The 143,211-nt window shown below is 45.8% G+C and overlaps 3 protein-coding genes and 1 long non-coding RNA gene across 11 annotated transcripts in view; 1 reads left to right on the top strand and 3 right to left on the bottom strand.

The window, feature by feature from the left end:
• Positions 1 to 3,101: 3,101 nt before the first annotated feature.
• EXOG (exo/endonuclease G) lies at positions 3,102 to 33,837 on the bottom strand. Of its 2 annotated transcripts, none has more exons than XM_059162060.1 (6): positions 33,746 to 33,837; positions 31,582 to 31,731; positions 28,193 to 28,332; positions 26,094 to 26,170; positions 24,115 to 24,229; positions 3,102 to 7,816 (listed from the first exon to the last, which is right to left on the bottom strand). In XM_059162060.1, the coding sequence occupies exons 1-6, from the start codon at positions 33,810 to 33,812 to the stop codon at positions 7,355 to 7,357; spliced, it is 1,011 nt and encodes a 336-aa protein (XP_059018043.1). In that variant the 5' UTR covers positions 33,813 to 33,837; the 3' UTR covers positions 3,102 to 7,354. The 2 variants fall into 2 exon arrangements, with proteins under 2 accessions (XP_059018043.1, XP_059018042.1); XM_059162059.1 differs by lacking the exon at positions 33,746 to 33,837 and adding an exon at positions 33,564 to 33,739.
• A 4,094-nt stretch (positions 33,838 to 37,931) lies between these two features.
• Positions 37,932 to 50,680, top strand: LOC131824362 (uncharacterized). The gene is made up of 2 exons (XR_009350843.1): positions 37,932 to 38,183; positions 50,610 to 50,680. It is a non-coding gene; the product is annotated as an uncharacterized LOC131824362 (long non-coding RNA).
• On the bottom strand, positions 43,399 to 78,523 carry ACVR2B (activin A receptor type 2B). 4 transcript variants are annotated; one of them, XM_059162063.1, is made up of 12 exons: positions 78,033 to 78,521; positions 53,806 to 54,013; positions 52,955 to 53,064; positions 52,643 to 52,794; positions 52,420 to 52,563; positions 51,740 to 51,883; positions 51,254 to 51,402; positions 49,383 to 49,497; positions 48,528 to 48,666; positions 48,304 to 48,434; positions 46,768 to 46,871; positions 43,399 to 46,164 (listed from the first exon to the last, which is right to left on the bottom strand). In XM_059162063.1, the coding sequence occupies exons 1-12, from the start codon at positions 78,082 to 78,084 to the stop codon at positions 46,158 to 46,160; spliced, it is 1,455 nt and encodes a 484-aa protein (XP_059018046.1). In that variant the 5' UTR covers positions 78,085 to 78,521; the 3' UTR covers positions 43,399 to 46,157. The 4 variants fall into 4 exon arrangements, with proteins under 4 accessions (XP_059018046.1, XP_059018045.1, XP_059018044.1 ...); XM_059162062.1 differs by having other exon boundaries at positions 43,399 to 46,871; positions 52,643 to 52,770; positions 78,033 to 78,523; XM_059162061.1 differs by having other exon boundaries at positions 43,399 to 46,871; positions 78,033 to 78,520.
• Positions 78,524 to 93,445: 14,922 nt separating this feature from the next.
• Positions 93,446 to 143,211, bottom strand: part of XYLB (xylulokinase) — a 51,582-nt gene continuing 1,816 nt past the window's right edge. For 2 of the 4 annotated variants that reach the window (XM_059162065.1, XM_059162068.1), the window contains 17 exons: positions 134,392 to 134,461; positions 132,465 to 132,545; positions 130,174 to 130,260; positions 129,444 to 129,572; positions 128,651 to 128,716; positions 127,249 to 127,321; positions 124,922 to 125,040; positions 121,378 to 121,459; positions 118,356 to 118,396; positions 117,653 to 117,768; positions 116,782 to 116,897; positions 116,063 to 116,136; positions 114,605 to 114,701; positions 106,799 to 106,857; positions 106,186 to 106,273; positions 103,480 to 103,574; positions 93,446 to 98,277 (listed from right to left, as the gene is read on the bottom strand). In XM_059162065.1, coding sequence (XP_059018048.1) covers positions 98,200 to 98,277; positions 103,480 to 103,574; positions 106,186 to 106,273; positions 106,799 to 106,857; positions 114,605 to 114,701; positions 116,063 to 116,136; positions 116,782 to 116,897; positions 117,653 to 117,768; positions 118,356 to 118,396; positions 121,378 to 121,459; positions 124,922 to 125,040; positions 127,249 to 127,321; positions 128,651 to 128,716; positions 129,444 to 129,572; positions 130,174 to 130,260; positions 132,465 to 132,545; positions 134,392 to 134,461 — 1,471 coding nt within the window. In that variant the 3' untranslated portion in view covers positions 93,446 to 98,199. Of the gene's footprint in view, positions 98,278 to 103,479; positions 103,575 to 106,185; positions 106,274 to 106,798; positions 106,858 to 114,600; positions 114,702 to 116,062; positions 116,137 to 116,781; positions 116,898 to 117,652; positions 117,769 to 118,355; positions 118,397 to 121,377; positions 121,460 to 124,921; positions 125,041 to 127,248; positions 127,322 to 128,650; positions 128,717 to 129,443; positions 129,573 to 130,173; positions 130,261 to 132,464; positions 132,546 to 134,391; positions 134,462 to 140,801; positions 140,934 to 143,211 lie in introns of those variants that run through there. The other 2 variants (XM_059162067.1, XM_059162066.1) reach the window with 2 other exon arrangements.

Here is a 143,211-nt window from a genome sequence, read left to right on the forward strand (position 1 = left end):
AATGCAGAATAAGAATTATAAAATAAATGGGCCAAATATGAATAATTGGCGAATCTCCATAAAGGACATGGAGGCATTGCTTGCAATTTGAAATGCACTAAAATTTACATAATTCGTGACAGTGGCCAACAGTTACATGCTACTTACCCTGTGCTGGGCTGTTTAAACGCTTTACCTGTCTTTTTTTTTTTTTTAATGATTTTATTTTTATTTATTTATTTGGCAGAGAAAGACACAGAGAGAGAGGGAACACAAGCAGGGGTAGTGAGAGAGGGAGAAGCAGGCTTCCCGCCAAGCAGGGAACCCAATGCGGGGCTCAATGTAGGGCTCGATCCCAAGACCCTGGGATCATGACCTGAGCAGAAGGCAGACGCTTAACTGGCTGAGCCACACAGGCACCCCATCTTCCCCATCCTAGAGCTCCAGGCCCTGAGTCTCCTCCCCCAGCCCCAATGCCCACAAATGCAAAAATTAGGGGTTTCTGGCCTCGGCCTTCTGGACCCTGGCTGGGGCCTTGGAGGAGAGAAGAAGGCGGGCCCAGCTGGAGCAGTAAACCCAAAGCCAAGGTTGAGGAAGACAGCCGAAAGCTGATGGCCATGGGGACTGGAGGAGACGGGATGAGAAGACAGAGAAGGACCAGCCCTGAGGGGCAGTCTGCGAGAAGCAGGGGGTTACCAGACCCCAGCCCCACAGTCACTGCTGGGCTGGGATTGGCTGGGGGTGGCCAGCCTTCTAGGCAGTTCTCCAGAAAGGACTGAGGGTGGCCTGTCCCCTACCACCCGAGGAGGCTGAGGCCTCACAGGCAAGGGCAGAGCTCCAGAGCCTGAGCCGGGCTGAGGGTCAGGAGGATGGCAGTCTGGCAGGGAAATGGGGGTGGGGGAGGAAGACACTGACGTCTGAACTCAGAAGTGGAGTGGACCCCCGCCATCCCCTCCCTGCTGAAGGGCCTGTCACAAGGCGGCCGTGGCTCACACCTGCTTATCAGGGCTGGGGTGTGGAGAGGGTGTCGGGGACGGGAGATAGGGCTGGGACAGGGCTGTCCACACCGGCCTGCTCTGCCTCCCTCATTCACACCTCCTCAGAGGCCCCTCACCCCACTTACCCGCTGTAGCCTCCAGCCTTCCTCAGCTTGCCTCAGGCAGGCAGCCCCTGTAGGCGAGGACTCCACCCTAGACAGTGAAGAGACCCAAAACAGGGAGGGATCTGGCAGAGTCCCGCCCACCCCTCACTTGGCCGATAGGGAAACCAGGACTAAGGAGATGCCACTCACCTAAAATCAGATCGTGAAGTACACGCAGGAGCCAGAAGTAGGCCCTAGACCGGAGCACAGACGGGCCTGAGCCTTACCCTGGGGACCCACGAGGCAGGGCCCAGGGCCATAGTGAAGTGGGAGTGAGAGGGACATTCTTCCTGAGGAGTGCTGTGCTTCTCAAGCTTCAGCCTCATTTAGGGAGAGGGAGCGCACGTCATGCTGGCCATACTGGGCCTGGAAGCCCAGGCGCCAACACCTGTGCTGGACCGGCAGTGGATGGCAAGGGATGGCAAGGGATTCAAGGCTCCCTCAGAGTTGGTGGGCAGACGGGGGTGGAGAGAAGAGGAGGGAGGACCCGGAGCGCAAAAAGCAAGAGGCCAGCTTGGGAGGTGGTAGGAAAGGAAAACCTCTGTTCCCCTAGGTGGCCTGGAGCCCCAGCTGTGCTGAGGCCTCAGACGAGCTGGGGAAGCTCAGGGAAGCCAAGCCACAGCCTGCCACTATCCCCTCACTCGTAGCCTTAGAGATCATTTGGGTGGAAAGGCCCCTGGCATAACCAGAGGTGGGACAGTTCAACTCCTGCCTCAGGAGGAGCCGGAGCTAAGAGGGGAGGGGAGGATGGGAGGTAATTCCAAGATCCTGGTTCAAGGGAGAGGAAAGTGTGGGATTCCCCGCAGCTGGAAGACCTAATTTTAGCTCTGCTTCCCCAGGACCCAGCACATGAAACCCCCTTCTCCTATCTGACAGTCACCTCCTTGCTCCCATCTTCCCAGCAGGGCAAGCTGCTTCAGACCAGACACCGGGCCCCCGCAGAGCCTGAGTAAGGGTGCCGCTGGGGAAATGCCCTGGGAACCCCAGCCTACTGGAAGCAGTGCCCAGCACGCGGCTATTATGAGACACAGGCCCCTGCTCTGCTCTACTCACGCAGCCGGCTGGCCCCCAAGCACAGAACCTGGGCCTTGGTGGGAGACCAGTGCACCTGCCTTCCTGCCTCCTCTGAGACACCTTCCCCGCAGCTATCCTCACTGTCCTCATCTGGTCTCACGGGTCCCTGCTGGAGAACTGACTCACAGCCATACCCTAGTGTCCAAGTTTCCCAGGCCTCTCACCAAGACAGTGCATACACTGGGACTTGAGCAGATTTGTTGGTAACTCCAAAACATTTTTTTAAAGCTTTATTTATTTGAGAGAGAGAGAGAGAGAGAAAACACAAGTAGGGGGAGGGGCAGAGGGAAAGGGAAAAGCAGACTCCCCTCTGAGCAGGGAGCCTGACAGTCGGGCTCAGTCCCAGGACCCCAAGATCATGACCTGAGCCAAAGGCAGACACTTAGCTAAGCCACCCAGGCGCCCCAAACTCCAAAACATTCTTGAGCATGAACTATTTCCAGACCCCTCTGGAGGCCCCAGAAAGGAGTCAACTCCATTATTTGTCTGCTTCTAGGAAGTTAGCGGGACCGACAGGGCCAAGATGAGCATGAATGACTGGATTACAAAGCAAATTAAAATAACTCCAACAGCTTTGTGGGGGGGAGGGCAAATGTTAGAGCGAGAGCCCGAAAACCGTCCTAAGTTACGCATTCCTGGAGCTTGTTTCCTCATGTGTGAAATGGTGGGCTGAATAAGCTCTGATATGAAAGCACTTTGCAAACTGCAGAGCAGTGAGAGTTGAAAGTTTGGTAGCAGCATATCTAATGGTCTCAGGACTGGGGAGACGCGATTGCTTCCACCTGGCCCAGAGCCCAACACCATATTAAGATCAGGCTCTGTCCTTCACCTCCTCAGGACATGATGACCTTCATCTGTCATTGTCTTGGTCAGTTCAGGCTGTTATAACAAAATACCACAGACTGGGTGACTTATAAACAAAAGAAATTTATTTCTCACAGTTCTGGAGGCTGGGGAGTCCAAGATCAAGGTGCCAGCAGGTTCAGTGTCTGATGAGAGCCCATCTTCTGGTTGGGCCAATCATTGTGCAGTATCCTCAAATGACAGAGGGGCAAAGGAGTCTGGGGTCTCTGAGATCTTTTATAAGGGCACTAATCTAATTCATGAGGGTGGAGCTATTCCCCTGCCAAAGGCTCTACTTCCTCATACCTTTAGGAGGGGGTTAGATTTCAAGGTATGAGTTTTGGGGCCATACATTGTCTCTGGTAGTCACTGGTAACAGGCTACACTTATCGAGGACTTAGCTTATTCAATTCTCAAACGATCCTGCCAGGCATCTTCAACCTGTTCCCATATGAGGAACCTGATTCAGGACAAGTGAGGTCCGTTGCAGGAGGCTGCGGTAGGTGGGAAGCTGGGATGGGGATCCAAGTGCACCTCTGTACATAGGGAGGTATCCAAAGTGCTGGTCCAGCCATGCTGTGCACACCCAGAGATACAGTAAGCACTCTTACTGTCCTGGGGTGACTCACAAGCAAATTGTGACAGAGACTTATTTTTGCACTGTGCAATCAATTCAGTGTTTCCCTTTTTAAAAAGAACTAGAAAAGAATTGAACTTAGAAAATATCAGAGCACATTATTGTCACATGAATCTTGTTGGGTGAGTGTGTGAAGCAGGTTGCCATATAAAATGAATTTTTTTACCAATGGGATCTTCCGTGGCTCTGTCTCATTCAATGTTTTTAACAGACACGTTGAAGGCTTGTTTATCTGATCTGCAATCTCAAAGCTGGGAGGCAGAGCTAATATGTCAGATGGCCAAATCAGGATCATCAAGAATGCAAACTCACATAAGATGGGGAGAAATTATAATGAAATGAAATCTTAACAGTAGGGCATACACATAACCCCATATTTGTGTTCCAAATATTGACTGTGTGAGTGCATGATGGGGAAGTGACTTAACAACAGACCATGGGAAAATGACCTGGAGCTGTCAGCTAGACCAAGTTCCACATGGACCAACAGGACTGTGAGAATAGTGGAGCGTCCCTACTAAGGGAGCACTCAATTCAGCACTGCCATCACTGTGTCTGATGCTTCTCCCAGATGTGGCTGCCACACCATAAAGGCCACATAACACCGTGATGGTGGCAGGTCAGAAATCCACGAATGCCCCGGGCATTAAGCATGATGCCCAGATGTCTTTATGAGGTTCCTATCTCTAAAGGACTATCAGGTGAAAGCAGATGCCAGCCACCTCTGTGTACCTGGGATGGCCATTTAGGGCCTGTCACTGATGAGTAAGTTGCAGGGAAAGTTTCAGCTTAATGTTATGAAGCTCAATAATAAAGGAAAGTGGGTACCTGGGCACCCAAAGCAATGGAAGAAAGTTCTCCTTTGATAGTCAGGAGCTCAAAGCCCACCTTCTGAGAGGAATCCTGTCTAGGGAATGTGTGTGTCGGTGGAGTGGCAGCAAACTGGGGCTTGGTCCAGTTCCAAACCCTGGAGAGTCATCAGAATCAGCAGTGTGGCTTGTGTTAAAAAATACAGGTTTCAGGGGCACCTAGGTGGCTCAGTGGGTTAAAGCCTCTGCCTTCAGCTCAGGTCATGTTCCCAGGGTCCTGGGATCAAGCCCCGCATCGGGCTCTCTGCTCAGTGGGGAGCCTGCTTCCTCCTCTCTGCCTGCCTCTCTGCCTACTTGTGATCTCTGTCTGTCAAATAAATTTAAAAAAAAAAAATAAATACAGGTTTCAGCTTCACTTCTGACCTACTGAGTCAAAATCTTCAAGGGTGGGGTTGAAGAATCTCTATATTTTTTAAGCTTACTAGGCAAACTGCTCTAGATTAGCAGAGACTAGACATGACGAGATACAAGACACAAACCATGGCTGAGGCCTGGATATTAAAAAAAAAAGTTTAAGATTTTGGGGGGAAATCTAGGCAAACTTGTAAGACTTTGTTCATTAAATGATACTGAATTCTTGACAAATTTCTTAGATAACAGTATTCTGACAATACAGGGGAATGTCTTTATTCTTAGATGATACAGATCAAAGTATTAAAGAATAAAGTGTGTCTACTACTTCTTTAAAAAAATCAATGAATTACTTTTAAATGGCTCAAGAACAGAAATGAAATGGGACAAAATATTGAGGGGAGAGGACATTCTTAACTCTACCTTCAACTTGCCTGGAAAGACATTTTTCAAAATAAAGTTGGGAAAAATTAAGCTAGCTAGGCCCCTCTGACGAGCCAAACATGAGGCTCACTGGACAACACAGCCTCTACTGTTCCAACTGGCCTGAGAGCCTGGAATCTGAGGTCCAAAACTGACTGCACCCTCTGTGGCTTACACAGCTAGAGGTTCTCTGTTGGACAGTGTCACAGCTGACTCTTGAGTCCTCCATGTGGCACTAGGCCACAGTGACCCCTAGAGGTACTCTGCACACAGGAGCACACCAGCCCCTAGGTTATAATGCCATGTCCAGGAACACTAAGAGAAGTCCATCCACACATCCCCACTGCACACCCCAGATTACACAGGGTCCACATTAAAGATCGGTTCATGCACCTGACCTGCACTAATGACCGACAAGTCAGTTCCTGGAGGAGAGGCTGGACTGGAAAAGGTAGCACCGGACCCCCTGACGGATAACCTCCGTGAATGACATCCAGGAAGGCAGGCGGGAATGAGGTGGGGAGCAGTGGCAGGAATGAGCAGGAGTGCCACAGCAGATGTGAGGCCCCCCTGACCAGTTCCAGCAGAATGAACGGAAAGACCAAGCAGGATGATGGAGTGTGCCCAGAAGACATAAGGGCACACAGGTGCAGCCATGAAGGACTGAGCAGGGATAGCTTCAGGGATGTGCTGCTGATGTGAGCGACAGCGACATGTTCACAGGAATGAGGCAGGGTCATTAAGAGAGTGGGGGCTGCTCTAGGCTGAGCCTAGCCCCGCAGGGGTGTTCCTTCAAGATCACACTATGCCTCCCCTCCGGGTGTTTCTAAGGCCTGACAGAGGGGCAGAGTTTTTCAGCTGTTTGTCAGTTGTTTGAAGGTCACAGTGCAAGATAGCAATGCTGGCCTGCAGTAACAGGCTGGGACACCTGTCCTACTTTAGCCGCATATGACACTGGTCAAATGTTCTCAATCCAGAGACCAAAGAGCCTGGAATCTCAAATAAAGATGTGACGGGGGGCAGGGAGATCGGGGAATAACCCTCACCTGCAGTTGGGCTTCTGGCAGCAGAGCCCATGAAGATGGCTGCAGCCTTCCCCTTGGCCAAGATACTCCCTGAGCAACACTGGACGGAAAACAGAATCCCAGGCTTTGTTTCTTCCCAAAGAGCTACGTACAGAGTGTTCAAGTCAGAGAACATTCAAGACATTTTGGCTCAATGGCAGACAAGAAACCAAACCCCTCTTAGCAAGTGGGCCCAAAATCACCAAACCCATGTGTATACATTTCTAAGTCAAAACCTCTGTGTCTGGATTACTTCAGTCTGTCATGCTGTCTTTCTTCTTGGCCCCACATGCCTACCTCTGTGGGTTACTTCTTTGGAAAGGTGAACCTTGGACAAAATACTTAAGCTTAATTTCCTTATGTGTAAAATGAGGACAGTGGTATTTACCTCAGAGAGTTGCTATAAGATAATCCATGTAAAGCACTGAGCTTAATATACAGAACACACTAGGTGAGCAGAAAATGTCACTGAGGGCTTCTACAGGGCAGAAATGGAGGACCAGCAGGTCTGTCAGACGAGCAAGAAATGAATACATAACACAGTAATACATGTGGATAGGACAGCCACAGAGGATATCTAAAAGCCATCTCCAAGACCAACTCAGGTCCTAGAGAAAGAAAACATATAACACTGGGCTCCAAGAAAGCTGAGGAGATACATCAAAGATAATGCATGATTCAGTGGCACGAAAACAAAATGCCTTCAGGTGCGAACATCCAAAGAGAGACAAAAACAGCATTGTCCTGTGGTCAGAGTCCTCTGTGAACCTGACACAAGATCGGCATCCAATCTGTAGATCTTACAGTTTCCTTAATAATTAGTTCCTGTGTTAAATAAAAAACTGACAGAATTTTTTAGATCTTTCATCTTTTGGGGAGAAATTTAGTCTGAAGTTTAGGATTTCATCATTTCTACAAAGTAAAGCCACTAAAACACATGAGCCTGAAGAGGACACATCTTCGGAGAAAAAGACTAAGATTGCTTTCCCTCCAGGATTCCTGACTGCTCCTTAGCTTTGAGTTCTTCTAGTTTCTTCTTATAGCAATTCATGAAGTAATCATCTGGTTCAATCCCTGCATTCTTCAAATTTTCCATGACCTTTTCCAGTCTGAAGACTGATCGGGCTCCCTCAACTTTTCTTGTGCTCAGGTACAGAGTGAACGCCTGGAAATCCAGGAGCTTACAGGTGTCCACAGAGCAGATATTCCTGATACCACTAGTTCTATCCAAACGAGGGAAAAACACCAGTCCTGATAACTTCTCCAGGTCCTGAAGACTCACTTGGAATTCACTTAACTGGGGTTGGAAGCCAATGGCTTCATTGGGAACCACGAAGGCCCCTAGTGCCAGCGGTTCAGTAGACATTGGGCTTCTGCGAGCCAGGATCACCTTATAAAGGTGCGAGGGAACAGCCACATTATCCTCACCAATCACCTAAAAACAAAGCAGCTGTGTTAGCAATGCTAACTGATGCTGGCACTTCCCAAATTTCTCCTAAAAAGATTTTCAACACATTTCTGTAAAGACCATTTGTAAATTACCCCACCAATGAATTTAAATTCAACTGTCAAAAGTAATAATAAACCAAAATACAGATTCACAGAGAAGATGAGAATCTAACAGGTAGATTCTGATTACAATCTTTAAAATAATGCCACCCCAGGGGCGCCTGGGTGCCTCAGTGGGTTAAAGCCTCTGCCTTTGGCTCAGGTCATGATCCCAGGGTCCTGGGATTGAGCCCCGCATCAGGCTCTCTGCTCAGCTGGGAGCCTGCTTCCTCCTCTCTCTGTTTCTGCCTGCCTCTCTGCCTACTTGTCTGTCAAATAAATAAATAAAATCTTCAAAATAATGCCACCCCAAAGAGTAGAGGTCACATCCTCTGCTCTGACTGTAAGACAAAGGGCAAAAGAATGCCCAAAAGAACAGGCAAGAAAAGCTGTTTCATCACATAATCAGAACTTCTGGTGATCTCAACATTCAAAGGTCAAAACTCCCAGCTTGAGATATAAAAATATGGCCTTAGTTTATCAAATTCACTAGGGAGCTAAACAAATAGCTCTCAGAAAAGCAGCCAGACACACTACATCGGTATCACTAGCTCCAGTTTCGCCTAGACTGGCTCATTTTAAATTAAATTAAGTAAATGTAAATGTTGCTTGCTCAAGAGTTTTGCACACTCTTGGGCCTATTATCAAAAATAGAACTTCTGAATGTGCCCTCAAACCAAACACTTTGGAAAGATATCCAGACAACAGAGAAGCCAGGGTCAGGCCTGCAAACAACTTGCTTGCCTATGTAGGTTGGCTCTAATGATGAAATAACATTATTATGGAACCTTTTCAAATTTCCTTCCAATTGGCTTAAAAGCCATATCTGTTTTCTGAAAAAAGAAAACTGAATATCCATTTCCTTAATGGTCTCCAATAAAATGATACAATCCAACTACAATAAGCATATGTACTACTACCCCTCCCAGGCCCTTCCTCGGTCTGCATGGGCATTCACTCCTGATCAAACCTGACTGCTGCCAGAGGCTGTGATGGGAGCCCAGATAAGGCAGAGGGATGAGAGCTACAAGGATTCTTTCCTGCTTTTTTCCAGCTTCTACCTACATGGCACACAGCCCAAGAATGCCATGGCTATCTGCTGTCTGGCACGCATGAAGGTTCCATTGCCAAGACCAACTGTGGGACTGCAGGGAAGCCCCATATACAGGACTGATTTCTCCAAATACTATCTCTCAAGTTAGTAGAAGCAGCTGGTCAGAGCTCATTTGAGAGTAAAGTTTATGAACATACACAATCTATAAGCATGAAACCCTACAGCCCTCCAACAAGTCATTTATGCAGCTAGGAGAATGAACATACTCTTCAAGAAAAAATACTGAAGGTGAATTCTATGGAGGTCCACAGTTAGGCCATAGGTCACCAACAGATGTTACTGCAACAATACAACTCAGAGGGGCTATGGCTGGCACTGCTGGAAACACAGAAAGGAGAAAGATTTACAGTGAATGCCCTAGTGTCTTAAGAAGTTTCCCATCTAGAGGAGTCAACCCCCACTGCTTTCACGGGAGGCAGAATGTGGTCAGATGGCAATACAGGGCACAAGACAGCACTAAAGGAAACAAGGGACCTGACATGAGGGCACAGCTACAGCTGAGCCATAGTTCACAGGGGGGAAGAAGTTTAGTTGGGCTTCCAGGGTTAGCTGGGGAGCCAACAGTTAAGCAAATCCTTGATGCCACCTGGTGGACATCCTTCATCACTGCATCACAGCCTCAGATTCCCAAGTATTAGGAGCCCTCCAAACCATTCACTTGATTGTTTTCTCTCCTCCTGGACTCTCTGCCTACAAATAAATTACATATTCAAGAATAATTAATGGTCACACCCATCGGCTGCCAACCAGGGCTTCTAATCAGAGTAATTAAACTCTAGCCAGAAGTATAGAAGTTTGACATTTTAGATTTATGAAAATAAATCATTTCTATGAGGTTTTCAAAAACCCACACAATAGCTAGAGGATGTCCAGTACTACTTTTAAGAATTCTCATGGGACACAAAAATTCCTACTAAGAACCAGAAGGCAGAATCATTTCACCTATGACCTTACAGTATTTCAACAAGGAGCTGTAAAATACTATCCCTAAAAATAAAGAGAAAAATGAAAACTTAGCCTCTATCTTCTCTGATTCAATCTGCTTTGTTCTTAGGAAGTAAGCATCTATAACCTGTTAAAATAGGAACTGGCAACATTTGGAAATTCAGAAAAGCCACTGTTTTTTCCTTGAATTTATGACTTAAACAAAATCCTAATTTTCAATCTATCTTCTTCGTAGACAACTCAACCTATGTAATAAAATTCTCCCAATTCTGGGAAAACTAGAAGTCTTTCATAAAATGTTTCTAGAAACTGCTAGGGACTGGAACCCCAGAGACCTGGTCAAGTCCTGGCTTTGCCACAAGGCTGCAAGTCATGTCCACTATCTTCCTTCTTCATTCATAAAATAGGTAATAACTACCTTCATGCACACAAACAAAACAGTTATGATGAAACAAAGACACTTTAGTTTCCAAAAGAAAAAAAAAAGGTTTTAAAATCCACAAGACCTATGAAAAAAGCAATTTTTGTAGTGGATGTCATTCAAAAGAAAAGATGTAATTGCATTCGGTACAACAGATGGTTCTGCTGAGGGACTCTGGGGAAACACAGCATCAAGCAAAATTAGACAAGTTAAAGGTGGACAACAGGTTTCAAGAGGAAGCAGGATGGACACAAATGACACCCTCAGCAAAGGACTTGGGGGATGAACACATACCAAGTCTTCAGTATCAGTAAATCAGCAACAATCTTTGTCATAGAAGATGTAGATATAAAAGTACTTTATAGAGGAAATCCTCACTGCTGTTAAAGTAGCAAAAAGTACAGAACTCTTGTCAGGATTGTAACAAAAAACTGGAAATCAACTGTGTGTAACTAGACAACACAATATACACAAGAGCCATAAAGGTGGCATGCACTCACCACCTACAGTTAGTTTGCATACGAGCTGGCCTGAGGTTTCTTTCTGTCCAAAAGACAGAAGCAACAATTTGCTCTCCCCCGCCCCAGCGCCACACACACAGGACTGGGCCTTCACACTGACTCAGTGCCAAAAGAGCCTGGCAACAAAGGACATTCAGGCTAGGTGTGCCGGTCATATACATAGAGCAACTGTTATGTAAATAAAATTAACCAGCAGCACAAGGAAAATACATGTACCTGCTACAATCAGATAGATATATTTGGTTACATTCCCCTGGTAGGACCAAAAAAGAAAATCCAAAAATAAAACTGTTGGACACATCAAGAGACCAAGCCCTTAAAAAGTCAAGCCAATCAAGTGAAAGAAATCATGACAGTGTGATAAACAGGGTCTCCACACCTGAGGGGACAGAGGAACAAGGGAAGAAGGGAGTCAGGACATGCGGGCAAGCTGGTAAGCAGGTGGTCAACCCTGTGTGGCACAAGCCTCTGGAGGAGCTTGTGCAGCAGTAGAGACCAAGGGAAACTGTGCTGCTCACAGGGGGTGTCCACGCCAGGAAAGGAGGCTGGAGACTGACTGCCTAGTCACAGGATAAGAAGCACCACCCTCTCAGACTGTCGATTCTACCTGGAGATGGAAGGTGGGAGTAAGGAGATACTTAGCCAGTAAAATCATTTATTTTTTTCAATAGAACAAACACAGAAATGAACAAAAGCTCTGCCTAAAGAGAAAACAGGAGATTTAAAAAAAAATTACTCCCGATCACTTCAGGTAATGCCTCATGATTCCTGGAGGCATGTTTTTAATTTCCTCCCCCTGTAGGAACAGTTTGGAATTAGTTTGGAGGGTATGCTGCGGAATGAAAACACAGACTGTTAAGCACTTCTAACATTACCACCACCGCCACCGAGTCGAAAAATTTAAAGCTCACTTTCTTGTCAGGTCAATTATAATGTTCAGGCCAGAATCTTCAGGTATGTTCACTTGTCTGGAATCAATCTCTTCTTGAAACAGGCCCATCAGGGAAAGCACATGGATGACCTCAGCTATAATAAAGGGGGTGATTCTGATTAGAGCTGTCAGAAGACTCACTTCTGATAAAATCACTGCTACTTATCTTCCCCTGGGCTCGCATTCACGCAAGTCCTATGAAGCTGGGATCCTTTCCTGCATATTCTAACAGACATTTCTGCCTGCCTATAAGGGATCCTCCTCTTGGCCCATTTTCCCTTCTTATTTTTGCATGCTAGCAGATATCACTTACAAAGGCTCTCCCTCTTCACCATCTTCTACCTCCTGGCCTTAAGCTGCTGTACGGGAAGAGCACAGAACCCCTCTCCTACAGACTTTCAAGAGCTTTGAAGAATAATGCTACAGAAGAATTGGTGGCTCTCATACAAATAGACAGACTCATGTCTGGATCTCCCCTTTGATAATGACCAGCTATGTGACTTCGCCTTGACCCTTAGAAACCTCAACTTTCTTACCTATAAAAGATAGCCACCACTTCCTTGTAAGAACTGCCTCTGAGGACTGAATGAGACAGCATGTCTAAAACTGCTTGTCTGTTGGATGGTAGATACAGCCCTCCATTAACACCAGTTCACTTGCTTCACCTTCTCCACAGTATACACATACATGTTTCATTGCCCAGAAAGAAAACTAAATAAACACCCTTGTTTTTATATTCTCCTGAAATCAGGTTCAGAATATAGTTGTAACAACAGAATATAGTTGTAAACAAGCAATAAATATTAAATGGCTGGATCTGATAAACAAAACACTTCCCCTGGCATTCTGAACTGCCATACATAATTGCAAGACATTCCCTTGAAAACAGGAATTCACAATTCAAATATTTATTCCTTGAGAGGAACAGAATGGTTTCTAGGGCTTGGCCATGCTGTGTCCCCTTTCTCAGCATCACTAAAGGACATGGTTTTATCCACAACTGTTTTATTATGAATAGCTAGAGAACAGCCTGAATGCTTTTGAGCTGGGCATTTAAGGTTTCACCCACCCAGCCCTAACCTTTCCTTTTATTTTTGTCTTCCTCCCTATATGAGGCTCTAAACCAGCTGTCTGAGGAACTTACTGTTGTTCATCACAAATCCTACATTTTCCTCTCTTGGTTTTGTCTCCCATGTCTCTTTTCCTTAACCAAATTTTCCCAAGTTTACGTGCATGTATGTGTGTAAACACATTATGTATAAAATGTTTGGCCCAACTAAATTCTTAATATGGCAGGCTGAAACCATTTTTCCAATTTAATTTACCAAAGGATATTTTGCTTTCATGCTAAAAGATACACTACAGATTTTTAACTTTAAAATTCCACCTGAAAGCATTTGATCTGAAAAAATAACATCACATCTAACAAAAGCTGCATTACTACAGAGAAGGTGTTCATGAAAAACATAAATATAAGAAAGTAAACCACTTTGATGCAATTCTAAAAAATAAGAATAAAACACAATATCTCTCTCCAGGAAGATACACTCCTATCAACATTCACCTTTGCACACACATACACATAACACACACTAACAGGTGTTTCCTTTATGACGAGAGTCTACCAATCTCAAAAAAACACAAAGGAACAATAAAGATGAAGAAAAAACGGTGAGCCACTAAAGGCAACAGAATTTGTATACTATGTTCTTTGGGGCTCTCTCCACCCACTATAAAAGGCTAAAAATAAATGTGGTGAACACACATGACACGCCAACAGCAGACCGAGCACTCAAGAATCAACCTGTCATCCAGATCCTGGTTTCTAAATACCAATTCCCATTAAAAGGAACCAGGGCTCCTTGGAGAGACGGCTGATCCCAGAGTCTGGCCAAGATGAGCCTGGAATATCACGTTATGCCAAAAAGAAGAAGTGCTAAGAATATGATGAGGATGTGTCAAAGCACATGGGAGATAGCCTTGAAAGGGCTCCCACTGGCCAAATTGAAGACAATTTGAGCATCAAAATGAATACACAGTAGATTGATTAAAAACTGAATTAAATAAGAATCCATCAGTTCATACTGATATAATAAGAAGGAAAAGCTCTTTCCAGGGCACCTGGGTGGCTCAGTCATTAAACATCTGCCTTTGGCTCAGGTCATGATCCCAGGGTCCTGGGATCGAGCCCCACATCGGGCTCCCTGCTCAGTGGTAAGATTGCTTCCCCCTCTCGCACTCCCCCTGCCTGTGTTCCTTTCTTGTTGTATCTCTCTCTGTCAAATAAATAAAATCTTAAAAAAAAAAAAAAATAGGAGAAGCTCTTTCTTACAGTAGAATGTCAATTACTAACAGCAGAAGACGTAAGAATTAGAAAATCATTACTGGGCAACAATTATAGTAATAACTGATTCAGGCCAGAATCTTCAGTGGCTGCTAAAACTCGCAAATGATAATTTGAAGAGATAAAGAATACTTACAGGGTCTCAAAGGGCGACCACAGATATCAGATTAATTTCAAAGGGGAAATGATAGCAGCAGTGAAGAAATCTAAAGGATACTACACCTTTATCAAGGAATCTAAGTTAGTATCGCCAGTAACAGGACAACCTGACAGTGTACGCAAGCCAATGCCAGTGTTCTGCCCGAAACATCACTGAATCTAATCAGAGGAACAAAAGACAAACCCAATTTGAAGAACATACTACAAAACAACTGGCCTATATTTGTCAACAATGTCAACATCATTAAAGACAAAAAGGCTGAGATTAAAGAAGACTAAGGAGACATGACAGTTAAATGCAATGTGTGGTCCTGGACTTCATTCCAAATCTGGGGGAAAAACTGCATGAAGAACATTACTGGAGCAACTGACAAAATGTGAATATGGACTGTACTACGGCTAATATTCTTATATGTTGAATTTCATGAACTTGACAACTATACAGTGGTTACATGAGAGAACGGAGCATCTAGGGGAAAAGAGACAAGGTATCTGCAACAAACACTTGAAATGCTGAGAAAGTACTGAGAACGAGGTGTGTACATAGAGCAGAAGGAACAAGACCTGTAGAATGCTAAGAACTTGTAAGTCTAGGCAAAACACATTAGGGGGTTCTCCACTCTGACAACCTTTCTACAAATTTGAAATTATTTCAATGTGAAATGTTAAAAAGTATCAATTTGCTTTGCCAAGGATGTGCAAAAACTCATGAATAAAGGTTTCCAGTTCAAGATGGCAACCTGGACCCAGGCTTCTGCTTCTCTCTCCCCTAACCCCCATTTAGAAAATACACACATACACACACAATGGCAGCAAAAAGGTCTGACACAGAACCAACTCATGCAAGTGCAGAGAACTGCAGAGTCATGCATTAGTGGACTAAGAAGTGTCATTAATTTCTGGAAGATGGAGGAGCTGACAAATTAGATAAAACTTGAGAAGAGAAGTCAAAGTTTGGATTTTCACAGCCCCTTACACTGTGCTCCATCCAGTAAGTAAAGGGTGTCAAATCAAGGTGTGTGACTGAAGAATCCATCTCCAGAATTATTGTGCAACCAACAAAAAGCAGCACGCCTTTGTCTTGCCTCCAGGATGAAGCTAGAAAAATATTCTCTAAAGGGATGCTTCTCAAACCTTACAGTGTATGTAAAACTGCCCAGGATAGCCAGTCACACCTGCAGATTCCTGAGTCCCACGGCCAGGATTTTAGGACATTTTCAGACGAGAAAGTTTACCATCCAATGACTCTTCCAGAATCTGAGGATGTACTCCAACAAAACAAAACAAAAAAGGAATCCAAGAAGGGGTAAGAGGGAGCCCAAGATAAAAGGGACCTAAGCCAGGAGGGTACTGTTAAGGAAAGACAGATGTGTAGCTGACTGAAAACTACAACAGCTTACAGAGGTTGCCAACGGTCAGTTCATTATTCCCTCAACATTCCACTCATCGTTCCCTTCTTGAAATGCTTTCTTCACTTACCTTCTGGGACACCACTTACCCTGGATTTTTCTCCTGCCTCAAAAATTGTCCCTTTTGTCTCCTTTGCTGGACCCTCCTCTTCTTGACTTCCAAAATGTCTGAAACCCCCCAAGGTTCAGACCACAGATCTGTTCTCTCCTGCCTGTGCTTACTTACATGATCTCATCCTAGTGTTAAATACCACCTCTAGGGCTGACCACTCCCATGCAGATCGCCACTTCAACCTCTCCTCTCTGACAACCAAACTCACAAACTGCCCTGGACATCAAATTATCTCCCACTCCCATAGCCAAAACCACCCAACTTGCAGCTTCCACACCTGCTTCTCTCTGGTCTTCATAACTTCAGACTGAAAGCCTAAGTGTTATCCTGACACTTTCCCTCTTAGTCTACAACTTACCCATTAGAAAGTACCATCCGTTCTACTGCAAGGCACATCCTAAATCAGAGCATTTCTCCCCATTTCTACTACCACCCCCTAGTCAGGCCATTGTTACTTCTCATTTAGACTACTCCGTCAGCCTCTTAAGTGGACTGGCTACCAGAGCAGCCAGACTGGGCTTTGCAGATCTAAATCATATTGTGCCACTCTCCTGATCAGCGTCACAGCTCCTGAACACAATCTGCAATCTGGACTTCTCTCCATTGCCTCCCCCTAACTGCCCTCCTTCAGTGCTCTCTCTGCCCTTGTTACACTGGCTTTCTTGCAACTCCCTGAATACACCAAGCTAATCTCACTCACTCCCGTGAGTTCTCCAGCACTTGCTGGAGAACTCCTCATAGAGGTTACTCTCTCACTTTACTCAGGTGTCTGTTTAGTCTCACTACCCCTTAGCAGCCTATCCTGTCTTTCTTTCCCACCCCGTGTTCTCTTCTTCTAATTATGGCATTTTGTTTATTATGCATCTCCTCCACTATAACCTGAGCTCCCTAAAACATACAGCCTTGTTTACTGCTGTTATCAGAGATGCCTAGAACAGGGCCAGGTATAAAGGAGGAGCTTAATAAATATTTGCTGAATAAAAGGAAGGAGAGAAGGGAGGGTGGGAGAGAAGAAGGGATGGCAGGGAGGAAAACAAAAGGTTCATATTAGAACAGAAGTCAGAGGGCTCCAAGAATGATGTCTTCAAGAAGAAACTGATTTCTCTTTTTAAAAAATAGTATGATAGTAAGGTTAAATGGTCCGAAATAGAAAGTGAAAGCAATTACTACATTTTAAAGTAGCAATTATAGGGGCGCCTGGGTGGCTCAGTGGGTTAGGCCGCTGCCTTCGGCTCAGGTCATGATCTCAGGGTCCTGGGATCGAGTCCCGCATCGGGCTCTCTGCTCAGCGGGGAGCCTGCTTCCTCCTCTCTCTCTCTCTCTGCCTGCCTCTCTGCCTACTTGTGATCTCTCTGTCAAATAAATAAATAAAATTTTTAAAAAAATAAAAAAATAAAAAAAATAAAGTAGCAATTATAATACCATGCCACCTTTACTTTCCTCCCCTTCTCAGACTTTTGTTGTTTGTGGTAACATTTATTTCTCCAATGGCACAGACTTAATATGGATTATACCTACTGCTTTACAGATCCAAATGTTCTACTTAAACATTAATGGTACTATACATACTGCTTTTGTATTTTCAACAGAGCCAGGATTATAAAACTCAAAGACCAATAAGAGCTAAACAGGAAATGTGAATGGATGGACTGGGCCAGGAGAAGACATGACGAATAGAAGAACATGTGCTCCACTGAAGGGGAAAGCTGCTACTGTAGCTAGTGAATACACCTACGGGAATCTGTGCCAAGTGTTTTGAGTCCTCTGTTTTTAAGAGAAGCTAATATCTAGACTTTTATGTGAAGCCTCCCAAGTATGAAAAAATTACCAACATACTCATACTCAACATATATAATTCAAAAACAACATACTATGGGAAGCAAGTCAAAGCATCTATGGGGGCTGGATGTGCCACAGGAGGCCTCTGCCTTAGATGTCAGCTACAGGTGAAACTCAGACCAAATTATAGCTAGCAAACAAATAAATGCTATGAACCTCAATAATACATAAGTGACAGATCAACAAGTAAAAGTTTAAGTATATTATATAAAATTTATGATGTAAAGTTTACCAATAGAAGAACTAAAACTAACATGAATGACAGATAATGGAACAATGTGTGAACTGAAGAAATTTCATTATTTTGTGTGATAGTATCAACAGAGCCTATTTAAAATGGGCAAAATCAAAATTAAGAAATACAGTTTAGCACCCATTATTCCCAGATAGAGATAATCAGCATAACTAGGAAACTACACAGTGGGACTAGGACCAGGAGCTAACTATCCCTCTCATACCTTACACTATTTGAATTTCATTATGATGTCATATACTTTAGGGTTTAAGGTTTAACATTTTCATTACTATGTACATAGAGTTCCATAACATATTTTTAAAGTTTAAATACAAGGCTCATTAAAAGACCAGCAATTACGGCACCAGGGTAGCTCCATCAGCTAAATGTCTGCCTTCGGCCTAGGTCATGATCCCAGGGCTCTAGTATCAAGTCCCAGATCAGGCTCTCAGGTCAGCAGGGAGTCTGTTTCTCCCTCTCCCTTTGCCCCTGCCCCCTGCTCATGTTCTCTCTCTCTCATGCTCTCTCAAATAAAATCTTAAAAACAAAACAAAACAAAACAAAAACTGGCAACTAAAGTGGTGCCTGGGTAGCTCAGTCAGTTAAGCATCCAACCCCTGATTTCAGCTGAGGTCATGATCTTGAGGTCCTGAGATCGAGCCCCGCATGGGGCTCCGTGCTCAGCATGGAGTCTGCTTATCCTTTTACCTCTGCTCCTCCCCTGCTCACATGCTCTCACTCTCTCTCTCTCTCTTTCTCAAATGAAAAAAGTCTTTAAAAAACAAATAAAAAGACTGGCAATCATGGCTTCAATGCCATGGAGGGAAGGCATGGACAAAAGCATCAAAATTAAACTATGTTTAATATAAGTATTTAATATCATAACTTCTAACTTCTAATACATAATTAATGAAGAATAGATTCAACGGTTTTCAAACTAACAGAAAGGCATCTGCTCTCTAAAGTTCTGTGTAAGAGAAAGGAAAAAAAATAAAAGAAAGAAACTAAGAAATTCTTCCTTACCAGAATCTTTCTAATTCCAGTACCCTGCCCCATGCTTTGATAGAAGAACACATGTTAAATTAATAACCTGGGGAGCCTGGGTGGCTCAGTCGCTTAAGTGTCTGCCTTCAGCCCAGTTCATAATCTCCAGGTCCTGGGGTCAAGTACCATGTCAGGATCCCTGCTCAGCAGGGAGTCTGCTTCTCTTTCTCCCTCTGCCCCCCTCCCTGCTCATTCTTGTTCTAATAAATAAACTCTCAAAAAAATAACCTTATATAATTTATAGTCTAAATATACTGTATCTTTCAGATACTGAAATTTGAAATTCTTGATATGACTATGAACATTTCCTGATTTCATTTCTGATGCTTCTAAGGATGAGAAAAGCAAAAATGTACACTTTCTCTGTCATGACTTCTGGACTCCAGGCAGATTGACACCAACAGAAGTGGAAGCAGAGAAAATCACTGGAGGCCTCTACTATACTGCAGTGTTCAGCAGCAAAATCTGAGTAAAAGTTATGAAGAAAGAGATCTGATAACAGTCAACAGTTGTTGACTCAAAGAAATTAGGAGAGATGACTTGTGGATATGAATTCCAGGAAGAAAGGGAGAAAGTAATCAAGAGTATAGTTTAAGGCATGTCATCTACAATTCTGTATACATTCCTCCTCCCACATGACAGGCACTGGAAGATTTGCTGGATTCAAGAGTGGCCAGTAAGCATGCACCCTTCCTATAAATTACTATAGACATGGGAAACTAACACTACAGGTTCAGAGTCCCAGAACTTGAAAATAAAGACCTAAGACCAATGCGGTTTTCACAGAAAAAACAGAAAACAAGACTATTATTCAGAGTCTACTCTTCAGGAAGCTGATCTTGACTGCTCTCCCACATTTCATCACCCTGACACTAATTCGGGTAAGGAAAGCTGACAGGTCTCTTTTGAAACTCTTTAAGCCTTGAATAGCAGTCACTGATAAGCTATTTAGGAGAAGCAAGGTAAGTCTTTTTATTGGTTATTTTTATATATTCCAGTGTAATGAAGAATTCCGGTATAGAAAAGATATATTAAAATATATGTACATTATGTAAGTTTCATTCTCAATTAATTTCAAATACAGAGCTTACAAGATGAGCACAAAGATCACCTGTGTGCCCTTCACAGATTCATCAAATGTTAATATTTTGCCCAATTTCCTTGATGATTCTTTCTTCCTCTGTATTTTTCTTTTCCCTAAATCCTTTGTGTTTTCATTTGTTGCTTCATTGTTTTTGCAACTAAAGTGATAGAGGGTTTTTTTGTTTTTGTTTTTTTGTTTTTTACAATTTCATTTCTTTATTTGAGAGAGAGAATGAAAGAGAGCAAGCATGGGACTGGTCAAGATCAGAGGGAAAAGCAGACTCCCTGCTGAGCAGGGAGCCCAATGCAAGGCTCAATCCTGGGGCTCCAGGATCATGACCTGAGCCGAAGGCAGTCGCTTAACCAACTGAGCCATCCAGGCACCCCAAAATGATAAGAGTTTTAAGTGAAGAAACAGAAAAAGAGTGCGAGGGGTCCCAACAGGACAGGACTCCTTCTCTAAACCCTATGAAAATAAGTCACAGCACATCCTTCAGGATGTATTTCCTAAGAGCAAAGACATCTGTTTATATAATTGTAGTATGATTATCAAAATCAGGAAATTTAACATTGATATCATATGATGATCTAACCTACAGACCTCAAATGTTGCCAACTGTCCCAATAACGTCCTTTTTAGTAAGATTTCTATGCTGACTTGAGATCTGACCTGAGATCAGATCTTGTTTTCAGGACTCTTTAGACTATATTAATCTGGAATAGTTTCTCACCCTTTGTCTTTTATGATCCTAACATGTTTGAAGAGTACAAGGCAGCTGTTTCATAGAATGGCCCCCCCGTGGGGTTTGCCTATTTCCGCATGGTGAGAATCACTGCTATGCTTTTTGGCAAAAATACCAGAGAAATGATCCTGTATTCTTCTCAATGCATCACACCATGAAGCACAGCTTATCAGTAATCCTGTTACTGACAATATTAACCTTGATCACTTGATTAAGGGGAAGTTTCTCCACTGTACAGTTATCATTTCTTGCTTTGTTATTAATAATTTGTGAGAGACTCTTTTAACTATATAAACTTCCTCTTTCTCACAAAACTTTCACTCACTAGTTTTAGCATCCACTGATGATTCCTGTCTGAATCACTTATTACCATGATGGCTACAAAATGATTTTTCTCTTTGATTCTTATAAATTTGTTAGTTGACATTCTATAGTAAGCAGAATTTTTTCCCTACATTCATGTATTTACTTATGTGTTAGAAGTAAGGATTCTTATCCAACTCAGTAGGTCTATAGCCCATTATATATATATATATATATATATATATATATATTTTTTTTTTTTTTAAAGATTCCACTTATTTATTTGACAGAGAGAGATCACAAGCAGGCAGAGAGGCAGGCAGAGAGAGAGGAGGAAGCAGGCTCCCCGCTGAGCAGAGAGCCCGATGCGGAGCTCGATCCCAGGTCCCTGAGATCATGACCTGAGCCGAAGGCAGCGGCCCAACCACTGAGCCACCCAGGCGCCCCATATAGCCCATTATATTTTGATATCAAATAGCCCCAGACATGGTAAGGTGGAACTCCTGCAAGCTGATGTCTTTGTCTTTTTGACACATTCCCTCTATTCTGTACTTTCCCTGAACCAGCCCTGGAATCAGCTACTTCCCCATGTGCCAAGTTCTTCCAGTAGGAGATGGTATTTTAGAGATAAGATCTGGTGTCAAGGTATGTTCACTGCTAACTGCATATCACTGCTTCTAGGCCCATTTAGCAGAAAGACCTGCCAAATACATAACATTTTGTGTACATTATATTTTTTAAAATTATATCCAACTGAAGAAAAGCAGCATATTTTCCACTACAGCATTTGGCGAACACATACCTAACAAAAATATCCACCCAAAAAAAACTGTTAGTGAAATGCTCTTTCTTATTTACTGGTTAATCTTTCCTTTTAAACTTTGGATGAATTTTCTGTCCACTACACAGTAAGCTAGCATATAAGTTTTGAATTTTATGAAAACAAAGCACACATAAAACTAACTTGATCACTTAAGGTTTAAAAGTCAGGAGAACCTCTTTTCTAGTGGGAAAAGTAAAGAGGATTTACAAAGCTAAAGAATAATTAATACTTAGGGGCACCTAAGTGGCTTAGTTGTTAGGTATCTAACCTTCAGCTCAGGTCATGATCCCAGGGTCCTGGGATCAAACCCCAGATCAGGCTCCCTGCTCCACAGGAAGCCTGTTCTCCCTCTCCCATGCGCCCTGCTTATGTTCCCTCACTCACTGCGTCTCTGTCAAAAAATAAAAAAAAACTTAATAATAATAATTAATATTTTAAAAATAAGAGAATATAAGTAGCTTTAAGCCATTTTTTCTTTCTAATGTGACAAAAAAAATACTAGAATTAAATTAGCAAATTGATCAGAGGAGAGAAATTAATCTGCTTAAAATACTAACTCCTTTGCCACTTCTTGCCTCCCATCAGAACTCCTGGAATACTCTGAGGGTGAAAACGCCTGTGTGAACACCCTGGCTACTTACACATCACTGTGCATCTGATTCAGACAGGCTGATAAAATATAAGTGAAGAGGGACAGAACATACCCTACAGTTTTGTGAGAGTTTTTTTTCCCCTAAATCTGTTTCTCAGGTCATTTAATTATATCACAGACTCTCTGAAGTAATCATATAACCTAACCACTATTTATTAAGTATCTGCTTTATTCCTAGAGCTGAACTAGGTGTTCCTTCCAGGTGTTCCTGGAGGGAAGTCCTTCAATCCCTCTGAACTTACTCCATCACGTGTCCGCACTCCACCCAGTCCCCCACCCTGTACAGATCTCACAATATCACTGTATCAATTCAGCTACCCTTCAGGCGCAAACCTCAGTCTTCCACATCAACACCAGATGCATAAGCCCTCATGCCACTCATTATACTCTTCTAGTTTAACCTCCTTCCTTCAGTCTATAAATTTCTTAAATATCTTGCATGAAAAACACATTCACCTTTTTAAAAAACTCAAGCATCTAACAGAAAAGCTGGTCCTCCCACTTTTCCACTCACTGCCATCTAAATGTGATCCTGAAATTTTCCTTTTTCCTCAGCCAAAAAGTGAATTCATTATTATACTTTCCTCTATTCCTCTATCATCCTCACTCAGCTGCTTGAGTTGGGTCCTGTGTCTGTTCTCATATGAACCACGGAAGCAATGTCCCATTCACCTCATCTCTGACTTCTCTTTCAAACACCCCTTTCTCACCCACCTCTCTGCAGAGTGCTGTCAGAATAGTCTTCATAAAACCCCAAACAAATCACATCTCCCATGCTTAAATCTATGACTTCTCACTGTCTAAAAAGTAAAATCCAAGCCTTCATGGAGTACAAAGCCCTCTACTTCTACTATCTGGCCCCTGTCCTGTTGTTGTAGAAATCCTCATCCCCTGTGGGCCACCCATACTCTTTTGTACCCAATCTAAGCTCCAATCTTTATCAATGATACCTGTATTCCAGAACTATGCCGTCAAATCACAAATGTCCTCTGCTGACACTGTTCCAGCTTTTGAAATTCCCATGCTCCCCTCCTGACTCAGTTCACTCTTTTTTCCCGTTTTTAAAAATTTTAAGTCCAGTATAGTTAACATGTAGTGTTACATTAATTTCAGGTATACAACACAGTGACTCACCAACTGTCTACTCTTACTCATCTGTCAAGATCTAGCTCAAAAATCACTTCCTCTGTTAAGTCTTCCAAAACCACACCAACAGAGTTGGTCAGTGCTCTAGTGAAAGCCCTGATCTGTGAATTTATCTCTAGTGCAGCACATCAGACTTTAATATTAGTGATTAACTAGTAACACTTCTGTCTCCCTTCTTTTTCTCCCTTTCTAAACTGTGAGCTCCCTAGAGTCAGTAACTACTTTTTAATCCATCATTAATTATAATCCCTGTGCCTATCATTCCAACAGGTGTTTAATAAATAAATAAAAAGAAAAATACACAACGAAATTATAATCTCATACAAATAACATAAGCCTGAATGTTAAAACATGTCCCTACCTGGTAACTAACTGTTTTCTTTCCATCACTTCCAGTCTGAGGTAAGGTCAACGGTCCAGATACTATCCAAACATCTTCAAACCTTTCTGTCAGTTCTCGACAGTACATTTCCATTCTGAAAAGCAAAGCACAAGAGGTGTGATATTCACACAGACATAAATATAAAAAAGAAGCAAACCATATCAAATCCCTAGGAAAGATACATAGGAATGCTGAATTTGACAAATGAATGTGAACAAGTGAATATTACACAAAACACTAGTAGCATATAAGCAATTATCTCCCAAATTCTTCGCTGTACAAGAATACTTAAAAATTACAGGCACTCACACAACTACCTACATTTTCCTGTGTGTGCATTCAGTGCACATTTTAGAACTCAAATTTTGTTTTGTCTTCTCCCTTCTCTTTCTATGTTGTAGTTCTCAATCTTTTCTGAAGTGTTAGATACCATTTCAACAAGTTGAAACATGGTTATTTATTTAACCATTCCTATTGTGGGGTAATTGGGTTTATCCTAACAATTGTTATATAATGCAACATTCCTTAGGATAAATTTCAAGGGCCAGAATTGCTTTATAAACATATTTCAGTAACACTTGGTTATATGTAAAAGTAATATTTTAATGGTATTTTACCAATTTACATATAAGCTACAAAATATGACACCACAGTTTCATGGCAATCTTTACAACACTGGGATTTATCAATTAAAAATGGTTTTGCTAATTTACTAGCTAAAAATGGAAAGTAGGTTTAATATGCACTTATACTGCAGTTGGGAAAGATTTATGAGCGATAACAATCCAAGTCATCATCGCTCAGCTTCCTTAACTAAAAAGTAAAATCAGCAGTATTACACCTCACAGCATATATGCCTAACTATCAGGTAAATTATTCTCCCAAAGATATATCCCTTGGGAAAGGAAAATGTTAAATGCTTCCACAAGAATGCTACCAGTCAAAATAAAAAGGAAACTCCATAAGACAAATATCCCAGATCTTCCATACATAATCTGCAAGGCTTAAAAAAAAAAAAAAAAAAAAAAGGAAACCTATAGATTAGTAAGAGTATTAAAAGAACATATCTATATGTGGACCTTGTTCAAATTCTGATTCAAACTAATCAACCAGAAATAAAAAATTAAGGGCAATAACAGAAATCTGAACATTAATCGTTAAAATTGACAATAAGGAATTACTGTTTAATTTTGGGGGTGCACTAATCATGCTCTCTTTTTAAAAATCCTTATCTTCTAAATATATATATTGAAGCATTTATAGATAGAACAATACAGCTGTCCCCTGCTTAATGAGTGGAGTAAGGGAGGGTATGCAGACAGAACAAATATGGAGCCATGACTGCTCAAGTCTTCAATGTGGGGTACTCTCTTAATTATTTTAAACCATAAAGTACTGTTTAAGGAAAATGCAAGGGCCTGAAACACCCTCAATCAGTGCTAGCTTTAGATGCTTAAAGAGATCCCCCAACAGAACTCCTCAGAAGTATCAAAAACCCGCAAAAAGCCCATGATTTTATTGTTAGGTTCTATGAAAAACTGGTCAAGTTTAATTGTACCAAAACTTTTTTAAAAAGCTCAGCAACTCTTGAAATACAAGTAGAAAAAAATACAGTGTCCTCTGGACATACTCAAAAATCTCTTACTAAGGGATTCACAATATAAAATGGAAAAAAAAAATCTCTTACTGCTTCAGTAATAATATTTTGAATAGTTTCTTCCAAAACTTGACTTCTGACCAGTGGCAAATATGATCAAAATGGCTGGCGGTTTTGAAGTCAGTACTGCCACAGACAACCGTACTCCTGGCATACAGCAAAGACAACTAGTCCAAAGTACTTAACTTCAGTAGTGCTAGCTTTTGCTAAACAGAGAAACAATTGATGGGTGCACTAGTACATTCTCCTGGTACATCATTCCTCTCCCATAGAATCGTATTTTAAAACTCTCACCCCTCACCTGTTCCAATATCCAGCATTATTATCAAAATTCTGAGGCACAATATTAGAAAGGTAAAAGGTTTCAGCCATGGCTTTCTGTGAAAAGAAATAAAAATAGTAACTTGCAATGAAATGCCTCCTTTGAGATTTTACAAAGAAACTCTGAAAGCCAGTTCCTTTCATGTTAGCTTAAGGCAATTACAGTGACTACTTGCTCAAATAGCCATAGCTATTCCAGGTCAGAAAGCTCAATAATGATTATTCATAACAGGGGTATAACAAAATAAGTAGTCTGGTGTGCTAGCTTTTTTTGTACTTCCTAAAATTCAAACCAGTGATGCAGACTCTAAGAGCAAAGTTTCCAATATAAAGCTAAAGGATAAATTCTGGTGTTTAGCCTCTGGCAAAGAGTTTCTCCATAAAGGTCAACTTTCAGAAATTTTATGTAAGGAATACAGTACAAACATATTGGTTCAAAGTGGTAGAGAAGATGAGTGCCTGGGTGGCTCAGTGGGTTAAGCCTCTGCCTTCAGCTCAGGTCATGATCTCAGGGTCCTGGGATTGAGCCCTGCATCAGGCTGTCTGCTCAGTGGGGAGCCTGCTTCCCCCCGCATCACCCCGCCGCCAGCCTCTCTGCCTACTTGTGATCTCTGTCAAATAAATAAATAAAAATCTTTTTAAAAAGGGGGGGCAGAGAAGAATTCCTTGTTCTTCTGAATTTCTGGCCACTAGGTGTTCATTCATTTCACATTCATTTCACATTTCCTTCCACTGACCTGTATTTTTTTTTTTTTAAAGATTTTATTTATTTATTTGACAGAGAGAGGTCACAAGTAGGCAGAGAGGCAGGCAGAGAGAGAGGAGGAAACAGGCTCCCCGCTGAGCAGAGAGCCCGATGCGGGACTCGATCCCAGGACCCTGAGATCATGACCTGAGCCGAAGGCAGCGGCTTAACCCACTGAGCCACTCAGGTGCCCTTTTGAAGATTTATTTACTTGAGAGACTGCATGAGAGGGGAGAGGGTCAGAGGGAGAAGCAGACTCCCTGCTGAGCAGGGAGCCCGATGCAGGACTCTTTCCTGGGACTCCAGAATCATGGCCTGAGCTGAGGGCAGTCGCTTGACCAACTGAGCCATCCTGGCGCCCCTCCACTGACCTGTATTAACCACGAATGCTATCAATAAACTTCTCTTCAAGCAGTAGTTCTCAACCTTGAATGCACACTGGAATAACCCAGGGACCTTTAAAAAATATTGGTGCCTGGGTTCTACCCCCTAGAATTTCTGATTTAACTACTCCGGATTTGGGCATCGGGATTTTTTTTTAAACATCCCCAGGTGATTATAGTGAGTATCTAAGGTTAAAAACCACTATTTTTTTTTTAAACCACTATCTTAATGACAATAATCACCAACAATTGATGCAATAAATGTCATAAAAGACATTTCTCTCCTTTTTTGGCAGAGAACTTAACCTAAGGAAAAGGAGGCTAGAAAGACAATATGTGATTCATGACTGAACAGTGGATCAAAAGAAGCTGTAAAGATCACAACTGCAACAATGAGGCAAATCTGAGTATGAACTGTATGTTATTGTACAAATTTTCAAAAGTACATATACATACACACTTTTTGGTATGATACTCCTGTCATATATACAAATATCCTCATTCTTAGATGACACAATATCCTGAGCAATCCTGAACACCATGGACCGTGAAGTCTGCTTAAGATTCCTTCTCTCCCTCTGCCCCTCCCGCTCTCTTTAAAAAAAAAAAAAAAAAGTTTTTTTCAATTTTTCTGCCGTTAAAAATGTTTTTGCTATACTCTCAACTTTTCTACATATCTAAAATTTTTCAAAATATGAATGAATGAAATGAATAGCTCCTAAGAGCTCTCCGGTTCTCTTTTACATAGCATTTAGTTTTACTTTTTCAACCTGTTTAAGAAATTTCTCACTATCTGAGCAAACAAAGGAATTAAAGTCAGGAAGGAAATACAAAAAAAAGTGCAGAAATTCTCAAAAATTAAGGTTTGCCTCCTATATTTTTAATACCCAAGTCCCATGGTATACAGACATCCAGTCCCGTATTCTCATCCCACCCAAAAAATATGCCTACAGATGAAAATTTGTTATTTCCTGCTGGAGCCATGTGTCCTCGTGACCACCCACTCCCAACATAGTCTTCGTTGAAAGCACTGAAGGTTGGAGGAATGTTGGGATCAGCCTTGAATTTACAATGTTTTCTGTCAGCATCACCTGAAGAAAAACACACAAAATGGGTAAATTATCATCAGTGGACAAATATCCCTTAAGATTCTCTAAGCAAGGCAAGCTGTTTCAGGCTGGCTACTACCTCTCTGAGCAGCTAGTATTTAGTGATTGCATACATGTCTCAAGTTCCTGGGATAGTTCAGATACCTCATCTGAATTTAGCAAGGACTAGTCTAGGAAAGAACGCTTTTCATATGGGGTAGCTATCTCATATACTTCTGTTCCTAGTCTCTGAAATTAAAGGCAAATAATCCCCCAGGTAGTATTTAAGTGAAATAATGACCAAATAGCTGAACTACATAAAAAGCTTACCTACTAAATAAATTCTTGCTTTAAAAAAAAAACAAAACCCTCACGTATTGTATTTTGTGCGACTATATTTGACAACTTTGTATGTACTGAAATAATGGATATATATATAGACACAAAACTATTTGTTCTGGGCAGAGAACATCCCCCCTAAAGGAGGGGGAGAATGTCTCTGGTATCTTGCTTTGCTGCCTCTTAAGCCATGACAAAACAAACATTTAGGTTATGAGCTCAATCCAGAAATTACTGAAACAAAATATCTGTGTACCACATGGGAGAGAAAAAAAAAATCTCTTTTATTTATATTTTCCCACCTTAGAGGAGTTTGCCACACTAATCAGCAAACCCTAATACTGTATTTTCCACTGTCATTAGGCCAGATCTTGTTAAATTACAAAAATAACAGAGATAAATGGAACATATTCAGACTAATACTCAATAACGTTTAAAATGGAGACCCATGAAGTTACCAATTCCAGTGTTATCTCATTTGGCCAGAAAAATTTTAAATGATCAGACCCCAAAACTCAGAATAGATTATTGGATACTGAGTTTTTCAGAACTACTTCATAAAGAAAAAAACAAAAAAAGAATTATTAGTAAGCTTCTCTTGCATCTCATGGCCACTGGAATCACTTCCTTACATGTCTGGTTGTCTTTGCCTGGTGCTTACCACCCTTGAAAATTCATCTGTGGGAATTTCCAAAGGCCTAGGATAAAGATGCCTTCCTTGAGATGGATGTAAATTTGTTTCTATCAGGTTACCTGGAGGAACTGCCAGTGGAGAACTGTGTTAAACCAAGATCAGGGCTTCCTTGCTTGATCTACACAGGATCCATGACTCCCAGCTGTTAAGTCTGCATGATAGCCAGCCTGTGGCCTCCACTTTTCTGGAACAAGCTTTTTATTTTCCTTTCGACCCTTTTCTGCTCAGTGCCAAGATAACCTTCTATATGGTCCCCTACAGTGAGCAGGCAGGTTAATTCAGCTTCCCCTGTCCTCCCCCAGGGCTCAGTCCTCTGGAGGTTCCAGGCTAATATGGGGAGGGTCCTGTAAAACAATCTACTCTGGGTGAGCCCTAAGTCTCCCTTTCAGTCTCCCTCACCCTACAAAGGTGGAATCAAAAGCAATGTATGTTGCTATGGTTTACCAAGACTGCCCTTATCTCTCTGGATTCTGGCTTTCCCCCAGATAGTGGCTTGGCAACTCACCACGATCATGCTAACTTTTTTTTTTTTAAGTGATTTTTTCCCCCCTACATATCTCTTATTGTTTTTAGCAGACACTCAGTCTGCTAATAACATTTCTTGTTTTTAGCAGAGAGTCAGTCTGAGTAATCTAGTCTATCATTACTGAAAACAGAAGTCTCTTTAGATTAATATCCAGTAAATCATAAGTATACTGCTTCCTGTTTTCAAATAATATTATTTTACCTCCTCAAATTACACATTACAAAGTGAAATGTGGTACTTTTCTTATATGCCTTTCTAAAGAGCAGGATAAAATTAGTAAAGCCAAAATCCCTTACATCTTGGGAAAAGTTCTGCATTTAAAGGAGATTCACTGGCTTGAAACTATATCAAATGAGTTTCCCTTGATATACATTTATAATCAACTCTCAACTACTATGATAAAGTTTCCAACTACATCAGTCTCCTACTAGCAGCAAGCAAAGCCCAAGGCTCCTGCTATTCTGCTGGTGGTTTGACCCTAGGAAGGCACATACCCATTTAAACATCAGCATTTTAATATACATAAACAGAGTGTGTACTTAAAGCAAGGAGAAATAATGTGTGGGCCTTACAACAAATTAAAAGGCAAATAAAATATGAATAAAACAACTATGACAAAAGGTAATACCCTAACACATAGAGAACTCCCTAAATCAATTCAAAAAAAACAATATCCCAACTGAAAATGGTAAAAATAACTCACAAAGAAAGAATAATTCACAAAATATTAATCTTAAACTGGTATCCAATAAATGGAAATAAAATCACCTATTAAATTGGTAATGTTCATTATGAGTGGAAGACAGGACAAGTAGTTAACAGTGGATAGTATAAACTAGAATAATCTACACAGAAACCAATTTAACATTAAATATCAAGGTCTGGTCATCTTAACTACAGGAATCCACCAAGACATTAAAAAAAAAATTTTTTTTTAAAGCCATGAGCAGACTTACATGCCCACCTACCTCTTAAATCTCATTTCATATGTTCTCCCTTGCCCCAGCTACTCTGGCCTTTTAGTTCCCTAAAGGAACAAAATCTTCACACTGGGGCCTTCAAAGATGCACCTGTGCTTTTCTTTCTGTCTGGAATGCACCTGTCCACAATCCATGGGCCATTCCACTCCACTGTCTAGGTAACAGCATCTACCTCCAAGCCACTTTCTTGGAGAAACCTTGCTAATCAAAATCAGGTTCTCCTACATCAGTGCTCATCACATTCTTTACTGTTCCTTGTTTATACTAACCCAACCTACAATCACTTGTCCTTCAGAACAGTTATTACCAACAATAATTACACATTCATGATTATTTGATAGGCCAGTTCATTCCCCAACATTAACTCAAAGTGCCAAGAATGAGAGACCATATGCCCTGATCCCAAGGCTCAGCACAGTGCCAGACATGTGGCACTTTAAAAGTATTTGTGGAGATAATGCACGAATAGTGCTAGTTGTAGCAATACTGACAGAGCCTCCAACTCATATGTCAAGATACTGATCCTCTCAGCCCCTTAGAAAGCTGGGAAGGGTCTGGAGCTCACTGGAGACCAGGTAGTGCTTCATACAAACATCATCATTTTCTAAATGTGTTGTAATGTGAAAAAGGTTGAATCAATAATCCTCCTTGTTCTGGTACTTCCTCCTTGTTGGAAGTACCTTTCATTAATGCGTTTACTTCTAACCACCTACCCATTATCTTGCTTTTGGATATATGTTCAAGAACCCATCGAGGCACCCGCTTTGACTGGTCATAAGACAAGGCATGATTAGTGTAATGCCTAGTCTCTGTTCCAGTTAAAGGGACTCCATATTGTTCCAAGAGAGCCTTTTCTGCAGAACCTAAAAATGCAAAGGGGGGGGGGAATAACAAATAATTAGTAATTCTTAGTAGGAACAATAAGTTATAAGGGTGAGGGGTGAGACTTACACAGGACTGATTCAAAGGTCTAATCAACCAGATCTCATTTTGCAATTATTTCCAACGCAGAGAAAAGAGACAGTAGGCTTTGCCTATAATCAGTCCTATAGTTTTAACAAGATAAACTGAAGCTATCTCACTAACTTTTAAAGATTTTATTTATTTATTTGACAGACAGAGATCACAAGTAGGCAGAGAGGCAGGCAGAGAGAGAGGAGGAAGCAGGCTCCCTGCTGAGCAGAGAGCTTGACGCGTGGCTGGACCCCAGGACCCTGGGACCATGACTTGAGCCAAAGGCAGAGGCTTTAGCCCAGTGAACCACCCAGGCGCCCCTTCACTAACTTTTAAATAAGGACCTGATCTTACTGGTCTTTCACATCAAATGTCCAAATCTCTGCCCCTGTATACAAAAGCAGCAAAGGAAAAACAAGTCATTAGTAGCCACTGATATGATTTAATGGGGGAAAGCCTACTTCCTCATTACACCATAAGAGTTAGCATGGGGACAAAAACAGCCTTTTATAAACGTCTTAAAAGACTATCATCCATTGTTCTGGAACTGAAGCAGAGATGTGCACTGCAGCCAGATGGTGGTAAAACTTGTCTTATTTCTCCTACTGAGAGAAACTAAGCACACATTTAACAAGGACTCTGTTTCAAAATAACCCTCTCTTGATGCCTTCTCCAGGTCTTGGACCTACCAGAACAGCTCTCTTGATAAAATGCCAAGTACCACAAGGAGCAAGTTAAATCAGGTCAGGGAAAGTGTAAAAAATGAGCATGAGATCACTTTCACTGTTAAATATGAGGTACCCCTGGTAGCTTGAGGACTTCTACCTTTCGAAGAAGGGCTTGAAGGTGTGAAAATTAATAAAGGGAAACCTCAGGAAAGTGGACTCTGTTGCTAGAAGGGGAGGCTGGAAGGGGGAGCCATTCAACTCCATCTCAATTACAGGAAAACTGTCAATTACTGACCCTGACAGAAGAACTGTCAAGAGGAAAGAACCGTCAACTACAGGCCCCCAACAGGGAAAGCCTGACAGTGCAACCTCTACAAGAAGTTGACTGCCTATGCAACTCAGCCAATGAGAAATTCATCTCCCTGAACCGTGGCTTTTCTCCAATGGACCTTCCAAAACAACCCTCCCAAGTTCCTCCGTCTTCTCCGTAAAGTTCCTCTCCATTGGCTGCTGGACTTGCCTAGGGTTTTGCCATGGCTTGCCTGTTCTGGATTACTAATTCACTACTCTTCCGAAAGAAGCCCACTTTTCTGCTGATAAGATAGCCTGACAGATTTCTTCTTAGCGTTAATGCGGGCACCCTTCGTTTGAACGAAGACAAAACGAGGACAATTAACTAATCTGCTAAAACCAGGTGTTAATGTATTCACTCTTCCACGCTTACTGTCAACTAAGCACCAGGTGCTGGACTGTATATACATACGGTGGAGAACAAAACATAGTCCGAGCTGTTACGGAGCTAACGACCTAAAGGAGGTCACAGACATTAAAACGTACCTGTGGTAAGTTGCTTCGGGGGTAGAAGAGAAAATGATGATGAAGTATGCGAAAGAGGAAGGCGAGGCCTCCGGTGGAGCGGGGAGGCCGGATGGGAAGACTAGAAAGGCTGAAAACCCGAGACCCCCGGCTCGGGGCCCGCAAAGGGAAAAAAGCGCGGACAGAGGATTACGATTCATGCCGAAGGCAGGAATCCTGCCCAAAACCCGGGCCAGGGAAGAGGCCTACGGACTTACCGTCGGGCTCCCTCGCTGCCAACGCTGCCTCAGCGCCCTGACTCCGGAACAACTGCATGACCGTGAACCCGCCTCCCGCGGCGCCCACCACACCTCCCGCCACGAAGACACTCAAAAAGCGCCCAGAGCCTCTGAGGCGGGAAGCAAAACTTTCGGCAGCCATCTTATCCAGCGCACCTTACCTTTTGCAGTCGCGCGTGCGCACACCAGCTCTGACGCCTGAAAGCGAATCGCAACCGAGACACGCATGCGCAACCTGGAGTCGCCTGGCACCAAGCCTCTGTGGAGCCACAGGATGTGCAGAGCGCAGGCGCACACCCACCCCGCTGAGGGCCTCGGGAGCCCCCTGGTGACAAATCTGGAGGCACAGGTGAATCTCTAACAGCCTTCCCCCGCACCCTCCCCTGCACCCTTCCCCGCACTTTCCCCGCAGCGACCGGCCCACGGTCGCTCCATCCCTGGTCCCCTTGATCCGGTGGTGGGTGAGAGGCATAACGTCTTGAGGGCGCAGTTGTGTGTACCTTTAGTGCCTCTGGATAGGTGAATAAGCCATTTGCACATGGTTAGAGTAAGACCTCAGAGCCGCCATTCCAACTCAGGTCTGAGCCCAAAACGTATGCCATATTAGACGTCTTCATGACACCTGGCTTTGAAGTCGCAGTCTAGAAGTCCTAACTTCTAATTGCTTTGTACCTCCTTAGGAGTGTCTTGACAAGACAATACTCCATGGTGGCTTAGGACCCTCAATCAGAGTGCAGAGGTTTAGATGGCCGCTCACCCACCTTCCTCTTTGGGTGTGTTACTTCACTTTTCAGGGCTTCTTTCTCCTCTTTTTTTAAATTGAGAATAATGGTAACGGTATCATATATGAAAAGTATACAATAAATATTATTTATACATTTATATAAATAATGTTACTATGATGAAGATGATTAGACCATAGGTTTCTTGTGAGGATTAAAGGTTACAACGTAAAGCATTTAGGGAAGGATCTGGCGCCATGTCATTAAGTGCTCTGTAGTGTTAGCGATTTTTCCTTCGTCGTATTTTATCTTGATGGAATATAAATTTCGGACTGCTGAATGCCTGCTGACAGAGTAAAGGTATGTTTTAGGCACTCCCACCCAATGGATTTTGTTCCTTTTGCAGCACCCAGGTGGGCTTTAACAAGAGGGTTTTCTAACAGCCGGAAGTGTCAGTGTTGTTTTGATTGCTTCATGGGTCCACACCCCTACCCAGGAATACCTATTATAAAATCATTCTGTATAATCCCCTGTACCTCTGACCCTAACTGGTGGAACTAGGTCAACTGGAATCTTTCCAGGGACTGTGGATCTGGAAGTCTCTCTAGGTGGCAACGCTGTGACATAGAAAACTCAGCACTATCTGTAGCTTTGTTTCCTGCTAAGTGGACAAAGGACCAGACGCATCTTGCACAGAGCAACAGTGGAGGAAGCTGAGACTTAAGTGAAGGGCTATTGCTGCAATGTTGTGATCCCAGCTGCCAAGGCTCCTGAAGCCCCTCCACAGCTTGCCTTTACTCAAAGTTTGGTTGCCCCAGGATCTTTCCAGTAAAACCCCCTTTTTGTTTAATGGTTTCTGTCATTTGCAACCAAGAGTCCCTATAAATACAACCAGACAACACTGGTACATCTGTAAGTTTCAATTTACAGAATTTACTAATACATTCATCACTTTAGATTTATTTCTCAAGGCCCTCCTAAATGCCGTGTGCTGTGTTAAACACCAGAATGAGATAAGTGGTAGGTGACTTTTCCTCATCCAGACCCATACTTGGACACAACAGTAAACCCCACACTTGGCCCCAAGATGTCAAGAACTGCAAGGGCTGCCTGACTTAGGGCAGGGTACCTCCCTCCCCAGTGAAGGAATTGAACCAGTAGTTTCTAAACTGTAATTGGCGGGGGTAGGCGTCCATAGTGTTCCACAGGGGCACGTGAGATTTAAGGGCAGGGATGGGAGGGCAGACTTAATGGCCCCTGAACCCTCTTCTACTTGCTCACTTGAGCAAGCCTGTTTTTCTAAAATCAGTTTCTTTCTTTGATGAACCAATTCCTTTGCTGAGGGAAAAGTGTGACCATAATGACTTCTCTGGTCCAACCTTCCAGCATTTCTAGTTCTGAGATCCTCTTTTAATGTTAGCCTTCCTTTCCTTCTCTGCACTTATCATTAGGGGCACTCACTAACAAAAGGTGAACAGTCTAAATCTGAGAGAGCAAAATGGGCCATAAGCTGTGACCACTGGTTCCTAAATAAAGGGTCCCTTAGTCAAAAATCGTTCTCTAAGAGTTCCAAACAGGTTTGTTTAATTTTCATATTAAAGCATGAAGAAAAAGGCATTAACCGTACCAGAAGGATCCAAAGCTGGTATTTCTCCACTTGGCAGATAAAAGTCACAGGCCAAAAAAATCTGTTACTGCAGGAAGCAGTGACATCTGGGGCTTTCTGGTTTTGTTAGGCAGTAGAGACTCATTATTTCATTAACAGGGAACCATGTTTTCACCTAGTGAGGTTAAGTCAAGAATTCCTAAACATGAGACGGGGCTTTGTTGATTCAGATCTGGGGTGGTGCCCCATAAACTATTATTTTTTTATGGATGACCCTGATACTCAGCCATGCTTAGAAATGACAGAGCCTGTATTCTGCAGTAGTCCTGAATAAAACTTATTTTCCAGGATTCTCTACTCCACTTACAAAAATACTACTCAGGGGGCGCCTGGGTGGCTCAAGGGGGTTAAGCCTCTGCCTTCGGCTCAGGTCATGATCTCAGGGTCCTGGGATCATGCCCTTCGTAGCTCTCTGCTCAGCAGGGAGCCTGTTTCCCCCACCCCCACTGCCTGTCTGTCTGCCTACTTGTGATCTCTGTCTCTGTGTCAAATAAATAAATAAAATCTTTAAAAAAAAATATTACTCAGGGTTGTCTGCAAAGTATAGGACTGGGGGTCGGGGAGGGAGGTGCAAAAATCTTGGAGATTTGGAAAATATACCCCTACCCTGCAGGAACTTACCCCAAGTTCCAGGACAGTCCATTTAGGAGAAACCCCATATTTCTAACTAGGTCCTGAGCTTCTGAAGGGAAGAAATAAAGGCCTGTGCTGAGCTCCAGTACCACAGAACCATGGTGGACTAGGCACTCAACCATTAACAACTCATGTGTACAAAGCAGGAACTCACAGGGGTGTTTGAGAGTTCAGCCCTGTAAGTGAGAGAGCACCACTGTATTGATTTCTAATTCCCATGAAAAGAAACTTCAATCCCCCACCATGTGATTAAGAGAGACACAGGGTAGTTTTATTATTATTTTATTTTCATATACAAAAAGATAAAACTTGAAATAGCTCTAGATTTTTCCTCCTATTCTGTTGGGGTGTGGCTGCTTCTTCACACAGGGGGAAAAAAAACTACATTCACATCGGTTTCTTTGAGGACCCAGTGCAGAGTTCAGGCAGCAAAACCCCAACTTAGCAGATCTAATTTCAAACTTGACACTCATTTCTAAAATTACCACAGTAAAAAGGAACAAAGATCCACTGCAAATGAATGAACTATGATACAATGTTCTTTCCAAAATGTCTTCATTTTGCAACTGTAATTACATGGATGTCTGCTTTAGGCCATTTTAGATGTGTGCATGTATATAATATATATAAGTGTGTGTGTGTGTGTGTGTGTGTGAGATAAATCAGTACACTTCAAATCCAGACAGGGTAACAGCAACACGCTTAACTCTGTGTGTGTGTGCGTGTGTGTGTGTGTGTGTGTGTGTGTATTTTTAACATGATACTTTAGTATAACTTTTGTTAATTCAGTAGTACAAGCTATTTCTGTTCTACAAAATTTTTATTTTATAGCTACAAGGGTGAAAAGCGACCTATTACATTTACATCTCACATATCCTGGTATACAAACAGTACTTACTGAATTTGAGCCAAAAACCAGAAGTCTTTATTTTTAGCACTTGAAGAGCTTCCTCACTTCTACAGCCTTAAGTCATAATACTAGTCACATTTCCAGAGTTTGTAATTACTCATTGCTTTAAACCGCATGAAACAGGTGAATCCAAACTTTTAATTACAATTGTTATATACAAGTTAGATAACACAGCTCAGTAAGACTTCACTATCCATCCTAAACCCGACACACACATTCTCCACTAAGTTAGACAAGCCTTAGGGGTTTCCTTCTTTTCCTTAAACGTAATGTACAAATTTAGAAGTAGCTGGTAAAACTGATACATAAAGATGGCAAATGAGAGGTGACATTTTCTGTTGGTTCCAAAATTGGTCCTGCAAATTTTGTATTCTGCTGTGTTCTTTAACTGTGTGTCTGTTACATGGAGAAGCTCTTCACAAGAATTGACATCAAACTCAATGTGTAAGTTAAATTTACAGTACTGTAAAGTTACTCAGATTTAAGGACAAATGTGGGAAAATATTAACAGGTGAAAAATTCGGCCTTTTGACGCTACCATTAAGATCATGTCAAATTCATAAGCAGATTCTTTTGTACAGTTGAAAAATGGCATTGTGTGGATTTGTGGCATGGAACTGAAATCTACAAGTATGCTTCTATTCTGCGGTAACCCTCACCCTCAGTTCGTAAGTACCACTCAATTTTCTTTGCATTTTTACAGAATTCTAGAAAAAAGTGGGGGGGGGGGGGGGAAGCTGCTGGCATTTTAACAATCCCTCCAACTCACAGGAGGTCTTAATACTTCCAGATGAGGTCTCCTAAGAATCTCTATATGATCACTGGCTCTCAGACAGCCTTTGACAGTGACTTGGACACTTTCCAAATCAAAACCCCAGTGTTGCCTAATATTTCCTACTCTCATCTCTGTCGTTGCTGGTAACATTTGAATGAGCGCATTTTTCCCTTAATGGAGAAATTATTTGGCTAAACATACACTTAGCTTGTGGCAGTGCTCTGAGAAAACCCCACTTGGGCTAAAGCACTTGTAGGGACTGCAGTCAACAGTCCACTGATCAGGGCAGAGATCAAACACTTTAAGGGCTGACCAGAACCCACTGGGAACACACTGACCTTAGCATCCCATGGTCAGCAGGACAGCCCAGGCAGGCAGCCTATGCTCATACGGCTGAGTTACCACTTTCAATCTTGGTCTGCCATCTATGCCCCAGAGACAAAAATTCAGATGTGGTGACTGCTGGTTAATTAAACTTTTTGAATTGGTAAAAAAGGCTCTTTAAAAATATATATATATATTTATTTAAAATACATCAAAATGACAAATAGCCATATCCCACAAGGCCTAATTTCACAGCGACATATGCTACAGACATCTTCCCAAAATGCACAGTGGTGAATGGTGGGTTTTTTTAATCCTGCCATTTAAAGGAATGTTCTACATTTGAGTTTTAATGACTGGAAATGTATTACAAAGAGCTCGTCTTTGGAACTAATTTGTGGCAAGACCAGCCAATTGAATCACTTTACCTATTCAGACACGTGAATACTGAAAATGGCAGAATTCAAAGAGGAGCCCAGGAAGCACCGTTCAGATGACACTCTAGACCCATCCCACCACAGTGCAATGAAGAGCTTGCCAGAAGCCCCTTTTTCAGTCCTTGGGAAGAGTTTAACTTTAAAACAAGTGCGTGCCCATACTCGGCAGGGTTCCTACGTGTGTATGTTACAAGCCTGCAGTATCGAGAGGACCCAGATGGTGACACGGTTCAACATGAGGTCTGAGGTAACTGGTTCTTCAAATACCTGGAGCACAGAACTGCATCCAGAAATTACAGCTGGGAGAAAGGAAAAAGGTGGGGTTTCGGGCTAAAAGACCAGTAGAAAAGACCAGTAGAAAAAAAGCTTACAGCAGTTGCTTTTGAGGGGAGGCAGGTGACAAAAACAAAGGCACAACAGAATTACATTCCAAGACACGTGGCTGGAGAGCAGAGAAACGTTCTTACACAGGGAGCAGGGAAACGTTCTTACACAGGGAGCAGGGAAACTCACTAGACTTACACGGGTTAGATCCTGGACTGCTACTAGACCTGCTGAAACTAAATTTACTCAAAGTATAAAAGGGGTAAAGTGTAAAACTTCACTATGAACCAGACTGAATAAAAAGCACATCTGGCTTAAAACGACACATCAGGGATTCTCCTGACAAAACCATCCCAACCAGTGTACTTCTGGGTGCAGCAGCCTGGGTCAGGGGACAGGTCTTCAGCTGGGCCTTAGGACTGACAATGACGATACAGAGAATGAGCTTCATTATTCACCTTCCCTGTATCCCCACCCAAAAGGCTCACCCAAATAACCATCCACTCTCTACCCCAAAATAAAAAGGCTAACATGAAGACCGCCTCCCATCCCCTGGCGGCCATGCTGACCTTTGCAGGAAGAGCAGGAAGGGCTATGTGATGGCTGGAAGATGCTCTCTGGTATGGGGCTCTGAGTTTTCTCAGAGGGCTCCCAGTTGTGACTCGCTACCTGAAAGCAGGGAGCTGCCCCCAAGCACTCTCACGTCCAAGAGGCCCTGACCAGAGCAGACACAAAGTGCCTGACAGCTCGCCATTTCACCTGATCACTGTGTCCACACACCCTCTCCTTTTCTGAATAATACATCAACCAGAAATTCTGTCCTGAAAACTGGAAAATTTGGTCCTAGATAATTCAGTTTTGTGGATTCCTCAAATCACCAATCTCTCAGTTCAAATGTTTATATAGCCTGAATCTTACTCATCCCAACCCGCCCCAATCCACACTCCCGCATAGTTTCTGTTTCTCAAAACACCCTCACACAACTACATCCTATGGCAGGAACTCACAAACTCATTTCTAACCTCAGAATCCTTTGTTCAGAAGAAATCTCAGGAGGAAGCACAAATGTAAAACACACCACAGGCTCTTCCTGCCGCTCCGCAGCCCCTTGCCTCCCAATCTGCAGGGAGCGGAGCTGGAGCATCACTGTCCCACCCAGCCGCAAGTGGAGTTCTGGCCAAAGGAGACCCATAAGGGCCTGCAATCTGCCAGTGTATCACGAGAATCCATATGAGCACTAGGTAAAAGCTCCACACCACTCACACTCCAGTGTACACTGATCCTGAAAGGTAAAGCTCCTTACTCTGATTACAAAATCATTCTCATTCAAACTCACTAGACTTTATAAAAATAATCTGTGGTATAAAACAATCTCCACACTGTGCAGAAGAATCTGTCAGGTGATAAAACTAAATATATATGTAGAGCTATAGATTTTTTTAAAGTAAAATTTCAAGTGTCATATCTCTATTATAGAACCTATTCTTTTATTTACAATGCTACCTAACAACATTCCAATGCAAACGTGATTGGGAAAAACAGACAATGATCCCATGCCCAATCAACAGCAGAAATTCCCAGGACTCAAGACAGAACATATCCATTTGTTAAAACAAAACAAAAAAATAAAAATAAAAATAAAACCCATCCTCATCTGCCTAAAAAGCATTAGCTAATAATGGGTCATACTTTTCATAACTGTGAGCTCAAAAATGTAAACTTTGCAAATAAATGTAACACTTTCCCACAGATGCCCAGAGAGCCCATGTTTGAATAATCCATTGCATACACGCGTATGCCCGAGGGTATACTTCTCTGGAGTCCTGTGGTGGGTGTGCAGTGGCTCTCAGAATTGCATAGGCCCCGGACAGTCCAAAGATCCTCCCAGATAGGAACGGCAGCACAGGGCCCATCACCACACACTGGCATTTAGAGACTACGCATTTTAATTCATGAGGAAAAACCACTTGTATGATCTCTACAAGCTGCCATAGGAGCAAATAAAGGATCACTGGTTTTGGCACTACAGGGATACGTGGAGTACCACAATCAAAAAGTCCGGCTTCTTTCACACCCGGAAGATAAAGTCACAAAAATTTAAAAGCTTGGTAAAACTTAAACAGTCATAAATCATTTAAATTCAAAATCTTGTCCAAACCAAAGTTTACAATGGACCCCAAATGAGTATAAAATAGAAATATTCAAAATATCCCTCTAGATAATTTGGACTTTTATTTGATGAGTTTATGGGTCTCTTGGACCCACTGTTCTTAAAATGTAGCTGAGTCAACTGAATTAATTTCCAAGGGGGGGCATTTTAAACTTCAATTTCTTTTTGCTACAAAACTAAATCATTACTTTAAAAAACTTGTCCAAGCCTTCTAAAGGTTTGGCATACATTCATAGGTGGACTGCTGGTTACAAATCAACTACCAGGAATCTTACTTAAATAACTATGCATATAACCCTGAATTCATGAAATCTAGACTGAGAAGATAAACAGTTCATCAACTGAATTACTGGGCCTGTTTCTTTACCTAAAACATTAATGTGAACACCTAGAAGCTACTGATTAATTTATTAGTTCAGCTTTTATAAATACCCATTAACTAAAGAATTCATGGCACCCAAATGAGGAGAAATAACTACCTTGTCCTCTTTCCCTTGTGGCTGCTCACCCTAGATGGGAGGTAGGGAGAGCAGATGAGCCAACTCACTGCACTTCTTAGAAAGCTGTGGTCTAGCGAGCCCCTGAAATATGAACCAGGCCTGGCCATATCGCCAAAGATAAACCCAACAGGCTACTGAAATAGCTGGGACTGACAATCAATCTGAGTTAGCTACAAAAAAATGCTCTCTAATTCAGATACCCATCTAGTGAGCCAAGTTCTGAGGAATGACACTTGGCTGTTCGACTTCTAGTACCAATTCCAAACAATGACACACATTTGCTTACCATATTGCTAAAAACCATCAAACCCTCGTATTACCGGTATGTGCTGGGAACTTTACATGGCACCCTAAAAAAGGGCAAAATTCCACTTGCAAGAGGGCCACCCAGTCCTCCCACTCCAGATGGAATAGCTGCCTCCCTACCCTCATGGCTTAGAGCATCGGTGCCATATGACAAGCTTTCTGAGCCACACACACATAGGTGCTGGGGTTGCCACCAAAGCAACACCACACACACAGTTCAAGCACTCAGTGCAGAGTGTCAGGGTAGCAGGAAGCAAGAAGGTGGCAACCGGAGAGAAAGGTGACAGACCAGAAAGGTGCTGGGTCACCTGCTTTGCTTTCTAAAGCATGACATGACAAGCCATGACAAGAAGACTGGCCTGGCCCCTAGGGTCAATGAAGAACTAGCTCGGTGGCCTGGAGGAGAAATTCTGAACTGGGCTGAGAACAAGTGAGTGGGGGGCTCAAGCCACTTGAAGATGTTCAAAGCTAAACACGATCTCTCTTGTTCTGCACATATGCCCAAGTCCAGAGAGGAGGAATTCTGAATCAGGAGCAGCTGGCACACATGGGGAACCCCACCCCAGGCAGCCCTGATCCCCCTGGGCACCTACACCTAGAGAGCCATGTTGAACAATGAAGGACAAGCTGGGCCATGTTCAACAGTGAAGGCCAACGATGAGCCAATGATACTCAACCACTTCCCTTCACAGCCAGGTCTCCCTTCCTCCTAAGAACACTCCACCTACAGCCCTCACCCTGAGTAACTCACTCAAAGGACTCCTGGGAGGGACCAACAATCCCAGGAGAAAACCTGGCTGATGCAAGTCCCTAAGGACCATGTCCAGGGCCTCCGCTGGCCCATCAAGAGTTCCTTACAGGACAGTGTGACACAGTACCACTCATTTCCTCCTTCTGTTGCTCATTTCTGTCTTTCTCTGGCTTGGGATGTCTTTCCAGTGATCATGGACGTTTTCAAACAGAACACATTCTCTCCCAAAGCCCAGCCCACAGCCAGATGCCTGTGTGGATGGAAGAACACCAGAAAGAAAGGAGCAAGGATCCTGACTTGACTACCCTCTCACCCTAGGTGGGGCAGCATCCCCCACAGGCAGGCAAAATGATGTGTCAGATTCCTACAAGTCTTCCACAAGAGCTTGTGGGGGTGGGAGTGGGGGTGAGGAGTAGTTCTCTGAGCTCTCCAGAAGCAGACAATACATGAAATTTTTGTGGAAAAGAGCACAGACAGAGGCCCTATAACCCAAAAAAGCCTAAACCAGTGCTCTAAATGGTTCACTCCCCAAAGAATACATGACAGCACAGAGACACTTTACCTGAGGGAAAAGACCCACCCAGGCTCCCAGGGGCATGCCCTAGAAAAAGATTACCCACCTTTTTCTGCCATCAACAGCAGTGATGGGTGCACTTTACACCACAGCATAAGGGAAAGGCAGCCTGAAGCCCAAAGAACTCGTGCTCCCAGACTCCCCTTTCCCCAGCCACACCACATAGGAACCACCTCCAGACATTCTGGTGCCCAGGCCCCAAAGCCACCACGGCAGCTGAGCACAGGGTTGGCAAAGAGGGAGCTCACCCAGATAAAAGGCATGTAGGCCAACGGGAAGGCCTGCCCTGTTGGTACTGATAGCTGACCAGCAAGGCCCACACCAAGGCCACAGCTCAACCCTCCACAGCCAGGCCAAACACGTCAAGCCAAAATTGTTACAACAATCAAGCCAAAAGAAAAATAACCCAGAGGAAATCTAAAACCAAATGGAGAGGCAGGGGTTTAGTGTTCCACACTGGGTAGGATGAGGGATCTGGTCATTCCTATGGTGAATCAGCTACATCTGTTAGTGGTTTATTTGTCGCTGAGGGTAAAAAGCAGAGACCAGAGAAGTAGAGATGCACTGCCTGAGGTGAAAGCTAAAGAAATTAGATATGGCACTTTTCAATAAATATTTTAAAGCTTCTTAAAGAAATAAGTGGAAAAGAAAAGCAACTGCTGTAAGGCCTGTTTTGCTGTTAAAAATTATTCCGAGGGAAGAAAAATACCACAGCACAAAATAGTTTAAAAAAAAAGAAGACAACACAGCTTACGAAACAAACAAACAACACACACACACACACACACACACACACACACACACACAAACAAACCTGTCCCTGTAACCACCCTGACCAGCTCAGAGCTTGACCCATGAAGCAAAAACACAGCACCCTGTGCCCAAACACAGAGAAAAAGGGACACAGCCAAGTGGCAGGTCCGATGCACATGGCATGCCAAGTGGGGAGTGTGTGCGCTCAGACTGTGACTCCAGGGCACTCGCCACTCCGGACACACCACTCTATCACAGACTGTCCCAAGTCACGGTGTGGACTCACAGAGACACTACTGGCCTCCTCCACGACTGCTGCTGCTCAAAGAAAATCACCTCAAGCACACCTAAGGGCCACAGTCTAACCGAGTTCAAGTGGGGTTACCTGTCATTCTGAACACCGACCAAACACGCTGAGGGAAAGATCTGAACCTCCATTCAAGTCAAGAGGAGGCACCCCTCTCCCCTGCTCACCCAGGTCAACCTCTCCCCATTGCTCACCAACTCACCTACCCTCAAAATGAAAGAGATCCAGTTTTTAAATAAAAGTCTCAAGAAACCAGAGGGAAACACCTTCACAAACAAGAGTGATGAATGCCCAGATGGCCCAGACAGCCAATCTACAGTTGATGACAATTATTTACAAGGGGGCGTTATCAAACAAAAATGGTAGCACTCCCTAGAAGATTCACACTTTTTTTCTTTTTCTCTATTTCTTTTAAACTTTGTCATAAAAGCCAACTTACATTAAAATATACTTACTACAAGACAACACAACTAATAAAATATATAATAAAACTTACACAAGTAGAAAATTCTGAGGTATTTCTGGTTTGAGGTGGTCTGTGGTCGTGAAGTTTTAATTCTTTTACTTTTCAAAATTTAAACCTCGGAAGCCACATCGCAAAGCATGTGTGTATATGTGGATGTGTGTTTCGTTTTTAAAAAAATTTGCATGTTTCATAAATTAAAAAAATTCAAATGTTGAAACAGCAGCATAAGAACATTCACTGACTAGAGCAAGGTTATGGCATAAAAGAGAAACAGTTTTTAGAATATGCACCTCTTTGAGGGGTCTGGAGAAAGCCGTGTGCACGAGACACGTGAAGGGACAGCAGTGTCACCACACAAGGCAGAGCCAGCGCCGCAGGATGCTCTGATCTCCCAGGCAGGCCGCAGCGGCCCCGCCCAGGGAGCCCTCTTGCTCTGGCTGTGTAGGGCGCCCGGTGGGCATTTCCCTGACCTGTGCCAGGAAGAAGCAAAGTGTTTGAACTCTTTCCTCCGTTACAGATATTTACAGCACTGTCTTATGAAAAACACAGTCACTAAAACATGATGATTTCTACCCTTGCCTAACCTTAAAATGAGGGCAGAGAAAACATTCTGTCCAATGCCCAAGCCCAAGTCAGCGGGAAAAAACTGGTCAGGGCCAAAAGATAGTCAGAGCCACACCTGCCTTCAGACTTTCTCCAAACCCCTTCTCGCATTAATGCTCGGCCTCCACATGGTCCTTCCCCTCGATTCTTGGTTACCTGAGAAGTAGCCTCCTAACAAAGGATGTTGCTCCGAACGTGCCCGAGTCCAGTGTAGCTCTGTTCCAAACCCCATCCTCAGCTCTGTCCTCTCCTTCCAACTCTGGTCCAAACCATCCTCGTTGTCATCCCCGTTTTTCCTCGGTCAGGACAACACCCGTTAATCCGTGAAAGACACATCTGCTGTTTCTTAAACTCACTGTCTAGAAAGGGAGAAAAACAATAAGGGCGAGGGTGGGGGGGCGAGGGCAGGGGGAAATTCCTCCTCTGAGGAAGGTGTGTTCTTAAAGTAACAGTCTTCAAAGGTTTCTCTAGGTAGAGTTTGCAGCATTGAGTTTCCTAAGACAGGAGATGGGTTTCTTTGTGTCACAGATTCTTAGACAACAAACAAAGAGAAAGCGGGAAAAATGAACCCCATGGGACAGGAGGTGGCTGAGGCTCTTCAGCATGGCGCTGATTCCGCATTCACAGCTCAGCACCTCAACGCCTGCTGACGCGTCCGCTGTTTGCGATACAGTAGAGCAGTGTGCTGGTAAAAACTGATCCAATCCAAAAAATAATATTAATAATAATAATTATAATAATTATAATAATAATAAAAAGTCAAGGTAAAATAGCAGCTGCATTTCATGTGTTTGTTGGTGTTACGGGATTTCCAAAACAAAACACAACTTTTTTTCCTTTCCTCTTCAGATCCACTCGTGTCCTGGGCTTATTAGATGCTCGACTCCTTAGGGGGCAGGTCCACATTGGTGACGGAGGTCACCAGGGAGACAAGACAGTCCGAGGTAGTGCCATTAACCGACCTCCGGATCAGGGACACCCGCTCCTCCACGCAGCCCGCAGACAGGCGAGCCTCTGCGTCGTGGTCCCAGCACTCCTCGATGGTCACGCAGAGCTGGGCCAGGCCCTGCACATTGGTGCAGAGAGGGAAACGGGAAAAGACAGCATGGTCAGTGGCCCTCAGCAGACAAGCATGGGGGACAGGTGAACTTGAGGATGTACCTGAGGATCAGGCAGAGCCCACTGGTCCCAACCCCAGCAGCCCGTCAGCTAGCAGAGGCCTAGGGGACCTTGCAGGAATCAGGACACCTTCCCTCCCAGCAGTTACCATCCTGAGCCTGCTGGCCTCCCTCCACAGCCTCAGCACAGGAAGGGGACAGGGCAGGTAATGCAGGCCACTCCGGGGGCAGACTCAGCTGCTTGCCTTGGGGCAGTGACATTCGAACATCTTACGTGAATCTCAGATCATGCAGGGGCCCACTGTGCACAGCTTCAGTTACAGTGGCGACCACAGGAGTGCTTCACCCCACCCATCCCACTCCCCACAACCCCCAGGGCCCCTCCCAAGAATCTGGGGCACATGGCCTGACAACCTCCACTGGCACACACACAGTGGAGCCAGGAATGGCCAATGCCCATATCCAAGGCATCTCTGGCCTACTCAGCACCAGACCACACCGAGATCTCTCTGCACCTTGCGCTCCTCATCAGGGAACTGGCCTGGCCCTGGAAGACTGAGAAGTCTGAGGCAGAAGGGACAGACTCTGGCCCAGCCTGTATGTCCCCGTGTCTCAGTTTTCTCCACCAGCAGCCCCAGATTCCAGAGAGCAGCACTGCAACTGAACTTGGCCCCTGATGGCATGTATGGGAGACTGCCAGCCTCCAGTGGCCCCAAGGCTGTCCTGTATCTGAAAGAACCGGGAGGTGTACGGCAGGGAGAGCCTCAATGGAGCTGAAGGCAACTGGTAAACAGTTTACATGCAGAGGTCTTTTGTATAATATCCCCACACTGGAGAGGACAAGATGCCACGCGGCTTGGTCCTTTGCCCAGAAAGAAAAGGAAGGCAGAGTACAGATAATATTTCATAAGAGGTAACCCATACTAAGCATTTATGTGATAGCTGTCCTGCCAAGTAATTTATAATTACCAGTTAAATGTATTACTACCCTGAGGAGACAAAGGCTCAGAGAAATACAGCAATCTGCCAGAAGCCACACAGCTATCGATGGGAAGATCCAGGACTCAAACCCAGACGTGTCAGGCCCAGGGCCAGTGGGCTCTCATCCACAAATGGTCTACAGAGAGGCCACATGGGCCCTGAAGGAACAGACCGACAGGCCCCATCACTCCAGGCCCAACTGCAGAGCCACCTCCCTGCCGAGCCAGAACCTCCCCAGACACACTCCTGATGGAAGGGAGACAATGCACTAAGTGGCCTCTGACCCACAGGAGAAGAGGAAACAGTCCTGCTGCCTGAGGCATCCTCGTCCTCCGTCCCACCTAGATGGGCCTCCCTCTCACCTGCCCTACACGGTCCCCTGCCACCCAGGCCGCTCACCGGGTGCTTCAACCAGTGATCCTTAATGGCAGGCCGCATCTTCTTGTGCACGACAACCTCTTGCAGCTCCTCCAGGGACGGGTGCTGGCCGATCTCTTCCTCGAAGGGCAGCATGTACTCATCCACAGGGCCTGGGGGGGAACAGAGAGCCCAGCAGGGTCATCCCAAGGGCTCGTGGCCCCTGAGCCCACAGCCCGGAAACTCGGGGCTGCCGCCTCACTCACCATCCGCAGCCTTGCAGCGGGACACAAGCTCCCACAGCACCAGCCCCATGGCGTACATGTCAATACGCAGGAAGGCATCTCTCTGGAAGTTGATGGCTCCCTCCAGCACCTCAGGGGCCATGTACCGCCGCGTGCCCACCTACACAAGGACAGGGCAGGGGGCCCATCATAACCACAGCACATGAGAGCCCCGCCCAAGCCCACTAGACGGGGCTAGGACGACAGCACTTAGAGGACACCGCTGGGGACGACAGCCCTTGCCTCACCACACTCGTGGGGAGCTCACGAGAGGTCACGGTACACGTACAACACCCCAAGGAGAACTGAAAAACACCACACACTCAACACGACAGGACTCTCACACGGAACTGCTACCTACTTCCTCGAAACACGAGCACTGCAAGGGGCTACCCACTTGGTGTGCATTTTCCTGAGACTAAGATCAAAAACAGAGGGGCTGAAAAATACTTAAAAATATTGACAACAATTGTTCTAAGAGGATTTCTTCAGGCTTCACTTTTAGGTACGTTTTCTAGGTTTCTGGTTTGGATTCTTAGTCGAGTTCCTTCTATATTATATTGCTTTACAATTCTGCTGAAAAGGAAAAGAGAGACTGAGGCTGCAAGGATGAGTACCGACCCCACTGGGAAAGCTGGGTCTGACTGACTGACCTTCAGGGCTGTGCTACCCTCCAGGGCTGGCCTGCCCCACAGGGAAGACGAGTGTTGCTTTTGGAGTTCCCGGACAGCTCTGAGCTCACAGCAACCCTTGCCCCTGTGTCTTGCCAGTTGGGCCCCAGAAGGGCAGTGTCCACCCCTGTGCCAGCCCCCCTCCTGCACCCCTGAGGCTCATTACCTGCCCATGAGTGTCCCCTGGAGGTTTTCCTGGCTCAAACCGAACAGCCAGACCAAAGTCAGCCAGCACGGCTGTGAGGTCACTCTTGAGCAATACATTCTTGCTTTTGAAGTCCCTGAGGAGACAAGTGGACTGAGATGAAGAGGAATACTATGCTTCCTGCTCCTGGCTTCCCACCTTGACCCTGAGATACTGGAGCCTGTGCCTTCCAGCCCCCAGAGACTCAGACCAGGCCATCGCACCCTATCTGGGAGCAGGGCCTACACCAGGGTGGGGTTCTATGAGTCTGCACAGGTGGGCTGCTTTGGGACACCCTTCCACCCCTCACCCCCCTCAATGTCAGAATCGCTCAATACATTTCTGCCACAGCTGTCAAAGCAACACTGATCACAATGGCTGGGCAGACCCCATTCCAGTCCCCATAGTATCAAAGGCTAGCATCTGCGTTCTCGGAGGGGCCAAGGTCAGGCCTACTGGCCTGGATGAAGGCTTCTGGGGAAAAATGTCCACAAGCTGGGATGGGAGTGACACGAAGAATGAACCTGCCCGGGTTTCTGCACAAGCCCGAGGGGCTCGCGTCAGGGTAGAGCTGGGCACTGGCAGTGCGCGTTCAGCTCCACCTTGTGCTAACAGGGGTGCGTGCGCTCCTTGGTCTCCCCAGTGCCTGTGTCAGTCTTGTTGTAAGGAATGAAGCTCAGGGAGCAGTAAGTGTACATGCTCAGGACCACCCAGCTCACTTACTGAGCACTACCATTAGGTCAAACCATATGGAAGAGTCAACATTCAACTACTTTTGACCTACAAAAATCACAATTTCACACTGTAAGCCTTAAATGTCATTGATATTATTACCATGAGGGGCCCCTGAGCTTTGAGTCCTGGAACTCAAGATTCTTTTCCCTCCCTCATAGGCACAGAGCTACCCTACACCAAGTCTGATGGCCAACCTCTCAGCTTCTCTGCACTACCGTCCTTGCTCTGTACGATGGAGCTGAGAAACACCCTCATCTCACAGACAACGAGTGTCTGTGAGATACTAAGACGAACCTGGCCTTGTGTTTCTGAGCGTTCAGAGGAGTGCCAGCACTGAGTGAGGACTGTGATGAACAGTCACTACGGCGGTCCTCAAGGGGTAGCCCCAGGACCCCAAAGAGTCCCTGACACTGTTTCAGGGGAACTGCAAGACCAGAATTCTTTTCATTCATAATCCATTCTTTGTCTTTGTAGATTCATTCTCAGGAAAAGAGTGTTCCAGCGGCTATATACATGGGATATCATCACTCTGAGTTAACAGAACGTGAGTACTCTGACATAGCAAATATCCATAGACATAACGCATGTACACAGAAGCTTTCTTTAAGACTGTAAAGAGATCCTGGGGCCCCTGGGTGGCTCAGTGGGTTAAGCATATGACTTGACTTCCGCTCAGGTCATGATCTCAGGGTGATGACATGTGACCACGCTGGGCATGGAACCTACTTCAGATTCTCTCTCTCAATCTCTCCCCCTACGCCCTTCCCCCCACCACCAAGCACGGGTGTGAACTCTCTCTCTCTCTCTCAGGAAAAAAAAAAAAAAAGGAATGTAAACAGATCCTAACCAAAAAGTTGGAGAACTGCTGAACCAACCCTCCAACTGAAGTAATGGGAGTCAGCACTTCCTCATGTGGCCACCAGAGGGCATGAGAAAACCAGCTTTCGAGGAAAGGGCCGAAAGCAGAGGAAAGGGCCAGATGGCCCCCCAACACAGAGCAGTTAAGCATCTTTATGAAATGGAAAAGCCCCCTGCCTCCACCCCAGGCCCTGTTCTCACCCTCCAACCCTCTGCAGCTCCACACCAAGCACAAGGAGGGCAACTGCTAAGCCAGGTACCTGTGGGCAATAGACGGCTTGTGGCCCTCTCCACGGCACCAGGGCACGTCCTCATGAAGGTACGAGAGGCCTCTTGACATGGTCTCTGCCACGTGACACAGTTCATTCCATGTGATGATGTTCCCCTTGAGGTAATCCGTGAGGGAGCCCTACAGGAGACAGCACAGAACTTGGGCACAGGCTCTGGGAACAGAACAGGACCCAGCCGGGCCCCAGGAGGACTGTCTCAATGGACAGAGGCAGGCTCCCCTCCTGGGAGACTGTGATCGACATGGAAGGTATGTGAAGCTAATAGGGTTGGGACCCTCTGGGGGTCAGAGGGTGTTAATCACGAAGTCACTGCACTTATTCCTAAAAATTTATCCCAGAGTTAGAGGAGTTCTTGTAGGCACTCATGTCCACACTGAGGAAGGGTCGCCTTGGGTGGAAGGCCACCTCGTCTCAGGAGCCCACAGCCTGTCACAGGATGTCCACAACCTGACTCACCTTGTCATGGAAGGCCGTGATGAGCCAGAGCTCCACCTCCAGGCTGGAGCCTCGCTTCTCAGCGGCAATGAACTGCAGCAGGTTCTCATGCTTCATGCCAGGTGTGCTGAAGATCTCCCGTTCACTCTGCCATGACTGCTTGTCCTAAGGCAGGGATGCGGCTAAGCCCCACTGCTGCCATGCCACCCTGCAGCAGGACCACCACCCCAGCCATCTGCAATCCCCCCACCCCAGACCAGCCTCAGCTCCATAAGGGAGGCAGGCAGATGACCAGGACTGAGCTGGGCCCCAGAGCAGAGGTCAATGGTGATCCCAGAGATCACTTAGGGCTAGATTTACCTGTTTTACAAACAAGGCCACTAAGGCCCAGGAAGGGAAGTGAGGGGCCCACTGCACCCACCAAATGAGATGCAGAGCCAGGCCTGGCTTTGATAAGTGTTCTGGGCACCTGCTGGGGTAGCCTGGTGTCCGAGGCCTCTAAGCAGAACCTAATGTCAAAAACAAACCCCTGAAAACCAGAGTGGATCAGGTTTTGCAAAGCCCAACCCCAGCCCTTTAAGAAAATGCCAGTGGGGCCCGCCTCTCTCTCATCCCACCTGCACAGGCCTGATGGCCCTGGGATGGGACAGCTCCAGCTGGATAGCACAGGTGGATGACCTGGAAGCCCCTTGCTCACTTACCTGAAGTGGGAAGATCTTGACAGCCACGAAGTCATTCATGAGCTGCGCCTTCCAGACGCAGCCAAAGCGCCCCCGAGCCTTGATCTCCAGCAGCTGCAGAGGCTTCAGGCCAACCAGAGGGGACGGAGGTGGAGGTCCAGGGTCCTGGGGAAGAGGGAGGGCTTACGAGGGTCTGGCCGGGTGACCCCACCTCTACCCCTGCCCTTCACCAGCCCTGTCTCACCTCGTGGATGTCCACATGGCCGTAGGGAGGCTTGCGATGCCGGTACATCCAGAAGGCCAGCAGGACGATGAGGGAGAGGCCCCCAATGGGCAGCAGCGAATAGGCCAGCACCGTGAGCAGGGTGGGGGCTGTCGGGGGTGGCTCGTACGTGACTAGGGGACACACGGAGCCCTGTGTCACACAGCCCGCCCACCCACACACCTCAGGGGCCAGACCAGAGAGCCCCACAGCCACTCCCCACCCAACTCCAGAGCTGAAAGGAGAGCTCCAGGGCCAAGGAGAGGCCCCAGCCTGCCCTCCTATGGCCCTCACCTTCTGGGCCCCCAGCCTCTGGCAAGTGGGTGAAGCGCTCGTTGCAGAAGTTGCCTTCACAGCAGCAGAAGTACACCTGGGGGTTCTCCTCAGTAGCCACACACTCCTGCCTGGAGGCACACAGTTTCCCATGGACCCCTCAGCTAAGGGATGCAAGCCTCACAGGGGCCTGCCCAGCTAAGCCCTCCCCAGTGACAGAGAAGCTCAAGAGGAGCCATCAGGGGACAGTGTGAACCCACCTCCCCTAAAGTGGGACCCAAATGTCAGGCAGGAGAGCCACGGTTCCACACAAAGAGCTCTCCTTTGCATTGGGACAGAGCACACACATCTGCGGGACAGCTAGGACCCTGGCACCATCCCTACTTGACCAAGCAGTAAGGAGAGGCCCGTCTCCCCCTACCCTTAAATGCCAGGCTCGCTTTCACATCCTGAGGCCTAGAGGGCCCTATAGCCACAGGCAGGCTCCAGTGGGACTTGGGGGGCAAATGGAAGGGGAGGGCAGGCTCCAGCAGGACTGAATTGGGGGTGGTTGGAGGGTAGGTGCCAGTGGGACTGAGGCAGGGGTGGGACCAGAAGGGAGGACAGACTCCCCCACGGGCTCTAGGAGGGGAGGGGGGGTTCCAGTGGGACTGGGGGGCGGGTACTCCAGTAAGACTAAAGCAGAGGTGTGCCAGGAGGGGAGGACAGGCTCGCCCCAGGCTGCAGGGCTAGGGGAGTGGAGGGTGGACTCCAGGGGACTGGGTGGGGCACTCCAGTAGGACTGAGGCAGGGATGGTGCCGGGAGGGGAGGACAGACTCCAGCGCACTGAGGGGATGGGGGGCAGTGAGGGCGGGCCCCGGGCTCCAGGCACCTGTCGTAGCAGTTGAAGTCGTCCAGCCAGCAGCCCTTCTTGACGAGCTCGATGGTGCCGGAGCTGTTGCGCCAAGAGGCATAGCAGTGCAGCCGCTTGTCCTGCTCGCCCTCGCAGCGCTCCAGGCCGCTCTGGTTGGTGCGCTCCAGCTCCCAGTTGGCGTTGTAATAAATGCACTCCCGAGTCTCGGCCTCCCCGCGCCCGGAACCTGTGCCCGGGAAGTGAGAGAAGGGCTGAGCAGTCCACAAACCCCTGTGCCTGCCTGTCCTGAGTCCCCGGCCACTCTGAGGGGGACTGGGTGTGGGGGAGTGTGTCCAACAGCCAGACTGACGGCCACACGCACAGAAAGGGGCTCCACAGATGCCTGAGCCTCCTGTGTGGGGGTGGGGATGGCTCCCTTGCAGCAGCAGGAGTGGGGAGACCTCAAAACCCCCATGCGTAGCATGATCACTGTGTTGGGGGGAGGGGAGACTGCTGAAAGTACCTATTCCTGGGCCTTGCCCATATTGGACATTTGAAAGGGGGGCAGACTCTACCACAGTTTTAAACACCACCACCCTCCACCTGCAGGCCCCCGCCCCCAGAACCTCCAGTGGCTCTGATGCAGACCTCAAGGACCATGTCTGGGCAAACTCCCAGAGGCAGCTTCCTGCTGCTGCTGTCCACCTCACCCCGGGAGACTTGTGTGTCCCCCACCCCACCTCAGACCCTCCAGTCCAGTGTCCTTCCTGCCTCCAGCAACAACACCTGGTGCTCAGCAGGGAAGGAGAAGGTCCTAAGAAGCAGGCCAGCATGCTCAGGGCAAGTCTCCCAAAGTCGCCACGTGGAGTATGTGCCCCAAGCAGAAAGAGGGCTGGCTGGTGGCTAGACACGGTTAACAGAATCCTCCCAGCTGGGCTTGGCCCCTGAAGACCCCTGTGAGCCCTCCCCACTATTCCTGTGTCCTCTTCCACCCCCTACATGAGTGCCATCCAGGTGGCCAAACACTTCAACTCCCAACTGCCCCCTTCAAATATTCTCCTTCCAAATATATTCCTTTCCAAATATGGCCTCAAACATTCACCAAATCCATCTTTCTCACTAACCCCTCTCAGGCAATCCTGCCCAGCACTCCCATCTGCCCCAATGGCCCCCAGTCCCCCAAAGCCCTGTAATGGGAAGGAGGAAGGAGATGCTAAAGGAGGTTCCCAGGAAAGATTATGGCCCCTGCCTGAAGCCTGGGCTAAAGAGCTCTCCAGAACTCAGTGCCCTACTATGGTCCCTTTACAGACACCCATGATCAACTTCACTGCCAAAAACCACACAGACACCCAAGGGGAAACCAGCACCAAGCATCCACCTAACCTCTCCACTCTTCCTGGGCCTACTGCAAGCCAGGGACCTGATGCCACCCCAGCTGGTATTCCTGCCCCAGGAAGGAGGAAGAAAGGGTCAGAGTCACCCCCACCGATGGACAGTCAGCCAGCCCACCAGCAACCAGGAGAGAAGAACCCATCCTGACCCTGGGGGAGAGCTCAGTGCCCTGAGTCATAACAGCCCAAAGCCTCCCTCATCCTCCACTCCACGGCCAAGGTTATCACAGTGGCCATCGAGAGTGAAGAACTTGATATGCACAGTACACCCCGGGAGAAGGACAATGACTGGCTGTCAGGAGGGAAGGGCCCCCCACTGCAGATCATTCTCTAGTCAACCCACCCCTTCTGAGCTCTCTGCAAGGACAAGAGGCTCCCCCAGAGGCCAAAGGCAAACAGCACATGTCAAAGCTCCAGGTAGGAGCACATACGGCTCAAATGCCATCCTATCAGAATGCCAATGTCTAGCCATGGCTCTGGCATGCAAGGACACCAGTAAGAAGAAAAAGAATGGCCTCCCCACCACCCAGGCAGCTGGGACCCAACCTGGTCCACATGAAGGGCATCAGGGTCTACACAAAGGGGCTCATGCATGGATGCATGCTGGCTTCTCCCAGCCAAGTCCCTCATGGAGCACAAGGCCTAAGGCTTGAGGGGAGAACCTGAAGGGATGGGCAGAGCTGCAGAGAGGGAGGCTGGCCACTCCTCGATCTTGCTTCCCCCACTGCTGTCATACCACACTGCCAGGCCCCTGAACACACTCTGCTTCTGGACTTAGCACAAGTTACTACCTCTGGCTGCAGGACGCTCCCCACTTTCTCCTTTAAATTCCAGCTCTTCTCTCCCCAGAGACCAGGTGAACTATCTACTGCTTCCTCTACCACCTCAATTACCACTCTGGACCAATGGCCTGTTGTTTTTTAAAGGACTGCTTCAGACATTCAAAACGTGTAAAAATAATGTAACCAAAGACAACCTCCAAGAGAAAATAGCACAGTGAATACTCATATTAAGAAATAAAACATTATAAGTGTACTTGAAAGTCCCTTTTGAAATATCAGCCTTCCCCCCATGAGCCTGCAAGGCTGAGAAAGGCACAAGCCTGACTTATCTTGAGTGTTAGAACCAGTTCCAGACACATGACACGTAGACAGAGGGAAGAACGAATGGACAGACAGAAGGCCATGGTCATCACCTGGCGAGGGCAGAACTTCGAAGGGAAGGGACAACAGGAGGCGTGGCCTAAGCCCGCAGCCCAGACTGAGGGTCCCTCAATGGAGTTCCCATCTCCAAGCAGAAAATAAGCAACAAGCCCCCTGTGCAAGGCAAGGAGTCCCAACACTGACAGTGGCCACTGACAGTGGCCACGGCCAGCCCAGCTCCTCTCCTCATGCCACACACCAAGCAGAGGTTCCTCTGGCCATTACCATGGGCAGGACCCGAGTGGACAGGGCTGACGAGGCCAAAGCTGCAGGTAAGACCCAAGGGCTCAAAATATAAGTGGGCCCCCGACCCCGACCAGATCCTCCTTGCAGACAACTTCGAGTAAGGCAGCCTCAAGCAGGCTGAGAGTACTTTAATATGTACTATTTATGCTAATTCATTCAAGTCCTAGCTGTAACACTTCCTGAGTGAGTTAATCCATCTTGTGCCTCTGTTTCCTCATGTGTGAAAAAGGGATGATAAAAGCACCTAATTCCTCAGGCTGTTCCCAAGCCAAATGAGTTGATGTGTTTTAAGAGTGGTTATGACAGTGCTTGGCACATTAGCTGTCACATCAAGAGCCACACCCCTCCCTGCTGCCCGTGACAGTCCTTCACATTACAAGCCCCCAAGAAGGCTCCCAGCACCTCCAAAAGATTCACACTCAGAGTCCAGGAGAACCTGCAAACCTGGGAGGCTCCATATCCCTCCCATACCAGGGCCAGGCCCTGCTTGCCAACTGCAAATCCAGGGCCTCCCCCTTTCTCCCTCCTCCTCATGCTGGCTTCTGCACACACTCAGCTATTTATAGCCTCTGGCAACACTCCAGCCTCTGCCTTTTAATAGACACAGGGTTCCTGCCTGTGCTTGTTCGTATGAGGTTCTCCGACCCCCACCCACTCACTCACTCGCCTATCCCAGCAGGAGAGGAAGCTGCACTCCCAAGATGGGGTGCCAGCAGTACCCCTCCCCCATATTTGCTACCTCAGAGCCCTGAGGGCAGCCTACCTCCCAGATACCTGGGCAGTGGCTCACTCCATCCCTGAGTCACAGCCAACCCAACTGCTAGCCTCCAGACGAACTATGTATACAAGTAGCAGTGTCCCCAACAGGCAGTCCCTAGATTCCAAGGGGCTTAGACTTTGTTGGAAAGAAGACCCCAGTATTTCCCAAGCCCTCAGCCCAGGTGAGCAGAGAAACTCCACTCCTGGACACATACCACCCCCGAGAGAAATAAAAATACATACTCCACTCTGAACCAACATTCCAGAGCTTGCCCCAAAAAGACCAGTTCTGACACTCGAAGACAAGCACAGGGAGGTGTTTCCCAGTCCAGCTGGCCTTGGACACAGCCCACTATGTGCTGGGGAGATGCAGGGGAAAGCCCACCCAGATACTGCCTGGGAGGCACTGGAAGCACAACAGGGGGGGGAAGGGAGACAAAGGGATGCAGAAGTGGGGGGGCGATTAAGGCAGACCCCACGCAGGAAGATATAGAGCTAGTGTGGCCACACCTCCCCTGGGGCTCCCTGAGCTCTGGGCTTGGAGTACATCCAGCCCGGCCAACATCTCCCAGAGCAGCTTCAGACCCCAGCAACCAGCAACTGGCTGCATTCTACCCTTGGCTCCTGAAGCCCCTCGGCAGTCCCCCTCTCCCTCCAAAGGAAGCAGATGCCCAGCCCCAACCACAGGGGCATCGCAGACCAGTGAGAAAGGGATGCCGCCCACCACATCCACCTCAGTCCTCTGCCGTCAGCATGCCAAGGTGCACCCTCCTCCGGGAAGCCTCCAGGCCTCCATACTTGAGTGGGGGCCAGTGCTCTCCCTTACTCCCCAGACTCCAGGTGGAGTGGCACAGATAGAATCCACAATGCATGTATACTTGCACCTTTGAACTGGCACACAAGAGAAGAGCTCCAGCACATTCCCAGCAGCCAAACAACCTCTTGACACACTGGCTTGTTTGACTTGACCCATTTATTTGTGAGCCATCCACACTGATACGCATTCATTTAACAAACACACAGCAGGCACTAAACTAAGCATTTTGCAAATAGTAATTTAGGGGTGACTGGGTGGTTAAGCATCCAACTCTTGATTTCAGCTGAGGTCATCAGCTCAGGGTTATGAGATCGAGCCCAGGTAGGGCTCCACACCTTAAGATTTTTTCTCTCCCTCTCCCGCTGCCCGCCCCAAATAAACACGTAAGTAAATAAATAAATGTATCCTAAGCTGAGGCACAATGAGGTGAAGTATCTTCCCCAAGTAACTACCAAGTGTCAAAACCAGGCAGCCCGGTTTTGGAACCCAGGCAGCCCGGCACTGCAGTCCGAGCTCACAAGGGAAGTGGCCAGCCTGCCACTGCACTTGTAGGTTATTTACAAGGGGTAAGGATCTGAGCGCGGCCACGAGGAAGCCTCTGGACTCGTCCTGTGCTCACACGCAAGCAGGGGGTATGTTAGAGATGCTGGGTCCTATCGTAAGGTAGGAGCATCTTCAACTCAACCAGAGACTGTCAAACTTTCCTCCCAAGGACCCTTCTGGATGTACCAATTCATGTTCCCAGAAGACTACAGCCCCACTGAGCTACACACTCACCCCAGTATTTGCTCACCTGATCAGTATGAAACGGTGTAGGAGAGTTTTGATCCCCATTTCTTAATTATGTGTGAAACTGCTCATCCTTTTGTGTTTATTAACCCCTACTTCTAGGAAATGCCTATTCACATCCTTTCCCATTTTTCTGCTAGGCTGCTTTTCCCAGGACTTGCATGAATTCTTTATATAGTCTTGGTATTAAAACTTTCTAACCTTATCACCTCACACCAGTCAGAATGGCTAAAATCAACAAGTCAGGAAATGACAGATGCTGGCGAGGATGCGGAGAAAGGGGAACCCTCCTACACTGTTGGTGGGAATGCAAGCTGGTGCAGCCACTCTGGAACACAGCATGTAGGTTCCTCAAAATGTTGAAAATGGAACTGCCCTATGACCCAGCAATTGCACTACTGGGTATTTACCCTAAAGATAAAAACGTAGTGATCCAAAGGGGCACGTGCACCCGAATGTTTATAGCAGCAATGTCCACAATAGCCAAACTATGGAAAGAGCCTAGATGTCCATCAACAGATGAATGGATCAAGAAGATGTGGTATATATACACAATGGAATACTATGCAGCCATCAAAAGAAATGAAATCTTGCCATTTGCGACAACATGGATGGAACTAGAGCGTATCATCCTTAGCGAAATAAGTCAAGCAGAGAAAGACAACTATCATATGATCTCCCTGATATGAGGAAGTGGTGATGCAACATGGGGGCTTAAGTGGGTAGGAGAAGAATAAATGAAACAAGATGGGATGCGGAGGGAGACAAACCATAAGTGACTCTCAATCTCACAAAACAAACTGAGGGTTGCTGGGGGGAGAGGGTTTGGGAGAAGGGGGTGGGATTATGGACATTGGGGAGGGTGTGTGCTTTGGTGAGTGCTGTGAAGTGTGTAAACCTGGTGATACACAGACCTGTACCCCTGGGGATAAAAATATATGTTTATAAAAAATTTAAAATTAAAAATAAATAAATAAATAAAACAGAAAAACCAGCAAAAAAATAAAAATAAGGTTGTTACCCCCCCCAAAAGTAAATAAATAGCAAAAGCATCCCCTCGTGAAATATTGCCTTGACACAGCTAAGTTAAAATTAGCTACACTGTGAGCGCGGTGGGTTGAAGCCTCTGCCTTCGGCTCAGGTCATGATCTCGGGGTCCTGGGATCGAGTCCCGCATCGAGCTCTCTGCTCGGCAGAGGGCCTGCTTCCTCCTCTCTCTGCCTTCCTCTCTGCCTACTTCTAATCTGTCTCTGTCAAAGGAATAAATAAAATTTTTTTAAAAATTAGCTACACTGTATTTCCCCATCCTTTTTTGAGTATATTGTGTTAAACAAGGTGACGGTAAGTGAGAGTATCAGAAATAACCAGATATAATTAACAGTCACTGACAGGTGCTGATAAAGTTCTTTAAATGTATATCATAGAAACTGAAAAAGTGAATAAACAGAATGACTGCATAATAAAATATTTTACAAAAAACATAGTTTCCTATTCTTTGCTTTCAGCAAAATTGAAGGAAGACTGAAATTAAGTTGTCAGCATAAAGATTATTAAAATTAGTTTTTTTAAATAAAATATTTTATTTATTTGTTTGATAGTGAGAAAGAGAGAGAGAGCACACACACAAGTGGGGGGAGCAGCAGGCAGAGGAAGAAGCAGGCGTTCTGCTGAGCAGGGAGCCTGATGTGGGGCTTGATCCCGGGACCCTGGAGTCGTGGCCTGAGCCGAAGGCAGACACTTGACGACTGAGCTACCCAGGCGCCCCTAAAATTAGTTTTTGATGGTGGGTCACCATGTGATTTTTGGTATATAACGAAGAGTTCAAAGAACTCAGTACATTGTTATGAAAATTTCTTCATAGCTATAGTTATGTAAACAAAATTTCTCAACGCTCTTATCTATAAAAATGAAAATTTTTTATGAAATTAATGCTGAATCTTGGTTCTTTTGTGTTTATAATATTTATTCACAGATATAGGACATATTTTTTAAAATTTCATATCATTAAGAGATGTGTTTTCCATAAAAAATTATATATGTTTAACAACAACAACAACAACAAACTTTCTAACCATATAGTAACTCCCTTTATTTGTTTATTTGCTCTTCACCAAAAAGGTTAATAATGTAGATATACAACATTTTGTGGTTAGTATTTTCTGAATTTATCTTTTTCTTTTATTTTAAATCTTTATCTTTTTCTTCCAGTTCAACTTAACACTGTCTTTGACCTAGACCTGAATCCCATTATATTCATGATTACTGCTATATTTACTTTTTTTTTCTCTCTACTGCTACCACCTTTGAATATCTTTTTTTAATTCCACATTTCAGCCACTCTGGTCTTGAAATAACTCACTCTGTATCTATTCTATTACAAGCTAGCCTTTAAACTTTAATACGTACTATTTATGCTAAAGTTAATCAATATCTCTACCATCCCTCATAGGAACTTAACTGCTTTAGACCCAACTACCTCCTTCCAACAACACGTAATCAATTTGATGTAATATTGGTGTTAAATATTTAATCTGCTACCACTGTTCTTATCTGCCTTCCAAAGCAAATATGATCTCTATTGTATACACTCGGTATTTTCTTATTTGTCCAAACTTTCATCAGTTCGTCTGCTCAGCCAACCCTACATCTCTGCTCTTCCTTCTGAGACCACTGTCCTTCTAAAAGAACATCCTCCCTCGTAAAGATCTTTTGGTAGAAAAGCTTTTATTTGCTTTTCTGAAAATGTTATTTTGCTCTGTTTCCCAACTGACAGTTTAAAAGAACATAAACTTTCAGGCTGAGTTATTTTCTCTGGTCATTTTGAAAATATTATTCCACAGTCTTCTGACTTCTATTGTTGTTGCTGAAAAGTCTGCTATTATTTTAACTTTGTAGATACTCTGTCTTTTCAGCTTTCTTAGATCATCTTTTTACAGTTTCACTATGAGCCATGTCTCTAAGTATATGTTTATTTACACTGCTTGGAAAAATATGCTTTTTATTCAATGATTTACTTCTATTATCAATTCTGAACAATTCTTGGCTTTTTATTAATTTTAGTATTGCATCTCTCTATTCTATGATTCTGAAATTCCTATTAAAGTATATTAGACTTGGGCACCTGTGTGGCTCCGTCAGTTAAGAGTCTGCTTTGGGCCCAGGTCATAATCCCAAAGTACTGGAATCAAGTCCTGCATCAGGCTCCCTGCTCAGCGGAGAGTTTGCTTCTCCCTCTTCCTCTGCCCTTCCCCCGCTGCTTGTGCTCTCTCTCTCACGTGCACTCTCTCAAATATACAAAATCCTCAAAATATAAATAAATAAATAAATAAATAAATAAATGGAGTATATTAGACTTTCTCATTCTATCCAGTATTTTTTTTAAGATTTTATTTATTTATTTGACAGACAGAGATCATAAGTAGTCAGAGAGGCAGGCAGAGGGAGAGGGGGAAGCAGGCTCCCTGATGAGCACAGAGGCCAACGCAGGGCTCAATCCAGAACCCTGAGATCATGACCTGAGCCGAAGGCAGAGGCTTAACTCACTGAGCCACCCAGATGCCCCTCTATCCAGTATTTTAACTCTGCCTTTATGTTTTCCAATTCTGTCTCTAGGCACCACTATGGATTAATTGTATATGGCCTAACTTCCAATTTATTAATTCTCTCTTTAGTTGTGTCTAATTTGCTGTTTAGCTCTTCTACTTAATTTATAAATTCAATTAACCTATTTTTTCACTTCTAGAAGCTCTATTTTTAAAAACAGTTTCTTGATTAATTTTGATACTGATTAATTTTGATAGTTATTGGCATACTCTCAAACCCTTATTTTATTAACTCCATAATTTAATTTCTTGAACATTTATCTCTGCCACCTGTTAGATGATGATTTTTCACTCATGGTATCTTATTTCCTGGTGTGTTTGGAATTTAGGATCCTCAGAATTTTGGATTCTGTTTCTGGATACATATCTTATGTTCATCAGGCCTCTTCTGTGAGAATACTCGAAGGCCAAGTTTGAGGGGGCAATGTTCCAAAGATAATTTATTTTTTTGCTTCTGCCAAACTTTCTAGGATATCATCAATTTGGAATCACTTTAATTTCTCAACTTCAAGTTTCCCAGAGAACACTAGTTGGTATAAACTTCAACTTCAAGCTCATGTAAGCACAGACCCATGGTTATAAATTCTCAAGGGAAACTCCAGCCTCCCTATCAACCTAGGCTAAGACCTTTCATTATATACTCCCTTTATCAGCAAAAGAATGTTTCTTCTAGTCCATACTTTCACTGAAGGTGAAAGTTTTGTCATATGAGGGCCTCAGTCTCAATTTCATACCTTATCTCTAAGTGCCTTACACACTGTCACTAAACCTACACCTCTAAGTTTAGGGATAGGGACAGAGTCCTAATTAGAACTAATACAGTTCTAATTTTCAGTCTCCTCTTCCTTCTCCCTTACTTTCCTACATATGCAGCTATGCATATCCATTCTAATTTCTTTAACTTTTTTAAAGATTTTATTTACTTATTTGAGAGAGAGAGATAGAGAGAGCACGCATGCACGCACAAGGGCACACAAGAGAGGGGAGGGGCAGGTGGAAAGAGAAGCAGACTCCCTGTTGTAAAGGGAGCCTGAGGCGGGACTCCATCCTGGGACTCCAGGATCATGACCTGAGCCAACAGCAGTCTTGAACCAACTGAGCCACCCAGGCACCCGCACATCCATTTTAAAAGGATATTAATTCTATCTTATCCAGATTTTATGTGTCTTGCATGAGGACATTTATCAACTGTTTTACTATTTCACTATTATTGCTGAAAAGTAAATCCAGAAGTATTTTGCAAGGGTGATAGGAAGAGCTCTATATGCTTTCACAAGCCCAGCCTAGCAACAAGGAAATCAAGCCAAGTCACCTCAATTCACTTCCAGCTTCAACTCTATAAACAAGTCCCAGACACCATGCTCCCATAGAACAAAGTGTGGGTCCAGGGCCTTCTCTGCAATCCTTGCCTTTCTTCAAGCCACACCATTTCTAAAGAATACTAAAAAGAGAGCTTCTGGGTAAAGGTTACAGATTATACACAAGTATTACTTTTTCTATCTCCTGTACTTCCATGAAAACCACAGCACAGAGAAGTTTTTAAAACATAACCCCATAGAGGTAAAACAACAACAAACAAACAAACAGAAGGAAAAAAACACAGAAGCTGGAAAGCAGACACACAAGTAGTCAATAACCACAAAGACTCCTGAATTGGTTGTGGAGAAAGCTGAAAAGCAACACAATTTCCACCCAGGATCCTCCAAAACTCAGGAATGTATGTAATCAGATGTCTCTGTAAGAGTGGAGGTGAAGATGAATCCAAAGACAGAAAGGCTGGCCAGATTCTCAGAGCTCACTACCAGTCACCATGGCTGGGGGCTGCTTCCTCCAACCCAGCAGACAGTAGATTATTTTCTAAAGAAGATAAAATAAAGAGCCTCTGGAAAGGGAGCAGTGGGAAAATTTGAGGGCACAGGTACCATACTGACACAAGACGTATACAGAACAATATACGAAGTACAGAAACTCCAGCTGTCCTCCCACCGTGGTTCCTAGGATGTTGGCAGCCAGACCTTTACTACCCTCCCCCACCAATCCCCAAACAGAAAGCATAAGATACTTTTCAGGAGAGTCTATCTAGTCTAACTAGCTTCAAAAACATCAGATCATCCTATAGCTGGTAGGTTCCACTCAGAAGCTTAGAGCTCTCAATCAGTATTCAGGTCCATCCTTAAATATTAACAGGTCTAGAAAAGCCACGTACCGGAAAGACAGAGATAAAAACAGGCGGGGGGGGGGGGGGGGGGCAACTTGGAGAAAACAGAGATTATGGAGGGAGAAGATAACTTCACTTTACAAAAATCCTATCAATACCTTCAGAGAGCTAAAAAAAAAGAAAGCCAATGCACTCATGAAAAATAAACAGAATGGCATTGTTAAAAAATCAGAGAATGAAAGAGCTTTAAAAAAAATTTTTTTTAAATATATATATATACATACACACATACATATATGGTGGCAGAAATTAAAACCAACAGGAATAAAAGATAACACTGAAGTAATCTCACAAAGTCAAGTAAACACACACAAATACAGAAAATATGAGAGAAAACAGAAAAGGAATCTAGAGGCCCAGTCCAGAAGTTCAAGACCTAAGTAACAGGAGTTGTGGAAGGAGAAAACAAAAGAGAAGAAATCAAAGACCATCACAGTGAATGAAAACAGGCCTCCCAGCAAGGCCTATCACTGTGAAATTTCACCACAGTGGGGACAAGAAAAGAACCCATAACAAATGTCTATCAAGAGAGAAATGTCACCTATAAAAAATTAGGAATCAATGGCTTTATACTTCCCGCAGCCAACTGGGGGGGGGGGTCCTATTTATAAGCTCATACCCACTCAACTATTAATGAAATGTGAAGGAAGAAAAGAGAAAAGTAAGATCACCCTTTCTCAAAAAGGTACTAGAGGATACACTTCACCAAACAAAAAAAAGATACAACAAGGATACAAAAACCCAAAGATGCAACACAAGAGATAGTGATAGGTATCTTAAAGATGAAAACCAAAGGAGATACAGGGTGACAGCCACACTGGGATGGGAGCCAGAGTCTACATGTAAACTCTGTTCAAACTGCTGGCTGACCTTTAACACAGGCACCAAACACACTTCAAGCAACCAAGAAAGCCTAAAGGAACTAAAACAGATATTTCAGGAGCTACACACCATGGAAGAGTTTATGAATTCAGCCAATATAACCACCTATTAACACAAAAATAAAAAAATTAAAAAAAAAAACCACCACCAGCAAAACAAAACAAACTCAAAACAAACAAGGCTTTTAAGAGAAACATAACGGAATTCAGAGCCTCTACAATTATCATTCACAATATTTAGATATAATCCAAGATTATATAAAAAACAGGTAATGTATCTCGTATTCAAGAGAATAGATAATTGCTGGAGACTAATTCTAAAATGATCAGATGTTGGAATTAGCAAAGATTTTAAAGTAACTATCAGAAGTACACGTTCAAGAAACTAAAGGAAAATACATTCCAATGAAGGCATTGATAGGCTATATCAGCAGAGAAATAAACCTACAAAAAACGGGTGTCTGTGTGGCTTAGCTGGTTAAGCGTCTGCCTTCAGCTCAGGTCATGACCTCGGGGTCCTGGGATTAAGCCCTCATCCCACCTCCCATCTCCCACCGTGGCTCCCTGCTCAGCAGGGAGTCTGCTCTCCCTCTACCTCTCCCACTCATTCCTGATCACTCTCTCAAATATATAAATAAAACCTTTAACAAAAAACCTACCAAAAAAAGGAACCAGATGGAAATTCTAACACTGAATAATCTGAAACAAAAAATTCACAAAGACAAGTTGAAAGTAAATGAAGGGAAATAAATATACCATGTCAACATAGCTAAAGTGGTTATTAAGATGAAATTTTATAATGCTAAGAGACAAAAATGGGTGATTTATTCCCCTGTTGAAGCCCCATCAACTAGTACCACTTCCCAATACTGAAACAATTTCTCATGTCTATGAAATATCACTTCAAAAGAACTGAAATGCTTTGACTCTTACGGGAAAAGCGGTCCATTTTCCAACTTCTGTGTTTCTCCTTTGTCTTAAATTAAGCATCCGTATAGGCATGGGTATATTTCTGGACTTTCTATTCTATTCCATTGTCTATTTAGCTATCTAACACCAAAAGCTTCCCATTTTATTTATTTTTTAAAGATATTTTACTTGAGAGAGAGAGAGAGACAGCATGAGCAGGGGGAGGAGCAGAGGGAGAAGGAGAAGCAAACTCCCTTCCAAGCAGGGACCATGATGTGGGGCTCAATCCCAGGACACCCAGATCACTCCTGAGTCCAAAGCAGACACTTAACCCACTGAGCCACCCAGGCATCCCAAAAGCTTCCCATTTTAATCCTCAAATCCAGTAGGCACAACTTGTTCTTTTTCTTGAAGATAGCCTTGACTCTTTGTAGTCCTTTGCATTTCCAAACTGTTTTACTCCAAGAATTAAAGATTATACCCTACAGGCTTTTTCTGCAGCTACCGAGATAATACTGTTTTGTTTTTTTGTTTTTTGCTCTGTTAACATGGATGGCAGATTAGATTTTCAATTGTTAAACCAGTTAAAATAGTTGAGACTAAACAGTTGGCCATGATGTTTTGTTTTGTTTTTTACATATTGCTAGATTCTATTTGTGAATGTTTTAAAGACTTTTGCATCTTATATTCATTAAGGATATTAGTTCTATTTATCTTTCCTGCTCTATGTTCCCTTATCTCACTTTTATTGCTTTCTTTTCAATTTGTGAATTCCCTACTATTCCATCTGTCCCTTTTATTAGCTTGAAAGTTATCACCTTTCTATCCTTTAGTGATTACCCCAGAGATGCCTCCTTGAATTATCAAAACCTAACATTAATGGGTAGTTTCATCTTCATGGTGGCCAATGTAAGAACTTTCAGAACAATTAAATTATATGTTCATTGCACTCTCCATATAGATCTCCTTTAGTGATTACCCCAGAGATGCCTCCTTGAATTATCAAAACCTAACATTAATGGGTAGTTTCATCTTCATGGTGGCCAATGTAAGAACTTTTAGAACAATTAAATTATATGTTCATTGCACTCTCCATATAGCATTGTTGTCATGTGATGCTTTTATATGTATTTCAAACTCAGTAACACACTTCTTTCATGTCCAAATGCATATCATTTTCAGTGTTCATCATTCTTTTCTGCATCTATGACCTCCCATTTAGATCATTTAGCGTCTGCCTGAAGAACACTCTCTTTACTTGATACCCTCACTCTTTTTTTTTTTTAATTTATGTATTTATTTTAAAGAGAAGAGAAGAAGGGCAGCGACAGAGAGAAGGAGAATCTCAAGCAGACTTCCAGCTGAATGTGGAGCCAGACATGGGGCTCGACCGCACAACCCTAAAATCAAGAGTCAGAAGCTTAAATGACTGAGGCACCCAGGTGCCCTGATACCTTCATTCTTGACAGATAGTTTCACTTAATATAGAAGTTTAGGTTGACAATTATTTCTTTTAGCATTAAAGCTATCATTCCATTGTCTTCTGGCTTCCACAGTTACTGAGACATTAGATGTCAATATAACCATTACTCTTTTGATTGTAAATGTGCCTTTTTTCTCTGGCTGCCTTTTAAGATTCTCTCCTTGGTGTTCAGAAGTTTGGCCAGAATAAGATTAGGTGAGTAAATTTTATTTATCTTATCTAGGTTCACAGGGCATCTTGAACCCGCGGCTTGACGCCTTTCATTCATTTTGCAAAGTTCTCAGCTATTATCTCTTCTGCTTCTTTTATTTCTGGTTATTTGTGTGGCTCTGATTACATGGATCTTAGCCCATTTCACTTTCTCCTCTCTGTATCTTTCCCTCTCTTCTGTATTATCCTTTTCTCTTTCCAGGACTAAGTCTGTTTATTATCCTCTGATCTTCCTGTTCATTAATATCTCCTCAGTTTTACTTAATCTCTTGATAAAATCATCCACTGAGTTCTTAATTTCTGTCCATATACAACGTAGATCTATAATACAGTTTTCGTTTAGCTCTTCTATATTCTTCCAGTTCTCTACTGAAATCCCCACTTTCATTACCTTGATCGCAGCAAGCATGATTTTTCAATATACCTATGATAACTCCAGTCTGGAGCTCACCCAGGTTTGAAACTATTTATTTATTTATTTATTTTAAATGGCTACTTATTTAAAATGATCATGATCACCCAGTAATGAATGATATGTGCAAAATTGTCTGTAAAATAACTTGAGGCCTAACATTCCTATAATGTTACATGTATTCCTAGCCGGCAGCTAAGGGCACTAGTAACTCCAGAACATCCTAATCCTGCTTTAGATTTGTCTTCTTTTGGTTCCCCTTTGCCCCAAGTTTTTGGAGTTCCAACTCAAAAGGAGGGGTTCACCATACTTGTCCTCAGTTGAAAACTCCAATCCCTGTCTTCCTTAGCCCCACAAGGCCATCAAATGCAAATGCAACCCTCTTGGTTGCCCATATAGAAGGGCTAAAAAGAGACTCAAAAATCAAAGTCACCACCCAGGGTCTCACACATATCCTGTCCTGGTAGGTCTTCAGTATCTTCTTAGCTGTAAGTTGCTTTCAGCCAAAGATGTTGTTGCAATCTGTCCATCTCTTCCAGATGCCTTTAGAAAGAGGGCTGGTCTTGGTCATCATAGGAGGAAGCTTCCATATCTACTTTTCACCCAGCTTTTAGGCTATTTTCAGGAACACATAATAGCCAAAGGGGCTCTACCCATACAAAGAAATTGAAATCACCTATGTAGATAATCCCATCCATGGAAGTGTTTAATCAGACCCTGGAGGCATGGAAAAAGTAACTTCCACTCCAAAGTGTAACTCAAGAGGGAAAGAGAATTCCCTTTCAACCAATTTTATTATTTCAAACTGTTGGGGACTGAACTGAGTGTCTCCCCTGCCCCAAAATTCTTAACTCCCAATGTGACTGTACTGAACGTAAAGCCTTTAAAGAGGTAATTAAGGTCAAATTGGGCTGTAAGGGTAGAGCCCTAATCCTACAGGACTGGTATCCTCGGATGAAGAGGAAAGACACCAGAAGTGCATGTACACACAGAGAAAAGACCATGTGAGGACACAGTATGTAGGCAGCTATCTGCAAACCAGAGAAAGTCCTCGCCAGAAACCAACCCTGCTGGCTCCCCGAAGAGAACTTCCAGCCTCCAGAACTGTGAGAAAATACATTTCTGTTACTGAAGACACACAGTCTATGGTATTTCAAAGCCACCCATTCTATGGCTGCCCTATCAGTCTAAGGCACAGACAGTGCAAATCACCTGCACAAAGTGGGAAAGCTGACCGAGACGTCATTCATCCTAGAAACAGTACTGTAAGTCCACAGTCACCTAAATCCACAAGCAGAGCCTGACAAGTGGGTTTACACAAGGAATCCCAGGGAAAGAGTGGTGAAACAGCAGACAGCATGCTGAAGAAGCAGACTAGGAAAGCAAAGGCTCTGGGAAAAAGTTATCTCAAACTATCTTCCCTAGTTCCGTGGCCATTCGTGGCAGAAAGTTATACAAGGGAATACTGCACACGCTCAGACAGAAGTGAAGCTCACCAGAGCCCCTTCTGTCATAAGAAGCTCCTCACCAAATGCTAAAATAATTCTTCTACAAGTGTCTCCTATATCCCCTGCCACCATGATCCCTACATGTGAAATCAGGGTCCTGCCATGCCACAATCTTGTCAAATGCACTGGGGTCACCAGTGCTGGTGCTCTGTTATGCACAGCTCCTCACAACCTTCAGCAAGTGCCTCCTTCTCTCTGGAGGCTGAAGGCAGTGTAAAGCCTGGTTGGTGAACTCACACAGACACACACATGCATAGCCATCTCAAACCCAGAGCAGCATTTACTGGCAAGTCCATTGCTACCTCTCCTCTATCAACACAGGAGGCTCAGACACAGGAAGGAGCCTCTCTGGTTCTCCTCAGACACTAGACCTTGTCTGGGCACCTTTTACGAAGTGGGCTATTTCCAACCTCTGCAATCTTGCATTTTTGGAGGGGCTGGATAGAGGGGCATCCGGGTGGCTCAGTGAGTTAAGCCTCTGCCTTCGGCTCAGGTCATGATCTCAGGGTCCTGGGATTGAGCCCGGCATCGAGCTCTCTGCTCAGTGTGGTGCCTGCTTCCCCCCTCTCTCTCTGCTTGCTGCTCTGCCTACTTGTGATCTCTCTCTCTCTCTGACAAATAAATAAATAAAATCTTCAAAAAAAAAAAAATCCTATTTCTCTAAGTACTTCCACAGATGCACAGATAAAATCTGTAGAAGGACTCAGATGGGACCAGGTGGGGACTGAGGGTGGTAAAAGGCTCTGGTTTCTGCAGTTGAATGTATGTGTATCATTCATAAAATCAGAAATTAATAAAATTTAAAATGGGAAAAGAAATATGGCCCAAGTGATACCATACCCCCCAGCTATACCCTGGTAGCTAACCAGGAGACCCTTGAGTAAAGGGAGGTTTCAGAGTAGTTATTCAGGGCAGAGGAGGCAGAACTGCATTGTCCTAGTTCTCCTTCCCCTGAGTGCCCCTACAGGACCCACTCTCAGGTTGGGGGTTCACAAAAGGGGCCAGCCTGGTGGGAGGGAAAGCAGAATTCACCTCTGAAACTTTTCAGCCCCTCTATTTCTAAGTCCTAGAGCAGCTGAACCCTGATCCCCAGTTTCTCAGGCAGAAAGGCTAGACCTCCCCCCCAATGAAACATGAGCCACAGGGCTCCTCTTTAACCCACTTCCCACCCAAGCCAGTTCTAAAGCAGGCCCTGGACTGCCTGGCTATTGAGCACCTGAAGGGAACATCAAAACTTGAGTGACAAGGAAATTCCCAAAAAGTACATAAAAGTACATGGGTTTATTAACCCATGGCTGTCGGCCCAGGGCTCTGAGAACTCACACATTCTTTCTGAATCAATGGGGGAGGGTGGTGGGAGGTAGAAAGAGGACTGTCAATGACATTAGACATTAAAAGGCATTGTCCTCATACCTGAAAACACTGTGCACCACTACACAAGCCAGAAGAAAAAAACATCCTGACATCAACACTCAAGAGAGTCAGCTTCCAAGTCAGCCTCCCATTTCCATTGGTTCAGGCTGAGGAGGCCGGCAGGGCCCCACCCTCTCCTCAGATGGACAGACAACAGCTGGTCTGGTCACATCTTCCGAAATGCTTGACCACAAACTCCGGGAAGCAACCTTCTCCATCCTCCAGCCAAGGGCTTGGGTTTCCAATCAGCCTTCCTTTTCCTTCCCAGAACTAATTTTAGCCTCCTTGGTTGTCAGAGTGGAACTGAAATAGTCGGCAGAGGAACATTTGCAAACAAGAACACCAGCTCACCTCATAAAACACCTCTGCTCCAGCCGAAAGGCTGACCAAAGAGAAGTCCCATTGTGTGGCAGGCCCAGCCCCTAGAGAAGGTCCCTTGGGATGAGGGCCACACATCTGCCTAGTGGGCCAGGCTGTCTTTCCAACACCTGCTCCCAATAACCACATGTCCATGAATGAAAACACCCAGATAGGGCTGCCAGTCCCTGAGTCTGAAAAAGGCACATATATGTGTCCAGCAAGACTGTAATAACCAGGGCAAAGCCTGGGGCTGTTCAAAGGCAGGAAGCCATGACTGATCCTGGGCCAGGAAGCACAGCTCACCTCCAACCCCTATAATCAGCACAGCCGATTGAGACATCACGGAGAAACTTACAGAGACTCAAAAGAAGGCAGCAGCATCTCCTCTCCCCCATTCCCATCCTCACCCCCAACTTGGGCATCCAGGAGCAGGGCCATCAGGTCCTCTGGAAACAGGCCCCTCTGGGCCAGGCCGGGCCCCAGTCTGGTAGAGAAAGACCAAGAAAAAAAAAGCCCCAAGGGGGTGGTGTCTACTGCAGAACAAAGACTGAATGGGTAGGAAGGAAAGAAAATAAAGAATTCTGAGAAGGCAACAAGACTGAACCAGAAGTGTCAACCCCTTTCAATAAACAGGGACACAGCAGTGGTGTGGAGAACCTGGAAATGCAAGCGATGGGCACGGTGTCCTCCCACCTGAAGGGCCCAGTCTGCAATCAGGGTCCCAGTGCAGCAAGCTGTGCCTCGCTGAGCTGGAGATTAGAGAGGAGCCCCCAGAAGGCCCTCACTAGCAGAGGCTGGAATGGAGCACAGACAGGAGGCTGCCGCCTGCCAAGCCAGCACACCAGCACACACGCCCAGAGAGACCAACCCCCTGGGTGAGGGCCGCCAGTGCTGGCGCCCGTGCTCCCCAGCCCACCTCCCAGGGCCTACCCGCCAACTCCTAGAGGCCAAGGTGGAGGCCTGCGCCCATACCTCGGGGGTGAGGCTGCCCCCCTACGCTGGCATCCCGGGGCTCGGCGGGGCGCCAGGCGGCCGGCCTGCTCGAGGGCAGGGGCATGCCCACGTCCTGCTGCAGCCCAGCGCTGCTCTGGCCAGCCTCAGCTCCCAGCCGCAGCTCGGGCGGCTCCCAGGCGGGCAGCCCCGGGGTTCCAGGCGGCGCGGTGGCCTCGGCAACACGCACTGCCTGACATTCTGCGCGAGTGGGAGGGCGAGGCCCCTGTGCAAAGCTCAAGGCGGCGGGCAGAGGCGGGTAGGCGGGTGGGAGGGTGGGCGGGTGCGGGCAGGCAGGCCGCCCAGCCACCTACAGCTGCTACCTCCCTGAAACCCGAACCGCTTCTGGGAAAACTCAAGGACGCCAGGATTCTCCTCATCGGCTGGCGGAGGGACTCCTGAGCTCCTCATTTCAAATCAAATTCTCAAGACTGAGCAGGCTGAGCAAGCAGGGATCTCCCAGGCTTTGAGGAGACTCCAACCTGCCACCCTGAATCCGGGAAGAGGGGGTGCTGTGGGCATTAGCGATAACCCCACCTCCCACAACTGTCTCTTTGAAGCATGGGAACACTCTAGATTGGAGTTCTCAACCTGAGGTGATTTGCAAGCCCTCTATCCAGGACATTTTTGTTGTCACAATGAGAAGTACCACTAGTATTGAGAGAACGGAGGCCAGGGATGCTGCTAAACATCTTACATGGCACAAGACAGGTCGCCCCGCCACCACCTCCAAACACACACACAACAAAGAATCATGGGGTCCAGATTGTCCATAGTGTCAAGACTGAGAAACCCTGTCCTAGAATGAGGTCTGCCCAGCCAGAACCCTGAGAACTGTCTATCCAGTGTCATTCTCAAAAGTATTCCCACACCAGCTCCTCCTCACAGCCCCCAAATCTCCATCCACAGTAACAGGCCAGTATCTACAAGGGAATCTTAACTCTTCACTTGATATCCCTTGGTCTCCAACTACAATACCCTGAGCTGCCAGGAAGGGGCTGAATGCATAGGCCCTCCAGGGAGGGCTGCCTCTAGGAGGAGAGAAAGGAGGGGAGCAGGGCTGGAATGTAAACACTACACAGGGATCACAAAAGGCAGAAATAAAAAAGTCCCATCCCGCAGTTAGAAGCAATGAGGGAAGAAATCCAGTGCACCCCCCACCAAGGGCAACAAGTTGCCCCTCAAGCCTGGTACAGTGGCTATGTGTAGGGCAGCCAGGACTTCACGGAGTCCAATTCAGGGGGCTACAGGCTTACTGGTATCAGTGCTAAAGGGAAAGTGTGCATGCACAATACCTGTCCTGGCACTCATGTGCATGTGCTCTCTCTTTATTTGTAGTCACCTGGGGGAAGAGTCCACAGCTTTCATCAGATTCTCAGAGGGGCTCATGATACACAGGTCCACAGTACAGAATGGGCACCCTTCACTGGGTTCCCTGAAAATTCCTTAGCTGAAGTGCCAGGAGAGGTCTAGGTGCTATCTGAGGATTCTCCATGCCCAGAAAAACCCTGCAGAGTAGTACACCAGAGGCCCACCCAAGCTGTGGGAGGCTGTGGGGTACCAGGACTTGTTTATTCACATAGCTACAGAGCCTGGAAGACTGGGTGAGCTTCTCATATAATTTAGCTCAGAAGAGCCTCTAAGAGATAACAGTGACCACTCCTCTGAAAGGGCAGCCCAGCCAGCCAGCAAGGAGTACCCAGCAGGTATACCACTACAACAAGGCTGAGGGTCACCTCACTCAACATACACACACACTTCTCTCCTGAGGAAACACACAACATCTGTGGATCAGAGAGTATCCAGCCCTGAGGAAAACTTGGGGCAAAGCTGGTGGTTCCTGATGGGACAGATAAGAGCCAGGTCCCCCTCCACCAGTGGCTCCTGACACTCCACTCAGAAAGCATACACCCCACCCCCACAGGCCCTAATCTGAACCCCAAATACAGAGACTGATGTCAGAAGTTCTAAGGAGACCCACAGAAGTGTGTCTTTCAAGGCAAGAACCAAATGACTTATTTCACAAGGATACTGAGCCAGGCACAGACCACAAAAAACTTGAAGAACAAACTGAACAGTGGTCCTGTAATAAACACCATATGCCATTATTACAGCATAAATTCCCCCTTTTCTTCTAGACTTGCAACATACAATATAGTAACCACTAGCCAAATGTTTCCCATTTCCCACCTGAAATGGGAAAGTCTGAGTTGACATATTCTCTAAGTTTAAAATACACACTGGAAGGGCAGCTGGATGCCTCAGCCATTAAGCATCTGCCTTCGGCTCAGGTCATGATCCTAGAGTCCTGGGATGGAGCCCTGCATCAGGCTCCCTACTCAAGAGAGAAGCCTACTTCTCCATCTCCCACGCCCTCTCTCACTGTGTCTCTCTGTCAAATAGATAAAATCTTTAAAAATAATAATAATAAAATAAAATACAACTGGATTTTGATGATAGTACAAAAAAATGTAAAATGTCCCATTAACCGTTTTAATACTGATTACATGATGAAATGATTACTTGGTATATATTAAGGTAAATAAACATACCATTAAAGTTAATTTCACCTTGTTACAGACTGAATGTTTATTTTTTCTTGTTTTATTTAAATTCAATTAACATATATGTATTATTAGTCTCAGAGGTATAGACTGAATGTTTCTATGTGTCCCCTCAAAATCGGTATGTTGAAACCCTAACCTCCAATACGATGGTATTTGGAGCTGGAGCCTTTGGGAGGTAATCAGGGTTAGACTTAGCCTTCAGTTTGGGGTCAGTAGAAGAGGAAGAATCATCCTTCTCTACCTAGCCCTCCAAACACAGAGGAAAGGGCATGCGAGGATGCAGTGAGAAGACAACCATCTGCCAGCCAGAAAGAGGGCCCTGACCGCAACCCTACCATACTGGCACACTGATCTCGGACTTCCAGACACTAGAGCTGTGAGAAACAGATTCTGTTATTGAAGTCACACAGCCTATAGTCTTTATAGCAGCCCAAACAGACTAAGACACCTGTTTCTTTTTCCTTTCATTAACACTACTACAAAATTTTATGTTATATACATGGTTGATGCTGCACTTCTGTTGGACAGTGCTGTCCCTGATCCTCCTCCTGTGTGTGCTGCAGGTGATGGGGTACTTCTGAACAGCAAGTCAAGACTTTGAAGGAAGGCAACCCATGAAATCGAAGGAACAGGAGAGCCAGCTCTCCCCCTCCGTGGGCCTGGGGCAGCTCTTCCCAGCGCTCCTCACAGGTGAGGGCAGTGGCCACCACTGTTGTGGTCACAAGAAACACCCAGCCACCCCACCTTCCTTTCTGGACAGGAACATAGGTACTTGGATTTCAGTCTAACTCCAGCTGCCTCACTTCGCAGAACACACTGCTCAGCACTGCCCAAGCCACGTGGGGGGAGTAGTGGGAAAGAGGGAAATAAAGTCCTTCCAGGAGCCCAATCCCCACCCCACCCCCCGCCCTGCCCTGCCTCTTCAGAGAAGGAGATGAGACTGGTGAGACTAGATGGAGACAAATTAGGATGAGGGTTCCAGATTTGAGGCTGCCCTGCCATAGAAGAAGAGGAATCTAGACAGCCAAGTGGGCTACAGCGTGTCTATTAAGGTCGGTTTGCGCGGCCCTATCCTCTGAAGAGCAATGCCTTCCTTTCCCTTCAGAAGCATCTCAAAGCAGCACTTAAAAGAGAGAGCAATGAGTTCAACAACACCACTTTGTTTCTACCACACGGGAAACGGCTCCAAAAGTGCCGCGACGCTCCCTCCCACACTATGCCCAAGTACCAATAAGAGGATCTTCATCCCCTCCTCCCCGCGCTCAGGCTACGCAGCTCCAAACTCCACGCCAAACTCCATGCAGACAACTCACTCGTTTTAGCTGTAGACAACTAAGCCACGCTACATTAAAAGGAGGCCTAGAGTGGGGGTGGGATGGGATGGAGATTCCCCCACCGCCACCCGCAGGAGCCCGGGGATCCCTGCCCCGCCCCTGCACGCCAGGCCCCGCCCTTCACGGGTTTCCCAGACTCCGCGCCGCTGCCAACGCGGGCGGCAGGAGACCCGCGCTGCATGTGTAATGGGGGCTGGGAACAAAGACGCGCAGGACCCAGTGCCCTGGCTTCCGCGCACCAACCGCCCCGACCTCCCTGGTCTTCTCCCTAGAGCTTCAAGAGCGGCTCCCCACACCTCCCGGGTCTTCCTGGAGCCATCCGAACCGGAGTGCGGAGCCCAATGCTGCGCGCAACCCGAGTTGGGCGCGCCCCAACACCGCTAGAAGAGGAAAATCACTGCTTCGGCCTTGGGGAAAAGCGCTTTCCCAACGGGAATTCCGCGGGTATACACCCGCACACACACACGCTCAACCACAGGCACGCAAGCTTAACACTAGCCCTGCCGGTCACCCATCTCCGCCACGTGCTTCCCAGAGGCACAAACGGACCTGTTAATTTTCCTTCGCACCCCACCTCCCTTCTCAGGAGCCCTGAACAAAGCAGTCCTTTGGGGTGACCGCGTCTCGCGTCCTGGGGACGCCACAGATAAAGCGGGCGTAGGTGGGAGCTGGCGCCAACCGCCCGCCTTGAGGGAACACAAGGCAGATGCCGGTGGGACGGGGTGCAGGGGACTCCTCCTAGCTGTGTGAAGGCAGCCCCCTTCGCTCTGCAACACCTAGTGGCTCTGAGGGTCGCGCAGTCCTATCCCCAGCCCCTCCTGCACCTACGATCTCGCCACCCGGCTTTAGATCTGGCCACCTTCTCCACGCTTTGGTTTTCCTCTCAATCTCCCTGGGTTCCACGCGCCCAAGTAGCCTGAACCCCAACCCTGAGGTTCTGGATCCCAGCCCCGAACATGCGGTCGCCAGACCGCCGAACGAACAAGATCGTCCCCCCAAGATCGGCAAGCACGGTGCCCAGCGCGCCCCCAGTCCCCGCCCCGGGAGGGGCAAGCTGGGTGCAGGTGGAGCGGCGAGGAGGCCACGGGCCCGCCCTTTGTTGGTAAACACCGCGCGGCGCCCGAGACCGGCTCTGCGCGCCCTCCCGCGCCCCCCACGCCGCGCCCCGTCCTCACCCGCGCACAGTGATCCCCAGAGGAGGGCGAGGGCCGCCCAGGGCGCCGTCATGTTCCGCGGCGCCGCCCCGCGGACACCCGGAGCCCGCGAGCAGGGCCGCGCGGCGCTTTCGGGGCGCGCAGGGCCCAGCGGCGGCTGCGCTCTTCTTCCCGCTTCTTCCTTAGGTCTCGTTCCCCGCGGGCTTCCTGCGCCTTCGTCCCCGGACAGCGTGCAGGCTCCAAGGGCCGGGCGGCAGGACCGGGCTCAGGGCCGTTGCGGGCGGCGCAGGCTGCGGCCCGGGCTCCGGGGCGACGCGGGGACCGGGGGGCGGCGGCGGGGCGCGGGCCGGGGCGCGCCCGACTCAGGCATAGCGCGGCGGGGCTGGGCCCGGGCCCCGGGCGCAGGGGCCGAGTCCGGAGGGGCCATGAACGGGGGGGAGGGGTGGGGGGAGGGGAGCTGAACCGAGTCCAAAATGGCTCCTGAGCCGCGGCCGCAGAGCCGAGCCAGCGGGGAAACCCGGATGTTGGATACAAAGAGGCGGGCGAGCTGGGCGGGGAGGGGGAGGGGAGGCGGGCCCTCCGGCCGCGTGGTCCGCGCCCCCCTGAGGGGCGGTGCCCGGGAGAAACAACAACAAGGAGGCCCCGCCCCCAGCCCGCGCCCTCCGCCCTCCGGGAGGTCGCGTACCACCGCTGGACTAAAGGGCTTGGCCCTGGGCGCTGGCAGAGGTGGCGGCGGTGGTCGCTGGGACGCGGTGGGCCCCGCACCTGTGATTCTTGCTCCGTGCTAGAGCCCACCCTCCCGAACGCACTGCCCTGCGATGCGGGCGGGAGTGGGTGGACAGTCCCCGGACTCGCCAGGATTCACCTCCGCGTCTCCACTTCCCCACCTTTGAAATGGGGGTCAGTGTCAACCGTGGGAAGGTCGTTGTCTTCCGTGCCGAAGTAATCGGAAGAAAAGCCTATCTTTTCTGAAATAACAGGTAGTCCTCTACGTCTGCAACCCTAATACACACACACTCTCTCTCTCTCTCAAAGGCATCTGGGCATCCTGGAGTTGGACCCACCTGTGTGAGAGAGGGCGCTGAGCCCCTCCCTGCACAGCAGCCACCGGTGGAAAAGGACCAATGGCATCTGGTTTCCCCAAACTTACCCTTGTCCTCAGCACTCCCACCGCCCACCCCCACCCCTGCTTCAGTCTGTACCTTCAAAACTGTTCTCAGTTGCCTCCAGTCCACCCTGTTGAATGGTTCTGCTGCCCTCTTCCCCTGCCACGTTCCTCCTCGGGGCCCCTTGGTCTTCATCTCAGATTCCACTCTCCTTATCACACAACCAGACCTTGGGAAGGTCACGATGGGGCTCCCAGCCAAAGAGGGAAAACCCATCACAACTCAAGGATGATGTGCAGGATCCTTGGATACAGAAATTGTCCCTTGGCTTCTCATGACTTGCCACAGCCTTTCTTGGAGCAAGGTAAGAGCAGGGTGAAGGCAGCCAGGAAGGAGGCGGTGCCTGGAAATCGGAGTTATTTCACTTCTTTAAGCCTGTTTCCTTATGCAGAAAGTGAAGAGGTTAGATTACTCTACTTTGCATTTTTCAAAAAGCAGAAACCTTATTGAAACAAGATATTATGTAAAAGTCCACCATACAGAATGATATTGCCTTGATTGATGTTGAAATGAGGGCCCACCACCCCCCCAGTTTCAAAAAGCATCAGGAGCTTCTGGATAGTGGCCCCAAAGTGTGGGATCTTTGGAGTCACCACCCAGGAAGATTTGAGTCTCTAAAGGTCCCTTCCAGTTCTGGAAAAATCCTGTGGAAAAGGACAGCACCTCCTTGCCACAATCCCTGTGTAGGCCTTTTAACAGGATTGAGTGCTGCTGTGTGCTGAGCAAGAAGCAGTGTAGTATGGGATCGCCTGGTGGTGTATCTGGTGTTTGGGTAATCCTACAGGAGGCTGTATGGATAGGATAGATACATGATGGCAGTTGGAGCAACTCCACATTCAGAATGAGTGGCTTTTCTAGAAGAGATAAATCGCTGCCTTCTCTCTGCTGGAAGATAGCAACTATAAAATCCACTGTGGCAACAATTAGATTGGCTGGTTCCTCTCTTCTGTTCCACACCAGGATAGGTATCATAATGACTCAGAGCAGTCCAAGTTGCCAACACATCTATGTCTTCCACCTTGATATCTTGATGTCTCTGGGAACTCCAAATTTGTATACCTAACTGCCTACTTGACATCTCTATTTGACAGCCTATCAGCCGTCTCCAACCTGACCTAGCCAAAGCAGAGTTCGCTATTTTCACTGCAAATCTGCTTCTCCAGTTGTCCCTCTCTGAATCAATGGCATAACCAAACAACCAGTTGCTCAAATCAAAACTTTATGAGCCACCCTTGATTTCTCCCATATTCAGTCCATCAGCAAGTTGGCTTCAAAAACATATCAACCATCAAGCCACATTCTCCATATATACCATAGCCACCCAACCTCTCACATCTGGACCACTGCAACAGCAGTGAACTGGAAGGGATTGTAACTAGTCACCTGCTTTCATTCTTGCCTGTTACATAATACAACTTCTATACAGAGCCTGAAATTATCTTTTAAATCTGGAACTAGTATCACATTACTCCCTTCCTTAAAAGCCTCCCATGGCTTCCTGTTACAATGCCTAATAAAGCTTTACATAATCCACCCGTCTTCCTCTCCAACTTCCTTTCCACCTCCCCATTATTCCCGGACATACTGGTGTGCTTTCTGCTCCTCAAACACATTAAGGTTGTTTCTACCTCAGAGCCCCTGCGATCCCCACCACCACTATCTGACTCTCTTGGAGAGCTGAAATCTATGTTGCTGAGCTCATGAGATTAGCCTATAACTCTGCTACCATTTTGTTCATGAACCAATACTAGGCTGATAGGGAAAGATGATGTGGATATCTGAAAATCAAGTTTGGTTTGGGTTTTCTGTTCTTCTGAACTACAAGAACATTAAATACCTCATTTGGTATCAGAAATGAGGTAACTGGAAGCTGAAAGGCAAAAAAACAACAAATGTGTACTATAAGACTTATGGCAGGGAGTTGTGTCATTCAGGAATTCTGTATTTAGGACCATTCTTCCCCTACTGCCCGCCCTGCTCAATGGTCAAAGTCAGAGACCAAGGAACTGGGAAGAAACAACTGAGCATGGCTTCCCTCAGTATCAAGCTAATGGAAGAAGATGGACAATTATAGCATTAAAATAGGATTTGGTATCTGAATTGTTATAGGGCATTATATGGTGAAGGTTAAATGCATTTATTTGTCAAGATAAACTCTTAAAATAACCACAACTTCTGTAATTTTACTCTGAGAACTCTTCATTAAAAAAAAAAAAAGTGAAGGGGCGCCTGGGTGGTTCAGTGCCTTCTGCTCAGGTCATGGTCGCAGGGTCCTGGAATTGAGCCCTGCATCAGGCTTTCTGCTCAGCAGGGAGCCTGCTTCCCCCGCTCTCTCTCTCTGCCTCCCTCCCTGCCTACTTGTGATCTCTCTCTCTCTCTGTCAAATAAATAAATAAAATCTTTAAAAAAAAAAAAAAAAAAAAGTAAAGTGGCCCGAGCCTCTCTCAGTTCATTGTTTAAAGATATGCTATGGTGGGTTATTATTATGAGAGATATAGGGTAACATACATATATTAGAATAGTGGGTAATTTAGTTACAGCAGTACCACATTAAATGATTTCGGAGGATACTATTCACCCTATATAATGGGGGTGGGTGCATAGTTCTTTGGCAATACAATTCCCCCCAAACTTAGTAAGCTATCCATTTATTTCCAATCTATTCTGTGTGCCATCAATGTTAAAAGTTATTTCCTAGACAATTCTCAAGCTGGTTTATTTCTTTTCTTCCTATCTTCATATTTCTCCTCACACTCTCTCTTAACTTACAGTGACCACATTCAGGTCAACTAAATTTAATTGGGTTGGGTATAAAGGTCTCTCAAATAGATTAGATTACACTGTGGTAATGGGAAATCCTCAGGTCTCAATGGCTTACAACCAAATTTATTTTTCATTCATGCTACCTGCCCATTGTGAGTCACCAAGCAAGTTATATTCATTGTAACAACTCAGTGACACAAGCTAATGGAGGTTACATTTTGATACATGCTTCTACTATTGCAGTGAAAGAGGGAAAGTAAATTATATTCAGGCTCTTAAAACTTCTATCAGATTCCAGGAAAGTGGTAGCAAGGTTGGTGGCTACATGGTTTTTGAATTCTTCCATAGTTCTCACAGAACAACTGCATGGAAACAAAAACAAAAAACAGAAAACCCATGTACATTTACAAGAAAACTAGGTGACAAGGTTTTCCCCCAAAACACCAAAAATACAAGAAAATGGATATAAACTATGAACTACCAACAGCAATGCAATCTGCATGGACTAGTATCTGTGCAAGGGGAACCTGAAGAACCCAGCAGCCTAGATAAGGTTCCTGAGAACAACAGAATCCCGCGACGTCTAAGAGAGGTTCATCAGAAAGCATGGTTCAATAACAGTAGGTGAAACTGGGATGGGCTTCCCCAGTCCGAGCACAAGGGAATGCAAGGAGACTCTGGTAAGAATAGAAAGAGCTAGGACAGTTTGTCCCTGTGAACTTTTATAACTAATTAGCCAGGGACACCTAGGTGGCTCAGTTGATTAAGTGTCTGCCTTTTGGCTTGGATCATGATCCCAAGGTCCAGATCGAATCCTGTATCTGGCTCCTTGTACAGTGAGAAGACTGCTTCTCCCTCTGCCTGCTGCTCCCCCTGTTTGTGCTCGCTCTCGCTCTCTCTCTGACAAATAAATGAAATCTTACAAAAAAAAAAAAAAAAAAAACTGATTATCCAGGCTTCTGTTTTAGATCAGACTCCTACATTAAGGAGAAACTTCTAGAAATGGAATCAATATTGAGCTGGATAAGATTTTTCTTCCAGCCATCACACAGTAACTGGAACGGCTTTTGCCCTTCTACCATAACAAGAAAAATGGACAAGATATAGGAGGGAACTATTTTTAGACATTATACAAGCGGTAAGACAGCTTTTATAGAGAAGAGGAAAGAGGAAAGAGAGAGAGAGAGAAGAGGAAAAAATGAAGGGAGCCTTTAATTGACCCTGCTTTCTGCCTGAAGACAAATTGCAGTCCACAATGGAGGAAGCATATCCCAAGCAGAGCCTAGAAACTTTGCAGAGTTGAGAACAGAGAATGAGATTGAAGATGGAGAAGGCTGCAGCAAATTTAAGAGCAAATTTTACTCTAGCGGAGTACCAGAGAGGAGGGAATTACATAAAGAAAGCTGAACATCTGCAGAGGAGTCTCCTTGTGTCTTTTCCTGAATTCTGAGTTATACATGCATACAATGAAACTCCATGGGGGGAGAGAAAGAAAGACAGAAGCTGAATAGCTCCAAGAACTCACACAGGAAAGGGAAGTTTTTATAGTTCTAACCATCCACAGTAGAAAGTCCTCATTAAACAGCCAAGACTGTCAGAGTGGAAACACAAAGGGTCATTCCATAGAAGTAGAGGTAAACTTGCCAAGAATAAAGATTCCCCCTATAAGTCCACAATAGCAAGTCTTGAATTGATCCAGCTGATACACAAGCAATTTAAGTATTTACCAGACAAAAGTTTAACACTTTTAAATGAAATTCAACAAATTCTGACATTCTGCAATAAAGCAGTAACAAAACCCAAAATCTAATAAAAATTTCCTAGACATGAAAAAAAAAAAAGGAAAATGTGACCCATTAATAGGAGAAAAATCAGTTGATAGAAAAAGAAGACAGAGAATGATGGAATTATAAATCATTATAAATCAAGGATTTTTTAAAGCTACTATAAATATACCGAAAGATTTAAAGGAAATATGAACACAATGAAGAGAGAATTAAAATATTTCCAAAATGGACTTCTAGAAATAAAAGAAATGTAGTATCTTTTTTAAAAGATTAACTGGATGAAACTGACAGCAGATTAAGAAACTACAGAAAAATAAGATCTATGAATTTGAAGACATAGCAATAGGAACTAGCCAAATTAAATATGGGGAGAAAAAAGACTCGAAAAAAATGAACAGAAACTCTATGCTCTATGGAACAATAACAAATTGTCTAACATATCTAACTGAAATCCCAGAGAATACAGCAAAAGTATTTGAAGAAATAATGGCTAAGCTTTTTTCCAATTTCATGAAAACTAGAATCCCATAGATCCGAAAATCTTGATAAACACCAGGGAGGATAAACACACAACACATCACATCACATCACAACACATCACATCACATCACAACACATCACATCACATCACAACACATCACATCACATCACAACACATCACATCACAACACATCACATCACATCACAACACATCACATCACATCACATCACATCCTGCAGCTAACATGCAGTTTACCATTAAAAAAAAGAAAAGAAAAGAAAAGAAAATCATCTCCTACGATCAGGAATAAGGCAAGGATGATTGCTCTTCCTACCTCTATTCAACATTATACTGGATGTTCTACCCATTGCAACAAGGCAAGAAAAAGAAATAAATATTGGAAAGGAAGAAGTAAGACAGTCTTTTTTTCACAAATGACATCCACAGAAAATCTTACATACTCTTTTTTTTTTTTAAAGATTTTATCTATCTGTCTATGTATCTATCTATTTGTCAGAGAGAGAGAAAGAGAGAGAGAGAGAGCGCACAAGCAGGCAGAGTGGCAGGCAGAGGCAGAGAGAGAAGCAGGCTCCCTGCCCAGCAAGGAGCCCAATGCGAGACTCGATCCCAGGACCCTGGGATCATGACCTGAGCCAAAGGCAGCGGCTTAACCGACTAAGCCACCCAAGCATCCCAGAAAATCTTACCTATTCTATGAGTACAAAAATACTATCAGAGATTATAAGTGAATTTAGCAAGATAGAAAATACAAGATTAAGCAAAAACCCATTTCTGTATGCTAGCAATGATACCACAGAACATTTCTATAAGCTAGCAAGAAACAATTAAAAATGAAAAATCCTTACATCAGCATCAGAAAACATTAAGTATATATGAATGGCCAATGAGCACATAAAGATATTTGACATCATTAGTTATTGGGGAAACACAAATCAAAACAATGAATACCACTTCACGCCCACAAAGATGGCTATTACCAAAAGCAAAAAACCAAAACAAAACAAAACCAGAAAATAACAAGTGCTGACAAGGATGTGGAGAAATTAGAATCCTCGCACATTGTTGGTGTGAATGTAAAATAGTGCAGCTGCTGTGGAAAATAATAATATGGTGGTTCTTTAAAAAACTAAACACATGGGGTCCCTGGGTGACTCAATGTGTTAAGTGTCTGCCTTCAGCTCATGTCATGATCCCAGGGTCCTGGGATCGAGTCCTTGCTCAAATTGGAGCCTGTCTCTTCCTCTCCGGCTCCCCCTGCTTGTGCTCTCTCTCTCAAACAAATAAATAAAATCTTAAAAAAAAAATTAAACACAGAATTACCATATAATCCAACAATTCCACTTGTAAGTAAATGCCCAAAAGAATTGAAATCAGGGACTTAAACAGAAATTTGTACATCAATATTCACAGCAGCACTATTTGCAGTATCCAAAAGACAGAAATGACTGGACTCAAACATCAAGCAGCCAATGAATGGATAAATGAAATGTGGAGTACACATAAAATTATTCAGCCTCGCTGCATGGATGAACCTTGAAAACTCTTTGCTAAGTGAAACAAACAGGACACAAAAGGACACATGTTGTAGGATTCCACTTACAGGAAGAATCTATTTTAGGTATTCATAGAAGCATTCGTAGAAGCAGAAAGTAGAAGAGTGGCTATCAGGAGCTGGGGGAAAGGGAATGGTAGTTGTAGTTTAATGCTAAAGAGTTTCTGTTTGGGATGATAAAAAAGTTCTGGAGATGGACAGTGGTGATGGTGGCACAACACTGTGAATGTATTTAATGGCCTTGAATTATATACATAAAAATAGTAATTTTATACATATTTTGTAAATATGTATAAATATATTATATACATATTTTATAATATATAATATATTAATATAAAATATATACATATTTTATAAATATGTATAAAACTTTATACATATTTCTGCATAATTACAATATAAAATACAATATACAATTACAATATACATAAAATAGTAAACTTTATGTATATTTCTGCACAACTTAAAAAGCACTTAAATAACAATGATTTTAACAAAATCCTTGTAAGACATGAACACTGAAAATTAGAAAACTTTGGGATGCCTGGGTGGCTTAGTCAGTTAAGCATCTGACTCTTGCTTTCAGCTCAGGTCATGATCTCAGGGTGGTGAGACTGAGCCCTGTGTTGGGCTCTGCATGGGGCGTGGATCCTGCTGCTTAAGATTCTCTCTCTCTCCCTCTGTCACCCTCCATTCTCTCTCTCTCTCTCGCTCCAAAGAGAAGAAAAGAATAGAATAGAAAAGAAAACTTAGCTGAGGGGAATTAAAGCAGTAAATGGAAAGAAAGAAGTAAATAAAAATGGCCCATGTTTGGGGAATCAGTACACACAGATCTTCCTTAATCTTTTTTCTTGTGTACCATAATCCATTCAACTGGTCCTATGTTAATCAATACTTGCTTTTTTCCAAATATTTTGCTTTATTAACACCTTCACAATAAATGACCCTGTATAGATGTTTTGTATGTTGGAGTTCTGTCTGTACGCAGATTCCTAGCGAAACTGTTAGATCACATTCATACTTAGTTTTGTTAGTTGTACTCATACCAAGCTTCACAGCCTTCGTGACAGAGCATTTTATCAAATTTTTGGATGTTTGTCAATTTTATAGGTGAGAAATGATATCATAGAGGAGATTGAGCATTTTTTTTAAAACTCTTTAAAAGTATTTGTATTGTTTCTGTGCATAAATTTTGTTGTTGTTTGTTTCTTTCTTTTTTTAAAAGATTTTATTTATTTATTTGACAGAGAGAGATCACAAGTAGGCGGGAGGGGGGCCCGGGGGGAGGAAGCAGGCTCCCTGCCGAGCAGGGAGCCTGATGCAGTACTCTATCCCAGGACCCTGGGATCATGACCTGAGCCGAAGGCAGAGGCTTAATCCACAGAGCCACCCAGGTGTCCCATTTTCTTTTTCTTAAGATTTTATTTATTCATTTGTCAGAAAGAGAGCACACAAGCAGAGGGAGCAGCAGGCAGAGGGAGAAGCAGGCTGCCCACAGAGCAGGGAGCCCAATGCAGAACTCAATCCCAGGACCCTGGGATCACGATCTGAGCTAGAGACAGACACTTAACCGACAGAGCCGCCTAGGCATCCCTTGCTCATCTATTTTTACATGGGTTTTGTACATCTATTTTTATACCTCTATTTTAAGTATTTTAACTTTTTTTCTGCTATTGTAATTGGGCTCTTGTCCTTCACAACATATCCTTTTTATTGATTACATATGTCAACACTGCTTTTAAAAAACGATGTTCTGCTACTTTACTGGATTTTCTTATTCGCATTATTTTTAACATTGATTCTCTTGAGTTTTATCTCTTCCTTTCCTATTCTTATGCTTTGGTTTTGTCTGATCTAATTGCACTGGCTACTACTTTAATACACTATTAAATAGTAGTGGCAGTGGTGGACTTCCTTGACTTATTCCTGATTCTAGCAGGAATACCTCTAGTGTTTCTTCATTAAGTTGATGCTGCCTTGTACCAGGGGTGGGTGTGTTTTTCCTAATCAGAAATGAGTGTTGAATTTTGTCAAAAGACTTTCAACAGCTATGATCAAATTGTTTGACTTCTTAGGTCTATTAAAATGGGGAACTGTATTCATTGATTTCCTAATACTGGACCACTCAGGAATAAGCTGCACTTGATCATGACAGATCATCTTCAATGCCCTATTGGTTTCTGTTTATTGATCTTTTCATTTGGGATTTTCTAACTGATATTAATCCAATATTTGATAAATTCATCATTTATAAATATGATTTTTACTAAATCATAGACAGTTTGACAAAATTGCTAATAATTTCATTAATATTAATAAGAGATTGATACTGGGGATGCCTGGGTGGCTCAGTCATTAAGCATCTGCCTTCGGCTCAGGTCATGATCCCAGGATCCTGGAATCGAGCCCCGCATTGGGCTCCCTGCTTAGCGGGAAGCCTGCTTCTTCCTCTCCCATTCCCCCTGCTTGTGTTCCCTTTCTCACCATGTCTCTCTCTGTCAAATAAAGAAATAAATAACATCCTTTAAAAAAAAAAGAATTCTTTTAAATTATTTAATTCTTTTTTAAAGCATTTTATTTATTTGAGAGAGAGAGTGAGAGAGAGCATGAGAGGGGAGAAGGTCAGAGGGAGAAGCAGACTCCCCATGGAGCTGGGAGCCCAATCTGGACTTGACCCTGGGACTCTGGGATTATGACCTGAGCCAAAGGCAGTCACTTAACCAACTGAGCCACCCAGGTACCCACCCCCCCAAAACAGAATTCTTAAAAAAAAAAAAGAGAGAGAGAGATTGATATGTAGTTTCTTATTTTGTGTAATCGTTATGAGGTTAGGTATTGTAGTGGTTACCTATCGTTAAAATAATGCTGCCTAACAAGCAACTGGAAAGCTTGAGGCTTACAACAGTAAAAGGCAATAGATCCTGTGACTGAGGTGATTCTGATACGGGCTGGGCGAGCATACACATCTGCAGTTCAGCCAGGTGTTGGCTGGAGCACCTGGAACAACCAGGCTCTTTCCATGTGTCTGTCACCTTCTCATGTTATCATAATAATGCTGTTCTTGCAAGAAACAGAAAACTCACTCTTGCAAGTTATTTCAAGCCTCAGCTTGCATCTCATTTACAAACATGGCCAAAGCCCGTCACACAACCAGTCCTGAGTCCGAATAGGAGAGCGTGGCAAAGTTGTGCAACAAAGCATATGAACACAATGAGGAATGTGGGGGTGTTTCTGCAACTATCTCAGTTTTCCCTCATGGCCAGTTATACACACCATTCCCATATGTAAAATATACACATTCCCATCCCAAAGCGCTGCAAAAATCTCAATCAGGTTTAGGATTTCACAATCTAAGTAAAGTCTGGTTGTACCCACTGTTGTTTTTTTGTTTTGTTTTGTTTGAGAGGGAGAGAAAGCACGTGCTTGTGCACAGTGAGGGCTGATGGAAGAGGGAGAGAGAATCTGAAGCAGACTTTGCACCCAGCGCAAAGCCAGATACAGGGCTTGAACTTACGACCCTGAGATCAAGACCTGAGCTGAGGTCAAGAATTGGACACTCAAACGAGGAGCCACCCAGGTACCCCGGTTGTGCCTAGTCTTGGTCCAAAGACATATGAAGCAAAAAGTCAAATTACTTGCTTCTCAAATAACCAACATAAGTGGGTAGAAACAAGTGCAAGATCATTGCAAAAGTGCTATCATTTGGAAAGTGTAAGGATGAAAGCATATAGCCGTCACTTGCCCATAGCAATTCTAAAGTCCCACCCGGAATGTATATCTAGAGATGGGGAATGGTTTGTGATTAAGGCTTCATTCCTTGGATGTATGAATTATCTAACACTGCATAGTAGTAACTACCGTTATAACCACAAACTTAGTGGATTAGAACAACATCCATGTATTATCTGAGTTTCAGTGGGTCAAGAATCTGGATATGGTTTACCTGGGTCCTCTAGTCCTCTGCTTCAGAACCTCTCACAAGGCTATAATCAAGATGTTGGTCAGAGCTGAGGTCTCATCTGAAGCTTGGCTAGGGCAGGAATCACTTCCAAAGTCATGCGGATCCAGCTGCTTGTGAATTGCTGGACTGTGGGCCTCATTTGTTTGATGATCATTACACAGAAGCTGCTCACTTCCCTGCCATATGGGTCTCTCCATAGGGCAGCTTTCTTCATCAAAGGTAGCAAGGAAGACTCATTAGAGCCTGCCAGGAAGATAGAAGTTATAATCAGAGGTAACATAATTACAGAAGTGACTCCCCATCACCTTGGCCATTTTTTATTAGAAGAGAGTTACAGGTCCTGCTCACATTCAGGAGGTGGGAGTAACACAAGGGTGTGAATACATTACGGGCCGTTTTAGAGTTTATCTGCGACACTGAAAGTGGCATCCAGTCCATCATTCTCCATGGCCCCTGGTTTCACCCTCTACATCTTTCACTTTGCATTGCTCTCCTTGGACACTTCTGAAGAAGGCATTAGAAAACATGTCTTCTGAATAACTTCCTCAGTCTGCTTCCTGTCCAAAGAAAGTTGGGGGCCCAGAGTCTTTTTACATTTAGTCCCTTCTAATCTAGGTTGATGTCACTTTTATTAGTATAGCTCCATAAAGATGTTCTGTGGATCTTCTGTGTCTGATCTGAATCCACTCTCTATACCAAAAGCCATACCCAATCATTTTGAGATATCACTTGCCCTCTGGGCTTAGTCACTGATACTTTAGGTATCAGGCTACTGTGGGACAAGAATCTTATATTTCCTGGAAGTCATTTTAGTCAACTGGAAAAGTCCATTAGACGATGCCTTGATTCTTTCAGAGGTCTTAGCAAAGTGTCTTTCAGCCCTTGATTTTGTTTTCACCTAAAGCTGTATCATTAAGTCTGATATCTTTGTAGGCTTAAAGGAATGGAGATGAGAAAGTTGTTGTTCTAGCACCTTTACGTTCCATCTAAATTGTACAATTTAGTCAGCTGACATTTTCAATATTCTGCCTAGAAATGTCTTTTCTCAAGCCCAAATGTTCAGGAGGTACATTTTCTATCTTCCAAGTTACCACAGGTGCTCAGTTTCTTTGCATTTTTCAGCCCCCTAAAATAATTTTCTCACCATTTTTCCAAGCCCCACCCAGAGCCCAGCTCCAATGTTGCAGATATTAGTTTTTTTATTTGGCACCAATTTGTGTATCAGTTATCTATTACTGTGAATAAATCACTTTAAATCTTAATGCCTTAAAATAATAAACATGTATTTCGCTCATCAATCTGCAGGCTGGGATTTAGGTTGGACCTGGCTGGGTAGTGCTTCTGGTCTCACCTGGACCCATTCACAAGTCTGGGACAGTCAGTGACCTTGACTAACCCAGGATGGCTTTGGTCAGGCAAGGTTAGGCACAAATAATTCATAATAAAGGCAGAGAAGCAAAATGAGAGAAATCTCAATGGCATAAGGACTTTCCAAGCCAATGCTTGCACCTTGTTTGTGAAAATCCCATTGACCAGACTTGCATGGCTGAGCCCAGAGTCAGAGAGGGAGGGCACAGCAAAACTTCATGACCAAGTATGTAGATATAGGGATAAGTGGAGAATTGGGGTTATTTTTGCAACCTAATATTAGGGATCAATGTTATACTTGCTTCATAAAAATCTGGAAGTGTTTCTTCTTTTCCAGCATTCTGGAATACATTATGTAGAAAAGGGATTACCTGAACAATGAAAGTTTGGTAGAACCCTCCTGTGAAACCATCTGAACTAGAGCCTTTTTCATCTTACAGCTCTTTGAATATCTTTTCTAGTTCCCTTATGACCTAGAAAGGCTTAAACTTCCTCTACTGGAGTCATTTTAGTACCTAAGGTTGTTACCATTTCATCTAGGTTACCAAATTATTTGCCAAGTTGTACAAAATAGTCCTTAAAATTAAAATTTATTTTGTTTTAATGTCAATTTTTCACTAGTATTTTTACTTTTGATATTTCTTCCTCCCCCTTTTACTTAAGTTAGCTAATGGCTTGTCTCTTCTGATTGTTTTTTCTTTTTACCTTTTTTAAGATTTTTTTTTTTAAATTTGAGAGAGAGAAAATGCAATCAGGGGAGGGGGCAGAGGGAGAGGAATGAGCAGACTCCATGCTGAGTGCAGAGCCTGATGTAGGGCTCTATCTGACAACCTGAGATCATGACCTGAGCCAACACCAAGAGTGGGGTACTTAACCAACTGAGCCACGCAGGTGTCTCAGTTGTTTTTCAAATAAGCAAAATGCTCTTCATTAATTTTATTTTTTCCTGTTTTCCTAATGTGTGATTTTATCATTACTTCTTATATTCCTTTTGGGGTTTTTGTTGTTTTTGTTTTTTGCTTTTGAGTTGTATTTTTATTTTGCTTTTTTATCAATGTTACAGTATTTTAAAATTTTTGAGTATAATTGACACGTGTGATAGTATTTTAAAGCTATATTTCACCTATCAGTGCTTTAATTATTTCCACAGATTTAATTATCAATCTTTTTTTAAAAGCTCTGAAAGTTTGGTTTCTATTTCCCCTTTGCCCCAAGAGTAATTCATAGAAAGTCTTTCCCCAGGTGAGACTTAAAAATATATATTTATTCATTTCTCATTTTAAAGATTTTATTTATTGGGGTGCCTGGGTGGCTCAGTGGTTTAAAGCCTCTGCCTTCGGCTCCAGTCGTGATCCCGGGGTCCTGGGATCGGGACCGAGTCGGGCTCTCTGGTTAGCAGGGAGCCTGTTTTCCCTTCTCTCTCTCTCTCTGCCTGCCTCTCTGCCTACTTGTGATCTCTGTCTGTCAAATGGCAGAGAGGCAGGCAGAGAGAGAGAGAGAGAGAGAGAGAGGAAGGGAAGCAGGCTCCGCGCTGAGTAGAAAGCCCGATGCAGGGCTCGATTCCAGGACCCCGGGATCATGACCTGAGCCAAAGGCAGAGGCTTAACCCACTGAGCCACCCAGGCGCCCCCCAAAATAAAATCTTTAAAAAAAAAAAAAGATTTTATTTATTTGACAGACAGAGATCACAGGTAGGCAGAGTGCCTGGAAGAGAGAGATGGGGAAGCAGGCTCCCCACTGAGCAGAGAGCCCAATGCGGGGCTTGATCCCAAGATCCTGAGATCATGACCTGAGCTGAAAGCAGAGGCTTTAACCCACTGAACCACCCAAGCGCCCCCATTTCTCATTTTATTGCACTGTGGTTAAAGAAGACTGTATTGTCTCTATTTTGTGGAAATTAGAGGTTTTCTTTGTGATATAATAAATGGCAAATTTCTGTGAGAATAGGCATAACCTCAATTATGTATTAGTATTCCTTATTAAAAGATGCAAAGTGCGATATATATTCAGAAGACATACAAATTCTTTTGGAATCTATAGGTGAAATCAAAGAAAATAATTTAATGTTGAGAAATGAAATAATAGAGCTGTAACATTAGTAACTAGTATACCTTCATTGTGAATTGTGGTTTTTAGCATTATAGTGTCCTTCTTCGATTTAATTTTCTCCTGAATTTTACCTTTGTCATATATCAATATTGTAATCTTGCTTTTTATGATTTGTATTTGCCTATTATATTTTTGCCCATCTAATTTTTAGCCTTTATGGATCAATTACTTCAGAGGTCTCTTGTAAATAACAGATAATAGGATGCTGGTTTGTAAGCAAATCTGAACTTTTTAAAGTTTTTATTTAAATTCCAGTTAGGTAACATACATATACATGTTAACTTATACAGAACTAATACTAGTTTCAGGTGTACAATATAGTGATTCAACACTTCCATACATCACCCTGGGCTCATCACAACTGCACTCCTTACTCCCCATCACCTCTTTTCACCCATCCTCCTACCTGCCTCCCCTCTGATAACCTCCGGTTTGTTCTCTGTAGTTAAAGAGTCTGTTTCTTGAGGCACCTGGGTGGCTCAGTCTTCGGTTAAGCTTTTGACTTTTGATCTCAGCTCAGGTCTTGGTCTCAGAGTCATCAGTTCAAGCCCTGCACTGGGCACCATGCTGGTGTGGAGCCTGCTCTAAAAAAAAAGTCAGTCTGTTTCTTGGTTTGCCTTTTTTTCCCCTTTGCTCATTTTTGAACTTTTTTTTTAAATAGATGAGTTGAGCCTTTTAGTTTAGTAATTTAACTCTATGCTTGTTTTTGTATTTACTGGGTATGATGCTATTCTTCACTATGTGATTTATTGCTTTTATTATAGTATCTTTGAGCAGTAAGGGAGATCTCTATCTTTATTCTAGTAACTATCTTGTACCCTTTCATACTCCTTTTGTCTCCTTTTTGCTTATTTAAACCCCAACTGTTAGGTTTGTCAACTTTAAATGATGCTCTTTGCCTTGTACACACTGCCTTTGCAACAAAGACCTCTTTGTCCTGTCCTCCTCCTCTCCCTTCTTTTTCATTTATTCCACTGTGACGTCTACCTTTTCAAAGAATATCATTTGATACTATTCTACCACCCCATCTCCTCTTTCATTTTGGTTTTAGATCTGAAACTAGATACTCAATGCTTACCACCAGTCCTTTTGCTGAAGTTCCCCAATCATCTCCTAGTTGGTTGAAACTTGTCTTGAAGTAAGATCCTGAGGGGTTATGAGTACAGTATTTTCCTGAGCTCTCACATGATTGAAACTTACACATACCGGGGCGCCTGGGTGGCTCAGTGGGTTAAGGCCTCTGCCTTCGGCTCAGGTCATGATCTCAGGGTCCTGGATCGAGCCCTGCATTGGCCTCTCTGCTCAGCAGGGAGCCTGCTTCCTCCTCTCTGCCTGCCTCTCTGCCTACTTGTGATCTGTCAAATAAATAAATAAATAATCTTAAGAAAAAACTTATACATATCCTTGATATTTAAAGGACAGTTTAGCTTGATACAAAACACTTATTCTTAGTTCCTTTGTTTTTCTTTATATTTCTTGAAAATGTTGCTCCATTGCTACTTGCTTTTTGAGAAGTCCGATGCCAATTTGACCCTTCCTTTGTAAGAAATTAGCTCTTTGCGCCCAGAGGGGTTTTTTCCCCTCACCTTCAAAATTTAATAGTTTGCTAGGATATTCATCATTCTGGGTCAATTTTTCTATGTAACAAAGGGGCCCTTTCAAGATAAAGATTTAGGTCTTCTTTGTGCCTTTTCAGAAATTTCTCCTGGGGCAGGTTTTTTGTTTTATTTTGTTTTAAGATTGTACTTATTTATTTGTCAGAGGAAGAAGCAGGCTAGCAGGAAGCCTGATACAGGACTTGAACTCAGGACCCTGGGATCATAACCTGAACCAAAGGCAGATACTTAACAGACTGAGCCACCCAGGCGTCCCTCTCCTGGAGCAGTTTTAACTATTAACCAATTCCACTGTCTTCTTTTTTGGTAGCTTCTGGGAGCTCCAGTTTTGCCTGTTACTTCTTTACCTATCATTTTCATTCTGTACCTTTTCAGCTCTTCCTCTGTATTTTTTGCTCTCTTAGCTTTTGTCATTCCCAACCTCTATAGGCTTTACTATACTTGGAGTCATCTCTATTGATTTTGTCTTCCTATCTATGATGATTTTAATTTTTCACTCAAATTGTTTCCCAAGCTTGGTCATTTCTCTCTTCATATATTCCTGTTGCTTTTTCATTTTTATTCTGAGTTTTAAATTTTCCGAACTGTGGTATCTTTCCTATCCACAACTGTTCCAAAATTTATTTTAGAGATGTTGGAGGGTTGTTATGGTTTACTCTCTTCTGTTCTCTTTATTTTGGAGTATTTCCTTGGCTTGAAAAGTTATGATTCTCACTCTGTTTACTTCCTGTATTTGTATACACAGTGAATTCCTTGATCTATTTATGTTGACATGCTTGCAATAACACGCAACTCTTTGGGGGCAGAGGTAAAATGGATTGATCGAATGGCTTTCTCTGTTTCTTGGTCCAAGAGAATCTTTTCCACCTGGTTAATGTTGTAAAGTGTCTTTAATAAGTAATGTCTAGGAACTAGGGGTGGGGAAGTTGTCCATTTTCTTCTGAATCTTTGACTTGCTACCGAGAGGCTGTTATCTTCAGCTTTCTGCTTTCTTTTTCTTCTTCATCCACCAAGCCTGCTAGGGACACTGCTTCCTTTCAAGACTTCATCTCTCTCCGAAGAGAAGCCACTGGTCCCACTCATTTTCTAAGTCTCTTCCTTTGATGTCCACCTATCCACTGCCTTGACCGACCAGGTCTCAGACCCGGTTTGCAGCACTTTTCCACCCCGGGTGCAAACCATAAGTAGTCTGGTTTAACTGAGGTTCCAATTTAGGCAAGGGCCTGCAGCAAAGGTAAAATTGGGGGGACTCTGCAGGAAGCAGATCACACAGGACTTTATCTGTAAGCTTTTGGGATAACTTGAGCATGGAATAAAGGGGCCCCAAGTAAAACTGGAGGGAAGGAGAGAAAGGGACTGCTTTAGGAGTTAACAAAGGAATAACCAAACTCAGCTTGGTGACTGATCTGAGGCTGACATGGGAAAGGGGGAGGACATCTGCATTTGGGGTTTGGGTTCCTCAGTCAATGGATGGATGACCAGTGGTGTCAATTCACTGAAACAGGAACACAAGAGGAGGAGGTTTGGGGAAGGGCAAAGGAAGGTAAGTGGAGTATGAAGTACTCCTCTGAGTGAGAATTCTGGTAGACTCCAAGGAGAGTTCTGGATGGAAGCAAAGATCAGTGCTCCTGGCCTATAAGTAGTGGAAACCCAAGAAGAGACCAAATCATCCAATAAAAGAGGCCAAAATGGGAGAGAAAGAGGGATGAGGATAGAAACTGGGGGCCCAGCGGTCATTAAGGGCTACACAGAGCGTTTGTACCTGTAAGTAAGAAATGGCAGATCAGGAAAACAGTAGAAAAGTTGCAGAGAATGACTATCAAAAAGAAGGCAAGGACAGAAATAATTACCATAATGGATTAAAATACATCAAATATATCAGATGTATCCTATTGGCACTAAAACCAAAAAACTATTGGCTGTTAGACGATGCTTGGGAATCAACCCATTATTTTGAAAACTGGTGAACAGAGGACAAGCCTCTCCTAGCTCTTTTGGGTAAGTCGATAGGAAATGTCTGTCACATAGAAGAATCCCGGGTAAATGAAGAGGAATAACAAGACTGTATCCCTAGTGAATTAATGGAGCTAGGCATGAACATCCCTCAAATGAGAGAACACCAGACACATGTGCCTCCTGATGGAAGAACACACCACCATCTTGGGAAGCTGTCTGACATAAACAGGGAAATAATCACATGTGCATCAGATCAAGCCTCCAGGTCAGTGGTTATCAACTAGGGGCCATTTTGTCTTCCTATCCCCACCAGGAGGGAACGTGGCAATGCCTAGAGACATTCTGGATTGTCACAACTTGGGGAGGGCGTGTTACCGGCATCTGGTGGGTCAAGGCCAGTGACCCCGCTGCCCCTACAACCAAAACTTACCCAGCTCCAGGTCAATAGCACGGAGGTTGAAGAGCCAATCACCAATTTATAGGAATTTATAGGGAATACAGAAGATAGAGAATATGTTAAATGACAAAACAGAAACAGAATCAAAGAAATCCAGAATTAGGGCAATTCTTCCTGAAGGAAGGGACGGAGGGAGAGAGGTGCTACCCTGTACCACTTGGGAGAGGGCTCCTGCAAGTGGTCTGGTGTTCTGGGGAGTAAGGCAGCCAGTGGGCAGGGTGGATGGAAGGGGGACAGAAAGCTTGGTCATTAGGCCTGTCAAGCTTTTTGGGTAAGAGGCGGTGAGTTACAAAAGGTGGGCGTGGGGAGGGAGGAGAGATCTCGAAGGATGAAGGGGCAGATGCTGGGAGGTGACAAGGATGGAAGGTACAGGGTGAGCAAGGAAAGACAAGAAAGGAAGCTACTACGAAGCCCTTCAGACTCTGAAATGAGGAGGGAGGCAGCAGCTGAGATCAGTGTGGCGTGGGGAGGAGGAGGATGGACTGCAGGGTCACAGTACGGAGGGGGCAGGTGGCTGTGGGTTACAGTTTGAGGAGGAGAAGCCAGAGTGAGAGTTGGGGAAGAGGCTGCTGGGGTCGGAATATGGGGGGACAGCTTTGTCTCCACCGTTCACCCAATTTAGGTCCCTGTATTCACTTTACTTCTGCATTTGAAAGGAGGCAAAGTCACAATTTTTACTGGATATATCCCAGACTCACTGCTTTATCTTGCCCCCCGAGATAAAGGGCAGGAGAAGACAGAGGCTTTCCTGCCCCTGGCACAAGGGCACAGAATCAGAAACAGCCCATTTACATTCAGGGAGATGCGCTAAGGTGGGTTTCAGGTAGTTCCAGGCAGCACCACGAGGAGTCAGACGGGTAGGCAGAGTCACTTCGGACAGGGAAGAGGATCCCTGCTGTCCAGGAGGAGCACGTACGTCTCAAAGTGGGATGCCTGGGCCTGAGGAATTCACTCTGGAGGCCCCGGGGTCTGGGACAGGATTCTCTGCTCAAGCTTGGCGTACTGTGGGAGAAGGTCCTCGTAGACCTGGAGGGGCAGAAAGAGCAGTTTAGAATGGGAAGGGAGAGGTGCCTCTCATCTCTTTGCAACTTGCAATTTTAAAATTTAGCATGCCATGTACTTGCAATTAAAGCGTTTGTGCTTGGCAAAAGAAAGGAGGCATCAATTCACAAAAGAGGAAACGCTAGTAGTTCCCAAACCTACGGCTTAAGTTTTTTAAAAAATGCAAATCAGGACCAAAAAGTTTGTTATCAAATCTACAAAATGTTTAAAAATTCTGGTGAAGATATCTGGAAATGCCATCTTGTTGCACAACTGGTGAAGTTGGTGGTGCAACCCTTCTGGAAATCAACTTGACTGTACATTGGTATTAAAGGGCTTGAAAATGCCCAGTCTTTGGCCCAGTTATTCTACTTCTACAAGCTCTCCTAAGGAAACCATCCTAAATGTAGGGTGCCATACCACTAACTGTCCAATCTCCTAAGACCACCATGGGCCACACACACTCTGTCCCTCAGGGTACAACCAGTACGGCACACTGGAGAAGCAAACTTGAGTCAAAGACGACGTAGTGGTCCTAACAGCAGTTAGGACCAGTGTCCAGGAAAGGGTCTCCCTGCCCCCTATGCTACAGCTCAGATGCAAGGGAGTGAAATCCACATGGTACAGGTGCAAGAGGCACCCTGGCTTTGAAACCTCATGCCCCATGGGAATATCTCTTATAACAACTCCGCCGGCAAGACACATGCCCATGAGACATCACTGGGCTCAGGGAGGCCCTAAGTATGACTTCCCATCAGGCATATATGGTTTTCCCCCCTCTAGATGCAGGGCCGCACTTAAAGGACATTTTTACATCGGCGATGTTGCATAGTAATACTGTTGACATTCCAAAGGAAACAGAGCTAGTAGTTGAACCAAAGTTCAAATTCTCATGCAGAATAGGAAAAAGTTTTCTCAACCTTTTACCCACATAATTTCAATACAGTAATTTAAAAACTAGAAGGCACGCCTGGGTGGCTAAGTCGGTTAAGCATCTGCCTTCAGCTCGGGTTGGGGTCCCAGGATCCTGGGATCAGACCCTGCGTCGGGCTCCCCTGCTCTGCAGGGAGCCTCTTTCTTCCTCTCCCTCTGCTGCTCCCCCTGCTCGTGTTCTCTCTCTCTCTCAAGTAAATGGGCAAAATCTTTTGTAAAAACAAAAACAGAAAACAAAGAAACTAGAAGCAACTGCTCTAAGACATATAAAATCACAAGTAAATTATGGCCAAACAGAATATTTTGCAGTCATTAAAAATAATGTATATGTTCATTTTTAAGAATGTAAATACTCGGGGCACCTGGGTGGCGCAGTGGGTTAAAGCCTCTGCCTTCAGCTCAGGTCATGATCTCAGGGTCCTGGGATCGAGTCCCACATCGGGCTCTCTGCTCCACAGGGAGCCTGCTTCCTTCCCTCTCTCTCTGCCAACTTGTAATCTCTCTCTCTGTGTCAAATAAATAAATAAAATCTTAAAAAAAAAAAAAGAATATAAATACTCATGTTATACTGTAGTGTTTTTTTTTTTAAGTGGGCTACAAAATTATATATGCAGTGTGTTGGATAATCAACCCAAACCAAAAACCAATAAGGGAAAAGGGTTTTTTAAAAGATCTTATTTTTGAATAATCTCTACACCCAATGTGGGGCTCACACACAGCACCCTGAGATCAAGAGTGCCGTGCTCCACTGACTAAGCCAGCCAGGTGCCCCTCACAACTCCATATTCTTTTTTTTTTTTTTTTTTCTTAACCTTCCTTCCCCCATCATTTTTTTTTTTTTTTTAAGCTGCTTTCATCCGTGACTCAATAAGCCTTGCCTGAGAAATGTGGGCACTTCCGGTCAGCACATGGGGTCTTATAGACAAGCAACACTTAACCAAGGGACCCAGATTTCCTTTTGACTCACAAATGCCACTACTCGCTCATGCCAATCCCACTCCTTCATTTGGCTTAATTGGCTCCAAAGTCAAGTGCTTTAGTCACTGATTATGTACCCAGGGCCTACTCTGGGCGCATCTGGAGCAGCTTGGTGAAGGTGACAGAGAACAGAGAACTCATCGAGAGCTTGGACCTCCTCTGTTAGGAGGAAACTGCAATGTTCAGCTGAGCAGGCAGAAAACACTGGTATGGTTTTGAGTTTCCCATTGAGCACACTGATTGCTGTACGTGCCACAGAAAGAACACAGAGCACTGTCCCCCATTCCCAAGGAGTTTACAGACCAGTCCTCCACCTCCAATAGGTCATTCCACCAACAGACACAGCCTGCTGCTGCTTATAACCTGGCATTCCAAAGGATTCTGATGCTGCCCTTGGGTTGAAGGGTATGGAGTTCCAGGAGCCCTTAGGGACTCTGGTCATGGGCAAGCCAGGGAAGGTGGTGGTACACACACAGAGTGTTTGCTACCTGTAAGGAGACACGTGCAGTTGTCTGCCGCCCTAAAGCTTTCTCCAACTATCTTCTCCCTCGTGGGTCTCCTTCTAGAGGACAAAAAAGCCAGAACCTACCCCAGCCTTTTCTTACAACCAAGTGTGACCATAGGTCCAACTGGCAGCCTGGTCCTATTGGGAGTTGAGAGCAGACCAGGATTCTCTCCCTGATGAGCAAGAAGTGTGTAAGGAGGGACTGCTGAATGCCAGGCTCTCAGTCCTGCCTATGGATACAGTGTGGGGTGGGGAATGAGATGTCTGGAGCAGCTGCAGACATCCTGGGGTTACCTGGAGCACATTGAGAGCTGGGCTACCCAACACAGGAGCTATAAGTCTTATACAGTTGAAAGCACTTGAACTGAGATGAGTGCTACAAGACTAAATGCCCATCAGATTTCAAAAGCTTCTTACTGCCTGTTGAAATGGCAGTATTTCAGACATACTGGATTAGATAAAAAATATATTTGAAGTTAGTCATTTATTTATTTTTCCTTTTTTTATTTTTAAATGAGACTTCTAGAAAATTGTAAGTGACATAGGTGGTTATCATGTTGCCATTGTCCGTTGCTGATCTGTAGAACCACAGGGACTGTAACCCAGAGCCCGACATTGTGGAACCACAGAACCAGCCCCCTGACTACAGTCAGACTTCTTGTTACATAATAAAGCCATTCGAGCCAAGGAGGTTTTTTTTTTTTTTTTTTTTTTAAGAGATCAGAAGTAGGCAGAGAGGTAGGCAGAGACAGAGGGGGAATCAGGCTCCCTGCTGAGCAGAGCCCTATGTGGGGCTCGATCGCAGGACCTCAAGATCATGACCTGAGACGAAGGCAGAGGTTTAACCCACTGAGCCACCCAGGTGCCTCCCAAGGAGTCTTATTAAGCCTCACAGTTAGCGGGTTGAAAGTAGGCAGGACCAGATGTTATCCCCACTTCACAGACGAATAGGCTCAGAGATGAGAAATGCTGCTCAAGGTCAGATGAAGGTCACATGCTGTAGGACAGGCAAGGTAAGAATGAAAACGCAACGGTCCTTTATATCAGTTGAGATCTTCCTATAGCCTTGAGCTGCCTCTTAAAGGTAACGACACACAACGTAAGGACAAAGTAATAGAAGCTAGGGCACACCTACATGTGTGGGTTTTGTGGTCATCCAGAAACGGGGAGCTTCTGGCCCAAGATAGGTTGGGAGACAATTCTCCATGATGTGTCTACATATCCAGTGACAGCTTTTGTTGCAGACTATCTTTTCAATGTTTATACAGCAAATAGCACTGGCAGATAGAGATAGAGTCGTCCTCAGGGCAGAGGGAAAATTTACTTGCTGACCAGGCTAGTACAGAAAATGTTTCCATCGAGGGCAAAGGTTGGGCAGATCTGCCTTGCAGGTCCTTTATAATTTGGGAGTTTCCTAAGCTTGGGGTCACTCGGTTGTGACACAGACACAGTGCGTGCACAGTATCTTCCTGGGCCCACTCCATATTGTCCCATGGCACTTAAGGGCCAAGGCAATCTGGGACAAGCATGAAGCCCCTACTGCCTGCTGCATCAGTAATAACGCCCTCTGTCTGCACAGCCCCAGAATGTTTTGCAAGAACATTCTGCAAACAGGAAGAGAGGCATACTGGATGCATTGGCCTACCACCCAAAGTGCTCCTTAAGAATAAAGGCCTTATGCGTCCAGCCCTCAGCTGACAGCCCCCTTTGGGGATGGCTTTGGCTAGAGAGCGCTGCCTTACCCCATCCTGGGGTGGACTGCATACGGAGACCAGCTGACATGAGGTGTAATGGCCCAGCCCCCTCACCCTAGCTAGGTTAGAGTCCAAAGAGTCAGCCCAGCTTCAGAACTTGCCCTAGGGCTGGCTGAGGTCTCCACAGGGATTGCCCCATGGCTCACCTCCTCACTGTGCCCCGACCTGCCTCCTCATTTCCCCCTCCACGGATGTAGATCCCAAGAGCACCTCCAATAAATGTCCTGCACCCCAATTAGCATCTCAGGGTCTGCTTTCCAGAGAACCCAAGCTGTAACAAGGGGGGATTTCCTGGCCTGGGGAACTGCACACCTGTGTTGGATCCAGACTTCAGATCTGAGGGCTACAAATGCAGCACGTCTTATGCTTAAGTGACAGAGTCCTTCTGTGGCTTCTGTAACCCTCGAAGTATAAGGGCTCGTTCTGAGGCATATGGAACACTGAAGACATACCCAGCAATAGATCTGACCCCTGGGGCTATAAAATCATCAGTATCTGTGAATCTCAGCTGACAACCTGGCTCCTTTTGCTCTGTTTCCCTGACAGTTAAAACCCCAAAAGGATGATTTCCCCATTAGCTGAACACATCAACTTCAACATTAAGTGACAGAGCCAAACTTACCTTTTGGAAAGAAGAACCAAACCTACTGTTGACCTTGAACATCATGGGTTTGAACTGTGTGGGTCTACTTACAGGTGGATTTTTTTTTCAATAGAGTAAATGGTAAATGCATTTTGCTTATTATTTTCTTGGCAGTTTCTTTTCTCTAGTTTATTTGGTTATAGTAATATATAGCACATATAATATAGAAAATTTGTGTTAATTGACTAGGTATGTTATAAGTAAGGCTTCTGGTCAACAGTAGGCTATTAGTAGTTTTGAGGGAGTCAAAAGTTATATGCACATTTTTGTGTCTGCAAGGGGACTGGCATCCATCACTCCTGTGTTGTTCAAGAGTTAACTGTGGCTGGTTTTCACAATGCAAAGGCTACGACCAGATTCTGAAGGTCTCTCACCTGAGAAGCTCCTGGGGTTGGGGTAGCAGCTAATCTGGGATTTGGGGCTAACTTCACCACCTCTGAAAAGGACACATCTGTTCCAGCTGCAAGGCCTAGAAGGGAAAGCTCATTTCATATCAGTGCATGTTGCAAATGAAGACATTAACTAAAAATAGCATCTTATCTCTGGGGTGATAAACTATTCTAAAATGGGATTATGGTGATGGTTGCACAACTCAGTAAATTTACTAAAAAATCACTGAGCTGTACACTTAAAATTGGGTGATTTTTTTGTCATATAAATTGTGCCTCAGTAAAACTGTTAGAGAAGAAAAGAGAGAGAAGAGAGAGAAATTTGATGTGCAGACCTCTCCCCAGCGGGGCCTACGTTGTCTTGCTCGCTGGGACAGCAGCTGTCCCAGCAGGGCAGCTAACACCAACCCCCCTTCCCACTCCCCGCCACCTCCCTGACCCCACACCTGACAGGAGGAGTTGCCTGCCTCTCCTCCCTCACCTGGCTCCCATGGCTCAGGGCACTGAAGCCACCCCAGGCTTCTTAGGATTCCTTCTACCTCAGAGCCTTTTCACTGTATGGAGAGTCTCCGTTTCCTCTCTTCATGGACCTATGCTCTTCTCAGACAACCTGTGGTTTACAATGTCACCTGTTCCGAGGCTCCCTAACCCTCCACCCCTAAGTACCATCTGCTGTCCCCAGAGACTTCGTACAATTTCTGGCCCCAGATTTAAGGTCCTGCCCTTGCTGAGCCCAAAGCTCTGTGAAGCCAGGCACTGAGCCTCACATAGCACCTGCATACCTGAGACACTCAATAAATACTCCCAAGCAAATGAGCACAGGGCTGGGAAGGAGGGAAGTCTACCATCAGTGGGCAGAAAAGTGAGGAATTTCTAGACAGTTTTTAAGGAGTGCTATCAGATTGGCAGGGAAACATAAGACCACCGTGAGTGAGGCAGGGCCTGGGGAAGACATGAGGCCCAGTTTCCAAGAAAATGCTGGGATATCTCGGCTTAGAGCTGCCTGGGAACAGGGTGGGGCGGGGGGCAGCAGAGATACCACTCAAAAGACACTGGTCCCTTGTCTATTCATTCAGAGACTGCCTATGTGTGAGGTTCAGCCTGGACGCAGCTGGGAGAACAGACATGAAGTGGCTGAGACACCTCAGGGTGAGGGCTGGTGTGCTTGGACTTTGCATGGGCTGCAGTTTTGAAGGGCAGAGTGGGGTATTGCCCCAGGTAACCTCTGGCAAAACAATAGGCAAAGAAAGGGAAAAATAAAAAAGAAATGCAGTGCCACATAGCAGTGGAGGCCCTAAAGGGCAGCGCTTTTCCCACTTTAGCAGGAGGAGGAGTGAGAAGTGGGCCCTGAGCTGCTTCTCATGGGCAACACTAAGGGCCAGAAGATTATGGAAAGAGTATTTTCAAGGTGCTGAGAGAATTTTGAAGTTAGGGTCCTTTGCCCAAAAAAGGTAGCATTTAAAAAAAATATTATTTATTTATTCATTTGAGAGAGAGGGAGGAAGAGCACAAGTGGGGGGAAGAGCAGAGGGAGAGAGAGAAGGAGACTCCTCGCTAAGCAGGGAGCCTGACTCAGGGCTCAATTCCAGGACCCGAGCCAAAGTCAGATGTTTAAACAACTGAGCCACCCTGGTGCCCCAGAAGGTAGCATTCTTGTAGAGGGTAAAACAAAGTCCATGCAGGGTATGTAACGCCTCCAAAATTATCACCTATTAAATTTCCTCTTAAACTTATCTAGGTTGTAGAGTCCAACAAAACTACCATGGAAAAGAAAAAGGAGAAAGAAAATGCACAGATTTAGAAAGAGAGAGAGATTCATAAGGAAATACAAATAAAAGCCAATATGATGTAAAGTTTAATTAAAAACACAATCTGGAAATAAATTACCCAGTGATCTTGACACAGGAGGTGGCATGAGGTGGGGTGAGGTAGACAGGGTAAGGAGGGAGGGGTGTCAAAGAGTAAGAGGTTAATTATTAAGAGAAGGAGCTGGTCCCTGATTAATTCTCAATGTTGATAGAAACATGTAAGTTTAAATTGGTGTGTTAAAAAGCGAAGAGTAAATGCATGAATAGAACTGCCAGAGGGAAGAGAGCCCTTGAGATAAATGGGCAGCTGGAGGAGCAGTCGGAGCCAGCAGAGCACAGGGCAGATTGACTAAATGGGCCCCTTGTGGGCAGGGGCAGCTCCCAGGAGAACCTGCCTGGAAGGGGGGATCGGAGTTTCAGCAAGGCCTCCATCAGAGCGATGGGCCCTCATGGAGCTGTCCAGGGTACTGGACTGTTTGGCTCTGAAGCCTTCAGCTTTGTCTCCACTTCCTGCATTTGCTGAAATGATGGCCCTGGACTTCATCCACTTCTCCCGCCCACCAGGTGTCCAGACCCCCCCCCCCCCATGTGCCCTCCAGCATGTCCCACGTCCTTTCCCAATGTCCCTGTGCTGAGCCTGAGTGTGACCAAGCCTCATTCAGTTAGGAACCTACTTTTCTTTCCCCACTTTAAATACAGAATAAAAGAACAGAAGATTTGAAGTTGGTTCTTGCCTGCTAGGAGGGAGAAAAATGAAACTGAAGCTCAAGACTCCAATGTCCCTAAAGACTGGGAACATTCCAATTTCCCCTTTTCTATCCCCTTTAGCCCAACCAGTGCCCCAACTCTTCCAGAAGGCTCTACTCTCCATCCCTCGACCTACCATGGAAAGCTCGGTATGCGGAGCCCACACAGGCTGAGTTGGCAGTGTCTGTGACATATACTGGGGCGCCAAACACATCTGCAAGCACCTGAAAAGGAAGGAGGTTCTTACTGGGGTAAGCTGTTCCTCGGAGGGAACACAGACATTTGGCACACATTTTCTATGCTCTCTTTCCTCATGTGTCTTCTGATGCCTTCCATTCCACCTCTACTGCCTTACAGTAAGTATACTCGACCATGCCACCCTAATAATAATAGAGTCAGGGTGGCCTGGGGGCCTTAGCATCTCCCCTGGCCCTACCGCCCCCCTCACTGTCTCCTGGGAGCACTTTCTCAACAATCCACTTATAGAAGAATTCCCAACTTGGGCTCTTCTTTTAGAGAATTTTTATCTAAGACAGGTATATTATAAGTCAATAGTTGACACAGCCTCAGGCTACATCCGAAACTTCTCAGTGTCCCAGTAAGACACTGACAGCCCCATGATGTGATAGTCTGGTGTTCAGACATCTGCAGCAGTGGGAACAGAGGCAGTCCAATAAGGACAGTGTCTGGCTCTTAGAAGTAACAGACATGGAAGAGGCCCTACTGCTTGGGCTGCTATCATCACATACCTGTAAGATGTCTCTGTTGTGAGATGCCCCTCCAGTGGCCAGAATCTTTGTCTTGGGCACTGCAAGGAAGAAGAAAACATTGATGGCTGTAACAATCTCTCCAAGACAAAAAAGACTTTTGCAGAGTTCTTCAGCCACAGAGGGCTTGTACTGAGCCAATGCCTCTTGCTTATCACACAGGGCTCAGGTCTTCTTGAGAAGAAGACCTCAGCCAGAATGACTGAGTTATGTTAATCCAAAATTACTGACCCACAGAAACCACGTAAGATAATACATGTTCACTGTTATTTTAAGCTGCTAGGTCTTGAAGAAATTTGTTACATAGCAATAGATAATAAATAGTAGGAACAAAACAAAGACTTAATATCATCCACTACTCTGTCACATAGTACTAGTTATACTAGCCATGCCTATAAGGCAAGAAAAATAAATAAATGTATCAGGATTTAAAGAAAATAAATAAAACTACCATTATTTTACAGATAACAAACTACTTAGAAAAATAAAAAATAAGCAAACTAATTAAAGTTTAATAAGGTTGCCAGATACAAAAACCAACTTATAACAAACAATGGCATTTCTAGCAAAAATCAATTACCAAATGTGATAGTTGCCATTCACAATGGCAACCAGAAATACAATGTAGCCAGGAAATACCTTAGCAAAGAATTCAGAAGTATCTATGTGGGAAAAAAATGGAAACTTATTAAAGTACAAAAGGAATACCTAAGTAAATTAAAAGATGTCCCATGGTCTTGGATGGATTTGAACTAACATTATCAAAGTGTCAACTTTTTCAAATGAATTTATAAATTCAAGGCAACCTAAACATATATTCCAACTGGATTTTTTTAATAAAAGAACTGAATCAATTTAGTATATTTATGGAAAAATAAAGACCCAAAAATGGCTAAGACAACAATGAAAAAAGAAAAGTGAGGGATGAGTTGCTATATTAGATATTAAGACATGTTTGGGGCTGAACTATGTCTCCTCAAAATTTGTATGTTGGAGTTCTAATTCCTAGTACCTCAGAATGTGACCGTATTTGGAGATAAAGACAGATACATGTTTTAAAAGGTAGTTAATTGAAATGAGGCCATTAGGGTGAGCTCTAATCCAATATGACTGCTGCCTTTATAAGAAGAGTCTATTAGGATACACAGTGGGAAAACCATGTGAAGACACAGGCATCTACAGGTCAGGGAGAGAGACCGTGGGAAAAACCAACCCTGCTGATACCTTGATCTCAGACTTTTAGCCTCCAGGACTGTGATAAAATAAATATCTGTTGTTTGATTCATCCAGTCTATGGTACTGTGTCATGCAAACCTGGCCAACTAGTACATACTACAAAGCCGTAATGATGGTCTGTCCCAAGAACAGATGAATAAACCAATGGAATGGCAAAGGGGATGCGGAGAGAGACCCACATATATATATAAAAACTTGCTATATGAATAAAAGGGCACTACAAGTAGTGAAGGAAAAGGGAATGGGGTCATCATGTGGAAAAAAATTAAACCGGATCCTGATTTACACCATTCACAAAGGTGAACTCCAGAAGTTCTAAACGTGGAAGTTACACGAACAGTACAAAATGTAAAAAAAATTTCTGTGGCACTGGAAGAGGGGAAAAACCTCTTCAACAGCATCTCAACAGCATAAAATTTAAAAAGAAATATTGGCAGATTTAATTTAATCAAAATTCTGTTCAGTTGCCAACACTATAAATAAGGATAACAGACAAATGACAGAAGATGCTTGTGACACAGAAAGCTGACAAGGATCTAGTACTACTCGAAGTATATGACAAACTCCTGCAAATGGTTAAGAAAAAGATGGGAAGTCCAATGTGGGGAAAATGGTAAAAGATACAAACAGCCAATTCATAGAGGAAAAAAACCAAAGTTATAAAGAGCTGTTCAAAATCATTATTAATGAAAAAAAAAAAAAGCAAATGAAAGTAACACTGAGATACTAGTTTATATCCCTCAGATTAGCAAAGGATTCAAAGGTGCTTAATGCTAAGTGTTGGTGGGGACTCAGAAGCCCTCATGCACTGACAATATACCAGTGATTTCAGAACCTCAAGACTCTCAGCCTCTGTCCCTACCCACTTCCACTGATCAGCAGCAGCATCTGACCCCCAGATTAAAAAAAAAACTGCCCTCTGGGGTGCCTTTGTGGCTCAGTGGGTTAAGCCTCTGCCTTTAGCTCAGGTCATGATCTCAGAGTCCTGGGATCGAGCCCTACATCGGGCTCTCTGCTCAGTGGGCAGCCTGCTTCCTCCTCTCTCTCTCTTCCTGCCTCTCTGCCTACTTGTGATCTCTGTCTGTCAAATAAATAAATAAAATCTTTAAAAAGAAAAAAAAAGAACTGCCCTCCAGCCAAAATGAGCTGCTGCCTTGGAGGGGGCCTGGAGGTCTTGAGGGGAATCAGAACTTGAAGTAATACTGAGCTAAGGGGGCAGACATGGAAAGGGACAGGCAATCACCTATCAGAGAAATAAGATGCATTCATCTTCCAATCAGAATGAAATGCTGCTGGGGCACCTGGGTGGCTCAGTGGGTTAAGCCTCTGCCTTCAGCTCAGGTCATGATCTCAGGGTCCTGGGATTGAGCCCTGCATCAGGCTCTCTGCTCAGCGGGGAGCCTGCTTCCCGCTCCCCCCCCTCCTCTGCCTGCCTCTCTGACTACTTGTGATCTCTCTCTGTCAAATAAATAAATAAAATCTTAAAAAAAAAAAAACCAGAATGAAATGCTGCTGATTTTAGCATGTGGAGAGCCTTTGTAGGGAGGACTCCAGCTTTAAAGCTTATCCGATGCTCACAAGTTTCAACTTAAATCTGCCTATTGTCACACCATCTACTTCTGCAGCTTGGAGAGGGCAGGTCGGGTGGGACATGGAGGAGGGGCCTCGTACGTGAACAGCAACCTAGGCTTGCTGTCTACACTGAGACCCAGTTACTCATTCGGTACTACCAACCCACAGCCAAAGTGATTGAGAAAAACCAACGGTGTGAAAGAGAAGGATCACTGTGAACAGACTACCTCAGAAGGAAAAGAACCCAGGCAACAAAAGGCAAATTTGAAAAAATTCCAATATTTTATCATCTCGTGTACTTGAACAGGTATAGAATCCATTAAAAAGAATAAACCACTACAAAGAAGAACTGGGACACAAGACAGAGTTCTAAAAATTAAAAAATGATATATAGGGGCGCCTGGGTGGCTAAGTCGGTTAAGCATCTGCCTTTGGCTCTGGTCATGATCTCTCAGGGTCCTGGGATCAAGTCCCACATCGGACTCCTTGCTCAGCGGATAGTCTGCTTCTCCCTCTGCCTCTGGCCCCTCTCCTGCTTGTGTTCGCTCTCTCTCTCTCTCTCTCTCAAATAGATAAGTAAAATCTTTAAAAAATAAAAATAAAAAATGATACATGATGACAAACACGTTTAGGTGGAAAAACTAAATAGTAGAATAAACACGGCCATATCTAATACAATAAACTGAAAGATGCAGTCCAGGAAATTCCCTATGATTTAAAATGACAAGGAAAGTGACAGAATGAAGTCAGAAGACACAGAATTCATTTATCCTTTAGAGCTGTTCAGTCTGCAAATACTTAGGGGGTGCCCAGTTACCACCTGGCAGTGGTTTATTAAGTGGGAATAGATGGTTCCACAAGATGGATGAGATTCTCCTTCTCAAAGAGCCTATTTCCTAGTTGAGGAAGGACAGTCCATAAAGAAATGAATTTAAAAACTGAGTATGATAGTGACAAGTTCATTTTTTAACAATTTTATTTACTTATTTATGTCATCTCTAAAGCCAACATGGTTGAACTCACGACCTCAAGATGACTAGTTGCATGGTCTTCCGACTGAGCCTGGGGCCCCCAATAATGACAAGTCTATGATGAAATAAAGCAACATGCAGTTAGGGCCAGAGAGCCCACACCTGGCCTGTATTAGACAAGTTTCTCAAGCTGGGCACAGCTGACACTTGGGCTGGATAATCATTGGCTGCGCAGGGGAGGGGAGAAGGGGAGGCTGTCACGCACACTGCAGAATGTGCAGCGGCGTCCAGGCTGGTGGGATGCCGGAGGGCTCCCCGTTTGTGACACCAGAATGTCTCCAGATATTGTCAAATATCCTCTGGGGGGCAAAACCACCTTAGTCAGAAACCACTGGTCTAATATAAATCTTAGTAAAAAGAATGGGGGAAATGAAGGAATGAAATCATTGGAGAAATTATGTAATAAATTTTCCCAAGCTAGAAAAAGTCATATATATTCAGGCAAAAGGGGCCAGCAGGTGCTCAGCACAATGAAAGCATAAGGCCTGATATCTAGACTTTAGTTGAGAAATTTCAAAATCCTAAGAAAGAAGATTCTAGAAGATTCTGTAAACAAAATCATTCAGATGGGCTTCTCACTGGCAACACTCTAAGTCAGAAGACTACAGAATGTTATTTTCAAAGTTGCAAAATAATATGATGTTTGAATTCAGAATTCCACATATTATAAAAAGTAGCATTTAAGTGTGAAGGCAAAATTAACCTATTTTCATACAGAGACCATACCCCATACCTCCACCTCTACATGAAAGAATTAATCAAGGATGTCCTGAAGCAAAGATGAAAGATACAAAACCACTTAGATGTGTGATATAATAAATAGTGGTAATCAAGGAAAGCCACCAAGTGTACAATTTAAATAGTTATTGATGCATAATGCACACTGAACAGTAGCATTCTGGAACTGGAAAATGGGAGGTAAAGAAAAGAGAGAAGAGGGGGCACCTGGGTGGCTCAGGAGGTTAAGCCTCTGCCTTCAGCTCAGGTCATGATCCCAGGGTCCTGGGACTGAGCCCTGCGTCTGGGCTCCTTGCTCAGTGGGGAGTCACTTCTCCCTCTCCATCTAACCCTCCCCCTACTTGTGCTCGCTCTCTCTCTCTCTCACATAAATAAATAAAATCTTTAAATAAGAAAGAAAAAAGAGAAAAGAAGGAGCATAATATAATGTCTTTTAGTGGGGGATATAATTACTAAAGAGAATATAAATTCCAAACAGTGATCCAAAGCAGTTAAGTGTTGGTATCTAGGTTGAAATTTTAAGTCATTACTAGAAAAAAAACAAGAGGGCACCTGTGTGGCTCAGTTGGTGAAACGTCTGCCTTCGGCTCAGGTCATGACCTGGGGGTCCTGGGATGGAGTCCCAACATGGGCTCCTTGCTCATGGAGGAGCCTGCTTCTCCCTTTGCTCCTCCTACCTGTTCGTGCTGTCTCTCTCTCTCAAACAAACAAATAAATAAATAAATAAAATCTAATTTAAAAAAAGAAGAAGCAGGAGCTGTAGGCCCAGGTGCCGACAACAGGACCATCTGCGGGGCCAGGAGAAGGGAGTAACTGAGGGGACTGGGCTAGGGAACAGCTGCACCTGTGCCACACTGGCCCCGGAGTGAGCAGGCCCAGCCCAAAGGTATCTGATTAGCAAAGTAAACATTATGCTAGCCAAACATGACAAGTTCTAGAAAAAAAATCCGTACACTCAGGTGGTCAGTTTACTGATCCCTGTCACACAGGAGGGATGAAGTAAAGAAAAATCAGCCAAGGGCATGCACCATTCACGGCACAGTTCATGACACTGAGCTGGGAAGCGCAAACGTCCGTCAGAGAACAGTGGATCAGTCGATCCCAGTACAAGCCCGTGATGGATCGCCACACCACCGGGAGAGCCGATAATGAGCAAGGTATTCACACGGAGGAATTCATAAACATAATGTCGAGTTATAGAAGCAAGTCCCCTAAGAACACGGGTCAGTCCACACAGCAGCTGGGAGAATGATGCCTCACGTTCGTGTAGCCCTGCTTGGTTCCAGGCATGTTCATTTATGTAATCTTACTGGAGAGGAACTCAGCAGAGCCGGCAGGACAGGTTTGACACTGCCTTTAAGCTTGCTAAGAGGATAAAGAACTTTATGTGGGTTTGCACAAAAATGCTTTAAAGGCTGGGAATGGTGGCATAATCCCTTCCCCTCTCCAGTGCCCAGGAGGACTTCTCTACTCTGACCGCCTCTTCCTGCACACTGCTCGGGGCCAGCTCCCGACGAAGTGCCACCTTCTGCTGGCCGGAGAACCCTTCATGCCAGACGTGAGCGCCAACCTCAGCCCCATCCCTGCCCTGCTCACCAGTCTCACTTTTCAGGAGATTCTGAAATCTTTGGAGATCTTTGGAGAATGTATTTCTTTCTTTCTTTTTTTCTTTCTTTCTTTTTTAAGATTTTATTTATTTGAGAGACGCAGAGAGAGGGTGTGGGAGAGAGAGCACGTGGAGGGAGATGGGGAGAGAGAGAGAGGGAGAAGCAGACTCCCTGCTAAGCAGGGAGCCCTACATGGGGCTCAACCCCAGGACCCTGGGGATCATGACCTGAGCCAGGGGCAGATGCTTAACCGACTGAGCCACCCAGGTGCCCCAGGGAATTTCTTTTCAGACTTTGAGTGACGGAATGGAGAGAAATGGAAATGTTTATCATGCTCATTTTATTTACTTTCAAATTTGTGGTGAACTTATATACCCCAAAAAACATGCAGAACGCCTCATAAGCTGACCGCTTGACAAATTCTCACAAACTCCAGGCTTGTGTGTAACTTAGAGAACACCAACAGCACCACAGAGGCCCTCTACCTCTGAAAGGTAGCAGGCTCGCCACCCTGGCTTCTAGTGACAGCAAATCGTTTCGTCCGGTTTTGAACTTGACAGACATGGAATCCCACCCCGCGTACTGTTGTGCCTGGCTTCTTTCGCACTGAGTGACATGTGCGAGCTTCATCCATTTCGTTGCCCAGGGTGGAGGCTGGTTTATTTTCATTTCTCTGTCACGTCACATTGCATGAATAGCCCACAATGCACCTGTCCTGCCTACCACCCACGGGCGCCGGGCTGCAGCATGGGGCCGGTGGGCACCAGCCACGACGATTGCTCTCCTGTACGTCTCTAGAGCCCACGGGTACACATCTCCGTTAGGCCTTCACAGAGAGGCGCGACTGCCGGGGTGTGTGTGCATGTGCGGCTTCCCGGAAAGGCTTACCTAATGCTGACTTCCAGAGTACGCTTGCACTTGGTTGGCTCAAAAGCAGAAAACATACTACACAGAGCTCAGGTTGTCCACAAAAGTATCATGAGGACTCCACCCTTAGGGCAGAAGCCTGTGCCCCAGACCATTCCAGGGCCAGCAGTAAGGAGAACTCGCTGCCCCCCTGAGGCTGCCCGTTCCATAGCTCAAGTTCTTAGAAATCCCTTTCTTTCCGTGGGTGCCTGCCCCAATCCATCCTGCCCTGCCTTTCCATTCCAGATCTCTCGGTGGGGACAGTGGTTCTGTATTCCCACTCTTCTCTGTCCAAATTGAAGTGCTTAGGCTGTGCCCCAGAGGCAGGTGGCCCCAGCATAGACCTCTCCCACTGGCATTGCCCATGTCCTCAGGGTCCAGGGCTTGGGATATCATGTTGTCTCAGGTCTGGGCTACAGAAAGGTCTCTAAGTGCTACAGCTACTTGCTAAGAGGTCAGGCTACTGGGGACAGAGCAGAGAAGCAGGAACAAGTGTCCCCTCATCCCCTGCCTGCCTGCATATCCCTGCCCACTGACTCACCTTCTCCCTAGCCACCTGGGGCTGGGCTCCCTCTCCTCCAGCCCCTGGAGTGAAGCCTCGACAGACAGTGCCTGACCTGAAGGCCAGGAAGGATCACAAGCACCTCAGGGTGTGAGGGTCCCCGCCCCAGAACACAGCCCGCCAGCCACTCACTTACTGACTCGGTAACCCAAGCCCTCAGCATGGATCCTCTTGGCCATGAACTGCCCTTCGATCAGTGCCCGGATCTCCACAGCCCCCGGGAATGCTGAGACCTGTCCCCAAGAGAAAGTAGGCACCGTGAAAACCTTTGCTGTCCCTTCACTGTGTGTGCACGCGTCTGTGCGTGCGTGTGCATATGTGGCCCAGATTCGGAACTCAGGAATCGGGTCTCCTGGGCAGCTCACACACAGCTGGAGCTCTTGACCCACTAAGCACCTGCCATATGTGTGCACACAAGCATGTCCCCCACACATACGTGACCCCAGCCTCAGGTGTGCTCACTTCAGGGAGCCAGAGCATTGGGGAGCTTGGTCTCAGGCCACGGAGGGTTCAGCTCTGCCACCTCGAATAAGTTCTGTAAATCTCGTTGGGATTCTCATTTTCTTTCTTAACAAAACCAAGGCCATAACGGTACCTGAGTTTCACGGTGGTTCTAAAGATCAAATGACACAACAGGGCTGGATCTTGGTGTTTGGTCCCAAGTGAGAACCCGGAGCTTATGCTGAGAACCCACAGAACACTGTGGAGTGTCGTGCAGGCTTCACCCAGGCCTTAGCCCCTGAGACCAGTGACAAACCCTACCTTCTCCCTGACAGACCTTGATGGGTTAATGCAAAAGGGAACAGGCACGTCTTCTCTGTTGGAACAACAGAAACCAAAGAGACCCTTCCTCAGAAGACTGAGATGAGCCCCTCCCCGCTAGAGTTTGTATAAGGCTTTCCACTTACAACCCAACATACAGTGACTTCATCAGCCACAAAGCTGATGCCAACTCTAACTGTAACAGTTACTAGACAGAGGGAATTACTCAGGCCCACGCAGGAAAGGCAGCACAGTGGAGGGGAAAGGAAACAGCGCTTCAGGGCCAGGGAGGATCGGGTCTGGAGGCCCCCTCCCTCCACCTCCTAGGTCCTGCTGACTTGGGCACATGATTCAGCATCTCTGGACCTCAAGATGCTCTGAGCAGTCAATGGAGGATGCGGGAAGCCACCGGCACGGTGTGCTTGGAGGGAAACAGCGCTCAGTAAATGTTCATGCATCCTGTCCCCGAGGCTTTCGATCAGGAAGGAATTCCTGATCTGGAGAAAGTGTGAGTCTTTGGGGGTGCAGGGTTGAGCCTGCAGAGGGAACAGGCTCTACGGCTCTCAGTGGCGGTCAGCGTGGACATGTGTTAGCTCAGGGGAAAGCCCGCAGGCTTTTTTGTTTGTTTGTTTGTTTGTACTCCTCTTTGTGAGAGACAACAGTGTCTTAGATCCTGTGGGTTCCCCAGGACGGAAATGCACTTTGGCCCATCCAAATGTTTGCTCAAGCAATAGCGGAGTACAGGAAGTCCCTCAAGTAGCAGAACCTGGGAGGCAATTGTTGAATTCAACACTCAGAACTGGAGCCGATGTCCCTCCCATACCACACATACCTGGCGGTTTTCTGCGCTAAACCGGTGGCGCCCAGTAATTTCAGGGGTGATCTCCATTACATCAAAATAAAAACCTGAAACCAGACCAGGAAGAGATTCATTGTCAGTAATCAAAAGCAAAATATAAGCTTCTCAAAGACTTAGGACGGAATAGGGTGACGTGACCCCACATCTCTGGCCCCCAGAAGAGACGGGAATACTTCCCGTCTTGCTCTCTAGCAGGAAAGACAGGAACTGGAAGTGCTGGGGCTATATCTTCTTAGAGACAGTTCCGCCAACACTCACCCAACAGCCCAGACCAGAGGCAGCTGCCCCAATGCCCCGAAAACACCAGCTCAGGTTTGGCCAAGGGTGGCGCGTCCCCTCCCTGCTCAGGAGGCCTGGCCCAAGGTTGGGCCCTCTTCTGAACAGAACGCTGCAGCTGGGGCAGAAAGCTATGGATGGGTGCACACCAGAGTGGAGCAGGAGCCATGGCTGCCATCCCTGAGGTAGTCACCAGGGGCTCTGAAGCAGACAGGGCCCTCCACTCAAAGCACAGAGAATGGCCCTACTAACTCACATCATTGGGTCTCATGCTAGCTTGGAAGGCCCATGGAGCAGAAGGATGGACAGCTGGGGCTCCCCTGGCTTGCTCCATGGTCCTCTCTCCCCATTCCCCTGGGGCCCTCCTGCCAGCAGCTGCTGCCCTTCACAGGCCAGTGCATCACCAAACAGCCTACCCAGGTTCCCGCTGTTGCCCATCTCCGTGGACCGCAGCGCCTCAGAGAAATCACTCCAGGAACAGGAAGCGGACTCATCGCGGATCTTCTCTCTCATGAGGGAGCCATTTTTAAAGCTGCAGAAGTGCACAGAACCCGGGGGGGGGGGGCACCCAGTGCTTGCTGGCTGGACCCATGTGTTTTGGGGAAGAGTCCCAGGTTGAAGGGCTGCAGGTCGGGCTGGACCACAACCCCAGGCAGTGGACAGCAGAGATCTGAGGCTCTCCCTCAGGTATTACGCCCAGCGAAGGTCCCTGGGAGTAACTGGGGAAGGCCTGTCTTGGGGTCTGTTTACAGAGGCTGCCACGAAGACACCCCAGGGAAATATGGGGAGTTGTAGCTTCTACACGTTATACCACCTGGACAATGGAACAGAGCCAGCTATATTCACTAGACCTACATATTCTCCAATGGTTCCTAGAGTTTAGAGGCTCAGGAACCTCCCTAGGTGCCTCTGGTGGGTTTCCAAAGGCCTGTGATCAGGGTGCAGAGTACACATCCTCCATGACAACCATCAGGGGCAGGGCGTGCTTCCTACTATTTACTGAACGTCTACCATGTGCTACACGTGTCCTAACAACACATTTCATGAGTCGAGACTGTGGCTGAGACACGCTCTGGGGTCTGCCCCCAGCCACATAGGATATGGGTGTTGAGGATGGGATTCGAATCTGGATTTGGGGAGCACTCCATGTCCTGGGTTCCTCCCCACCCAGCTCTGCTGTCAGAAAAACCCAGTGAGTCCCAGCGTCTCAGCTGCCACGAAAGCCTGCTAAGAAGAGCTCGAGGGCTCCAGATAGTGCCTGACGTGCCCACTGCCCACCAAGCTTACCACAGGAGCGCCATATAGTGCTGGGCATCAACCGGGTTGCAGAAGATGTGCCCTTCCAGGGCGGGCATGGGCTCCTGGAGCCAGAGAAATAGGGTGTCGCTGGTGCCCAGGCTGACCTGGGAAGAAATGGCCAGAGATGAGGCACCTCTGCCCCCCTCCACCATCCCCAAACCTCCATCATTTCACTCCTCATGCCGCAGACCTCAGAGTACACGCCACTTCCTCAGAGAAACCTCTGCTGACCCTCCCACACCAGACAAACCAATTAGCAACCAGATTTAGGCTCTCATGGAAACTGTGGGCCCATTTTCTAGAACTTAACCACAGTTGTATCTAACTAACTGTTTGGGTGACAACTGGTTCCCAGATGACTTTCCCATTAGACCCAGAAGAGCACAGGTTCTGTTTTCTTTATTCATCCGGAGAGCTCACAGTCTTCCGCTCCAATGCCTGACCTCTCTGCCACTGTATCCACCAAAACTGGCCAACAAGGGGACCTGCCTACCAGGCAAAGGCCATGACCTTCTAAGAGAGGAGATATGAGCAGGTCCTGGGGCCTGGGTCTTCCTATCCCCTCCCTCAGCTGCCTTTTGGGACCGCCAGACCCTCTAATAGGCAACAAAGATGCTGCTGGGGCCCTTGTCCCCCTGGGCAGAGAGAGTGGGCTTTGCTTATGGGTGAGAGATGTGAGAAGTCGCCTTACCGCAATGTCACCTTCCTCCAGCTTCATGCCTGCCAGCGATGCTGAGAATGGGAGGGGAACCTCTGGTTAGCGGGAGGTCACACAGAGCCACAAAGCAAACCAGTCACCCCCAGGTGGGAGCCAGCTCCGAACCTCCCGCCCCAAGCCACATACCAGGGTAGAGGTAGGAAAGGATGAGCTGAGGGTTTGGGAGAGCCCAAGGGGAGGACCCCGGTGTGAAAGGATAGAGACCCTGTAGTCTCAGATCAGTAGGGCCTCTGATCTGAGCTGGGATGCCTCTTCTAAAAGGGTCCAACTCCCCACCATCAGGTGCTCCCAAGAGTGCAGAGAACCAAGGGAACCGAGTCAAGACATCAGACACATGGCAGGGAAAGACAAAGGTGAGGCAGGAGTGTGAAGGGGCAGAATGTAAAGAGCGGTCTGTCCCTGAGACAGGGGGCCCAGAATAGCAGTCCGCATCTGCTGGGCTCACTGATGCACTCTGGAACTAAAAGAAGGTCTAGCATGGACCGGGCCGGGGGCGGGGCGTGGATGGGGCTGCTCACTAAATGTGACTGACTGAGCGAGTGAAGGAGAAATGTGGGAGGGACAGGTGTCCTCCACCACTGCTGCCGTGTGTGTCAGAGCCTTGGATCCAAGAGCCCCATCTTGTAGAACTTAGCCTGTAGGGATGAGGGACAGGACAGGGTGTGCACATCATCACTGTTTGCACTGCCAGCGCACAGAAGCCCCACCGACCTCCACCACAGGGGACTAGGGAGATAAATGTGGGACCACTGGGCCCTAGGCAACCGTTGAAATGATGCTGCCCACTAAAACAAAATATGTTTATTTATGAGCACAGAAAGAAATGTGGAAGGATAGCCATCAAAATTTTAACTGTGATTATCTCTGGGTTAAGAGATTATGGATGATTTTTACATCCTTCTTTTGGTTTGTCAGTGTTTAATTTTTTTTTTCTTTCCCTGCAGTGAAGAGGTATCCCTTGTGAGTAAGACAAAGAGCATGAGCTTGGTTAGTCTGCTTGCTCATCACTGCTGTTGTTTTAATGGAGAAGCAACTAATGCATCATTTAAAACAGCCGCACCCTCAAGGTCACACTTCGGGAGGGACTGACTGAGGGCTACCTGCCTGGCGTCGCCAACCTTCAGCCTGAAACCGAGGTCCAGGAGGTAGGATAGGAAAGCTGCTTCTCTGTCATTCCTGCTCAGACAAACCCAGGCGCTCACTTCAGTGGTTATAAAGGCCCATTCTTCCCCCGACATTCTTCTAGTTGACAGAGGGGGTACGAGACTATACATGGCCTAATGAGACTCAACAAAGTTATTTTCATTCTGAAAGGAAAACAGATGTGGCCCACAGAAGTGGAAAACTTTCCTAAGTTGGTGTTCCTACACCAACTGTTCTTCTTTGAGGGAGGCTGGACCTCCCAGCTCTTAGGGATATGGAAATGGGGGCCAGGAGCACCAGAACCCACATACTGCAGCCTGGAGCCTCCTCTCAACCCCAGGGACAGCCTGGGCCTTCATGCCTTGTCACTGTGGAAATCTGGCTTCCAAACACCAGCCTCTGCCTCCCCTCCACCTTCCTACCAGGAACACTGGGATCACTTCTCCCAAACCTGCTCTGTTAGTTTCTGTGCTTGGCCAACAGGTCCCGCATGACCGTCTCCAGAAATGGCTCAGGGATGGGAAAGGCCCTTGTCTGGCTCCTGGGGTTCCCTCCAGATGCCAGAGCCAAGGCTGTCCCAGGAGGGAGGGGTCACACCCAGGACACTGAGGTGGCCTCAAGTGTGGCAGGGACGAGCTTGCCATGCCCTCAGCTCCAGGCTGAAGGAGACCGAGGAACGCCATGAGCATTATTCTTAGTGACGCATATAACAACAGTAGCGACTTCAGTGCTTTTTCCTGATCACAAAAATATACAGAAACACTGAAGAAAATAGGGACTCTAATAATAATACTGATAAAGTAACTCTCGCTGTTAAGAATGAATTTTAACAAGGACCATCCGCTCTATTTTGAGGCATACAACTCGCAGACATATGCATCTCTCTCTATTTATTTTGGATGCCCCTGTCCTGCTTGTCTACACAGCCAACAGGAGGAGAGTACAGGGAGGCTGGTGGGTGCTGAAACCGGAAGGAGGGCTGAATGCAGAAATAAAAACTTAAATGTGTTTAAAAGGAGAGCAAAGCATAAGAAATAGGGAGCCACACTCCCTGACTACAGAGAGAAGCAGGAGAGGCTCTAAGAAGGAAGTGAGCCTCCCTAGGACAGCAAACCCTGGCCCCACCTGTGCAGCAGCCCAGGTCCTCTACTACGTACTTTACATTGACCTTCTAAGAGCAAATTTGAATTTCAGAGAGACATACTTTGGGCCATACTTAAACTAAGAGATCATTTCTTATGTGAAATTCAAATATTGCATGGAATGCACTTATTACACTAATTATTCATAATTCCTCTGAAAGTCAAGGCACACTGGGTGTCCTTGTATCTGTATTTGCATTTGCCTGGCAACCTGAATTTGGTGGCTCTCTAGGAAAAGGGCTGCAGGGGTGGGGCTGAGGTGCCACCACATACGGCACAGTGCGGCCACCTGCCCTTTCTTCAGAGACCTGATGACTCTTCCTGGAGCGGCTAGGGGAAGGATAAGGTGTTTGGATGGAGAGTAATTCACACCTATAGATCAAATGACGAGAAGGAGATACAAAACCAAGTCCTAGAGGAAAGGCTGGAGAACTGAGAAGATTAGCTTGGAACAGAAAAGGCAGTTAGGGAGGGGTGGGCATGACCGCCTGCCTTAACTGCTGATCATTCACACTGGAAGGGAAAGGCAGAGGACAGAGTCGGAGCCAAGATAGGGCAGTACAGGGAGTCAGATTTCAGGCCAGCAGTGTGGCAGGTGGCCAGGGAGGAAGGGGCCTGCCACAGAAGGGTTTCCAGAGGTTGGCATTCTCAAATGTCCAGCATGGACCAAGTCAGGCTACTTGGAGAGTGAAATCCTTCAAGATACTCACCAGGGTTGTCCCCAGTGAAGGCCACCACTTTGCATCCTGCAGGAAATCCATAGCGCTGGACAAAGTAGGAGGAAATGGCTCCCTGAGGAAGAAAAGCAAGCATGCCCTCCTGAGGTAAATCTGACCTACTCTGCATAGCCCTCCAAGCCTCAGGTCACCACGCCTGCAGGTACATCAGTCCCTGTCCTAAACCAGGGATGTCCCTCCCGTTCATGAGAAGCCAGAGGAGCCCAGCCCAGGACTGGAAGCACAAATATTAGGTCACCCCGCCTTGAACACCATTGGATTTTGAGAGGCAGCTTGAACAAACCAATCCCCAATGTGTACTTATTTTGTAAGTTCCAAATTCTGAGACAGCATTAGTGGTAAATAAGTAAGGGGAGGGTGCTTGGGTGGCTCAGTAGGTTAAGCGTCTGCCTCCGGCTCAGGTGGTCCTGGAATGGAATCCCGCATTGGGCTATCCACTCCCCCCAACTCCCTCCCAGTAGGAAGTCTGCTTCTCCCTCCACCCCTCCCCCATGCTCATGATCTCTCAAATAAATAAATAAAATTAATTTAAAAAATTTTAAAATAAATAACAAGAGGACACACAGGAAGAAATTCATGGAAGAAGACAAGGCCCCATACCCTTGCTCTATCAGCCCAGCAATCTGATTAACCAAACACACAAGTGCACAGGTCAAGTTTCTAAGGAAAATAAACCAAAAACAGCAGTGTGGGGAGGGAACACCCCTGGGGAAACATGGCCTCCAGGTCTCCTCCCAGGGGAGCTGTGGGACCAGACAGCAGTGACCCCTCTGGAGGGGTCTTTAGAGAGCATAGCTATAAAAGAAAAACATTTTTCCCCTTTCCCTGACTTTACCGAAACTCCAAAAGTTTAAATGAATGATGGGCCATCCTGGTGTCTGGAAAGAATATTTTGCTTGATTGTAGGGGAGGTAGGTGATATGGTGAGTGCTGTGAAACGTGTAAGCCTGACGATTCACAGACAAAATAATACATTATATGTTAATAAAAATAATTAATTTAAAAAAAAAAAGGAAGAGAAAATCTTGCTCCTTCCAGGAAAAAAATCAGATTTACATCAGAATAAGCCATCTCCCAGGAGAGAAATGTGTTGGCCCGGGTTGCCTGAGGAAACAGAGCCTGACACAGGGTTCATGTGCAGGTGGCTTATTTGGGAGAAGCAATCCCAAGAAACGAGAGGGGAAGTGGGGAGGCAGGAGAGCCCACCTAAAGGTACACTGTCAAGCTGGTCCTCACTGTGGGCAATGTCCAAGGAGCTGTGTGTGAAGGATGCAGGGGCTGTCCCCCTGGGGTGTTAACTCCCTGGATCTCCAGGGTTGCAGGGCGCAAACATGGAGTCACAGAAGCCCCAGGCAAGGTAAGACAAATGAACGCAGCTGGGGCAGGGTGCTGCTGGGTAACACCTGCACAAAGCCACGGCTGCTGGCAAAATAACTGGGTGAGGAGGCCGCAAACTGGGGCTGGAGAAGTCCGATACCATATATCCCAAACCCGTTCCTGCCGGAAATGACAAAGCTATATGGGCACTGCCTGCAGAAGAAGGGATGCTGGGAAACATGAATTCGGCTTGTTTCCCCCCATCACGTGGGTACGTATGTACAAATGAAAAGACCCTTTCAGAGTCAGTTCTTTTCCATTCCTCAAGCTGCCGGTCTGTGCACAGGCCCCCTCCTGGAGGCATGTGTTCCTGGCATAAGGCAAACAAAGCCCGCTGCCATGGACCAAACACTGCTCTCCATCTCACACAAAACCAAAAGCCATGCATGGAATACCAATCTCAGAGGCTTGGCCAGTTCCTGCTGGCCCTTTCTTATTCTCTCCACTGGGCTTCAGCAGGCCTGGGTCCTGAACTGTTCCCTTCCAAGGCAGGGGCCTCTCCTCCCTCAGCTCCGTACATCGGAGTCAATCTCAAAGAGTGGCTGGGACTTGGAACAGGCAGCACGAGCGGGCTTCAGGGACCTTCTGCTTCCTTCCCACTGACACTCAGAAACACTGAGAATTCTCGCTCTTCTGAATGTGTGGTGTGTGCTCCCACCAAAGGTCCTCTGAAGGCAGGGCCCAGTCTCCCTCTACTCCATTCTCCCCACAGAACAGCCACGAATGTAGTTAACTAGATGTCTATGCTGAATGGGGATTCTGTGCTAATGGTTAAATGTTCTAAACCACACTATCTTGCCTTTTTGCTGTGGAGCAGAGTTCTTTATATACTTTGGATACTAACTCCTTGTCACATATATGATTTTTAAATATTTTCTCCCATTCCATAGGTTGCCTTTTTGTTTTATCGATGGTTTCCCTTGCTGTGCAGAAGCTTTTAAGTTTGATGAGGTCCCACTTAATTTTTGCTTTTCTCGCCTTTGCTTTTGGTGTCAAATCCAAAAAATTGTCACTAACACCCGTTTTCTTCTAGGAGTTTTTATGGTTTCAGGTCTTACATTCAAGTCTTTAATCCATTTTCAGTTAATTTTTGTGTACGGTGTAAGGCAGGGGTCCAATTTCATTCTTTTGCATGTGGCTGCCGTAAATGTTTTTAATATTACCCTTGGGACCAGACACTATCTTAAACACTTTATTTGTTTTTCTTCTTTTTTAAATTTTTAAAAAGATTTTTACTTATTTGACAGAGAGAGAGAGAGAGATCACAAGTAGGCAGAGAGGCAGGAAAAAGGAGGGGAAGCAGACTCTCTGCTGAGCAGAGAGCCCGATGTGGAGCTCGATCCCAGGACCATAGCAGAGGCTTAATTCACTGAGCCACCCAGGCACACATATAAATAAAGCTTTTATTTGTAAGTGATCTCTACACCCAGAGTGGGGCTCAAACTCACAACCCCGAGATCAAGAGATGCATGCTCTAACTGAGCTAGGTAGACACCCCATCTTAAGCGCTTTAAATGCACTACCTCATTTATTCTGCACAAGTCTGCATGACACAGAGAATATCATTATTCCCACTATTTCAGGAATTATGGAAATGATGGGGAAACTGAGGTACAGAAGAAAGTCACAGAACTGGTGAGCAGCCGAGGCAGGAATCCAGCCTGGGCAGTCTGCCACACAGCCTGCGTTCTCCCTCAGCTTGTTCATATTTCTATTTTCTCCAGACTGCCCGTTTTAAGCTTCAGAGGTGGTATCTAGACCTAGAATGTCAGCATTCTGTGTACTTTTTCCTAAAGTGCGTAATCACCCACCACTTATACCTTCTACTTTTCTTCCTGTTCTAATAAATTTCTAGTGGAATTTTCCCAGGTCCCCTTCCCCACACCTTGCTGCCACGAGGCAGTCATCTGTATGTGCACTTGAGTCCCTGCTAAATGCAAGGCACTGATCCAGACATTTGGCTTTGCTGTACATCAAATACTTCCCTTACACTAGCCTGAAAATCCGCGTTTGTATGCCTGTGTGTAAAGAAATGAACGAGGGTGACTCTGTGTGCGTGTGTGTGTGTGTGTATTCTGCATTGCTTGCCCCAGTAGCTGCCCGCTTGGAAATGAGCCATGTCACCTGCACGGGGACCTACCAACACAGAGCATGACGGTACAGGTGAGCCAAGCTTCTCCTCTAAATGAGGTGCACAGGCGCGAAGGCAGACCTGCGACCAGACTTTGTCCTGGATCTGCAACAAATTCATTCCAGAACCTAAGGAATGAAGGAAACGAGAAACAGAAACATCTTTGCAAAGGACCTGTGGTGAACATGCGCCCATCTGGTGGAAAGCTGATCCAGTTCTTGCCACAAAATCATACCTGGAGCTCTTTCCCAATGCAATGCATGCAGTGTGCCTGGGTCATTAGGCAACTAGAGAGCCAGAGAACCAGAGGTCAGCAGGGGCCTTGGAAACACACAGCCCCACCACCTCCTCCAAATATTCCTCATGTCAGCCTAGGAATCTGTGGTCCTAAGACCTGGCACTACGCTGATGAGGAACTGTTCTCCGTGTCCCCTGGGGCTCGAGGGGTCTGTGCAGAGATGGCTCCATGCCGATGTGGGTCAGCCCTCAGGCTTCCCTAGTCACCTCTAACTTTTCAAGAACATCACGGGGATCAGCTCCCAAAGTCTGTCGGAAAACAATCTATGTCGCCCAACGCTTTCCTGAGGATGGCAAAGGGGAGAGAAGCCAGAGCAGAGAAGGGCTCTTCTCTTCCTCCTCCACTGGGCCCAGGTGGAGGCTGACAGCCATCGGCAGGGACCCAAGGAAGGAAGTGAGATGCCTGGTAAATCAGGGAGTGACTTCTCGGGGGAGTGAGGAGAGTGGAGCCAAGGGCCCAGCAAGGCTATAGAACCCGAACTTTGGAACACCGACGGGAGCCAGGCTGTGACTTTTCCCAGCAGCACATAACAGCCCCAGGGTGGGTATGGCGAAGATGGGTGGACATGGGCTATTCAAGGTTCAGGGTCATGCTAGCCTGACTTGTGTGCAGCTACCTGTGGGAACCCTGTCTTCCCCAGATTGTGAGTGAAGCTCGGGGACCACCTCTTTGACACCTTACTTTCTCTCCCTGAACGCTAGAATAGTATGTGGCCAACGACAGCACTCGGACAACTCCAGCTGGATTCCAGGGGGCTCTGAGCCTTCCGAGACTCCTCTGAGGTCACAAGCATCGGTCTGGGCTCTCGCTCTGCACTCTGCTTCCTTCTGCTGTTTGGCCTTTAGCATGGCCTCACGCAAAACTACCTTCGGCAGCCTCATCCCGGCTCTCCTTCCTCACTGGCATCGCTTACATTAATTTTTGGCAAGGCACTGACTCAGAAACTCACCACTCCCTTGAGTTCCCCAGATGTGAACACAACTTCAAGAAACAACACCCTGTAAGAACCAGGCTCCAAGCGGCCTAGGCCCACCCCGAGCCCTGCTGTTCCCACCTAGTGAGGTCCCTGCCTTCCCGCACCTGGGAAGGTCTGTGCGACCAGCAGGGTGAGCCAGAAGGGATGGCACATCACTTCCAAGGTTAAGGTGTAGAGATTCTGCGGCTTCTGCTTGGCCACAGTTTTGTCTCATCCCTCGCTCAGGCGGGGGTGGGGGAATGGGGGGGTGGGGGGGCGGGGATCCACCCACTGTCACTATGTCCTATGGGAGGCCCATGTGGTGAGGAAGTGAGGCCTCTGGCTAAGAAGTTTGGGGCTCTGGAAATGGATCCTCCAGCCCTAGTCAAGCCTTTCGATGGCTGGTCCTGGCTGCCAGCTTGACCACCACCTCATGAGAGCTCCTGACCAGGCCCACCCAGCTTACCGGCTCCCAGACTACGAACCTGCAGAAATCCTGTGAGATAATAAACACTTGCAGTCAGGGGGCCTGGGTGGCTTGGTCGGTGAAGCGTCTGCCTTTAGCTCAGGTCATGATCTCAGGCTCCCAGGATCAAATCTGGCAACAGGTTCCCTGCTCAGTGGAGCCTGCTGCTCCCTCTGCTTGTGCTCTCCCTCCCTCCCTCTCCCTCTCTCTCTCTCAAATAAATAAAATATTAAGAAATAAAGTTCCTACTTGGGGCGCCTGGGTGGCTCAGTGGGTTAAAGCCTCTGCCTTCGGCTCAGGTCATGATCCCAGGGTCCTGGGATCGAGCCCCGCATCGGGCTCTCTGCTCAGCAGGGAGCCTGCTTCCCCTCTCTCTCTGCCTGCCTCTCTGCCTAATTGTGATCTCTCTGTCAAGTAAATAAATAAAATCTTTTAAAAAAAAGTTCCTACTCTGCTAAGCATTGGAGCATTCATTACACAGCAAAAGATAACTAACACACTCCCTTCATAGCAAAAGATGATAGGGCTAAAAGTCTGCCCTGCCCACGCTGCCCACAGGTGCACCCGTCCACCCACATACTGAACAGGCACCCCCCGCCAGGACTCTGAAGGCTTACCGTCACTGTAGTCGATAGGAGCGTAAGACCCAAGGAACAGAGAAGCAGCGAAACTACTAACCAAAGAAATTCTCTGTGAAAGAGAGAGAGGCAGTGAAATAGGCCATACCATAAGCAACTTAATACTCTGATACCCACCACCTGAGAAGAGTTTTAAATCAGGGAGGGAAGCGGAAACGTGGAGCGAGATGGCCCAGTAATGGCGGTGAGAGAGTATCCTGGAGACAGGACTGTTGGCATATGTATCTGGAATACCAAGAACCGAGTCCTTGGGGGAGTGCCTCACTCTGCAGTTTCTGACCAGCCAGAGAACCATCAAGTCCAGCAAAGAGGAAGAGCAACAAGGCCTGTAGAAAAGCCGTGCTCAGAGAAGTGGCCCTTCTGCCGGGCATCCAAGGAGCCTGATTTCCTTTCTCTGTTTCTGTGGTCTTTATATCTAGTCACAAGGGAAGTGGGATGCGTGGCCACAGGATTCAGAACCAACAAAGACACTCTTGGGGGTTCAGAATAAGTGTGAGTGGAAGTCAGTTCCTCAGAAGCCACAAACCCCAGGCATGAGCTGGAGGAATGGATAACAGACTTCCAATGTCCCCGAGGGTCTGTGCTTCCAGGCAGGAATCACAGCAGAGAATGCCAACACCTCCTGTCCCCCCTCAGGCCACCTTTGTTCTACACAGAGAATGTGGAGAGGGTTTTTCTGTCTCTGCCCTCTCCTCCCTGGGAATCTACACAGCTAATGCTGCAGAGAAATCTGGAAACTTGAGTCATCACGTAATAAATGGGATGTTGTTAACTTCCAATATTAAAAAGGCACTTTGGTTTAACATACACTGATCATTTTCTAATGATGCGGAGATGAAAATCACTAGCCAAGGTATGGAACTACTTCCCAGGCAGCATTAAGTGCTGCCTTCCACCGCTTGTGGATCAAAGAATGAATCTGAGCTCCTGGGACACAGGCTCTGGCAGAAGGGCCACAGCTGCAGCCACATGGGTCCAGCTTTCCCCATTTCCAAAGAAAACAGTGAGCCGGCGCCAATCGAGTGCCTGGTAGCCATCCTGCACAAAGCAGGCAGGAAACTGAGGAGCACCTGGATCTCCTACTCAGGAGGCCCCAGGAAGACACCAGTCCTCAGGGCTCCCACCCTCTCCTTGACCTCTGCCCCTGACCTCCACCCCACTGGTGGGGAAAGGCCCTGATTTTTCTTTCCCATGATTTCCTTTTCCCCTCCTCTTTGGAGATGGCTTACCAGTGAGAAATAAGTAAGCCAAACATACACCAGTTCTAATGTCTGCTAATCAATATTTTTGGCCAATGAACATGAGATCTATTTATGCTAAAGGTAGTATTATAAAAGAAATTCAACTAGGACTTAAATCAAATTAAGATCATTTAACTAACCTCTGTGTGTGCATAGGCCTCAGGATTCTGCTGGTAAATCTTTGCAATCTGGTTTCCTGTAAAACGCTGGAAAAAGAGCGCAAATTCTTAAAAACCCAAATCCTATGTGCAGTGATCATCTCCACAAAGTGAGGTCGCCGTAGCATGCTCTGGATGTGAGTTAGTATCGTGAACGCTTTACAAAGGCCTCAAACCTAGAAATGTTTGCTGCACACCCTTACTGGAAATGCCTTGCTCCACCCCATGCCACCCCCCACGGCAGGGACTGTGCTGACCAAGAGCACCTGTGCAGGAGAAGAGGCTATGTTCGCTACCCCCAATCATGAGCCAAATTGGGCTAGTCAGAGCCAGCTCCAGGAACAGGGGCTGAAGCCAGCAGGAAAGAGGCATTCCTTTTATTTATTCATTCCTCTTTTACTTTTCCAGGAGCTGTACTAAATGCCTTGCATACATTGACTCCCTTCGGCTTCAAAACTGTCCCAAGCATGAGTGCTATTTTTATCCCCAGGTCAGAGGAAGTGCCATCATCACCCTGCAGAGAGCATGGCTATGATCCCACCTCGGTCCCCTGCTGGGCAACAAGAGACCCATCCTTGCTTGTGGGCAGCAGAGGGAGGCAGGACAGCCTTGGGCTGGCTTTGCAGGGGCAATACACACAGGGCCTCATGGGATCCCCACTGGGGCAGGTCACCAGCTGTGTCCCAGACACCCAGGGACAGGGGGCCAAAACCAGCAACAGGACCCTCCTCCCAGGACCAACCCTGGCCCCCAGCCCCAGGCAGGCACTGCTTACCTCATAGGCTCGGGAGCCGGTGAGGCAGCTGAGAGCCTGCGCCCCACCCACGGCGGCCTCTAGTCGGCGGCACTGGACTGTGGTGCTGGAGTCCATCCATACTGGGCTGTCCCTGATGGAGAAACACTCCTGGAAAGGAGGAACAAAGGCACAGGCTTGAACTCTGCCTGCTGACTCTGGAAGCCGCCCCAGCACTGGTGGTTCCACCACCTATGACAGCAGGTATGGTCACCTCCCCACTGGACGTGACCTTGGGAGACCCGTGGTTAAGCCCTTCCCACCCAAACCTCGGCTTGGTCCACTGGTGTCTCTCCCCAGAAAGCTCAAGGTAGAAGGTTCTGAGGAGGACACCTGAGCACCACTGGCGATACTGGAGATAAGCAGGGGAGGGCTAGAGCTGCCACAAAGTGCCATTTCCCAGGGGCATTTGCGGCGGGGAACCATGGAGAAGACGGAGCCTGCCTTCCCAGCACCACCCAGAGGCATCACACGCCAAGGCAAGCTCTCTGAGGGGGAAGCTAGCCAGAGCCATGCCTACCAGGAAGGGACCCAAGACGAGGGCTGTCAGCACCTGACCCTCCATCCAGACACCAGCTGTACCCAGCAGGAGGCAGGGCAGACCCTGTTTACTGCACTACTGCCTGAGCCAAAGTTCCCAAACCCTTGACAATACACAAAAGCCCCAGACTTCAGGGCCCAGAGGGGCTTGGGCCCTTCTTCCCACGGTTACCTGCAGCTGCTTATGTAACAGGAGGTCTGGTGACAGGCTTGTCAGCACGCGGCTGGCCCCAGCCTTCCAGTATACACTTCCATGTTGCTGTCAAGGGAAAACCAAGCACATGCTCACATGGCCACACACTGGGATCACCTCCCAGAGTCCAGACCACACCCCAAAGAACTGGCTCCAAGCCTGGCCCTGCCACTTCTTACAGAACTCACCCTTTCTGAGACTTGGTTATCAGCTCTAGAAAATGAGAACTCTGCCCTGTCCCCCTCAAAATTTAAAGGAAGGGTCCAAGAAAGAATTAGTGGTTTGGATCTTGGTATCCTCATAAAACTGTACTGTAAAAACATATCGCTCACAATAGTACCTGAAATTCATTCCTTTATTCAGTTACCCGTTCGTTCACTCAACGAACATTTACGGAGCACCTAGGTCATGCCGGGCAACGGGGTGGATGAAGAGAATAGTACTGTCCTTATTCTCTACGATGTGGTCGGTGAGTCAGGGAGGAAGACACAAACACACAATTACAAAACCCTGTGGATTTGTGGCAGGGCAGTGGGGACACCGAGGAGGGCCATTGAACGCGCTGGCAGAAGGGGCCCTGTTTAGTAGGAAAGGGGCTGGAGCTAAGCGCATGGGTGCTCCATGCAGAGAGCAGGCATGGCTGAGAGAGGCTGGCAAGTGCAGGGAGCGGTGGCACCTGACACAGTGGGCTGAGTCTTGGGCAAGAGGGAGGTGGTGGGGGCTGGAGGGGGGAGGTGGCAGCCTGAGCGCCAGGGCCTGGAGGTGGGGACTTATCTCGGAGGTGTGGGAACTCTGGGTTAGCAAGGGAGTGCCATGGCCAGGGCTGAGTGTATGAAAGGGTTTAGGAGTCATGGAGAAGGTACCTGGGAGCCAGGGAGGCCCAAGCAGAGTCCCAAAGAAAAATCGTAGATATTCAGCTTGGGGCAAGAGAGGCAGGATTGGAGAGGAGGTGGGAGATTCAAGAGTCATATAACAAATCAACAGGGCACGGAGACCCCTTAGACAGTCAAAGATGACAGGTGGGTTGTGGCCCTGGGGTAAGCTGGAGGTGTTCTTGGGGACACCTGGCATGGGATCAGGGGATGCCCAGGAGGGACAGGGTATCCCAGCCTGTGGTTCAGATGAGCGAGGTGGGCAAGATCTCCCGGGGAATCTGTCGAACAGGACAGGAGCGTTAAATTCCTATTAGGCTGGAGGACAGAGGAGAAGAGGTGGCTCAGAAAAATCTGTAAGCACTCTCTCACAAGGATGTGAAAGCAGGCTAATCCACCACGGAGCAAAGTGATTCAGAGGGTAAGACTCAGCTTGGGTCCTGATTCCTCCACCAGGCAGCTGTGTGACCTTGGGTAAGTGGCATCGCCCCTCTGCGCCTCAGTGTCCTCAGGTAAATGGCAATGATACTAAAGGTAGTAGCTAAAACTTACATGAAGTTTTTAATGCACTAAGTATTTCACATTCACATTGAACCTCAGGCAGAGGAGGACAAGAGCCCCCAGAAAGTTCGATGACATGCCCTGGTCACTACTTTTAAATGGTGAGCCTGGGGATAGAGCCCGGCAGCAGACCCAGTGCTCCTATGCTAACCACACCCTGACACCGCCTCCTAAAACACTGTAGCGAATAGGTTAAATCGTCTAAGTAAGAGGCGCCTGGGTGGCTCCTCAGTTAAGCAGTGGACTCTTGGTTTCGGCTCAAGTCATGACCTCAGGGTTGTGAGCCCCACATTGGGCTCCACACTGAGCACTGAGTCTGCTTGAAATTCTCTCTCCCTCTCTCTACTGCTCCCCCTATTCATGCTCTCTCTTTCTTAAAAAGACAAAAAGACAGTCTATGTAAAACGCTCAGCGCGGCACCTGGCCTGCACTAAGTGCTCAGACGGTGAGTTTTGTTATTATTTTTACAAATATTGCTACTATTAAAACTGCTCTCATTAGAAGTCGAATGTTTGACTTTGCCTCTACTTCCAGGAAACAGAAAAGCAATGCCAGCGCTTCCAGGCAGGCATCATCAATGCACGCCAAATGCTTCCTCTACCTCAATCGACGACCTCTATCCAGTTCTTCCTCACCCAGGGTCCTGTTCTGGATAATGCTGCACATTTCCAGCCACCTCCGATCCTTTGCAAGAAGGCACACACTCTACAGAGCAGCAGGGCTCTACCAACAATAGAAAGTGTGCAGTGACTCTCGAGGAAAGCACTCCCTCTAGGGGAGCCCCGCACCCCTTCCCAATGGCTACCCACACGCCACAGGGGGCTGCTACAGACAAACCTGGCCTGCCCCAGACAGGGCGAGGACTTGAGAGAAATCGAAGCCTGAAGCCTTCATCCTCTCCAAGATGATATCCAGAGCCTGAAAGACAAACAGAGCCCACCATAACTGTCCAGAACCACCGAGTCATGCAAACCCATGGGCTGAGCCCTGAAACCCTAGTGCTTGCCGTTATCCCGGAGATGCAAGAGAGCTGATTGCTTAGGATGGATAAGGCCTGGAATAATTCATTAAAGTCAGCACCAATCAAATAAAAAGATGAACCACAGTAAAAATAGCTTAAATAGAAGGAGTCAGAAACCATGGGCCCCTCAAATTCTGCTTCTCCAATCTGGGATGCCTAAGCACTCAGGAAGAGCAAAAACAAAGTGCATCAAATTATGGTTTCTTGGGATGGCTGAGTGGCTCAGTTGGTTAAGTGGCTGCCTTCGGTTTAGGTCATGATCCCAACGTCCTAGGATTGAGTTGGGCTCCTTGCTCAGCAGGGAGCCTGCTTCTCCCTCTGCCTCTGCCTGCCACTCTGTCTGCCTGTGCTCACTCTCTCTGACAAATAAATAAATAAAATCTTTTAAAAAAAATTGTGGTTTCTTTTATTTGCATATTCAACCTCTGAACTACTGGTGTGATTTCACTGCAACAGAGAGGGGAAGAGCAAAGTAGACAGCCCGCATCGGAGGGAGAGGGGACCAGGCCTAGACTCTGTGTCCAGGAGCACCAGGCTGGAAAGGGTAGGCAGAGATGGCCATCTGTCCCAATCCCCATTCCACCCCCCACCATCTGGGTGCAATCTTCTTTCTTGCAAGACCTGAACTGTGGGATTGATGATGCTGCCCAGCACAGCCTAATGCTCCCTAAGACTTCAGGGCAGGAATCAGAGAGTCACTCCAGGCTGTGTTTCCCTCGAGGGTAGAACAGCCACTGGAGCTTTGACCTGACTCCACCATCCCTACCCTCTGCTGGGAGGGCTCCTCTCGCAGCCCAGGTTGTGCCAACTGGGCCCTCCTGGCCAAACCCTGAGCAGGGGATGGGGCATAGCTGGACAGGGGACTGGCAAAGCTAGAACAGGTCCAATCCTGGGGCGCTGCTCACAATGAGAAATCATGGGGCCCCACCCCCAAGTCTGGCTCTCTACCTATTGCTCATCACCTCAAGTTAAGGCCCCAATCTATCAAAGTCCCTGACATTATCACTGGGACCTCTAGACACAGACTCTTGCCTGTCACCCCAGCACCCCTTGGTCTGGTTTAGCCTTGGGAAGTCCATTCTAGCTGGCCTGGCCGGTAGAAAGCTGTCTTTTACCCTAATCCTCCAGTATGAGTCAGGGTTAAGTTGATTTAAAAAAAATTTTAAATTACACTAGTTATCTTAACAGAAAGATTTCAGGAGAGGGAACTGCTTAACCAGGTACCAGAGGACTGGACCAGCTTTGGCAGACACACTGAACATTGCCTTTGGCTGGCTTCCAGTTTCAGGGTCTCGGGACCCCCAAGGCAGACCTAGCCCTATCATGCTGTTCTGTACTGGCCATACCCCTGGTACCACGGCACCATGGGTCACCCATTGTTCGGCAACAGGCAACTTCCTTTCCTGTTGGTCCTGAGCAAGCAGGCCTGGCCTGGGGTCCATCTGAGCCCGAACCCTAAAACGCCAGTGCTGTGTCTGCATCTCAGGGTTTGAAGGTTGGCCAGAGGGCCTCCCGCAGTGTCTGGCAAAGGTTTGGGAAAGGCGGTATTCTCAGGATGGCTACTTCCCGGCAGGGCCTGCCAGTGCTCTAGCACCAGATCTGCTAGATCTTTCTGTGCCCTCTTGGCTTGGAAGTACTGACACGTGTTGAGCGCTGAGGGGAGTCTAGCCCGAGGAGCCAGGCTGACTCCCTCACCCAATGAGGACCTGGTCTCAACAAAGAGTCTGGGCTCCCTGTGCTTACCTGGACCCACATCAGGACTGGAGAGGTCACTGTCAGTCCATCCTCGTGAATGTGAACTCCACCCTGAGTCCTACAAGAACAAGACAGAGTGCTGGGCAGGGCCTTGGGCAGGGACCCGGTGGGGATAGAAATGCCCCTTCCCCAACGTCAGTGGGAACACTTTAAACTGAAGGAGGCTGAACAACGCTGGCAGGAGGGAAAGAGGAGACCTAGGGAATTGCTCAGGGGTGGTGATTCTCAGACGACACCAGCAAAACTAAGCCTTCTAAATATGAGGGGCTCGCCCTGGAAGGCAGGCATGGCACCACTTGCACTGTGGTCATGAGGGCACTAGGGGGTGCAGAGCTGGATTAAAACCCTCCCAAGCCCACTGGGTTTGGAGAGGTAGAAAGGATGTGCCACACAGAGGTACTGCGTCTGCAGGAAACGTTCTTGGCCATCAAACCAGGGAGTCCTTGAATTGCAAGCCTGGAAAGTTGCCTGGACCCCTCTCCCTACCCTCGTCCCCCCATAAGGCCCTCGTGCAAATAACTGATTTGACAAAATCCAACTCTTTCAATGATGCGTTTATCTTTATTTTTAAAATTTTGTTTATTTACTTGAGAGAGAGAAAGCACAGAGGTATAGGGAGAAGCAGAAGCCCACTGAGCAAGGAGCCTGATGCAGGGCTCGATCCCAGGACCCTGAGATCATGACCTGAGCCAAAGGCATACACTTAACCGACTGTGCCACCCAGGCACCCCTCAAGGATGAGTTTAAAACAATAACAACAACAACAACAGGGAGCCTGACTGACTCAGTCGGTTAAGCATCTACCTTTCAGCTCAGGTCATGATCCCGGGGTTATCTGGGATCGAGTCCCACGAGTCCCTGCTTTACTGGGAGTCGGCTTCCCCTCTTGCCTCTCCTGCCACTCATTCTCTAAATCTCTCTCAATCAAATAAATAAATAAAATCTTTAACAAACAAACAGCTCAGAATCCATAGCTAGATGCTATGAGATAACCATGGGACCCAGAGATTCTATTCCTAATTTTCCAGCCAAGAGAAATGAAAGTAAAAGTTCTAAGGCAGGTTTGTACACAAGTTTCCACAGCAGCCTTATCTGTGGCAACAGAAAACTGGAGTTAGGGGCGCCTGGGGGGCTCAGTCGTTACGTCTCTGCCTTTGGCTCAGGTCATGATCCCAGGGTCCTGGGACTGAGCTCCGCATCAGGCTCCCTGCTCAGCGGGAAGTGTGCTTTTCCCTTTCCCACTCCCCCTGCTTGTGTTCCCTCTCTCACTGAGTCTCTCTCTGTCAAATAAATAAAATATTAAAAAAAAAAAAAATCTGGAGTCAACTCAGGTGTCCCCAAGCAAGTGAATGGATAAATTATGGTATGTATGTGTGTGTGTGGTGGAGAACTACATGATGATGATAATAGTAATAATAATAAAGTGAACTACTGGGGCACCTGCGTGGCTCAGTGGGTTAAGCATCTGCTTTCCACTCAGGTCACGATCCCGGGGTCCTGAGATCGAGTCCCACATTGGGCTCCTTGCTCGGTGGGGAGCCTGCTTCTCCCTCTGCCTGCTCTGCCAACTCTGCCAGTTCTGCCTGTAGCTCTCCATGCTTCTGCTTTCTCTGACAAATAAATAAATAAAAATCTTAAAAAAAAAAAAGTGAACTACTGATACACACACTGACAGAGATGAATCTCCAATGATCATGCTGAGTGAAGGAGGCCAGGCCCACAAGAGTCCATATTATATGACGCCATGTATATCAAATGCCAGAAAGCACAAATCCACCTGTTGTGGAAAAGGAGGTCAGTGGTTTTCCAAGTCCAGCGGGGAAGAAAGGATGGAATGAATGCAAAGGGGCACAAATAATCTTTTCGGAGCGACGTAGATAGTCTGTATATCATAATTTTGGTGGCACTTTCCCAGCTATAGGTCTGCCTCTATGAAAATGCACTCGAGTGTACATTTTAATGGATGTCCTTTTTTTATACACAAATTATACTAAATAATACTGACATTTTTGAAAAGATACTATAAGGAAAAGGTGAAAAAGAGCAGCAAACTTCCCAATAAAAAGAGACAATAAAAACCATCAGAAAAAAATGTTGCCTTTACAAAACACATGATAATTGCAACTAAACAGTCCGCATGTATTTAACAACTTAAAATTGGCAATTTCTGCTAGGAGGGAAGACTGGAGCTCCCCACACCTGCCAAAGCACCAGGCCCAAATGTTTCACAGAAAATGCTCTGAACCCTTTAAAAAACAAGTATTTCTAATAGTATTTATATTGTTCCAGGGCACCTTGGAAATTTCCAATTTTTTTTGTGTGAAATACAAAATCAACACCAAAACCTAACAAATACTGTACCAAAGTACAAGCAACAAAGAAAAAAAAAGATTAAATAGACAATTAAAATTTAAAACTTTTGTTTCAAAGGATCATCAAGAAAGTGAAAAGACAACACACAGAAATGTGAAAAAAGTTTTGAAATCATGTTGTCTGTTAAAAGACTTGTCTTCAGACTAGCCAAAGAACTTTCAGAACTCAATAATAAAAAGACAACTAAGGAAGCTGAAAAATGGGCAAAGGATCCAAGTGGACATTTCTCCAAAAAGGATACACAAATGGCCAAACATATTCAACATCATTGGTCCTTATAAAGATGCAAATCACCATCACCATGAACCACCATTTCATGCCCACTAATACAGCTATAATCTGTAATTGGAAGAATAGTAAAAAACCAATTTGGGCAAAAACTTGGGAGAAATTGCAATCCTCCTATACCACTCATGGGAATATAAAATGGTACTGTTGCTTTGGAAAAGTCTGTTCATTCCACTCCTAGGTATATACCCAGTGGAAATGAGAACACATGTCCACACAAAAACTCATACACTCGATTAGTCAGCTCTGGCTGCCGTAACAATTACCATAGATGGAGTGGTCTAAACAGGCATTTATCTTGTCACAGTTCTGGAGGCAAGAAGCCCAGGATCAAGGTGCTGGCAACTTTGGTTTCTGGTGAAAGTGCTCTTCCTATGTGCAGAGGGCCATGTTCTTACCCGTGTCCTCACATGACCTTTCCTCTGTGCAGACTCGGGGAGGAGAAAGAGACCTTCTTCTTACCAGAACACCAGTCCTGTTGGATTAGAGCCCCATCCTTACCACCTCATTTCCCTGACTTACCTCCCTACAGGCCCTATCACCAAATACCAACTACAGGCACACTGGAGGTTAGGGCTTCAACAGGATTTCTCAGAGGACAGGAAGGGGGCACAACATAGTTTATAACATCCATGAATGTTCACAGCAGGATTGTTGATAAGAGCTCAAAGATTATCTGGATTATCTTTGCTGGATATCTGGCAACTGATGTATGGATAAACGAAATGTAATAACTATACTAAATGGAGCGTTACTGAGTATATTATAGAAAGGAATGAAGTACTCATAGCATACAACAGAAACTCTGAAAGCATTATGGTAAGTGAAAGAAACTTGCCAAAAATTACCAGCCATTGCACAAATTCATTGATAGGAAATGTTCAGAATAGTCAAATCCGCCAAGACTGCTTGCCAGGGCTGGAGGAGGGGGCGTAAGCAGTGACTGCTAGTGGATACAGGGTTTCTTTTTTTGAGGAGATGAAAATGTTCTAAAACTAAATAGTGGAGACTATGACCCAGTTCTATGAGTATATTAAAAACCATGCAACTGTACATTTTAAAAGAGTGAATTTTTTGGTACATGAATTCTATCTCAATAGAGCATTAAAAAAAAAACAAGTGATGGGAAGGGATGACCCTGTATTAGTTAATTTCCCTGGTTTGACACAGTTGAAGTTAGTTCCCACTCATGCAAAGCATCATCAGTGGAGTGCTGGGGACCAGGAATGTGGAGTGCGGGGGTGGGGGCGGGGGCAGTTCTCTGTTCTCTGAGGTTAATCAGAGACCCAGGAGGACAGGGGCTCTTCTCATCTTCTAAGCGGTTTCCAAGGTGCCCTGGACACTCGCATCCAGCCACAGGACCCAGAAAGACACAGGGCAGAGGATCACAGCCAGGGTTGTATGTTCTGATAGAGAGCCCTGTTCACTTTCTCCCACGTTCTGCTGGTTAGGACTTAAGTCACACAACCGACCAAAACTGCAAGGTGGGGGTATGCCCAGGAGAAGGAAAGAAGCCTGGTAGATTGCTGCTCAATTGCTACAGAAAAGTCCCCATCTACATTAGTAAAAAGATACAACAGTCAGAAAGTTTAAAATGAATTAGAGGTACCGCGTGGTTTTGCCTTGTTACAAACCACCTCATGGCTAAGTAACCTGAACCTACTAAGCTTGTTTAGCTCACAATTCTGTGGGTCACTGGGCTGAGCTTGGCTGGACTCCTTCTGTGTGTCGGCTAGCAGTAGCAAGAGGGCCAGAGGGCTCTGCCTCTGGGGGCCAGCTGCTGCTTCTCTTGGCTGGGGATACCGGGTAACTTAGTCATGTGCCTCACATTCTCCAGCAGGCTGGCCCGAGCTTGGTCACGTGGTGGCTGGGCAGGGTTCCAAGGATGAGAGCAGAAGTCAGCAAGGCCTTCTTGAGGCTTAGGTCTAGAACTGCACAATGTTCCTTTCCTCTCATTCTACTGGTTAAAAATCTGCAGGTCAGGAAATGACTCCCATCTCTCGATGGAAGGAGCTACAAACTCACTTTGCAAAGGGGCTGGGTATAGGGAGGGGTGGGTAGAATGGTCTTTTCTGCAACATATCCATATGTCAAACCCAGGCACCTGGGTGGCTCAGTTGGTTAAGCAACTGCCTTCGGCTCCGATCAGGATCCTGGAGTCCCAGGATCTAGTCCCACATCGGGCTCCCTGCCTGTTGGGGAGTCTACGTCTTTCTCTGCCCCTTACCACTCTGATGCTCTTTCTCTCTCATTGTCTCTCTCTCAAATAAACAAAATATTTAAAGAAATAAATAAAATTTCCAGTAATTAAAAAAAAACAACATATCCAGACCATGTGAAGTATTCAAAAGAAGCTTGAACAAATGGAACGAACACATGCTTTGACAGGAAAACTCAATCTCATAAAGTTGCTAACTCTCCGCAACTGTTAATTTATAAAAGTAATATGATTTCAATAAAAATATTAGTAATTTTGCTTTCTGGAACTTTAAAAGCTGATTCAAAAGTATATATCAAAAAAGAACAAGAGGGCGCCTGGGTGGCTCAGTCGTTAAGCATCTGCCTTAGACTCAGGTCATGATCCCAGAGTCCTGGGGGAAAAAAAAACACCCCTCCTCCTCAGCGGGGGGCCTGATTCTCCCTGTGCCTGCCACTTTCCTTGCCTGTGCTCTCTTTCTCTGACAAATAAATAAATAAAATCTTTAAATAATAAAATAAAAAAAAAGAACAAGAATGTCCATGGACACTGTACAACAGTCAGAGGGGACCAACAATTCTATATATTAAATCATATTATAAAGCTGGAATATTAAAACACGTTACTGGCTCATGAACAGACCCAACTAATGGAACAAAAGAAAAGACCCAGAAATCGACCTAACCATACACAGAAATTAGCAAATAAAGCTGGCATCTCAAATCAGTGAGGTAAAGATGAGCTTTTAAAATATGGTAGCAAGACAATTGGAGAGTCATCAGTAAAAAATTGGAGCTGGATACAAATGTCATGCCATACACCTAGATAAACTTCAAATATTTTTATGTAAGAAAACGGAAACCTTGCAAGAACTAGAAAAAAATGCAGGCAAATTGCTTCACAATCTCAGAATGGGGAAGGCCTTTCAAACTGTGACTCAAAATCTGAAAGCAATAGGAAAAGGCTGAGAAGTGCAGTAGCACAGGAAACACCTTCACCTCTAACCCCATGTTAGAAGAAAAGAAATACTAAAAATGAGAACACAGGAATGCCTGGGTGGCTCAGTAGGTTAAGCTACTGCCTTCAGTTCAGGTCATGATCCCAGGGTTCTGGGATCGAGTCCCACATCTGGCTCCTTGCTCAGTGGGGAGCCTGCCTCTCTCTGCCTCTGCCTGCTTGTGTTCTCCTGTGCGCGCTCTCTCTCTCTCTCTCTCTCACAAATAAATAAATAAATAAAATCTTAAAAAAAAAAAAGTCTTTAAAAATGAGAACACAGATCAATGAGATCAATGAGAGATGAAAAGAGGAAAGCAGTAGAGAAAAATCAACAAAACTGAAAGCTGACATTTCAAAAAGATCATTGAACTGATAAACCTCTAGCCAGGTTAACCAAGGTAATAAGCAAGAAGACACAAATGATCAATATCAGAAATGACAGAAGGCCATCACTACTGATCCCACAGACACCAAAGGAAAATAAAGGAATATTATGAACAATTCTGTAGCCACAAATTTAAAAGCTTAAATAAAATGGACCAACCCTGGGCATCTGCGTGGCTCAGTCATTAAGTGTCTGCCTTTGGCTCAGGTCATGATCTTGGGGTCCTGGGATGGAGCCCTGCATTGGGCTACCTGCTCCACAGGAAGCCTGTTTCCCTCTTCCACTCCTCTTGCTTGTGCTCCCTTTCTTGCTGTGTCTGTCTCTGTCAAATAAATAAAATCTTTAAAAAAAAAAAAAATGGACTAATCCCTGAAAGACAAAACTACCAAAACTGAAATACATAGTCTACAGTAATACAAACTACAAATGCAAGATGGCTTCCAACGTCGGCTCAAAGCAAGTCTACGACATGAGCAGCAGTGATTCATGCCAAAGAGCCAACAGGGAAGTAATATCTCTTTTTTTTTTTAAGATTTTATTTTTAAGTAATATCCACACCCAACAAGGGGCTCAAACTCACAACACTGAGATCAAGAGGGGCACGCTCTACTGACTGATCCTGCCAGGTGCCCCACTTCTGGGGCATCTAAAACAGTTGTGGAGGGACACTTCCACCACAACCCCCTCTCAGAGACACCTCAGAATCAACAAGTCCACAGCTATTATGAACTGAATTATATCCTCCAAAATTCTTAGGTTGAAGTCCTAATCCCTAGTACCTGTGAATGTGACTGTGTTTGGAGAAAGAGCCTTGAGAAAGGCAATTAACTTACAATGATGTTATCAGGGTACACCCTAATCCTGTATGACTGGTGCACTTATAAAAGTAGACGGGGACACAACACAGTGGAGGCACCAGGGATGCAGGGGCAGAGGATGACAGTGTGACAGGCAGCAAGAAGGTAGCCATCTGCAAATGAAGGAGAGAGGCCTCTCAGAGGAAACTGACCCTACGAGCACCTTGATCTAGGACTTCCAGGCTCCAGAACTATAGGAAAATAAGTTTCTGTTGTTTGAGACATTCAGTCTGTGGTATTTTTTTCTGGCAAACTAATACAACAGCTAAACTCATGATCTTTCTCCCTAAGACAAAATCTTTTCAGTCTACCGTCATCCAGAAGGCCACTCAGAAACCTCTCCTTCATATCTCAAATTCAGTTCTTCCCCAGGACTTGTCAATTTTGCCACCCAGCTCTCTCTTCCAAGATGCTATCATTTCCCATCCAGATGATCTTGACACACCTCCATGGTCTCCCAACATGCATACTGACCAACCCCCAACTGATTTCCCACTGCACCCAGAGAGATCTGTTCAAAATACAAATACAACTGTGTCACAACTTACTCCCATCTGTATGGTCCTTTGGGGGCTGTTCATAGGTATTAGTATCCTAATAGAGAAACTTGTACCCAGGCCTATGTGATCCAGCCCAGCCTCCACCTCCCTCTCTGCTCTCCAGCCACACTGGCCTTCTTCAATTCACTGAATAAGCAGTGCTCTTTCTTGCCACAGGGCCTTTGCACACACTGCTGCTTCTGCCTAAAACGCTCTCTCCTTTCCATCACCAGGCAAACTCCACTTACTCAGACCTTGGCTAAAACACTACTTCGGGATGCTTCCTGACCACTCCCCAAGTTTGGGTCACATTCCTTTCTAATAAACATTTGGAGAAGTGAGTTCCTTTCCTCTAATGGCCTTCTCTGAGTCTATAATCAAATATTTTGTCAGAGTCCTTGATTGGTATCAGTCTCCCCTACTTAACAGGAAGCTCTGGGAAAGTAAGGACCACATCCCTGGTTCACCATCAAATCCTGATACCCTGCATGGTGCCTGACACAAAGCAAGTCTCAACTGATACCTACTGCAAGTATGGATGAACAAGTGCATGGAACTGGGAAGGAATGGAAAATCCTTCTGACCAACCAGTCACAGATTGTTGGTTCCAGTGGCCTTAGGTTCTTTTAATTTGCTTGAGCAGCTCACAGAACTCAGGGAAACTCATACTTAGGTTTACCAATTTATTAAAGGACATGATAAAGGACAGGAATCCACAGCCAGATGAAGAGGTACATAGAGTGAGGTATGGGGAAAGTGCAGGGAGCTTCCATATCCTTTCCAGGCACGCCACTCTGCCCAAACCAACCCAGAAGCTCCCCAAACCCAGTCCTTTTGAGTTCTTGTGAAGGCTTCATTACACAGTCAGGACTTAGTCATTGGCCATTGACCTTTCAATCTCCAGCTGAAAATTCCAACCCTCTAATCACATGGTTGGTCTTCTGGGCAACCAGCCCCTACCCCCAGGTGGGGTCCAAAAGTCACCTCCATTAACACAACAAAAGACACCTTTCTAACTCTCAACTCTTAGGAAGTTCCAAGGGTTTGGGGAACTGTGAGGCAGGAACTATGGATGAAGACCAAATGCATGTGAGAAATATATTTTGGCCATCTGAATGACCAAATATGTATTTCTTCTAAATCACAATATCACACCAGAATAGTGTGGTTAAT

This window comes from Mustela lutreola, chromosome 2, assembly GCF_030435805.1.
Source record: "Mustela lutreola isolate mMusLut2 chromosome 2, mMusLut2.pri, whole genome shotgun sequence".
Lineage (NCBI taxonomy): Eukaryota > Metazoa > Chordata > Mammalia > Carnivora > Mustelidae > Mustela > Mustela lutreola.

What these genes read in the sequence shown, in the direction of transcription:
- EXOG (XM_059162059.1), bottom strand. Translation starts at nt 33,726, where the DNA reads ATGGCTGCCGAAAGTTTTGCTTCCCGCCTCAGAGGCTCTGGGCGCTTT. An exon ending in GGCAGCGAGGGAGCCCGACG is followed by an intron (nt 31,732 to 33,563) that starts GTAAGTCCGTAG and finishes TTGCATTTTTAG; the next exon opens with GTTCTGCAGAAAAGGCTCTC. An exon ending in ATCCAAAAGCAAGATAATGG is followed by an intron (nt 28,333 to 31,581) that starts GTAGGTGGTTAG and finishes GTTTTTCTTCAG; the next exon opens with GTGATGCTGACAGAAAACAT.
- ACVR2B (XM_059162061.1), bottom strand. Translation starts at nt 78,084, where the DNA reads ATGACGGCGCCCTGGGCGGCCCTCGCCCTCCTCTGGGGATCACTGTGC. An exon ending in AAGCCGTCTATTGCCCACAG is followed by an intron (nt 49,498 to 51,253) that starts GTACCTGGCTTA and finishes TTGTCTCCTCAG; the next exon opens with GGACTTCAAAAGCAAGAATG. An exon ending in ATCACTGGTTGAAGCACCCG is followed by an intron (nt 46,872 to 48,303) that starts GTGAGCGGCCTG and finishes ACCAATGTGCAG; the next exon opens with GGCCTGGCCCAGCTCTGCGT.